Raw genomic sequence first — 138,715 nt, forward strand, 5'->3', positions numbered from 1 at the left:
CTGACTATCTGTATTATATATATATCAGCTCCACTATATCAGGATATAACCTGCACTGACTATCTGTATTATATATATATATCAGCTCCACTATATCAGGATATAACCTGCACTGACTATCTGTATTATATATATATCAGCTCCACTATATCAGGATATAACCTGCACTGACTATCTGTATTATATATATCAGCTCCACTATATCAGGATATAACCTGCACTGACTATCTGTATTATATATATATCAGCTCCACTATATCAGGATATAACCTGCACTGACTATCTGTATTATATATATATCAGCTCCACTATATCAGGATATAACCTGCACTGACTATCTGTATTATATATATATCAGCTCCACTATATCAGGATATAACCTGCACTGACTATCTGTATTATATATATATCAGCTCCACTATATCAGGATATAACCTGCACTGACTATCTGTATTATATATATATCAGCTCCACTATATCAGGATATAACCTGCACTGACTATCTGTATTATATATATATCAGCTCCACTATATCAGGATATAACCTGCACTGACTATCTGTATTATATATATATCAGCTCCACTATATCAGGATATAACCTGCACTGACTATCTGTATTATATATATATATCAGCTCCACTATATCAGGATATAACCTGCACTGACTATCTGTATTATATATATATCAGCTCCACTATATCAGGATATAACCTGCACTGACTATCTGTATTATATATATATCAGCTCCACTATATCAGGATATAACCTGCACTGACTATCTGTATTATATATATATCAGCTCCACTATATCAGGATATAACCTGCACTGACTATCTGTATTATATATATCAGCTCCAGCTATCAGGATATAACCTGCACTGACTATCTGTATTATATATATATCAGCTCCACTATATCAGGATATAACCTGCACTGACTATCTGTATTATATATATATCAGCTCCACTATATCAGGATATAACCTGCACTGACTATCTGTATTATATATATATCAGCTCCACTATATCAGGATATAACCTGCACTGACTATCTGTATTATATATATATCAGCTCCACTATATCAGGATATAACCTGCACTGACTATCTGTATTATATATATATCAGCTCCACTATATCAGGATATAACCTGCACTGACTATCTGTATTATATATATATCAGCTCCACTATATCAGGATATAACCTGCACTGACTATCTGTATTATATATATATCAGCTCCACTATATCAGGATATAACCTGCACTGACTATCTGTATTATATATATATCAGCTCCACTATATCAGGATATAACCTGCACTGACTATCTGTATTATATATATATCAGCTCCACTATATCAGGATATAACCTGCACTGACTATCTGTATTATATATATATCAGCTCCACTATATCAGGATATAACCTGCACTGACTATCTGTATTATATATATATCAGCTCCACTATATCAGGATATAACCTGCACTGACTATCTGTATTATATATATATCAGCTCCACTATATCAGGATATAACCTGCACTGACTATCTGTATTATATATATATCAGCTCCACTATATCAGGATATAACCTGCACTGACTATCTGTATTATATATATATCAGCTCCACTATATCAGGATATAACCTGCACTGACTATCTGTATTATATATATATCAGCTCCACTATATCAGGATATAACCTGCACTGACTATCTGTATTATATATATATCAGCTCCACTATATCAGGATATAACCTGCACTGACTATCTGTATATATATATATATCAGCTCCACTATATCAGGATATAACCTGCACTGACTATCTGTATTATATATATATATCAGCTCCACTATATCAGGATATAACCTGCACTGACTATCTGTATTATATATATATCAGCTCCACTATATCAGGATATAACCTGCACTGACTATCTGTATTATATATATATCAGCTCCACTATATCAGGATATAACCTGCACTGACTATCTGTATTATATATATATATATCAGCTCCACTATATCAGGATATAACCTGCACTGACTATCTGTATTATATATATATATCAGCTCCACTATATCAGGATATAACCTGCACTGACTATCTGTATTATATATATATCAGCTCCACTATATCAGGATATAACCTGCACTGACTATCTGTATTATATATATATATCAGCTCCACTATATCAGGATATAACCTGCACTGACTATCTGTATTATATATATATATCAGCTCCACTATATCAGGATATAACCTGCACTGACTATCTGTATATATATCAGCTCCACTATATCAGGATATAACCTGCACTGACTATCTGTATTATATATATATCAGCTCCACTATATCAGGATATAACCTGCACTGACTATCTGTATTATATATATATCAGCTCCACTATATCAGGATATAACCTGCACTGACTATCTGTATTATATATATATCAGCTCCACTATATCAGGATATAACCTGCACTGACTATCTGTATTATATATATATCAGCTCCACTATATCAGGATATAACCTGCACTGACTATCTGTATTATATATATATCAGCTCCACTATATCAGGATATAACCTGCACTGACTATCTGTATTATATATATATCAGCTCCACTATATCAGGATATAACCTGCACTGACTATCTGTATTATATATATATCAGCTCCACTATATCAGGATATAACCTGCACTGACTATCTGTATATATATATATCAGCTCCACTATATCAGGATATAACCTGCACTGACTATCTGTATTATATATATATCAGCTCCACTATATCAGGATATAACCTGCACTGACTATCTGTATTATATATATATCAGGCTCCACTATATCAGGATATAACCTGCACTGACTATCTGTATTATATATATATCAGCTCCACTATATCAGGATATAACCTGCACTGACTATCTGTATTATATATATATCAGCTCCACTATATCAGGATATAACCTGCACTGACTATCTGTATTATATATATATCAGCTCCACTATATCAGGATATAACCTGCACTGACTATCTGTATTATATATATATCAGCTCCACTATATCAGGATATAACCTGCACTGACTATCTGTATTATATATATATCAGCTCCACTATATCAGGATATAACCTGCACTGACTATCTGTATTATATATATATCAGCTCCACTATATCAGGATATAACCTGCACTGACTATCTGTATTATATATATATCAGCTCCACTATATCAGGATATAACCTGCACTGACTATCTGTATTATATATATATCAGCTCCACTATATCAGGATATAACCTGCACTGACTATCTGTATTATATATATATCAGCTCCACTATATCAGGATATAACCTGCACTGACTATCTGTATTATATATATATCAGCTCCACTATATCAGGATATAACCTGCACTGACTATCTGTATTATATATATATATCAGCTCCACTATATCAGGATATAACCTGCACTGACTATCTGTATTATATATATCAGCTCCACTATATCAGGATATAACCTGCACTGACTATCTGTATTATATATATATCAGCTCCACTATATCAGGATATAACCTGCACTGACTATCTGTATTATATATATATCAGCTCCACTATATCAGGATATAACCTGCACTGACTATCTGTTATTATATATATCAGCTCCACTATATCAGGATATAACCTGCACTGACTATCTGTATTATATATATATCAGCTCCACTATCAGGATATAACCTGCACTGACTATCTGTATTATATATATATCAGCTCCACTATATCAGGATATAACCTGCACTGACTATCTGTATTATATATATATCAGCTCCACTATATCAGGATATAACCTGCACTGACTATCTGTATTATATATATATATCAGCTCCACTATATCAGGATATAACCTGCACTGACTATCTGTATTATATATATATATCAGCTCCACTATATCAGGATATAACCTGCACTGACTATCTGTATTATATATATATCAGCTCCACTATATCAGGATATAACCTGCACTGACTATCTGTATTATATATATATCAGCTCCACTATATCAGGATATAACCTGCACTGACTATCTGTATTATATATATATATCAGCTCCACTATATCAGGATATAACCTGCACTGACTATCTGTATTATATATATATCAGCTCCACTATATCAGGATATAACCTGCACTGACTATCTGTATTATATATATATCAGCTCCACTATATCAGGATATAACCTGCACTGACTATCTGTATTATATATATATATCAGCTCCACTATATCAGGATATAACCTGCACTGACTATCTGTATTATATATATCAGCTCCGCTATATCAGGATATAACCTGCACTGACTATCTGTATTATATATATATCAGCTCCACTATATCAGGATATAACCTGCACTGACTATCTGTATTATATATATATCAGCTCCACTATATCAGGATATAACCTGCACTGACTATCTGTATTATATATATATATCAGAACTGCCACTGATATCTAGGATATATAGCTACTATATCAGATATACTGCTGTATATATATATATATATCAGCTCCACTATATCAGGATATAACCTGCACTGACTATCTGTATTATATATATATCAGCTCCACTATATCAGGATATAACCTGCACTGACTATCTGTATTATATATATATCAGCTCCACTATATCAGGATATAACCTGCACTGACTATACTGTATTATATATATATCAGCTCCTCTATATCAGGATATAACCTGCACTGACTATCTGTATTATATATATATATCAGCTCCGCTATATCAGGATATAACCTGCACTGACTATCTGTATTATATATATATCAGCTCCACTATATCAGGATATAACCTGCCCTGACTATCTGTATTATATATATATCAGCTCCACTATATCAGGATATAACCTGCACTGACTATCTGTATATATATATATATCAGCTCCACTATATCAGGATATAACCTGCACTGACTATCTGTATTATATATATATCAGCTCCACTATATCAGGATATAACCTGCACTGACTATCTGTATTATATATATATCAGCTCCACTATATCAGGATATAACCTGCACTGACTATCTGTATATATATATATCAGCTCCACTATCTCAGGATATAACCTGCACTGACTATCTGTATTATATATATATATCAGCTCCACTATATCAGGATATAACCTGCACTGACTATCTGTATTATATATATCAGCTCCACTATATCAGGATAAACCTGCACTGACTATCTGTATTATATATTATCAGCTCCACTATATCAGGATATAACCTGCATGACTATCTGTATTATATATATATCAGCTCCACTATATCAGGATATAACCTGCACTGCTATCTGTATATATATATATATCAGCTCCACTATATCAGGATATAACCTGCACTGACTATCTGTATTATATATATCAGCTCCACTATACAGGATATAACCTGCACTGACTATCTGTATTATATAATATATATATATATATATCAGCTCCTCTATATCAGGATATAACCTGCCCTGACTATCTGTATTATATATATATCAGCTCCACTATATCAGGATATAACCTGCACTGACTATCTGTATTATATATATCAGCTCCACTATATCAGGATATAACCTGCACTGACTATCTGTATTATATATATATCAGCTCCGCTATATCAGGATATAACCTGCACTGACTATCTGTATTATATATATATCAGCTCCGCTATATCAGGATATAACCTGCACTGACTATCTGTATTATATATATATCAGCTCCGCTATATCAGGATATAACCTGCACTGACTATCTGTATTATATATATATCAGCTCCGCTATATCAGGATATAACCTGCACTGACTATCTGTATTATATATATATCAGCTCCACTATATCAGGATATAACCTGCACTGACTATCTGTATTATATATATATCAGCTCCGCTATATCAGGATATAACCTGCACTGACTATCTGTATTATATATATATCAGCTCCACTATATCAGGATATAACCTGCACTGACTATCTGTATTATATATATATCAGCTCCACTATATCAGGATATAACCTGCACTGACTATCTGTATTATATATATATCAGCTCCACTATATCAGGATATAACCTGCACTGACTATCTGTATTATATATATATCAGCTCCACTATATCAGGATATAACCTGCACTGACTATCTGTATTATATATATATATCAGCTCCTCTATATCAGGATATAACCTGCACTGACTATCTGTATTATATATATATATCAGCTCCGCTATATCAGGATATAACCTGCACTGACTATCTGTATTATATATATCAGCTCCACTATATCAGGATATAACCTGCACTGACTGTATTATATATATATATATGAGGTAACTATCTAATGTAATGACACAGGAAAGCCCAGAGCTCAGCAATGTCACTGCTCTCTCTCTCTCTCTCTCTCTCTCAGATCTGCAGGATACTGCATACAAGATCTTCTGGGCAGGTTCTTATATAGTAAGGGGGAGGGGCAGCTTTCCTATTGGTTGCTAGGGATGTTTCTAAGCTCAGACAGAGACAATGCAGCCTTCTCATTGGCCCACAAGCAAGAAGCAGTAATACTGATGAAAAAATAATCTAGACTATTCAAAATTATGAATATATATGACTATATTCTAAATATTAGCGAATTCTCGAAGTGCCGACATTCGCAATTTGAATATTCGCGCCCAACACTATTAGTGATGGGATTAAGATAGCTGACTCGTAATGTAGCCGGTGTAGAGGAGTAGCTCAGCCTATGATACACTCAGGAGTAGGGCTGAAACGATTCATCGGTTTAATCGATGTAATCGAGGCAAAAAATCCTCGATGCAGATTCGTTTAAATCACATGACCACGGAGCGTGAGTGAAATTAAGCTTCTCACTCCCCGCTCCTGGCTTCCGTCGGCACCGCGCTGCAGGACCTTGCGTTCACACATAGTCAGCACGCTGGCTGACGCTGGGTGTGAGGTCAGGTCCCCAGTGCATGCTGGGATGAAGACGCGTCTCCTGCGGACTCCGTTTGTCGGCGCACTCTGCCCTGAAAGGTAAGTATAAAGTTAGCAGAGGTGGCAGGGCGGTAAATGGGGGCACCTGTGATTGGGCATGGGGAAATGGGGGCACCTGTGATTGGGCATGGGGAAATGGGGGCACCTGTGATTGGGCATGGGGAAATGGGGGCACCTGTGATTTGGCATGTATAAAGTTATTGACGGGGGGGGGGGGCACCTGTGATTTGGCATGTATAACGTCAGTGGCGTTAGAGGGGTTAATGGGAGCACCTATGATTTGCCATGTATAAAAGTATTGGGGGGGGGGGAAGAGGGGTTAATGGGGGCACCTGTGATTAGGCACTCGGAGGGTTGATGTGGGGGACATGGTGGATGGCATGGAGGCACTGGGAAAGGGGGACGTCATGGCAATCTGGATGGAGGGGTTGAAGGCAGTGCCATCATGGGGGCACTAGGGGACATGGCATGGAGGGCTGCTGAACTGATGGCACTGGGAAAGGGGGACATTTTTATAAAGTAATACATTATTTTAAGAAGGTTTTTCTTATTAGATTACTTGATTAATCATAAAAAATAAATCGATAGAATACTCGATTACTGCAGCCCTACTCAGGAGATAATCCCGTCACACGTCTCCTCTCTGCCTAGTCTTTCATTAAGACACTGGGAAGGGGATGTCTGTTTGCTGTTCATTGATTGAGTTATGCTGTTAGACTTCTTAAACTGTACATACTATATACGGAGTTGGCCTTCAATAAAGAGAGTTCTTGATTTGTTTCACCCTCAACATAGAGTCTCATCTCATGTGTGGGGGGAACATCTATATTTACTCTGGAGATTGCACCACGGTCCTACCCACTGGAAGCTGGATCCTTGGGCCCAGGGCGGGTGGAGGACAGCGAGACCCCAGCCAAGCTGTAACCCTGGAAGTGGGGACTACAGTGCTGATGGTGTCCGGTGGAGTGCTCGGAAGTACTCGGTGAGCGCTAGGAAGCATCGAATGGCGGAGACACCCAGTCGGGGTGCCAAGCGGTCCGTCACAGACGTGATCTTCACTTGATCCAAATAAACACTAATAGGCCCCTGTCTACATGTATCACCGCCCTCACACATATAGTTTACAGACATAAAGCAGAAGGCTAATCATGTTAGACTACAAAGACTATGGGGGTCATTTATCAAACTGGTGTAAAGTAGAACCGGCTTAGTCAACCATAGCAACCAATCAGATTCCACCTTTCATTTTCCAAAGGAGCTATGAAAAATGAAAGGTTGAATCTGATTGGCTGCTGTAGACAACTAAGCCAGTTCTCCCTTACACCAGTTTGATAAATCTCCCCTGTATGTGTACAAGTGGACAAAAGAAAACATTTCAGAAAAGATACGGTTAACACTAAGGTCAAAATACTTTCCTCCCCTGAGGAATAGGATTTCAGATATCTAGAAAGGAGTCAATCGGCAAAGGTGGCCGGAGGAGTGGAGGGGGGATGGGAGGAAGGGAAGGAGGGAAGGCTTCTTTTCTATTCCTCCTCATATTGGTTTTGATATACTGGGTCTTGATGTGACTGTGTCTGAGATACAGCCTTTAGTGGCAAGGAGGTATCTCCTATGTCCTTGGCTACTGCAGTGACTCCCTTCAAGAGTTATCAGATACATTCTCAGCGTAGAAAGGGTTAATGTAAATGTAATAGTGCTTAAGAAGTCCTTCCCCCCAGGCCACACTCCGGCCATCTCATCCTCTTGTTCCCAGCCCTTTCCGACTTGCCATTTTCATGGCTCCTAAAACATGACTATAGGTCACCATGATACATCCCGTGACCACACATTCTGGAGGCCATCATACAGGACTCTTTCCTACTATGGATTCTCCTTGTCGGACTTATTAAAGCAATACAATAAAAGATGACAGAAATCTAGGACGGGGTTACCTGTCCGCTCAGCAGGGAGATGATCTCCAAGGTGAGGTCTAATATTCTCCTGCTGATCTCTTTCCAGTTCTTCTCCATCCTTGGTGGGTCATTCAGGAGAAGATGGATGAACTGGATGAGCTGAAGGCCACCTCCATAAGCCACGTTATCAGCTCTGACCTCACTTTACATGGTCACACATTCTGAAGGCCATTACCTAGACAAACAATTAGGAGGCTGTTTTATGTCACATTTTTATTAGTAGTTAATTTTGGTCAACATATTTTATTTCTAAGGAAAATCCAAAATCTACAGAAAAAATAAAAAAATGAAGTAATTTTTAAAATGAGAATGTTTTTTAACCTCAGATCACAGGCATGCCTCGCAAAATAGGTAAAAGTTAACATTTCCCACATGTCTACTTTCAGTTTGCAGCGACTGTACAGAGCTCCAGAGCAGCCGACTCGTGGCAGCGATCACACTTACTTGATCCTGCACTGGCTCTTCCTTTCCCTGCAGCACTGAAAACATCATCAGTTAACGGAGGGACATGTGACCGCTGCAGCCAATCACAGCCCGCAAAAGGTGACGCGCTCCTTTTGCATCACCAGTTATGACACAAGGGGAGCAGGTCACTGCTGCAGCCTGTGATAGGCTTCAGTGGTCATGTGTCCTCCCCATTGATGGATGTTGTTTGCTACGCTGCAGGGCAAAGAACACTCGGCCCAGGAGCGAGAGACACCACACCTAGCAGCGGGGATCAGGTAAGTATGACCACCACTGGGAGCTCAGAATTAGTCTTCATTAACCCCTCTAACTCTATGAGACTGCAAAATTCCTACAGGTTTAGCAGCAAATGTTTTTTTAATTTTTGATTTGCTCAGTACGATCATTATTTGGTCACCATCACTTATCGCTCAGTACGATCATCATGCAATCACTTCAGCAAGTATCACTAAGTATGATCATCATGAAGTCACTTAATCAGGTATCACTCAGTACAATCATCATGCGGTCACCTCACCACGTATTGCTCAGTATAAGCATGTGGTCCCACAGTTGCAGGAGGGGGCGTGGAGGAGGAGTCATGGAGACAACACGACAATCAAAGTGGTCCCATAGATGCTGGAGTGGACGTGCAGAAGGATTCATAGAACAAACACAACCATCAAGGTGGTCCCACAGCTGCTGGAGGGTGCATGGGGGAATCCATAGAGCAAACACGACCATCGAGGTGGTACCAAAGCTGCTGGAGGGGGGAGTGGAGGAGTATCTATAGAGCGAACGCAACCATCAAGGTAGTCCCACAGATTCTGGAGCAGGCATAGGTGAGGATCCATAGTACAAATACGACTATCGAGGGGGTCCCAGAGCTGCTGGAGGTGGCATGGGGGATCCATAGAGAGAACATGACCATCGAGGTGGTCCCACAGCTGCTGGAGGGGGCATGGGGGAATCCATAGAGCAAACACGACCATCAAGGTGGTACCAAAGCTGCTGGAGGGGGGAGTGGAGGAGTATCTATAGAGCGAACGCAACCATCAAGGTAGTCCCACAGATTCTGGAGCAGGCATAGGTGAGGATCCATAGTACAAATACGACTATCGAGGGGGTCCCAGAGCTGCTGGAGGTGGCATGGGGGATCCATAGAGAGAACATGACCATCGAGGTGGTCCCACAGCTGCTGGAGGGGGCATGGGGGAATCCATAGAGCAAACACGACCATCAAGGTGGTACCAAAGCTGCTGGAGGGGGGAGTGGAGGAGTATCTATAGAGCGAACGCAACCATCAAGGTAGTCCCACAGATTCTGGAGCAGGCATAGGTGAGGATCCATAGTACAAATACGACTATCGAGGGGGTCCCAGAGCTGCTGGAGGGGGCATGGGGGATCCATAGAGAGAACATGACCATCGAGGTAGTCCCACAGCTGCTGGAGGAGGCATGGGGGAATCCATAGAGCAAACACGGCCATTGAGGTGGTGCCAAAGCTGCTGGAGAGGGGGGTGGGGGAGTATCTATAGAGCGAACACGATAATCAAGGAGGTCCCACAGCTGCTGGAGGAGGTGTGGGGAAGGATCTATAGAAAGAACATATACATCAAGATGGTCCCACAGCTGCTAGAGGCGTCATGGGGTAGGATCTATAGAGTAAACACGACCATCAAAGTGGTCCCACAGATGTTGGAGGGGGTGGGGGAGGATTCATTGAGAGAACATGACCATCGAGGTTGTCCCACAGCTGCTGGAGGGTTCATGGGGGAATCCATAATATAGGAAATATAACCATCGAGGTGCCAAAGCTGCTGGAGGGGGAAGGGGGAGTATCTATAGAGCGAACACGATCATCAAGGAGGAAGGAGGTCCCACAGCTGGAAGGATCCATAGAAAGAACATGACCATTGAGATGGTCCCACAGCTGCTAGAGGGGTCGTGGGGGAGGAGCTATAGAGCAAACACCACCATCAATGTGGTCCCACAGATGCTTAATGGGTCATGGGGGTGGTCCATAGAGAGAACACGACCATCGAGGTGGTCCCAAAGCTGCTGGAGGGGGAGTGGAGCAGTATCTATAGAGCAAACACAACCATTAAGGTGGTCCCACAGCTGCTGGAGGGGGGATGGGGGGATCCATAGAGAGAACACATCAAGGTGGTTCCACAGCTGCTGAAGGGGGCATGGGGGGATCCATAGAGAGAACACATCAAGGTGGTTCCACAGCTGCTGGAGGGGGCATGGGGAGGATCCTGAGTGTGAGCAGGACAATCGAGGTGGTCCCACAGATGCTGGAGGGGGGAGTGGAGGAGTATCTATAGAGCGAACGCAACCATCAAGGTAGTCCCACAGATTCTGGAGCAGGCATAGGTGAGGATCCATAGTACAAATACGACTATCGAGGGGGTCCCAGAGCTGCTGGAGGTGGCATGGGGGATCCATAGAGAGAACATGACCATCGAGGTGGTCCCACAGCTGCTGGAGGGGGCATGGGGGAATCCATAGAGCAAACACGACCATCAAGGTGGTACCAAAGCTGCTGGAGGGGGGAGTGGAGGAGTATCTATAGAGCGAACGCAACCATCAAGGTAGTCCCACAGATTCTGGAGCAGGCATAGGTGAGGATCCATAGTACAAATACGACTATCGAGGGGGTCCCAGAGCTGCTGGAGGGGGCATGGGGGATCCATAGAGAGAACATGACCATCGAGGTAGTCCCACAGCTGCTGGAGGGGGCATGGGGGAATCCATAGAGCAAACACGGCCATTGAGGTGGTGCCAAAGCTGCTGGAGAGGGGGGTGGGGGAGTATCTATAGAGCGAACACGATAATCAAGGAGGTCCCACAGCTGCTGGAGGAGGTGTGGGGAAGAATCCATAGAAAGAACATATACATCAAGATGGTCCCACAGCTGCTAGAGGGGTCATGGGGTAGGATCTATAGAGTAAACACGACCATCAAAGTGGTCCCACAGATGTTGGAGGGGGTGGGGGAGGATTCATTGAGAGAACATGACCATCGAGGTTGTCCCACAGCTGCTGGAGGGTTCATGGGGGAATCCATAATATAGGAAATATAACCATCGAGGTGCCAAAGCTGCTGGAGGGGGAAGGGGGAGTATCTATAGAGCGAACACGATCATCAAGGAGGAAGGAGGTCCCACAGCTGGAAGGATCCATAGAAAGAACATGACCATTGAGATGGTCCCACAGCTGCTAGAGGGGTCGTGGGGGAGGAGCTATAGAGCAAACACCACCATCAATGTGGTCCCACAGATGCTTAATGGGTCATGGGGGTGGTCCATAGAGAGAACACGACCATCGAGGTGGTCCCAAAGCTGCTGGAGGGGGAGTGGAGCAGTATCTATAGAGCAAACACAACCATTAAGGTGGTCCCACAGCTGCTGGAGGGGGGATGGGGGGATCCATAGAGAGAACACATCAAGGTGGTTCCACAGCTGCTGAAGGGGGCATGGGGGGATCCATAGAGAGAACACATCAAGGTGGTTCCACAGCTGCTGGAGGGGGCATGGGGAGGATCCTGAGTGTGAGCAGGACAATCGAGGTGGTCCCACAGATGCTGGAGGGGGCGTGGGAGAGGAGCCATAGAGCAAACACGATCATCAAGGTGGTCCCAGAGATGCTGGAGGGCACATGAGGGGAGATCTATAGAGAGAACACGACCATCGAGGTGGTCCGACAGATGCTGAACGGGGCCTGGGGGAGGATCCATAGAGAGATCACGGTCATCGAGGTGGTCCCATAGATGCCGGTGGGTCGTAGGGGTGGATCCACTGAGCGAACACAACCATCAAGGTGGTCCTACAGATGCTGGAGGTGAGTAGGGGAGATCCATAGAGTGAGCACGATCATCAAGGTGGTCCCACAGATACAGGAGGGGGCACGGGGGAGGATCCATAGAGAGAACATGACCATCAAGGTGGTTCCACAGCTGCTGGAGGGTGCATGGGGGAATCCATAGAGCAAACACCACCATTGAGGTGGTACCAAAGCTGCTGGAGGGGGGGGGTGGAGGAGTATCCATAGAGAGAACATGATCATCAAGGAGGTCGCACAGCTGCTGGAGGCGATGGGGGAGGATTATTTGAAAGAACACGACCATTGAGGATGTCCCAGAGCTGCAAAAGCGGGCATGTGGGGATGCATAGAGCAAACACGACCATCAATCTGGTCCCATAGATGCTGGGGGGGGGGGGATCCATAGAGAGAACACAAGCATCAAGGGGCTCTGTGTATGGCAGTGCGACGTGGGGGCGCCGTGTATGGCAGTGCGATGTGGGGGCACCGTGTATGGCAGTGCGATGATGGCAGTCTTATGTTTAGTGTATGATGTAGGATAAATGTAAAATTGTCTATTTATTGTATTTTTACTCTTCTGGAAAAATTTAGTGCCAAATCAGGTCCAAAGTCAGGCAGGCACAGTACATACGTAAATAGCGGATCCAGACGGCCTACCACAGTGCAGAATGGAGGGGAGCTGAGCGTGTGCGACCCCCTGCAGTCCGATAGCGGAGAGTGGAGAGGTGGGTAACGGAGAGGTGGACTGCCGGAAATAGCGGAGCCAGACGGCCTACCACAGTGCAGAATGGAGCGTGACTAAGCGTGTGCGACCACCTGCAGTGCGATAGCGGAGAGTGGAGAGGTGGGTAACGGAGAGATGGACTGCCGGAAATAGCGGAGCCAGACGGTCTAGCACAGTGCAGAATGGAGGGCGACTGAGCGTGCGTGACCACCTGCAGTCCGATAGCGGAGAGGTAGTCAAAGTAGAGGTGGACTGCCGGAAATAGCGGAGCCAGACGGCCTACCACAGTGCAGAATGGAGCGTGACTGAGCGTGTGCGACCACCTGCAGTCCGATAGTGGCGAGTGGAGAGGAGGTCAACAGAGAGATGGACTGCCGGAAATAGCGGAGCCAGACGGCCTACCACAGTGCAGAATGGAGCGTGACTGAGCGTGTGCGACCACCTGCAGTCCGATAGTGGTGAGGTGGTCAACGGAGAGGTGGACTGCCGGAAATAGCGGAGCCAGACTGCCTACCACAGTGCAGAATGGAGCGTGACTGAGCGTGTGCGACCACCTGCAGTCCGATAGCGGAGAGTGGAGAGGAGGTCAACGTAGAGGTGGACTGCCGGAAATAGCGGAGCCAGACGGCCTACCACAGTGCAGAATGGAGCGTGAGAGAGCGTGTGCGACCACCTGCAGTCCGATAGCGGAGAGTGGAGAGGAGGTCAACGGAGAGGTGGACTGCCGGAAATAGCGGAGCTAGACGGCCTACCACAGTGCAGAATGGAGCGTGACTGAGCGTGTGCGACCTCCTGCAGTCCGATAGTAGTGAGTGGAGAGAAGGTCAACGGAGAGGTGGACTGCCGGAAATAGCAGAGCCAGACGGTCTACCACAGTGCAGAATGGAGCGTGACTGAGCGTGTGCGACCACCTGCAGTCCGATCGCGGAGAGTGGAGAGGAGGTCAACGGAGAGGTGGACTGCCAGAAATAGCGGAGCTAGACGGCCTACCACAGTGCAGAATGGGGCGTAACTAAGCGTGTGCGACCACCTGCAGTCTGATAGCGGAGAGAAGGTCAACGTAGAGGTGGACTGCCGGAAATAGCGGAGCCAGACGGCCTACCACAGTGCAGAATTGAGCGTGACTGAGCGTGTGCGACCACCTGCAGTCCGATAGTGGTGAGGTGGTCAACGGAGAGGTGGACTGCCAGAAATAGCAGAACCAGACGGTCTACCACAGTGCAGAATGGAGCGTGACTGAGCGTGTGCGACCTCCTGCAGTCCGATAGCGAAGAGGTGGTCAACGTAGAGGTGGACTGCCGGAAATAGCGGAGCCAGACGGCCTACCACAGTGCAGAATGGAGGGGAGCTGAGCGTGTGCGACCTCCTGCAGTCCGATAGCGGAGAGTGGAGAGGTGGTTAACGGAGAGGTGGACTGCCGGAAATAGCGGAGACAGGCGGTCTACCACAGTGCAGAATGGAGCGTGACTGAGCGTGTGCGACCACCTGCAGTCCGATAGTGGAGAGGTGGTTAACGGAGAGGTGGACTGCCGTAAATAGCGGAGCCAGACGGCCTACCACAGTGCAGAATGGAGCGTGACTGAGCGTGTGCGACCTCCTGCAGTCCGATAGCGGAGAGTGGAGAGGTGGTTAACGGAGAGGTGGACTGCCGGAAATAGCGGAGCCAGACGGCCTACCACAGTGCAGAATGGAGCGTGACTGAGCGTGTGTGACCACCTGCAGTCCGATAGCGGAGAGTGGAGAGGTGGGTAACGGAGAGATGGACTGCCGGAAATAGCGGAGCCAGACGGCCTACCACAGTGCAGAATGGAGCGTGACTGAGCGTGTGTGACAACCTGCAGTCCGATAGCGGAGAGTGGAGAGGTGGTTAACGGAGAGGTGGACTGCCGGAAATAGCGGAGCCAGACGGCCTACCACAGTGCAGAATGGAGCGTGACTGAGCGTGTGCGACCACCTGCAGTCCGATAGCAAAGAGGTGGTCAACGTAGAGGTGGACTGCCGGAAATAGCGGAGCCAGACGGCCTACCACAGTGCAGAATGGAGCGTGACTGAGCGTGTGCGACCACATGCAGTCCGGTAGCTGAGAGGTGGTCAACGTAGAGGTGGACTGCTGGAAATAGCGGAGCCAGACGGTCTACCACAGTGCAGAATGGAGGGCGACTGAGCGCGTGCGACCTCCTGCAGTCCGATAGCTGAGAGGTGGTCAACGTAGAGGTGGACTGCCGGAAATAGCGGAGCCAGACGGCCTACCACAGTGCAGAATGGAGCGTCACGGAGCGTGTGCGACCACATGCAGTCCGATAGCTGAGAGGTGGTCAACGTAGAGGTGGACTGCCGGAAATAGCGGAGCCAGACGCTCTACCACAGTGCAGAATGGAGGGCGAATGAGCGCGTGCGACCCCCTGCAGTCCGATAGCGGAGAGTGGTCAACGGAGAGGTGGACTGCCGGAAATAGCGGAGCCAGACGGTCTACCACAGTGCAGAATGGAGCGTCACTGAGCGTGTGCGACCACCTGCAGTCTGATAGCGGAGAGTGGAGAGGAGGTCAACGTAGAGGTGGACTGCCGGAAATAGCGGAGCCAGACGGCCTACCACAGTGCAGAATGGAGCGTGACTGAGCGTGTGCGACCTCCTGCAGTCCGATAGCTGAGAGGTGGTCAACGTAGAGGTGGACTGCCGGAAATAGCGGAGCCAGACGGCCTACCACAGTGCAGAATGGAGCGTGACTGAGCGTGTGCGACCTCCTGCAGTCCGATAGCGGAGAGGTGGTCAACGTAGAGGTGGACTGCCGGAAATAGCGGAGCCAGACGGCCTACCACAGTGCAGAATGGAGCGTGACTGAGCGTGTGCGACCTCCTGCAGTCCGATAGCTGAGAGGTGGTCAACGTAGAGGTGGACTGCCGGAAATAGCGGAGCCAGACGGTCTACCACAGTGCAGAATGGAGGGCGACTGAGCGCGTGCGACCTCCTGCAGTCCGATAGCTGAGAGGTGGTCAACGTAGAGGTGGACTGCCGGAAATAGCAGAACCAGACGGCCTACCACAGTGCAGAATGGAGCGTCACGGAGCGTGTGCGACCACATGCAGTCCGATAGCTGAGAGGTGGTCAACGTAGAGGTGGACTGCCGGAAATAGCGGAGCCAGACGCTCTACCACAGTGCAGAATGGAGCGTGACTGAGCGTGTGCGACCCCCTGCAGTCCGATAGCGGAGAGTGGTCAACGGAGAGGTGGACTGCCGGAAATAGCGGAGCCAGACGGTCTACCACAGTGCAGAATGGAGCGTCACTGAGCGTGTGCGACCACCTGCAGTCTGATAGCGGAGAGAAGGTCAACGTAGAGGTGGACTGCCGGAAATAGCGGAGCCAGACGGCCTACCACAGTGCAGAATGGAGCGTGACTGAGCGTGTGCGACCACCTGCAGTCCGATAGTGGTGAGGTGGTCAACGGAGAGGTGGACTGCCTGAAATAGCAGAACCAGACGGTCTACCACAGTGCAGAATGGAGCGTGACTGAGCGTGTGCGACCTCCTGCAGTCCGATAGCGAAGAGGTGGTCAACGTAGAGGTGGACTGCCGGAAATAGCGGAGCCAGACGGCCTACCACAGTGCAGAATGGAGGGGAGCTGAGCGTGTGCGACCTCCTGCAGTCCGATAGCGGAGAGTGGAGAGGTGGTTAACGGAGAGGTGGACTGCCGGAAATAGCGGAGACAGGCGGTCTACCACAGTGCAGAATGGAGCGTGACTGAGCGTGTGCGACCACCTGCAGTCCGATAGTGGAGAGGTGGTTAACGGAGAGGTGGACTGCCGTAAATAGCGGAGCCAGACGGCCTACCACAGTGCAGAATGGAGCGTGACTGAGCGTGTGCGACCTCCTGCAGTCCGATAGCGGAGAGTGGAGAGGTGGTTAACGGAGAGGTGGACTGCCGGAAATAGCGGAGCCAGACGGCCTACCACAGTGCAGAATGGAGCGTGACTGAGCGTGTGTGACAACCTGCAGTCCGATAGCGGAGAGTGGAGAGGTGGTTAACGGAGAGGTGGACTGCCGGAAATAGCGGAGCCAGACGGCCTACCACAGTGCAGAATGGAGCGTGACTGAGCGTGTGCGACCACCTGCAGTCCGATAGCAGAGAGGTGGTCAACGGAGAGGTGGACTGCCGGAAATAGCGGAGCCAGACGGCCTACCACAGTGCAGAATGGAGCGTGACTGAGCGTGTGCGACCACATGCAGTCCGGTAGCTGAGAGGTGGTCAACGTAGAGGTGGACTGCTGGAAATAGCGGAGCCAGACGGTCTACCACAGTGCAGAATGGAGGGCGACTGAGCGCGTGCGACCTCCTGCAGTCCGATAGCTGAGAGGTGGTCAACGTAGAGGTGGACTGCCGGAAATAGCGGAGCCAGACGGCCTACCACAGTGCAGAATGGAGCGTCACGGAGCGTGTGCGACCACATGCAGTCCGATAGCTGAGAGGTGGTCAACGTAGAGGTGGACTGCCGGAAATAGCGGAGCCAGACGCTCTACCACAGTGCAGAATGGAGGGCGAATGAGCGCGTGCGACCCCCTGCAGTCCGATAGCGGAGAGTGGTCAACGGAGAGGTGGACTGCCGGAAATAGCGGAGCCAGACGGTCTACCACAGTGCAGAATGGAGCGTCACTGAGCGTGTGCGACCACCTGCAGTCTGATAGCGGAGAGTGGAGAGGAGGTCAACGTAGAGGTGGACTGCCGGAAATAGCGGAGCCAGACGGCCTACCACAGTGCAGAATGGAGCGTGACTGAGCGTGTGCGACCTCCTGCAGTCCGATAGCTGAGAGGTGGTCAACGTAGAGGTGGACTGCCGGAAATAGCGGAGCCAGACGGCCTACCACAGTGCAGAATGGAGCGTGACTGAGCGTGTGCGACCTCCTGCAGTCCGATAGCGGAGAGGTGGTCAACGTAGAGGTGGACTGCCGGAAATAGCGGAGCCAGACGGCCTACCACAGTGCAGAATGGAGCGTGACTGAGCGTGTGCGACCTCCTGCAGTCCGATAGCTGAGAGGTGGTCAACGTAGAGGTGGACTGCCGGAAATAGCGGAGCCAGACGGTCTACCACAGTGCAGAATGGAGGGCGACTGAGCGCGTGCGACCTCCTGCAGTCCGATAGCTGAGAGGTGGTCAACGTAGAGGTGGACTGCCGGAAATAGCAGAACCAGACGGCCTACCACAGTGCAGAATGGAGCGTCACGGAGCGTGTGCGACCACATGCAGTCCGATAGCTGAGAGGTGGTCAACGTAGAGGTGGACTGCCGGAAATAGCGGAGCCAGACGCTCTACCACAGTGCAGAATGGAGCGTGACTGAGCGTGTGCGACCCCCTGCAGTCCGATAGCGGAGAGTGGTCAACGGAGAGGTGGACTGCCGGAAATAGCGGAGCCAGACGCTCTACCACAGTGCAGAATGGAGCGTCACTGAGCGTGTGCGACCACCTGCAGTCTGATAGCGGAGAGTGGAGAGGAGGTCAACGGAGAGGTGGACTGCCGGAAATAGCGGAGCCAGACGCTCTACCACAGTGCAGAATGGAGGGCGAATGAGCGTGTGCGACCCCCTGCAGTCCGATAGCGGAGAGGTGGTCAACGTAGAGGTGGACTGCCGGAAATAGCGGAGCCAGACGGCCTACCACAGTGCAGAATGGAGCGTCACGGAGCGTGTGCGACCACATGCAGTCCGATAGCTGAGAGGTGGTCAACGTAGAGGTGGACTGCCGGAAATAGCGGAGCCAGACGCTCTACCACAGTGCAGAATGGAGCGTGACTGAGCGTGTGCGACCTCCTGCAGTCCGATAGCGAAGAGGTGGTCAACGTAGAGGTGGACTGCCGGAAATAGCGGAGCCAGACGGCCTACCACAGTGCAGAATGGAGCGTGACTGAGCGTGTGCGACCCCCTGCAGTCCGATAGCGGAGAGTGGTCAACGGAGAGGTGGACTGCCGGAAATAGCGGAGCCAGACGGTCTACCACAGTGCAGAATGGAGCGTCACTGAGCGTGTGCGACCACCTGCAGTCTGATAGCGGAGAGTGGAGAGGAGGTCAACGGAGAGGTGGACTGCCGGAAATAGCGGAGCTAGACGGCCTACCACAGTGCAGAATGGAGCGTGACTGAGCGTGTGCGACCTCCTGCAGTCCGATAGCGGAGAGGTGGTCAACGTAGAGGTGGACTGCCGGAAATAGCGGAGCCAGACGGCCTACCACAGTGCAGAATGGAGGGCGAATGAGCGTGTGCGACCCCCTGCAGTCCGATAGCGGAGAGGTGGTCAACGTAGAGGTGGACAGCCTCACAGCTTTTACATCGACCACCATTAGAGTTAGATGACACCTGAGATAAGCCCCGCCCAAACCACACCCATCTGTTACCGGTGACAACCCAGAGCATAAATAGCATCAAAACCACCTCCTGTGTACTTACCTGACACTGGAGCCGGAGGAGGAGTCCGGGGGCCACAATCAGATATATGTGTGTATCCCGTGTACTTACCTGACACTGGGGCCGGAGGGAGGAGTCCGGGGGCCACAGTCATATATATGTGTGTGTCCTGTGTACTTACCTGACACTGGAGCCGGAGGGAGGAGTCCAAGGGCCACAGTCATATATATGTGTGTATCCTGTGTACTTACCTGACAATGGGGCCGGGGGGAGGAGTTCGGGGGCCACAGTCATATATATGTGTGTATCCTGTGTACTTACCTGACACTGGAGCCGGAGGGAGGAGTCCGGGGGCCACAGTCATATATATGTGTGTATCCCGTGTACATACCTGACACTGGAGCCGGAGGGAGGAGTCTGGGGGCCACAGTCATATATATGTGTGTGTACTTACCTGACAGTGGAGCCGGATGGAGGAGTCCGGGGGCCACAGTCATATATATGTGTGTATCCTGTGTACTTACCTGACACTGGGGCCGGAGGAGGAGTCCGGGGGCCACAGTCATATATATGTGTGTATCCTGTGTACTTACCTGACACTGGGGCCGGAGGAGGAGTCCGGGGGCCACAGTCATATATATGTGTGTATCCTGTGTACTTACCTGACACTGGAGCCGGAGGGAGGAGTCCGGGGGCCACAGTCATATATATGTGTGTATCCCGTGTACTTACCTGACACTGGAGCCGGAGGGAGGAGTCTGGGGGCCACAGTCATATATATGTGTGTGTACTTACCTGACAGTGGAGCCGGAGGGAGGAGTCCGGGGGCCACAGTCATATATATGTGTGTATCCTGTGTACTTACCTGACACTGGGGCCGGAGGAGGAGTCCGGGGGCCACAGTCATATATATGTGTGTATCCTGTGTACTTACCTGACACTGGAGCCGGAGGGAGGAGTCCGGGGGCCACAGTCATATATATGTGTGTATCCCGTGTACTTACCTGAAACTGGAGCCGGGGGGAGGAGTCCGGGGGCCACAGTCATATATATGTGTGTATCCCGTGTACTTACCTGACACTGGAGCCGGAGGGAGGAGTCCGGGGGCCACAGTCAGATATATGTGTGTATCCTGTGTACTTACCTGACACTGGAGCCGGAGGGAGGAGTCCGGGGGCCACAGTCATATATATGTGTGTGTCCCGTGTACTTACCTGACACTGAGGCCGGAGGGAGGAGTCCGGGGGCCACAGTCATATATATGTGTGTATCCCGTGTACTTACCTGACACTGGGGCCGGAGGAGGAGTCCGGGGGCCACAGTCATATATATGTGTGTGTCCCATGTACTTACCTGACACTGAGGCCCGAGGGAGGAGTCCGGGGGCCACAGTCATATATATGTGTGTATCCTGTGTACTTACCTGACACTGGAGCCGGAGGGAGGAGTCCGGGGGCCACAGTCATATACATGTGTGTATCCTGTGTACTTACCTGACACTGAGGCCGGAGGGAGGAGTCCGGGGGCCACAGTCATATATATGTGTGTATCCTGTGTACTTACCTGACACTGGAGCCGGAGGGAGGAGTCCGGGGGCCACAGTCATATATATGTGTGTATCCTGTGTACTTACCTGACACTGGAGCCGGAGGGAGGAGTCCGGGGGCCACAGTCATATATATGTGTGTATCCTGTGTACTTACCTGACACTGGAGCCGGAGGGAGGAGTCTGGGGGCCACAGTCATATATATGTGTGTATCCTGTGTACTTACCTGAAACTGGGGCCGGAGGGAGGAGTCCGGGGGCCACAGTCATATATATGTGTGTATCCTGTGTACTTACCTGACACTGGAGCCGGAGGAGGAGTCCGGGGGCCACAGTCATATATATGTGTGTATCCTGTGTACTTACCTGACACTGGGGCCGGAGGGAGGAGTCCGGGGGCCACAGTCATATATATGTGTGTATCCCGTGTACTTACCTGACACTGGGGCCGGGGGAGGAGTCCGGGGGCCACAGTCATATATATGTGTGTATCCTGTGTACTTACCTGACACTGGAGCCGGAGGGAGGAGTCTGGGGGCCACAGTCCTATATATGTGTGTGTCCCGTGTACTTACCTGACACTGGGGCCGGAGGGAGGAGTCCGGGGGCCACAGTCATATATATGTGTGTATCCCGTGCACTGATTACAGGGAGAACACCGACCAGGACCTGCAAAGTGTCTGCTACAGGAAAGAGCTGCAGGACCTGTGATGACGTCATTGCCATGTGATCACTGACGGAGGGGGCGGGGCTAAGTATTGGATTTTTGTTGTGGATAAGGACCTTTGACGACGTCACTATCATGTAATCGTGTTCGCAGTCAAGGACATGTTGAGAGTCGTAGTACTCTCCTCCCAGTAATATCTGTAGAACTAGAAAACAAATGAATCCGTTCATTTTCCCACGTGATGTTCATAACATGAGCTTCTCCATTCAGGTGACATGTCCTTTACCATCTATTTTCATCTTGGTGAACTCCGCCCCTGAACTGATCACATGACAGTGACATCATCAAAGGAACTTAGGCCCAACTTCTCCCTACCGCGGAGCTCCGCCCCCTCTCGCACTGATCACATGACCATGACGTCATGACAGGTCCTGGTCGGTGTTCTCCCTGTGAGATCAGGTAACAGGACACACACATATATATGACTGTGGCCCCCGGACTCCTCCCTCCGGCCCCAGTGTCAGGTAAGTACACGGGATACACACATATATATGACTGTGGCCCCCGGACTCCTCCCTCCGGCCCCAGTGTCAGGTAAGTACACGGGATACACACATATATATGACTGTGGCCCCCGGACTCCTCCCTCCGGCTCCAGTGTCAGGTAAGTACACGGGATACACACATATATATGACTGTGGCCCCCGGACTCCTCCCTCCGGCTCCAGTGTCAGGTAAGTACACGGGATACACACATATATATGACTGTGGCCCCCGGACTCCTCCCTCCGGCTCCAGTATCAGGTAAGTACACAGGATACACACATATATATGACTGTGGCCCCCGGACTCCTCCCTCCGGCTCCAGTGTCAGGTAAGTACACAGGATACACACATATATATGACTGTGGCCCCCGGACTCCTCCCCCCGGCTCCAGTTTCAGGTAAGTACACGGGATACACACATATATATGACTGTGGCCCCCGGACTCCTCCCCCCGGCAACAGTGTCAGGTAAGTACACAGGATACACACATATATATGACTGTGGCCCCGGACTCCTCCCTCCGGCTCCAGTGTCAGGTAAGTACACAGGATACACACATATATATGACTGTGGCCCCCGGACTCCTTCCCCCGGCAACAGTGTCAGGTAAGTACACGGGATACACACATATATATGACTGTGGCCCCCGGACTCCTCCCTCCGGCTCCAGTGTCAGGTAAGTACACAGGATACACACATATATATGACTGTGGCCCCCGGACTCCTCCCTCCGGCTCCAGTGTCAGGTAAGTACACAGGATACACACATATATATGACTGTGGCCCCCGGACTCCTCCCTCCGGCTCCAGTGTCAGGTAAGTACACAGGATACACACATATATATGACTGTGGCCCCCGGACTCCTCCCCCCGGCTCCAGTGTCAGGTAAGTACACAGGATACACACATATATATGACTGTGGCCCCCGGACTCCTCCCTCCGGCCCCAGTGTCAGGTAAGTACACGGGATACACACATATATATGACTGTGGCCCCCGGACTCCTCCCTCCGGCCCCAGTGTCAGGTAAGTACACAGGATACACACATATATATGACTGTGGCCCCCGGACTCCTCCCTCCGGCCCCAGTGTCAGGTAAGTACACGGGATACACACATATATATGACTGTGGCCCCCGGACTCCTCCCTCCGGCCCCAGTGTCAGGTAAGTACACAGGATACACACATATATATGACTGTGGCCCCGGACTCCTCCCTCCGGCTCCAGTGTCAGGTAAGTACACAGGATACACACATATATATGACTGTGGCCCCCAGACTCCTCCCCCCGGCCTCAGTGTCAGGTAAGTACACAGGATACACACATATATATGACTGTGGCCCCAGGACTCCTCATCCGACTCCAGTATCAGGTAAGTACACGGGATACACACATATATCTGACTGTGGCCCCCGGACTCCTCCCCGGCTCCAGTGTCAGGTAAGTACACGGGATACACACATATATATGACTGTGGCCCCCGGACTCCTCCCTCCGGCCCCAGTGTCAGGTAAGTACACGGGATACACACATATATATGACTGTGGCCCCGGACTCCTCCCTCCGGCCCCAGTGTCAGGTAAGTACACAGGATACACACATATATATGACTGTGGCCCCCGGACTCCTCCCCCGGCTCCAGTGTCAGGTAAGTACACAGGATACACACATATATATGACTGTGGCCCCCGGACTCCTCCCCCGGCTCCAGTATCAGGTAAGTACACGGGATACACACATATATCTGACTGTGGCCCCCGGACTCCTCCCCCCGGCCCCAGTGTCAGGTAAGTACACAGGATACACACATATATATGACTGTTGCCCCCGGACTCCTCCCCCGGCTCCAGTGTCAGGTAAGTACACAGGATACACACATATATATGACTGTGGCCCCCGGACTCCTCCCCCCGGCTCCAGTGTCAGGTAAGTACACGGGATACACACATATATATGACTGTGGCCCCCGGACTCCTCCCTCCGGCTCCAGTGTCAGGTAAGTACACAGGATACACACATATATATGACTGTGGCCCCCGGACTCCTCCCTCCGGCTCCAGTGTCAGGTAAGTACACGGGATACACACATATATCTGACTGTGGCCCCCGGACTCCTCCCCCGGCTCCAGTATCAGGTAAGTACACGGGACACACACATATATATGACTGTGGCCCCCGGACTCCTCCCTCCGGCTCCAGTGTCAGGTAAGTACACGGGATGCACACATATATATGACTGTGGCCCCCGGACTCCTCCCTCCGGCCCCAGTGTCAGGTAAGTACACGGGATACACACATTTATATGACTGTGGCCCCCGGACTCCTCCCTCCGGCTCCAGTGTCAGGTAAGTACACGGGATGCACACATATATCTGACTGTGGCCCCCGGACTCCTCCCTCCGGCTCCAGTGTCAGGTAAGTACACGTGATACACACATATATATGACTGTTGCCCCCGGACTCCTCCCTCCGGCTCCAGTGTCAGGTAAGTACACAGGATACACACATATATGACTGTGGCCCTCGGACTCCTCCCCCCGGCTCCAGTGTCAGGTAAGTACACAGGACACACACATATATATGACTGTGGCCCCCGGACTCCTCCCTCCGGCCCCAGTGTCAGGTAAGTACACGGGATACACACATATATATGACTGTGGCCCCCCGGACTCCTCCCTCCGGCCCCAGTGTCAGGTAAGTACACGGGACACACACATATATGACTGTGGCCCCCGGACTCCTCCCTCCGGCCCCAGTGTCAGGTAAGTACACGGGATACACACATATATATGACTGTGGCCCCCGGACTCCTCCCTCCGGCCCCAGTGTCAGGTAAGTACACAGGATACACACATATATATGACTGTGGCCCCGGACTCCTCCCTCCGGCTCCAGTGTCAGGTAAGTACACAGGATACACACATATATATGACTGTGGCCCCCAGACTCCTCCCTCCGGCTCCAGTGTCAGGTAAGTACACAGGATACACACATATATATGACTGTGGCCCCCGGACTCCTCCCTCCGGCTCCAGTGTCAGGTAAGTACAACGGGATACACACATATATATGACTGTGGCCCCGGACTCCTCCCTCCGGCCCCAGTGTCAGGTAAGTACACAGGATACACACATATATATGGACTGTGGCCCCGGACTCCTCCCTCCGGCTCCAGTGTCAGGTAAGTACACAGGATACACACATATATATGACTGTGGCCCCCAGGACTCCTCCCTCCGGCTCCAGTGTCAGGTAAGTACACAGGATACACACATATATATGACTGTGGCCCCCGGACTCCTCCCTCCGGCTCCAGTGTCAGGTAAGTACACGTGATACACACATATATATGACTGTGGCCCCCGGACTCCTCCCTCCGGCCCCAGTGTCAGGTAAGTACACAGGATACACACATATATATGACTGTGGCCCCCGGACTCCTCCCTCCGGCTCCAGTGTCAGGTAAGTACACAGGATACACACATATATATGACTGTGGGCCCCCGGACTCCTCCCTCCGGCTCCAGTGTCAGGTAAGTACACAGGATACACACATATATATGACTGTGGCCCCCGGACTCCTCCCTCCGGCTCCAGTGTCAGGTAAGTACACAGGACACACACATATATATGACTGTGGCCCCCGGACTCCTCCCTCCGGCCCCAGTGTCAGGTAAGTACACGGGATACACACATATATATGACTGTGGCCCCCGGACTCCTCCCTCCGGCCCCAGTGTCAGGTAAGTACACAGGACACACACATATATATGACTGTGGCCCCCGGACTCCTCCCTCCGGCTCCAGTGTCAGGTAAGTACACGGGATACACACATATATATGACTGTGGCCCCCGGACTCCTCCCTCCAGCTCCAGTGTCAGGTAAGTGCACATTTGGAGCTGTTAGTTACCATGGAGACCGCTTTACACCCATGCGGGTTCCTGCGGCGGTACTCGATGCAGAGGGGTCTTGTATTTCGGGCGGGGGAGGCGGCGGCCGCTCTTGGATTATTTCTAATACTTGGGACTTACAATTCACTTTGACTTTTAGAACGTGTTTCCTTTCTGGATATCGCCAGAAATGACCGGCACACTGTACCGAAAACCTACTGTGAGAGATAGAATTCTCCACGCTACTGGTTGTCACCAATAACAAACAAGAACATCCAACAGGAGAATGTAGCCTTACTGACGGGCTCTGGAACAGTCTGGAGCCCGTCAGTAAGGTTGCACTCCCTGTGGAGGCAGAAGGGTTCGCACCTGGGCCGCTGATTGAGTATCAAAAGATCCAGGGCCCGACCTCCAAAGCAGATGTGCCAAATTCTCAAAGTAAGCATCCCCCCCCCCTCCCCACGCACACGTTTTACCTGCTGGAAAAACACTACCAAAGAAACAGGACCCCACAGTGCTACTTACCTCAAACGGCCTTCCAGGGTCAGTCTTCGTAGATGTTGGCCGCCTGTCTTCAGATGTTGTAGGTGGTCTTTCTGGTCAATCCTCGTAGATGTTGGCCGCATGTCAGCGTGTGCCATGTTCTCCTCAACAGCACGGGGGAGAAGGAGGCAGCCTCTCCCCCCTGTGCCGCTGCTGCCACCAGTGGGCTGATAGCAGGGAGGAGGAGGCCACTGCGCCACCAATGGGCTGATAGCAGGGAGGAGGAGGCCACTGTGCCACCAATGGGCTGATAGCAGGGAGGAGGAGGCCACTGCGCCACCAGTGGGCTGATAGCAGGGAGGAGGAGGCCACTGCGCCACCAGTGGGCTGATAGCAGGGAGGAGGAGGCCACTGTGCCACCAGTGGGCTGATAGCAGGGAGGAGGAGGCCACTGTGCCACCAGTGGGCTGATAGCAGGGAGGAGGAGGCCACTGCGCCACCAGTGGGCTGATAGCAGGGAGGAGGAGGCCACTGCGCCACCAATAAATATGGTTTATGCCTGAATACAAACGCAGGCTGCGGGTGCCGGCCATATCCCATACCCGGCCTCTATTACTGTGCACTGTGATCCGCCGCAATTAACCCCTCAGGAGCTCCTGAAGCCCTGGCTGCCATGGTAACCTCCCCACTATGTGTACAGTCGTGGCCACAAGTTTTGAGAATTACATAAATATTGGAAAAGTTGCTGCTTAAGTTTTTATAATAGCAATTTGCATCTACTCCAGAATGTTATGAAGAGCGATCAGATGAATTGCATCGTCCTTCTTTGCCATGAAAATTAACTTAATCCCAAAAAAACCTTTCCACTGCATTTCATTGCTGTCATTAAAGGACCTGCTGAGATCATTTCAGTAATCGTCTTGTTACCTCAGGTGAGAATGTTGACGAGCACAAGGCTGGAGATCATTATGTCAGGCTGATTGGGGTAAAATGGCAGACTTGACCTGTTAAAAGGAGGGTGATGCTTGAAATCATTGTTCTTCCATTGTTAACCATGGTGACCTGCAAAGAAACGCGTGCAGCCATCATTGCGTTGCATAAAAATGGCTTCACAGGCAAGGATATTGTGGCTACTAAGATTGCACCTCAATTTATAGGATCATCAAGAACTTCAAGGAAAGAGGTTCAATTCTTGTTAAGAAGGCTTCAGGGCGTCCAAGAAAGTCCAGCAAGCGCCAGGATCGTCTCTTAAAGAGGATTCAGCTGTGGGATCGGAGTGCCACCAGTGCAGCGCTTGCTCAGGAATGGCAGCAGGCAGGTGTGAGCGCATCTGCACACACAGTGAGGCCAAGACTTTTGGAAGATGGCCTGGTGTCAAGAAGGGCAGCAAAGAAGCCACTTCTTTCCAAAAAAAAACAGGGACAGATTGATCTTCTGCAGAAAATATGGTGAATGGACGGCTGAGGACTGGGGCAAAGTCATATTCTCCGATGAAGCCTCTTTCCGATTGTTTGGGGCATCAGGAAAAAGGCTTGTCCAGAGAAGAAAAGGCGAGCGCTACCATCAGTCCTGTGTCATGCCACCAGTAAAGCATCCTGAGACCATTCATGTGTGGGGTTGCTTCTCATCCAAGGGAGTGGGCTCACTCACAATTCTGCCCCAAAAACACAGCCATGAATAAAGAATGGAACCAAAACACCCTCCAACGGCAACTTCTTCCAACAATCCAACAACAGTTTGGGGAAGAACAATGCATTTTCCAGCAGGATGGAGCACCGTGCCATAAGGCAAAAGTGATAACTAAGTGGCTCGGGGACCAAAACGGTGACATTTTGGGTCCATGGCTTGGAAACTCCCCAGATCTTAATCCCATTGAGAACTTGTGGTCAATCCTCAAGAGGCGGTGGACAAACAAAAACCCACTAATTCTGACAAACTCCAAGAAGTGATGATGAAAGAATGGGTTGTATCAGTCAGGAATTGGCCCAGAAGGTGATGGAGAGCATGCGCAGTCGGATTGCAGAGGTCCTGAAAAAGAAGGGCCAACACTGCAAATACTGACTCTGCATAAATGTCATGTAATTGTCGCTAAAAGCCTCTGAAACGTATGAAGTGCGAGTAATTATATTTCACTGCATCACAGAAACAACTGACACAAAGATCTAACAGCAGTTTAGCAGCAAACTCTGTGAGAACTAATATTTGTGTCATTCTCCAAACCTTTGGCCAGGACTGTACAGAGCACAGGGCAGCAGGGAGAGTGTGAAGTCCTAGTCACCCTGATAGAGCTCTCCTGGGGTGAATAGGACAAGGGATGAAAGATCCAGGTTCGGGCCCCTAAGGGGGAAATAGTAAATAAAAAGTAATAAAAACCAAACACCAAAATACTAAAAGTTTAAATCTCCCCCTTTCACAATTTTACATATAAAACAATAAAAAATAAACGTATCACATATCGCCACGCTCAAATTAGGATCGGACTGTTCTATTATGGTCCAGAGGTTCCATGAAATGCGGAATACACGTGGCTTTTTTGGTGTTTTCTTTTTTTCACGTGGTATCTAGTATCACAATACTTTTTTATGGTGTCGAAATCAAAATTTGGGTATTGTGACAGCCCTAGTCGGGGGCGGTGCAGGTAAGGCAGACATTTTCTTATTATACCGTAATTTTATATGTATTTTACATTTGTCTCCTAAATTTTTCAGGTTAGGGGACAATGGCTCCTGGTTATTTTTTTTAGTCTGGAGCGCTGCCCCTCCGGTCCGGTGATGTCACCGGGCAGGGCGCTTTATTATCAGTGAAGGGGGCAGAGTTTAGGGGCGTAACTAAAGGGGAGGATTATGTGCGGCAGGAGGCGGCATATGAATTAGGCTACTTTCACACTCGCGTTTGAAGCGGATCCGTCATGGATCTGCACAGACGGATCCATCTGCATCCGTTCAGAACGGATCCGTTTGTATTATCTTTAGCATAGCCAAGACGGATCCGTCTTGAACACCATTGAAAGTCAATGGAGGAAGGATCCGTTTTCTATTGTCAGTGAAAAACTGATCCGTCCCCATTGACTTACATTGTGTGTCAGAACGGATCGGCTCAGTTTCGTCAGACGGACACCAAAACGCTGCAGGCGGCCTCCAGAGCGGAACGGAGGCAAACTGATGCATTCTGAGCCGATCCTTTTCCATTCAGAATGCGTTGGGGCTGAACTGATCCGTTTTGGACCGCTGAGCCCTGAACGGATCTCGCAAACGGAAAGCCAAAACGCCAGTGTGAGAGTAGCCTTAGGGGGGCGGCTGCACGGAGGAGCAGACAGTTGCCAGAAACCACGCAATGCTGCTCTGCGCTAGGACCCAGAAGGCAGTGCGGCAGGAAGTTACCGCAACAATCAGTGGGGGACTGTCGGAGCCCTGCTGATGTCGAAAAATACATAAAAACATCTAGGGGGGGGGGGGCCTTGAAACCGCTATTAATAGTGAGTAAACTGATCCCGGACAACCTCTTTAACCAATACCCATTACTCTATTAAACCTGGTGCAGGTATTGTGTGGAGCACTGGGGATACTGGTTCTGCTTGTCATTTATATGTGTAAGATTTCTCACCCTGAATGCATGACGTTCTCTAACGTAGTGAGAATTACCCTGAGAGCATACAGCTGGACGGAGCTGACCCTCCTCCAAAAGACCACCAGCACCCGCCAGGATATGATAACCTACAACCCTCAGTGCTGACAGAAATGAAAGGCCGGAGGGCTACAGGTCCCAGGATACACTTCCCAACATCCTGGGACAAGATACTAAGAGTCTGGAAAATGCCCAGAATATTCTCTATCCTCAGCAGCCAGGAAAGCGAAAGGCTTAGACTTCTAAAGGACAAGCAGTCGACAGCTCCAGCCGTTCACTGCCAGGCGCCAGAGTCGGTGAACAGGTGAAGGTAACAGGTACTAATAACAACTACACAAACGAGATCTCCACCAGTTCCATCCACAGAGGATGTCCTGGGTCTTGTAATGCAGCAGCACCAAAGCCAACAGAGATGAGATAAAAACTGCTTCATACGTGTCATTGTACGACACCTAAAAGAAGGTTATTTATAAAACAGGCCAAAAAGTACCCCACAAAGATGAACGCCGTCCACAACACGTTATATAGCCCAACATAGCACCGCTAAAACACGCGTGCCGCCATATGTCGGTGTCCACAGGAAATGTGAAAGTTATGATTCTTAGAATGTAGAGAAATAGATAAAGCAGCACTTCAAGGATTTCATTGTGATTCAAATCTAAGCTGCTGCAGAACCTCTTTTAATGCACTATAGATGAGGGCCCCCAATGCTCAACTGTGTCCAACTGGAGAATTAACAGAGGTTCATGTATGTGCACATGTGAAGAGAGGGGATGAGGCATGTGTTCTCTCTCCTTTGGGAGTTAGAGGAGTAGTTAAGCATTTGCCAGGAGATGGAGCCCTCATATGGGACATGGATGTCCATGTTAGGAATTCCTTTATTCCAGAGATGCTCAACCTACGGCCCTCCAGCTGTTGTAGTTTTTCAACAGCTGGAGGGCTGCAGGTTGAGCATGCCTGCTTTATTCCATGTGGTAGAGGTTCTGAGAAGCAGAGGCTCATAAAGTGTGGTTCTGGATGTCTCTAATGATCTTGTCTTCGGATGATTCCAGGTTCTTCATTCCTCATAAAGGCGCCTGCAGTGATAGAAGCCTTCAGCTCACTTTGCTCACCGTCCACTGAAAGACCCACCAAGAATGGGGAAGAACCAGAAGGAGATCACCAGAAAAATATTAGACCTCACCTTGGAGATCATCTCCCTGTTGAGCGGAGAGGTAAACCCTTCTAGATTTCTATCATCTTTATTGCATTGTTTGTCATTTATCAAGACACTTCATAATAGGAGTCCAGAGTCTTGTATAATGGCCTACAGATCTTCCAAGTGATGGACAACATGAATAGTGAGCAGCCACCAATACAGTCAGTTATGTATAATGGTGACCAATAGTAATATATAGCAGCCATGAGAATTTCCAGTAGGCACATTGTACCATGGAGGAAAGAGCCAGGAACAAGAGGATGAGATGGCCAGAGCACAGAAAGTGACGTGGACACGAGCAAACCATGAGACAATCAGGCAGTCCAGGTAGAAGCAGGAAAGGCTCAGAAAGGGTTAGTTGAGGCTGTAAGTTTGGACTAGAAGGACTGGAGCACAGAGGAGCAAAACATGGTCAAGACCGTAGCAAATCGTCATCACCAGGAGAGCAGTAACAACAGGCTCGTAGTCGCAGATATCCAGTAGTACCATAAATACTAGGAATAACTGAGAACTAGAAACTGACTTCAAAGGCAGCTTGAAGCAAAATCCACAAAAACTGATCAAGAGAACAATCAAAGAAAACCCGCTTGGGCCTGAATGGGGGAAATTCTGGAGGTTTATATCTGATTCACACATAAGAGAACATTACAGCAGGCAGAAGTCTGAGCACTCCGGTGACCAGCCCCGCTGGGAGAAGACAGATGCACACACCACCACCATGCCAAGACTGCAGAAAAGTTGAGTGTTCAATTGGCCATGCTATCTCAGAGAGGAAACGCACTGGCATGACAGAATCCAAACCAAACTACCTCACTTTAATTCATAGGGCAGACCTGAACATGCCACCAAAGGTCAAAAGCCATGTCACCAGCAGAAAAGTGATTAGCAGCACCGTGGCATATATATATGTTCTAGAGAGGAGCCAATCAAAGTTGATGAAGTGGAATTCGATCTGAATTTCAGGAAAAATTTGATTAGTCAAGTTTCCTCACGCTTCGTGGTAATGAATCATATTTTTTCGAAAATGCTGCACATGTTAGAAAGTGAAAGTAAGAAGCCTTGGAACGAGGGAGCACCCACAATGCTGTGCAGATAGCCAGCCCCTGTGATGTCACAGCCCTATGAAAACTCTCCTCCTGCCCGGTCTCTGTCATTTTTGCAGGGAGAGATGTTACAGGCGCTCGGGACCGTGATTAGGAAAGACTTTACTCACAAAATATAGGGAGGCTTTATCCACACTATAGGGACAGTGCAGGGACAGCTTAGTGATAGTGTAGAGATATAATAGGGAGGCTTTATCCACACTATAGGGAGAGAGTAGGGACAGCTTAGAGATAGTGTAGGAATATAATAGGGAGGCTTTATCCACACTATAGGGAGAGAGTAGGGACAGCTTAGAGATAGTGTAGAGATATAATAGGGAGGCTTTATCCACACTATAGGGAGAGAGTAGGGACAGATTAGTGATAGTGTAGGAATATAATAGGGAGGCTTTATCCACACTATAGGGAGAGAGTAGGGACAGATTAGTGATAGTGTAGGGATATAATAGGGAGGCATTATCCACACTATAGGGAGAGATCAGGGACAGCTTGGATATAGTGTATAGATATAAAAGGGAGGCTTTATCCACACTATAGGGACAGTTTAGAGATAGTGTAGAGATATAATAGGGAGGCTTTATCCACACTATATGGAGAGAGCAGGGACAGATTAGTGATAGTGTAGGAATATAATAGGGAGGCTTTATCCACACTATATGGAGAGAGCAGGGACAGATTAGTGATAGTGTAGAGATATAATAGGGAGGCTTTATCCACACTATAGGGAGAGAGTAGGGACAGATTAGTGATAGTGTAGGAATATAATAGGGAGGCTTTATCCACACTATAGGGAGAGAGTAGGGACAGATTAGTGATAGTGTAGGGATATAATAGGGAGGCATTATCCACACTATAGGGAGAGATCAGGGACAGCTTGGATATAGTGTATAGATATAAAAGGGAGGCTTTATCCACACTATAGGGACAGTTTAGAGATAGTGTAGAGATATAATAGGGAGGCTTTATCCACACTATATGGAGAGAGCAGGGACAGATTAGTGATAGTGTAGGAATATAATAGGGAGGCTTTATCCACACTATATGGAGAGAGCAGGGACAGCTTAGAGATAGTTGTGGCGAAACCAACCTCGCCACTGTGTTTTGGAGGGGGCTGTTTGAAGGCCTCTTGCCTCAGGATTATGGCCCATGCTAACTTTTGAACCCCTGAACCTATTCAAGTGAATTTTGGATAGGTTTGTCCCCCAAGTTATACTGTTTAAATTGATGTAAGTTATATGTATGGACAATGTAACCTCACAAAGTTGTAACAATTTATAATAAGTGTAACTTGTCAGCTTGGGAGGAATATGCTGGGTGTGGTTCTATTGTCCCATTGTGTGTTTAAATGGTGATGTCTGTCCTGTTGTCCCCACATGTGTATTGGCGATCTCCCCTTTGTCCTGAGAGATAATTGGATTGCCCTCGGTTGTCTCTGGGACAGAGAGGAGGAAACCATGATACATTGTGGGGATGTGTTGTATCTGTTCTGTGTCGCAGTCTCCCTTCTGGTCCTCTAGGGGGCGGGAACAATTGGTTGCTGTACTTGCATTGTGTGTGTTGTAAGATACTGATTGGTTGGATTTCAAAACCCTGTGGGCAGTACTATGTTTGTTTGTTTTTTATGAATAAAAGAGTCTGTATCTGAAGTACAGTCAGACCACTGCTGACCCTCAACACGGAGCCTTGTCTCGTTATTGGGGGGATTCCCTGTATGCTGTTAGAGACTGATTGCCAGGAGTGTAAGCCGATTGTATGCTTTTCCTGTTCGTCTGCCGACAGCTATTCGCGAGGTTCCAGTTTGGAGTGCTATTTTGTATCCAGTTGGGGAGGTTGGTGTTCTGCAGTAGCTGTGCCTGTCTCTCAGAAAGGGGCATATCGCCTAAACGGATTTTAACCCCTTGTCTGCTGAAACGGTCTGTTACATTGGTGGCAAGCAGCGGGATCGTTCCTACAGCCAGAAGGACAGCTACAGGAGACACCATTTCTGTGGATTCTACAATTTAAGGGCAACGCATGTCCCAGTACAGCAACCCTAAAAGCAACAGGATGGAACCAGCAGTGTTATACGAGGAGGAGGACCTGGATGGCCGGGATGCATTAAGGAAAGGCATCTGGTACCAGGCCCTGGATAATGTACAATACCAGCGAGGTGAGAGTCTCCCCAGTGAAGAGCAGCGGTTGCAGAAGCAAGTGGCCCTGCGGATGCCCTTCCTGGGAGAGCAGCCTCTGGAGGAATGGGTGAAGGAACTAGAGCACCGGGTATGGCAGGAGCTATGGCTGGAGGATGCCTACCAGGCGCTTTGGTGGTATGTGGCACAGTTTATACCCTGGACAGCTGAGCATGACAAGCCAGAGGGAGAGGAGTTTGATGGTCCTGGCTTGTTATGGGAGTCCTTTGCAGAGCCTGACTTCGGGAGCCCTGCACAGTCCAGACTTCAGGACATTTTCTACGAGAGGGAGGCTAGGCAGAATTGGGATGACCCCCATGAGGTAGAGAAAGACCTACTCACCTAGCAACCCTGGAGTGGGAACTGGAGCAGGACTACCGAGATCTCTTCCACTCCATTGAGAAGGCTCAGCAGGACAGCAAGAAGTCAGACCCAGGTCCAGAGCCCTTCAGCTGGGAGGATATTGTGGATGTTTACTGGGAAGAACCCCAGGTGGCCGGTGGAGATGGGACCGAGGTCTCTCCACCGGTCCTGCAGGGAATTGGGATGCTAGTCTCCATTCCCCAGCGGCAGGCTGAGTTACAGGGGGCAGAGGTAGTTGTTCCTGCCCCCCAGCAGCAGCATGATTTTTTGGGAATTGGGAGCCCAGTCTCCATTCCCCAGCGGCCGTGTGATGTACCGGGAATTGGGAGCCCAGTCTCCATTCCCCAGCGGCAGGTGGAGTTACAGGGGGCAGAGACAGTCGGTCCTGTCCCCCAGCGGCAGAGTGTCCTACAGGGAATAGAGAGCCCAGTATCCTTTCCCCAGCAGCAGGACACTGTATTGGGAGCGGAGGCGGTCGGTCGCCCTCCCCAGCGGCTGGAAGTATGTATGGGAGAGGAGCTCGTTACCCCCTCTCCCCAGCGGCAGCTTAACGCACCAGGGGGAGACAGTAAGCCCCACAACAGTGCAGATGGGACCGTGGTCTCTGCACTTACAGCACAGGGGGTAGGGACAGTCGGTCCTGCCCCCCAGTAACAGGGCTGTTTAGCCAAAGGGGAGACAGTCGGTTTCTCCCTCCAACAACCAGACTCCAACCAGGCTTCTTCCGTGGTAGTGCTGGCACCAGGGCAGAGTCCCGCTGATACCTGCCCACAAAGCAACCTCCACTCCAAGCCAGGGAGCAACTCAGAGACCGGGAGTACCAGCTACCAATATAACCTTGGTGGATTCACTGGACAGAGACAGCCTACTAAATTCAACAGTTCCATTATTGGGTTGTGGGTGGGCTGCCAGACTAACTCAGGTACCGACCGGCGTGAGGTCAGGTATCTGGTTAGTCTTCCCTTCGGGGGGGGAGATGTGTGGCAAAACCAACCTCGCCACTGTGTTTTGGAGGGGGCTGTTTAAAAGCCTCTTGCCTCAGGATTATGGCCCATACTAACTTTTGAACCCCTGAACCTATTCAAGTGAATTTTGGATAGGTTTGTCCCCCAAGTTATACTGTTTAAATTGATGTAAGTTATATGTATGGACAATGTAACCTCACAAAGTTGTAACAATTTATAATAAGTGTAACTTGTCAGCTTGGGAGATAGTTGAGTGGATAGACAGAGGGGAGGAATATGCTGGGTGTGGTTCTATTGTCCCATTGTGTGTTTAAATGGTGATGTCTGTCCTGTTGTCTCCACATGTGTATTGGCGATCTCCCTTTGTCCTGAGAGATAATTTGATTGCCCTCGGTTGTCTCTGGGACAGAGAGGAGGAAACCATGATACATTGTGGGGATGTGTTGTATCTGTTCTGTGTTGCAGTCTCCCTTCTGGTCCTCTAGGGGGCGGGAATGATTGGTTGCTGTACTTGCATTGTGTGTGTTGTAAGATACTGATTGGTTGGATTTCAAAACCCTGTGGGCAGTACTATATTTGTTTTTTATGAATAAAAGAGTCTGTATCTGAAGTACAGTCAGACCACTGCTGATCCTCAACACGGAGCCTTGTCTCGTTATTGGGGGGATTCCCTGTATGCTGTTAGAGACTGATTGCCAGGAGTGTAAGCTGATTGTATGCTTTTCCTGTTCGTCTGCCAGCAGCTATTCGCGAGGTTCCAGTTTGGAGTGCTATTTTGTATCCTGTTCGGGAGGTTGGTGTTCTGCAGTAGCTGTGCCTGTCTCTCAGAAAGGGGCATATCGCCTAAACGGATTTTAACCCCTTGTCTGCTGAAACGGTCCGTTAGAATAGTGTAGGAATATAACAGGGAGGCTTTATCCACACTATAGGGAGAGAGCAGGGACAGATTAGTGATAGTGTAGGGGTATAATAGGGAGGCTTTATCCACACTGTAGGGAGAGAGCAGGGACAGCTTAGAGATATTGTAGGGGTATAATAGGGAGGCTGTATCCACACTATATGGAGAGAGCAGGGAGCACTAGGAGAGTGTAAAGCCTGGCTAATAGGAGCTATTCTATTATACCTTGCTGCACTAATTTGGGTTCAAAAGTTGTTTGCATTCTTTGATACATAAGTAATTCCAGTAGGCCTTGATTCTGTTATTGGGGTGAAACTGCGGCCTGATACTACAGATTTTGGGAGTCACATACTTTTATAAACAATTAAATCCGTTAATCCTTGATTGTGTAATTGGGATGAAATTGTGGCCTGAACATCCATTCATTCTTGTTTCAGGGGTGATATTGCAGCCTGATTATACAGATTTTAGGGTGTTTACATTTTTTTATACATAGGTAAATCTGTTAACCCCTTCAGTATCGAGCCACTTTTCACCTTTAATTCCAGGCCTATTTTTGGAAATCTGACGTGTCCCTTTATGTGGTAATAACTTTGGAACGCTTTTACTCATCCAAGCCATTCTGAGATTGTTTTCTCGTGACACTTTGTACTTTATGACAGTAGTAAATTTGAGTTGATATATTTCATCTTTATTTATAAAATTCATTTTCAAAATTTGAATTTCTCTACTTTTAAGACAGATAGTGATACCTCACAAAATAGTTATCAGTCATCATTCCCCATATGCAGGGCCGACGTCATAACCCGGCATCCCTAGGCAAGTGCCGGGGCCCAATGCTCCTGGGGGGGCCCACTGAGCTGCTATGAGCACTTCCATCAATACAGATGGAAGGTCTCACTGCTGTTCATTTCACTTACGCAGTACCCCTCTGGTGGGCCCTCTGAGTCACATGAGGCCGGCTGCTGCAGAGACTCAGAACACACCCCCTCTACCCAGGACATGCTGCCTGATGAGAGAGACCTGGAGCAGAGAAGTGTGAAGTCTGAGTAAGCCTGCACTGTGACTGTCTCTTCTCTGTGGGACAGAAGGGGGGGGGGGGGGATTCTTTGATCTGCTGCTGGATGCTGCTTCATTCTATGTAGTTGTTTTACTGCCTCATTAAGCAGTTTGCCTCCATGACACCTGCCCCCCCCCATATCCTGTCATATCTGATCCTCATGGAGCCCCCGCCGTCTCCTTTCCTCCCTCATGGATCCAGAGCTCCTGTTCCACCCTCCTATCTCCTATTGCTGCCCTGCACAGACCTCCTCCTGCCCCTGCTTCATGTATGAATCCCCCTCAGAGCCCCTTCCACCTACTTGCTGTGTCCACCTCTCCTGTCCATCCAAGGCCCCGGGCCCCTGTCTCACTCCTCTGCCTCTCGCATTTGGCTGAATATGAGCAGATAATATTGCCTGAAACACTTCAGAATTCATCCTGCTGCTTTTGTCAGCAGTCACATCATCAATAAATACAGGAGAAGCAGTTCCATTGGCCGCCATACATGCCCACGCCATGACACTACCACCACCATGCTTCACTGATGAGGTGGTATGCTTAGGATCATGAGCAGTTCCTTTCCTTCTCCATACTCTTCTCTTCCCATCACTCTGGTACACGTTGGTCTTGGTCTCATCTGTCCATAGGATGTTGTTCCAGAACTGTGAAGGCTTTTTTAGATGTCATTTGGCAAACTCTAATCTGGCCTTCCTGTTTTTGAGGCTCACCAATGGTTTCCATCTTGTGGTGAACCCTCTGTATTCACTCTGGTGAAGTCTTCTCCTGATTGTTGACTTTGACACATATACACCTACCTCCTGGAGAGTGTGCTTGATCTGGCCAACTGTTGTGAAGGGTGTTTTCTTCACCAGGGAGATGACTGCATTAGTTACTTGGAATATTCAAGCGAACATTTTAAAAAATGGAAGAAAAACATTCAGTTTAGCCAATTCAAGCGAATTAGGCGTAATTGCTCCAGAGATGATGACTTCATCACACAAAGCGGGATAATTCGATCTAGGTTCCTACAAAAGGGTTATCCAACAGATATTGTAGATGCAGCCCTCAATAAAGCCAAATCTTTTACACAGTCAGAATGTTTGTTAGGAACTAAAAGACAAAATGACAAGAAGCGTAATAACACCAATTTTTTAACTACTTATAATAGTAACCATACGGATATCCGGAGAGTCCTGTCCAGACACTGGTATATTCTGAAAAAGGACCCTTTTCTGAATACAGAACTAACTAAAGAACCTTCCTTAATTTTTAGAAGAGCGAGAACACTGAAAAATATGTTGGCCCCAAGTAAATTGAAGAGCAGACCAGAACAAGTAGCCAGACCAGTCAGCTCCAGGATACCGGGGAGCTATAGGTGTAATCAATTGAGATGCTTGTGCTGCAAATCCCTAAACATCACTACATCTTTCATGGGCCCAAACAACGAATATTTTGTAATTAAGGATGAATTGAACTGCGAATCAATGAACACTATTTACCTCATCACATGCCCATGTAACCTTCGCTATGTGGGGCGTACTATACAAACCTTGCGCTATCGACTTAACAAGCACAGATCCAATGTTAAGAAAAAGTTCCTTCAACACAGCGTCTCTAGACATGCTACTATCCACCACCAAGGCTCTTTTTTCGGGTTCACGATCACTCTAATTGAACAAGTTCGATCAAACGGATATAACGTTATCCAGACTCTGAGAAAACGTGAGATGTTCTGGATATTCAAACTGAACTGCTTTAATCCATATGGCCTCAAAGAAGCCTTTGAAATTAACTTATGAAATCCCCTTTTCCCATTTTACTCCCGCTACAATATTTATTTTTAGCCCTTTTTGAATACCCTTCCTCCCTTTTTTTATGTCACCATCCAATACTACTATCCAGTGCATATGATGTCCCTTATACTTTCCACCTTAACATGCCCATTTCCAGACATTTACATTGATACAGTAAAAAAAAATGTATTTATTTATCAATTAATTAATTATTAATTATTTATTAGTATTCATTCATCCAGCACCAATTGGCCAACGTTTTATTCCACATATCTTTCAATCAATTTAATTTTACCTTTTTAAAGTCTCATTCTGATATTCCACCTATTTTATATCACATAAATTATTGTATTGTATTATACTCCACCCACACTTTATTGCATTAAGGTACTACATTTATCTCTTTTGTACCCAAAATACTCTTTACTGTATATGATGATCACTGTATTGTATTCTATCCTACAGCACCATTACAGTCACTGAATTGTACAATCTGTAATCAGCTCTTGTGTGATGCGAACGGACGAGCCTCCCTCCTCCCAGCAAACCTTACACTCCCCCATCTGACGTAGCCATAGCTTCTGGTTGCTAGGAGACGGGGGTAACGTGTGCAGCCGCTAGATCACGTGGCCGGCCGTCTCCTGATGCGGCCACATTCTCTCCCTGCTGTTTTTAGTTGACGGAGGTCACGTGCTTGTCGGAATATTTATGCTGTCTCCGATTGACAGTCTATATTATTTATGTGAATAAATTAAAATCTGTAATGAAGGAGATTCTAATTTATTATCATAAATATCAAGCTAAAACAAGCTCGTGATCTGCGTTGAATTGAAGACAAAACCCAGTTACAGACAAAATATATATATATAATTTATTAATACAATTTTTAGTACAAAATAATATATAATACAATTGGTGACAATTGAAATTCAATCAATGATTTGCAAAATAGTGAGAAAGTAAAAAATAATTGAGAATATACAGTACAGACCAAAAGTTTGGACGCACCTTCTCATTCAAAGAGTTTTCTTTATTTCCATGACTATGACAATTGTAGATTCACACTGAAGGCATCAAAACTATGAATTATCACACGTGGAATTATATACATAACAAAAAAGTGTGAAACAACTGAAAATATGTCATATTCTAGGTTCTTCAGAGTAGCCACCTTTTGCTTTGATTACTGCTTTGCACACTCTTGGCATTCTCTTGATGAGCTCCAAGAGGTAGTCACCTGAAATGGTCTTCACTTCACAGGTGTGCCCTGTCAGGTTTAATAAGTGGGATTTCTTGCCTTATAAATGGGGTTGGGACCATCAGTTGCCTTGTGGAGAAGTCAGGTGGACACACAGCTGATAGTCCTACTGAATAGACTGTTAGAATTTGTATTATGGCAAGAAAAAAGCAGCTAAGTAAAGAAAGACGAGTGGCCATCATTACTTTAAGACATGAAGGTCAGTCAGTCCGAGAAATTGGGAAAACTTTGAAAGTGTCCCCAAGTGCAGTCACAAAAACCATCAAGCGCTACAAAGAAACTGGCTCACATGCGGACCGCCCCAGGAAAGGAAGACCAAGAGTCACCTCTGCTGTGGAGGAGAAGTTCATCCGAGTCACCAGCCTCAGAAATCGCAGGTTAACAGCAGCTCAGATTAGAGACCAGGTCAATGCCACCCAGAGTTCTAGGAGCAGACACATCTCTAGAACAACTGTTAAGAGGAGACTGTGTGAATCAGGCCTTCATGGTAGAAGATCTGCTAGGAAACCACTGCTAAGGACAGGCAACAAGCAGAAGAGACTTGTTTGGGCTAAAGAACACAAGGAATGGACATTAGACCAGTGAAATCTGTGCTTTGGTCTGATGAGTCCAAATTTGAGATCTTTGGTTCCAACCACCGTGTCTTTGTGCGACGCAGAAAAGGTGAATGGATGGACTCTACATGCCTGGTTCCCACCGTGAAGCATGGAGGAGGAGGTGTGATGGTGTGGGGGTGCTTTGCTGGTGACACTGTTAGGGATTTATTCAAAATTGAAGGCATACTGAACCAGCATGGCTACCACAGCATCTTGCAGCGGCATGCTATTCCATCCGGTTTGCGTTTAGTTGGACCATCATTTATTTTTCAACAGGACAATGACCCTAAACACACCTCCAGGATGTGTAAGGGCTATTTGACCATGAAGGAGAGTTGATGGGGTGGTGCGCCAGACGACCTGGCCTCCACAGTCACCGGACCTGAACCTAATCGAGATGGTTTGGGTTGAGCTGGACCGCAGAGTGAAGGCAAAAAGGGCCAACAAGTGCTAAGCATCTCTGGGAACTCCTTCAAGACTGTTGGAAGACCATTTCAGGTGACTACCTCTTGAAGCTCATCAAGAGAATGCCAAGAGTGTGCAAAGCAGTAATCAAAAGGTGGCTACTTTGAAGAACCTAGAATATGACATATTTTCAGTTGTTTCACACTTTTTTGTGATGTATATAATTCCACATGTGTTAATTCATAGTTTTGATGCCTTCAGTGTGAATCTACAATTTTCATAGTCATGAAAATAAAGAAAACTTTTTGAATGAGAAGGTGCGTCCAAACTTTTGGTTAACCTGCGATTTCTGAGGCTGGTGACTCGGGTGAACTTATCCTCCGCAGCAGAGGTGACTCTTGGTCTTCCTTTCCTGGGGCGGTCCGCATGTGAGCCACTTTCAAAGTTTTTCCAATTTTTAGGACTGACTGACCTTCATTTCTTAAAGTAATGATGGCCACTCGTTTTTCTTTACTTAGCCGCTTTTTTCTTGCCATAATACAAATTCTAACAGTCTATTCAGTAGGACTATCAGCTGTGCATCCACCTGACTTCTCCACAACGCAACTGATGGTCCCAACCCCATTTATAAGGCAAGAAATCCCACTTATTAAACCTGACAGGGCACACCTGTGAAGTGAAGACCATTTCAGGTGACTACCTCGTGAAGCTCATCAAGAGAATGCCAAGAGTGTGCAAAGCAGTAATCAAAGCAAAAGGTGGCTACTTTGAAGAACCTAGAATATGACATATTTTCAGTTGTTTCACACTTTTTTGTTATGTATATAATTCCACATGTGTTAATTCATAGTTTTGATGCCTTCAGTGTGAATCTACAATTTTCATAGTCATGAAAATAAAGAAAACTCTTTGAATGAGAAGGTGTGTCCAGACTTTTGGTCTGAACTGTATATACACTACGTGCAGAATTATTAGGCAAATGAGTATTTTGACCACATCATCTTCTTTATGCATGTTGTCTTACTCCAAGCTGTATAGGCTCGAAAGCCTACTACCAATTAAGCATATTAGGTGATGTGCATCTCTGTAATGAGAAGGGGTGTGGTCTAATGACATCAACACCCTATATCAGGTGTGCATAATTATTAGGCAACTTCCTTTGGCAAAATGGGTCAAAAGAAGGACTTGACAGGCTCAGAAAAGTCAAAAATAGTGAGATATCTTGCAGAGGGATGCAGCACTCTTAAAATTGCAAAGCTTCTGAAGCGTGATCATCGAACAATCAAGCGTTTCATTCAAAATAGTCAACAGGGTCGCAAGAAGCATGTGAAAAAACCAAGGCGCAAAATAACTGCCCATGAACTGAGAAAAGTCAAGCGTGCAGCTGCCAAGATGCCACTTGCCACCAGTTTGGCCATATTTCAGAGCTGCAACATCACTGGAGTGCCCAAAAGCACAAGGTGTGCAATACTCAGAGACATGGCCAAGGTAAGAAAGGCTGAAAGACGACCACCACTGAACAAGACACACAAGCTGAAACGTCAAGACTGGGCCAAGAAATATCTCAAGACTGATTTTTCTAAGGTTTTATGGACTGATGAAATGAGAGTGAGTCTTGATGGGCCAGATGGCTGGATTGGTAAAGGGCAGAGAGCTCCAGTCCGACTCAGACGCCAGCAAGGTGGAGGTGGAGTACTGGTTTGGGCTGGTATCATCAAAGATGAGCTTGTGGGGCCTTTTTGGGTTGAGGATGGAGTCAAGCTCAACTCCCAGTCCTACTGCCAGTTTCTGGAAGACACCTTCTTCAAGCAGTGGTACAGGAAGAAGTCTGCAAGGTAAGAAAAACATGATTTTCATGCAGGACAATGCTCCATCACACGCGTCCAAGTACTCCACAACGTGGCTGGCAAGAAAGGGTATAAAAGAAGAAAATCTAATGACATGGCCTCCTTGTTCACCTGATCTGAACCCCATTGAGAACCTGTGGTCCATCATCAAATGTGAGATTTACAAGGAGTGAAAACAGTACACCTCTCTGAACAGTGTCTGGGAGGCTGTGGTTGCTGCTGCACGCAATGTTGGTGGTGAACAGATCAAAACACTGACAGAATCCATGGATGGCAGGCTTCTGAGTGTCCTTGCAAAGAAAGGTGGCTATATTGGTCACTGATTTGTTTTTGTTTTGTTTTTGAATGTCAGAAATGTATATTTGTGAATGTTGAGATGTTATATTGGTTTCACTGGTAAAAATAAATAATTGAAATGGGTATATATTTGTTTTTTGTTAAGTTGCCTAATAATTATGCACAGTAATAGTCACCTGCACACACAGATATCCCCCTAAAATAGCTAAAACTAAAAACAAACTAAAAACTACTTCCAAAAATATTCAGCTTTGATATTAATGAGTTTTTTGGGTTCATTGAGAACATGGTTGTTGTTCAATAATAAAATTAATCCTCAAAAATACAACTTGCCTAATAATTCTGCACTCCCTGTGTGTGTGTGTGTGTATATATATATATATATATATATATATATATTCTCAATTATTTTTGACTTTCTCACTATTTTGCATATCATTGATTGAATTTCAATTGTCACCAATTGTATTATATATTATTTTGTACAAAAAATTGTATTAATAAATTTATATATATATTTTGTCATGAAAATAAAGAAAACTCTTTGAATGAGAAGGTGTGTCCAAACTTTTGGTCTGTACTGTATATAATCAACCATACCCGTCTAGAACTGAATTCAATTTCTTGGAGATAATACTGTGTTTTCACCAGTATATTATCAATCTCCCTGTATTGGATTAATTTTCAGGATAATGCTGCAGGTACACCCCAATCTTATTCCAAAACAGATACTCCAATGACTGAAAAGGTGGTCAGGGCTGGATCTGGTCTTTTCCCTTGATGATGATAGTTAGAGATCCTTCTGCTGATGGTCTTTCTGAAGATGGTTCGAGAGAGATATCCTTTCTGTCAGCCCATACCATCTTTTTATCCTATCTTAGAAAGGGCTTGGCCAAGTTTTATCATTAACTAGTGACCTCACTTTATAATTAATAGAACCTCCCCCTAGGGAAAATACAACCTAAACCTTTATGTTACCCTAACACTAGATGGCACTAGTACTCCATACAAAAGTCGAGGCACTTATTTATGTTTTCTATATATTCCCTTATTCATTTACTAGCAATACATTTTAACTAAGGTTTCAGCCAAACCTTGAGGAGATCTTGAATTGACAATGTAACGGATCGTTTCAGCAGACAAGGGGTTAAAATCCGTCTAGGCGATATGCCCCTTTCCGAGAGACAGGCACAGCTACTGCAGAACACCAACCTCCCGAACTGGATACAAAATAGCACTCCAAACTGGAACCTCGCAAATAGCTGTCAGCAGACGAACAGGAAAAGCGTATCAGTCAGCTTACACTCCTGGCAATCAGTCTCTAACAGCATACAGGGAATCCCCCCAATAACGAGACAAGGCTCCGTCTTGAGGGTCAGCAGTGGTCTGACTGTACTTCAAGTACAGCCTCTTTTATTCATAAGAAACACACATAGTACTGCCCACAGGGTTTTGAAATCCAACCAATTAATACCTTATAACACACACAATGCAAGTACAGCAACCAATCGTTCCCGCCCCCTAGAGGACCAGAAGGGAGACTGCGACACAGAACAGATACAACACATCCCCACAATGCATCATGGTTTCCTCCTCTCTGTCCCAGAGACAACCGAAGGCAATCCAATTATCTCTCAGGACAAAGGGAGATCGCCAATACACATGTGGAGACAACAGGACAGACATCACCATTTAAACACACAATGGGACAATAGAACCACACCCAGCATATTCCTCCCAAGCTGACAAGTTACACTTATTATAAGTTGTTATAACTTTGTGAGGTTACATTGTCCATACATATAACTTACATCAATTTAAACAGTATAACTTGGGGGACAAACCTATCCAAAATTCACTTGAATAGGTTCAGGGGTTCAAAAGTTAGCATGGGCCATAATCCTGAGGCAAGAGGCCTTCAAACAGCCCCCTCCAAAACCCAGTGGCGAGGTTGGTTTCGCCACAGACAATGACTTTTGTATTTAGTCAAACACCTCGCATATCCCTAAATCTTTTGACCAGACCTAATTAAATCAAGATACACATGACCATACTCAATTCATTGTTCTGGGGGAAAAGACAGGGTTTGTTTATGATCACCTGTGTCCACATTTCTCCATTCAGGAAATCTTCAGCAAAGAGATCATTAACTTGTGTTTTACACTGAGAGAGATTCTAAAAATGAATTTGTACCTCATTTCTAACCTTAAAACTGAATATATCTATAAGGACCATACTCTTATATATACAGCACACGTATTTAAATTGATGATATAAAAATCAATCTACTCATACATTGATTAATATAAAAACCCCAAAGAAAGATTATACTCTTTCTACTCACTGAAAATCATCAAAACTCAGGACATTTCTAATACATTGTCTTAACAGACTTGGGTAAACACCCTGGTACATATTGTTAGATCATTTTAGGTTAGTAATTCAGAGTTAAAATCCTGAACTCACCCTGCACTTTTAAAATAAGACTAAATGGTTGTCCTTTAGGCTCATGTCCATTCATCTTATATAGGCCTTATACTTATGGACTTTATTTATAACCAATAGTTCTGACATGCTGCAAGACAGGTCATGTGATCGGCTCACATGACTCTCCCAGGTCCAGCGCTCTCACAGGATTCTAGGAGCCAGCACTTTTATGAATAAATCATGAATTAGAGATCGCACCACTCTGAGGGTCGATCTTAGTATTGTAGGCCTAAAGGGAACCTAGGAAAAGAAACTATCTGTGAAACTGTTTCCTGTGTATATTTAGCCTTTGCTCTGTGAGCTCTCCCAGCACCGCCCACTGACCCACCCCCTTCCCGCCCCCTCTGTCTTTGGCGGTTTTTTACAATGTATCTAAATGTATGCAATTTGCTTTTATGTATGCAAGTCATTTTGTACCTGAAGAAGGGGTATATCCCTGAAACGCGTTGTACCGCTTGCTCAATAAAAATAACCCTGAATCTAATCCAACCACTGGGTGCTTTTTGCGCCGTGGGACATTTCTATTCTCTACTTAACAAGTGGGAGGCACAGATGCAAACTGTTGTAATTCCTGCACCGTTCACCTGATTTGGATATAAATACCTCAGATTACAGCTGACAGTCTGCAGGTAAAGCCGACAGTCTGCAGGTAAAGCCGACAGTCTGCAGGTAGAGCCGACAGTCTGCAGGTAGAGCCGACAGTCTGCAGGTAGAGCCGACAGTCTGCAGGTAGAGCCGACAGTCTGCAGGTAAAACACATCTTGTCCGTTTCATCTCACATCCATTGTGGTGGTGTATAGAGCCAGAAATGTTAGAATTGTGTCCATGTCCCAATATTTATGGACCTGACTGTATATAAAGGTTTCCGTCGTGTCCTCCCTTTCTCTTCTTCTCTCATGTAACATATATAAAGGTTTCCGTCGTGTCCTCCCTTTCTCTTCTTCTCTCATGTAACATATATAAAGGTCTCCGTCGTGTCCTCCCTTTCTCTTCTCTCATGTAACATATATAAAGGTCTCTGTCGTGTCCTCCCTTTCTCTTTTCACATGTAACATATATAAAGGTCTCTGTCCTTTCCTCCCTTTCCCTTCTTCTCTCATGTAACATATATAAAGGTCTCCGTCATGTCCTCCCTTTCTCTTTTCACATGTAACATATATAAAGGTCTCCGTCGTGTCTGTCCTTTCCCTTCTTCTCTCATGTAACATACATAAAGGTCTCCGTCGTGTCCTCCCTTTCTCCTCTTCTCTCATGTAACATATATAAAGGTCTCCGTCGTGTCCTCCCTTTCTCTTCTTCTCTCATGTAACATATATAAAGGTTTCCGTCGTGTCCTCCCTTTCTCTTCTTCTCTCATGTAACATATATAAAGGTCTCCGTCGTGTCCTCCCTTTCTCTTCTCTCATGTAACATATATAAAGGTCTCCGTCGTGTCCTCCCTTTCTCTTCTTCTCTCATGTAACATATATAAAGGTCTCCGTCGTGTCCTCCCTTTCTCTTCTCTCATGTAACATATATAAAGGTCTCCGTCGTGTCCTCCCTTTCTCTTCTTCTCTCATCTAACATATATAAAGGTCTCCGTGTCCTCCCTTTCTCTTCTCTCATGTAACATATATAAAGGTCTCCGTCGTGTCCTCCCTTTCTCTTCTCTCATGTAACATATATAAAGGTTTCCGTCGTGTCCTCCCTTTCTCTTCTTCTCTCATGTAACATATATAAAGGTCTCCGTCGTCTCCTCCCTTTCTCCTCTTCTCTCATGTAACATATATAAAGGTCTCCGTCGTGTCCTCCCTTTCTCTTCTTCTCTCATGTAACATATATAAAGGTCTCCGTCATGTCCTCCCTTTCTCTTCTTCTCTCGTGTAACATACAGGTCCTTCTAAAAAAATTAGCATATTGTGATAAAGTTCATTATTTTCTGTAATGTACTGATAAACATTAGACTTTCATATATTTTAGATTCATTACACACCAACTGAAGTAGTTCAAGCCTTTTATTGTTGTAGTATTGATGATTTTGGCCACAGCTCATGAAAACCCAAATTTCCTATCCAAAAAAATTAGCATATTTCATCCGACCAATAAAAGAAAAGTGTTTTTAATACAAAAAAAGTCAACCTTCAAATAATTATGTTCAGTTCTGCACTCAATACTTGGCCAGGAATCCTTTTGCAGAAATGACTGCTTCAATGCGGCGTGGCATGGAGGCAATCAGCCTGTGGCCCTGCTGAGGTGTTATGGAGGCCCAGGAGGCTTCACTGCGGCGTGGCATGGAGGCAATCAGCCTGTGGCACTGCTGAGGTGTTATGGAGGCCCAGGATGCTTCAATGCGGCGTGGCATGGAGGCAATCAGCCTGTGGCACTGCTGAGGTGTTATGGAGGCCCAGGATGCTTCGATAGCGGCCTTAAGCTCATCCAGAGTGTTGGGTCTTGCGTCTCTCAACTTTCTCTTCCCAATATCCCACAGATTCTCTATGGGGTTCAGGTCAGGAGAGTTGGCAGGCCAATTGAGCACAGTGATACCATGGTCAGTAAACCAGTTACCAGTGGTGTTGGCGCTGTGAGCAGGTGCCAGGTCGTGCTGAAAAATGAAATCTTCATCTCCATAAAGCTTTTCAGCAGATGGAAGCATGAAGTGCTCCACAATCTCCTGATAGCGGCTGCATTGACCCTGCCCTTGATAAAACACAGTGGACCAACACCAGCAGCTGACATGGCCCCCAGACCATCACTGACTGTGGGTACTTGACACTGGACTTCAGGCATTTTGGCATTTCCCTCTCCCCAGTCTTCCTCCACACTCTGGCACCTTGATTTCCGAATGACATGCAAAATTAGCTTTCATCCGGAAAAAAGTACTTTGGACCACTGAGCAACAGTCCAGTGCTGCTTCTCTGTAACCCAGGTCAGGCGCTTCTGCCGCTGTTTCTGGTTCAAAAGTGGCTTGACCTGGGGAATGCGGCACCTGTAGCCCATTTCCTGCACACGCCTGTACACGGTGGCTCTGGATGTTTCTACTCCAGACTCAGTCCACTGCTTCCGCAGGTCCCCCAAGGTCTGGAATCGGTCCTTCTCCACAATCTTCCTCAGGGTCAGGTCACCTCTTCTCGTTGTGCAGCGTTTTCTGCCACACTTTTTCCTTCCCACAGACTTCCCACTGAGGGGCCTTGATACAGCGCTCTGGGAACAGCCTATCCCTTCAGACATGTCTCTCTGTGTCTTACCCTCTTGCTTGAGGGGTCAATGATGGCCTTCTGGACAGCAGTCAGGTCGGCAGTCTGACCCATGATTGCGGTTTTGAGTAATGAACCAGGCTGGGAGTTTTTAAAAGCCTCAGGAATCTTTTGCAGGTGTTTAGAGTTAATTAGTTGATTCAGATGATTAGGTTAATAGCTCGTTTAGAGAACCTTTTCATGATATGCTAATTTTTTTAGATATGAATTTTGGGTTTTCATGAGCTGTGGCCAAAATCATCAATATTACAGCAATAAAAGGCTTGAACTACTTCAGTTGTGTGTAATGAATCTAAAATATATGAAAGTCTAATGTTTATCAGCACATTACAGAAAATAATGGACTTTATCACAATATGCAATTTTTTTGAGAAGGACCTGTATATAAAGGTCTCTGTTGTGTCCTCCCTTTCTCTTCTTCTCTCATGTAACATATATAAAGGTCTCCGTCGTGTCCTCCCTTTCTCTTCTTCTCTCATGTAACATATAGAAAGGTCTCCGTCGTGTCCTCCCTTTCTCTTCTCTCATGTAACATATATAAAGGTCTCCGTCCTTTCCTCCCTTTCCCTTCTTCTCTCATGTAACATATATAAAGGTCTCCGTCGTGTCCTCCCTTTCTCTTCTTCTCTCATGTAACATATATAAAGGTCTCCGTCCTTTCCTCCCTTTCCCTTCTTCTCTCATGTAACATATATAAAGGTCTCCGTCGTGTCCTCCCTTTCTCTCTTCTCTCATGTAACATATATAAAGGTCTCCGTCCTTTCCTCCCTTTCTCTTCTTCTCTCATGTAACATATATAAAGGTCTCCGTCCTTTCCTCCCTTTCCCTTCTTCTCTCATGTAACATATATAAAGGTCTCCGTCGTCTCCTCCCTTTCTCCTCTTCTCCCATGTAACATGTATAAAGGTCTCCATCGTGTCCTCCCTTTCTCTTCTTCTCTCATGTAACATATATAAAGGTCTCCGTCGTGTCCTCCCTTTCTCTTCTTCTCTCATGTAACATATATAAAGGTCTCCGTCGTATCCTCCCCTTCTCTTCTTCTCTCATGTAACATATATAAAGGTCTCCGTCCTTTCCTCCCTTTCCCTTCTTCTCTCATGTAACATATATAAAGGTCTCCGTCGTCTCCTCCCTTTCTCCTCTTCTCTCATGTAACATATATAAAGGTCTCCGTCCTTTCCTCCCTTTCCCTTCTTCTCTCATGTAACATATATAAAGGTCTCCGTCGTCTCCTCCCTTCCTCCTCTTCTCTCATGTAACATATATAAAGGTCTCCGTCGTATCCTCCCTTTCTCTTCTTCTCTCATGTAACATATATAAAGGTCTCCGTCGTGTCCTCCCTTTCTCTTCTTCTCTCATGTAACATATTTAAAGGTCTCCGTCATGTCCTCCCTTTCTCTTTTCACATGTAACATATATAAAGGTCTCCGTCATGTCCTCCCTTTCTCTTTTCACATGTAACATATATAAAGGTCTCCGTCATGTCCTCCCTTTCTCTTTTCACATGTAACATATATAAAGGTCTCTGTCGTGTCCTCCCTTTCTCTTTTCATATGTAACATTTATAAAGGTCTCTGTCGTGTCCACCCTTTCTCTTCTTCTCTCATGTAACATATATAAAGGTCTCCATCGTGTCCTCCCTTTCTCTTCTTCTCTCATGTAACATATATAAAGGTCTCCATCGTGTCCTCCCTTTCTCTTCTTCTCTCATGTAACATATATAAAGGTCTCTGTCGTGTCCTTCCTTTCTCTTCTTCTCTCATGTAACATATATAAAGGTCTCCGTCGTGTCCTCCCTTTCTCTTCTTCTCTCATGTAACATATATAAAGGTCTCCGTCGTGTCCCCCCTTTCTCCTCTTCTTTCATGCAACATATATAAAGGTCTCCGTCGTGTCCTCCCTTTCTCTTCTTCTCTCATGTAACATATATAAAGGTCTCCGTCGTGTCCTCCCTTTCTCTTCTTCTCTCATGTAACATGTATAAAGGTCTCCGTCGTGTCCTCCCTTTCTCTCATGTAACATATATAAAGGTCTCCGTCGTGTCCTCCCTTTCTCTTCTTCTCTCATGTAACATATATAAAGGTCTCCGTCGTGTCCCCCCTTTCTCCTCTTCTTTCATGCAACATATATAAAGGTCTCCGTCGTGTCCTCCCTTTCTCTTCTTCTCTCATGTAACATATATAAAGGTCTCCGTCGTGTCCCCCCTTTCTCCTCTTCTCTCATGCAACATATATAAAGGTTTCCGCCGTCTCCTCCCTTTCTCTTCTTTTCTGGACTTCGTTCTATGAGTGTTTCTCTCCTTACACAGGATTGCACCGTAGTGAAGAAGACATCGGGGGATTGTGTGACTCCCATCATCCAGGAGTCAGAATTGTTGAGCAGGTTCCCCCTCACAGAGCCTCCAGCCTTGAAATTGGGGCAGAAGATCCTAGAACTCGCCCACAAGATGATGGAGCTGCTGACTAGAGAGGTGACACTGCTGGGAATACTGGGAGATTCTCCAGTAACAGCACTGGAGGGGTCTGGGTGATGATGGTGTCATTGTGTTGTCAGGTTCCTGTAAGGTGTCAGGATGTGGCGGTCTATTTCTCCATGGAGGAGTGGGAGTATATAGAAGGACACAAGGATCTGTACAGCGAGGCCATGATGGAGGACCACCGTCCTCTTCTGTCACTGGGTAAGAGGAGCTCCGACTCATTATAGGGTCCCAGGTTTGAGGGTCACATAGACTCACCCATCTTCTGATCATTACATATATATCATGTAGTCAGTCAGTGTGTGTGTTCCCTATAGATGGATCCAGTCAGAGAAATCCACCAGAGAGATGTCCCCATCCTCTATATTCCCAGGATTGTCTGGAGGAAAAGCAAAGTCTGGATGATCAGGTAGACGATGCAGAGATTTCTGTAAATCCTCTGTTGACTGATATCAGGAAGCTTTCTACCAAATGTCTCCAGCCGTGGAGATTCTGCTTTCTTCCTTGTGTTGTTGGCTGTGGTATTATCTAGAAATAGTTTCTGGTTTCATAAAAGATTGTGTAGAACTTCCACCTGTTTGGATGTCCAGTTGACAATTGAAGTTCAGTGTAGCTGAATGTAAGGCTCTGCAGTATAAACCATAGACCAAATAATAGCACAATGTCAATCACCTGCTTGTAAGGCTGACAGAATATAGTCTTGTGACTCAGAGTTTATCTAGAATCTAGAATATACAGTCCAGTCTTGGGCTCCAGAGTCATCTAAGGAGGACATGAATTCTACAGATCATTAGTGCAGCCTCATCTAGAATATACAGTCAAGTCCTAGGTTCCAGAGTCATCTAAAGAGGGCATGAATTGTACAGATCATTAGTGCAGCCTCATCTAGAATATACAGTCCAGTCCTGAGCTCCAGAGACATCTAAGGAGGACATGAATTCTACAGATCATTTGTGCAGCCTCATCTAGAATATACAGTCCAGTTCTGAGCTCCAGAGTCATCTAAGGAGGACATGAATTGTGCAGATCATTAGTGCAGCCTCATCTAGAATATACAGTCCTGCCCTGAGCTCCAGAGTCATCTAAGGAGGACATGAATTGTACAGGTCATTAGTGCAGCCTCATCTAGAATATACAGTCCAGTCCTGGGCTCCAAGGTCATCTAAGGAGGACATGAATTGTACAGATCATTAGTGCAGCCTCATCTAGAATATACAGTCCAGTCCTGGGCTCCAGAGTCATCTAAGGAGGACATGAATTGTACAGATCATTAGTGCAGCCTCATCTAGAATATACAGTCCAGTCCTAGGCTCCAGAGTCATCTAAGGAGGACATGAATTCTACAGATCATTAGTGCAGCCTCATCTAGAATATACAGTCCAGTTCTGAGCTCCAGAGTCATCTAAGGAGGACATGAATTGTGCAGATCATTAGTGCAGCCTCATCTAGAATATACAGTGCAGTCCTGAGCTCCACAGTCATCTAAGGAGGACATGAATTGTACAGGTCATTAGTGCAGCCTCATCTAGAATATACAGTCCAGTCCTAGGCTCCAGAGTCATCTAAGGAGGACATGAATTGTACAGATCATTAGTGCAGCCTCACCTAGAATATACAGTCCAGTCCTGGGCTCCAGAGTCATCTAAGGAGGACATGAATTGTACAGATCATTTTGTGCAGCCTCATCTAGAATATACAGTGCAGTCCTGGGCTCCATAGTCATCTAAGGAGGACATGAATTGTACAGGTCATTAGTGCAGCCTCATCTAGAATATACAGTCCAGTCCTGAGCTCCAGAGACATCTAAGGAGGACATGAATTGTACAGATCATTAGTGCAGCCTCATCTAGAATATACAGTCCAGTCCTGGGCCCCAGAGTCATCTAAGGAGGACATGAATTGTACAGATCATTAGTGCAGCCTCATCTAGAATATACAGTCCATTCCTGGACACCAGAGTCATCTAAGGAGGACATAATTTGTACAGATCATTAGTGTAACCTCATCTAGAATATACAGTCCAGTCCTGAGCTCCAGAGTCATCTAAGGAGGACATGAATTGTACAGATCATTAGTGCAGCCTCATCTAGAATATACAGTCCAGTCCTGGGCTCCAGAGTCATCTAAGGAGGACATGAATTGTACAGATCATTAGTGCAGCCACATCTAGAATATACAGTCCAGTCCTGGGCTCCAGAGTCATCTAAGGAGGACATGAATTGTACAGATCATTAGTGCAGCCTCATCTAGAATATACAGTCCAGTCCTGAGCTCCAGAGTCATCTAAGGAGGACATGAATTGTACAGGTCATTAGTGCAGCCTCATCTAGAATATACAGTCCAGTCCTAGGCTCCAGAGTCATCTAAGGAGGACATGAATTGTACAGATCATTTTGTGCAGCCTCATCTAGAATATACAGTGCAGTCCTGGGCTCCAGAGTCATCTAAGGAGGACATGAATTGTACAGGTCATTAGTGCAGCCTCATCTAGAATATACAGTCCAGTCCTGAGCTCCAGAGACATCTAAGGAGGACGTGAATTGTACAGATCATTAGTGCAGCCTCATCTAGAATATACAGTCCATTCCTGGACACCAGAGTCATCTAAGGAGGACATTAATTGTACAGATCATTAGTGCAGCCTCATCTAGAATACACAGTCCAGTCCTGAGCTCCAGAGACATCTAAGGAGGACATGAATTGTACACGTCATTAGTGCAGTCTCATCTAGAATATACAGTCCAGTCCTGGGCTCCAGAGACATCTAAGGAGGACATGAATTGCACAGATCATTAGTGCAGCCTCATCTAGAATATACAGTCCAGCCCTGGGCTCCAGAGTCATCTAAGGAGGACATGAATTCTACAGATCATTAGTGCAGCCTCATCTAGAATATACAGTCCAGTCCTGAGCTCCAGAGTCATCTGAGGACATGAATTGTACAGATCATTAGTGCAGCCTCATCTAGAATATACAGTCCAGTCCTGTGCTCCAGAGTCATCTAAGGAGGACATGAATTGTACAGATCATTTTGTGCAGCCTCATCTAGAATATACAGTGCAGTCCTGGGCTCCATAGTCATCTAAGGAGGACATGAATTGTACAGGTCATTAGTGCAGCCTCATCTAGAATATACAGTCCAGTCCTGGGCTCCAGAGTCATCTAAGGAGGACATGAATTGTACAGATCATTAGTGCAGCCTCATCTAGAATATACAGTCCAGTCCTGAGCTCCAGAGACATCTGAGGAGCACGTGAATTGTACAGATCATTAGTGCAGCCTCATCTAGAATATACAGTCCATTCCTGGACACCAGAGTCCTCTAAGGAGGACATGAATTGTACAGATCATTAGTGCAGCCTCATCTAGAATACACAGTCCAGTCCTGAGCTCCAGAGACATCTAAGGAGGACATGAATTGTACAGGTCATTAGTGCAGTCTCATCTAGAATATACAGTCCTGTCCTGGGCTCCAGAGACATCTAAGGAGGACATGAATTGTACAGATCATTAGTGCAGCCTCATCTAGAATATACAGTCCAGTCCTGAGCTCCAGAGTCATCTGAGGACATGAATTGTACAGATCATTAGTGCAGCCTCATCTAGAATATACAGTCCAGTCCTGAGCTCCAGAGACATCTAAGGAGGACATGAATTGTACAGATCATTAGTGCAGCCTTATCTAGAATATACAGTCCAGTCCTGAGCTCCAGAGTCATCTAAGGAGGACATGAATTGTACAGATCATTAGTGCAGCCACATCTAGAATATACAGTCCAGTCCTAGGCTCCAGAGTCATCTAAGGAGGACATGAATTGTACAGATCATTAGTGCAGCCTCATCTAGAATATACAGTCCAGTCCTGGGCTCCAGAGTCATCTAAGGAGGACATGAATTGTACAGGTCATTAGTGCAGCCTCATCTAGAATATACAGTCCAGTCCTGAGCTCCAGAGTCATCTAAGGAGGACATGAATTGTACAGGTCATTAGTGCAGCCTCATCTAGAATATACAGTCCAGTCTTAAGCTCCAGAGTCATCTAAGGAGGACATGAATTGTACAGATCATTAGTGCAGCCTCATCTAGAATATACAGTCCAGTCCTGGGCCCCAGAGTCATCTAAGGAGGACATGAATTGTACAGATCATTAGTGCAGCCTCATCTAGAATATACAGTCCATTCCTGGACACCAGAGTCATCTAAGGAGGACATGAATTGTACAGATCATTAGTGCAGCCTCATCTAGAATATACAGTCCATTCCTGGACACCAGAGTCATCTAAGGAGGACATGAATTCTACAGATCATTAGTGCAGCCTCATCTAGAATCTACAGTCCAGTCCTGGGCTCCAGAGTCATCTAAGGAGGACATGAATTCTACAGATCATTAGTGCAGCCTCATCTAGAATATACAGTCCAGTCCTAGGTTCCAGAGTCATCTAAGGAGGACATGAATTGTACAGATCATTTTGTGCAGCCTCATCTAGAATATACAGTGCAGTCCTGGGCTCCATAGTCATCTAAGGAGGACATGAATTGTACAGGTCATTAGTGCAGCCTCATCTAGAATATACAGTCCAGTCCTGAGCTCCAGAGACATCTAAGGAGGACTTGAATTGTACAGATCATTAGTGCAGCCTCATCTAGAATATACAGTCCATTCCTGGACACCAGAGTCATCTAAGGAGGACATGAATTGTACAGATCATTAGTGCAGCCTCATCTAGAATACACAGTCCAGTCCTGAGCTCCAGAGACATCTAAGGAGGACATGAATTGTACAGGTCATTAGTGCAGTCTCATCTAGAATATACAGTCCAGTCCTGGGCTCCAGAGACATCTAAGGAGGACATGAATTGTACAGATCATTAGTGCAGCCTCATCTAGAATATACAGTCCAGCCCTGGGCTCCAGAGTCATCTAAGGAGGACATGAATTATACAGATCATTAGTGCAGCCTCATCTAGAATATACAGTCCAGTCCTGAGCTCCAGAGTCATCTGAGGACATGAATTGTACAGATCATTAGTGCAGCCTCATCTAGAATATACAGTCCAGTCCTGAGCTCCAGAGACATCTAAGGAGGACATGAATTGTACAGATCATTAGTGCAGCCTCATCTAGAATCTACAGTCCAGTCCTGAGCTCCAGAGACATCTAAGGAGGACATGAATTGTACAGATCATTAGTGCAGCCTCATCTAGAATATACAGTCCAGTCCTGAGCTCCAGAGTAATCTAAGGAGGACATGAATTGTACAGATCATTAGTGCAGCCTCATCTAGAATATACAGTCCAGCCCTGAGATCCAGAGTCATCTAAGGAGGACATGAATTGTACAGATCATTAGTGCAGCCTTATCTAGAATATACAGTCCAGTCCTGAGCTCCAGAGTCATCTAAGGAGGACATGAATTGTACAGATCATTAGTGCAGCCACATCTAGAATATACAGTCCAGTCCTAGGCTCCAGAGTCATCTAAGGAGGACATGAATTGTACAGATCATTAGTGCAGCCTCATCTAGAATATACAGTCCAGTCCTAAGCTCCAGAGTCATCTAAGGAGGACATGAATTGTACAGATCATTAGTGCAGCCTCATCTAGAATATACAGTCCAGTCCTGGGCCCCAGAGTCATCTAAGGAGGACATGAATTGTACAGATCATTAGTGCAGCCTCATCTAGAATATACAGTCCATTCCTGGACACCAGAGTCATCTAAGGAGGACATGAATTGTACAGATCATTAGTGCAGCCTCATCTAGAATAGATAGTCCAGTCCTGGGCTCCAGAGTCATCTAAGGAGGACATGAATTGTACAGGTCATTAGTGCAGCCTCATCTAGAATATACAGTCCATTCCTGGACACCAGAGTCATTTAAAGAGGACATGAATTGTACAGATCATTAGTGCAGCCACATCTAGAATATACAGTCCAGTCCTAGGCTCCAGAGTCATCTAAGGAGGACATGAATTGTACAGGTCATTAGTGCAGCCTCATCTAGAATATACAGTCCAGTCCTAAGCTCCAGAGTCATCTAAGGAGGACATGAATTGTACAGATCATTAGTGCAGCCTCATCTAGAATATACAGTCCAGTCCTGGGCCCCAGAGTCATCTAAGGAGGACATGAATTGTACAGATCATTAGTGCAGCCTCATCTAGAATATACAGTCCATTCCTGGACACCAGAGTCATCTAAGGAGGACATGAATTGTACAGATCATTAGTGCAGCCTCATCTAGAATATACAGTCCAGTCCTGGGCTCCAGAGTCATCTAAGGAGGACATGAATTGTACAGATCATTAGTGCAGCCTCATCTAGAATATACAGTCCAGTCCTAGGCTCCAGAGACATCTAAGGAGGACATGAATTGCACAGATCATTAGTGCAGCCTCATCTAGAATATACAGTCCAGTCCTGGGCCCCAGAGTCATCTAAGGAGGACATGAATTATATAGGTCATTAGTGCAGCCTCATCTAGAATATACAGTCCAGTCCTGGGCTCCAGAGTCATCTAAGGAGGACATGAATTGTACAGGTCATTAGTGCAGCCTCATCTAGAATATACAGTCCATTCCTGGACACCAGAGTCATTTAAAGAGGACATGAATTGTACAGATCATTAGTGCAGCCACATCTAGAATATACAGTCCAGTCCTAGGCTCCAGAGTCATCTAAGGAGGACATGAATTGTACAGGTCATTAGTGCAGCCTCATCTAGAATATACAGTCCAGTCCTAAGCTCCAGAGTCATCTAAGGAGGACATGAATTGTACAGATCATTAGTGCAGCCTCATCTAGAATATACAGTCCAGTCCTGGGCCCCAGAGTCATCTAAGGAGGACATGAATTGTACAGATCATTAGTGCAGCCTCATCTAGAATATACAGTCCATTCCTGGACACCAGAGTCATCTAAGGAGGACATGAATTGTACAGATCATTAGTGCAGCCTCATCTAGAATATACAGTCCAGTCCTGGGCTCCAGAGTCATCTAAGGAGGACATGAATTGTACAGATCATTAGTGCAGCCTCATCTAGAATATACAGTCCAGTCCTAGGCTCCAGAGACATCTAAGGAGGACATGAATTGCACAGATCATTAGTGCAGCCTCATCTAGAATATACAGTCCAGTCCTGGGCCCCAGAGTCATCTAAGGAGGACATGAATTATATAGGTCATTAGTGCAGCCTCATCTAGAATATACAGTCCAGTCCTGGGCCCCAGAGTCATCTAAGGAGGACATGAATTATATAGGTCATTAGTGCAGCCTCATCTAGAATATACAGTCCAGTCCTGTGCTCCAGAGTCATCTAAGGAGGACATGAATTGTACAGGTCATTAGTGCAGCCTCATCTAGAATATACAGTCCATTCCTGGACACCAGAGTCATCTAAGGAGGACATGAATTGTACAGATCATTAGTGCAGCCTCATCTAGAATATACAGTCCAGTCCTGGGCTCCAGAGTCATCTAAGGAGGACATGAATTGTACAGATCATTAGTGCAGCCTCATCTAGAATATACAGTCCAGTCCTAGGCTCCAGAGACATCTAAGGAGGACATGAATTGCACAGATCATTAGTGCAGCCTCATCTAGAATATACAGTCCAGTCCTGAGCTCCAGAGTCATCTAAGGAGGACATGAATTGTACAGGTCATTAGTGCAGCCTCATCTAGAATATACAGTCCAGTCCTGAGCTCCAGAGTCATCTAAGGAGGACATGAATTGTACAGATCATTAGTGCAGCCTCATCTAGAATACACAGTCCAGTCCTAGGCTCCAGAGTCATCTAAGGAGGACATGAATTGTACAGGTCATTAGTGCAGCCTCATCTAGAATGTCCAGTCCAGTCCTGAGCTCCAGGGTCATCTAAGGAGGACATGAATTGTACAAATCATTAGTGCAGCCTCATCTAGAATATATAGTCCAGTCCTGGGCTCCAGAGTCATCTAAGGAGGACATGAATTGTACAGATCATTAGTGCAGCCTCATCTAGAATATACAGTCCAGTCCTGGGCTCCAGAGTCATCTAAGGAGGACATGAATTGTACAGATCATTAGTGCAGCCTCATCTAGAATATACAGTCCAGTCCTGGACACCAGAGTCATCTAAGGAGGACATGAATTGTACAGATCATTAGTGCAGCCTCATCTAGAATATACAGTCCAGTCCTGGGCCCCAGAGTCATTTAAAGAGGACGTGAACCATTTGTAAAAGTATATAATTGCAAGAAATATTGTCAGGAGCTTTCCGTCATAAGGTCACATCAAAAACCATAGTGACACCTCCCGGTGGAGAAAAGAACATTCACTCTCCAGTGGTGATTAAAGGGTTCTTTACTATAAAAGCATGAACGTCATTGAATAATCTAGCACCTGGAGGTAATTATCACAGCGGTCACTCCAGGATCGTCTGAGGTTTTAGTGAAATCCTTGGATGAATGTTGATCCTGATTATCGGCTCTAAGGGCTATCCTTCCCCTTTTAGGTAGGTTGGTTATGCTTTCTCTGGGTCATTCATCTTCATCTGGATAGTGGATGGACTATGGCTTCTTTTTCTGTGTTCTCATGTCCTTAATGTGTGATCCTTGCAGGAAAGTTGTGGAGGAACGACGCGTGGGCTCAAAAAAACAACAACAGTGTCTGCGAATGGTAAGAGGCTCTCCTAAATCGTGTGATTTATTCTGCTATTATAGATTGTAGACTCAGTTTTCCTCAGCTGTCCTTGGAGATATGCATGGCATACATACCTGCTGATTGTTTCCTGAAGCCCTCGTCCAGTGAGTTGGATCAGTAGAATGTTTTACCAGAAGGTTCAGCTGAATATTATTTGGTGTTTTTCTCTTCTCATCCCTTTTGGGCTGGAGATATATCGGGCAGAATTTATGTTACCCCAACAGTCTGGTGGGAAAAATTCACACTTTTTGGGGGGCATGCTGCTGTTGTGATTTTACTACACTCTGTACTTCTGGATGGGAAAGTGGGTGTAGTTAGTTATGTTACTGAGGTGCATGTCAGATTTATCAACTGCGCCTTTTTTTTAAGTTTTCAAAAGAAAAACACCACAATCATTGTCCTTTAGATGGGTGGCTGACACAAGGCCTATCTGGATAGTGGATCCTCTGGGTTGCCACGGATGGGGGGCAGCATCGCTGCTGCAGAATTTGTCGTCATTGACTGATGTGAGTAGAAAACTGTTCTGTGTCAAGAGAAGGAATTGTGTTTGATCAAGAAAAAGGTCAGACCTAGCAGGGTTAATGTTATATAGTAGTCCAAGCAGAGAAGGTCAAAGGCACATGGAAAAAATACTAGTTGGGACAATCCAGATCAATTCTGGCACCACAGAAACAAACAACCCTAATTGTTTAGGGAAATAAATGATGGGGAGTGGTCCTTAAATAGCCATAAAGTTATGGATCACGCACTCGAGTGACTGTCACAAGCATCTGTGTTGTCAACTTTCCCCGCAGTGAATATCTTTGCAGAATAGTTGAGCAGTGGATTTACTTGTGAAGTGTGATAGAAACAGACTGAATACAGTCATGAGGTAAAGAAAGTCCAGCCCCTAAAATTGACTGATTGCAGCAAGGTGAGGTTAAGCACCGGACCAGACTTCACATGCCGTTCCGGGCTTTGCCGAAACCCAACTCTCATTAAAACCAGCTAAACTCTAGTTTCCAACCAGAGTGTGAGAGAGGCTGGATGTGTTAGGTGTTTGTACCTGGGTGCATGTTTGCAACCTGTCTGGGAGGACTGGTCGACTATGTTCCGGACTTGAACACCGCAGCACGGTGTGGACTGAGCACCAGGACTTGATCTCTATACGCAGTACCCGCAGCACGGTGTGGACTGAGCACCGGGACTTGATCTCTATACGCGGTACCCACAGCACGGTGTGGACTGAGCACCGGGACTTGATCTCTATACGCAGTACCCGCAGCACGGTGTGGACTGAGCACCAGGACTTGATCTCTATACGCGGTACCCACAGCACGGTGTGGACTGAGCACCAGGACTTGATCTCTATACGCGGTACCTGCAGCACGGTGTGGACTGAGCACCAGGACTTGATCTCTATACGCGGTACCCGCAGCACGGTGTGGACTGAACACCAGGACTTGATCTCTATACGCGGTACCCGCAGCACGGTGTGGACTGAGCACCAGGACTTGATCTCTATACGCGGTACCTGCAGCACGGTGTGAACTGAACACCAGTACTTGATCTCTATACGCAGTACCCGCAGCACGGTGTGGACTGAACACTAGGACTTGATCTCTATACGCAGTACCCGCAGCACGGTGTGGACTGAGCATCAGGACTTGCTCTTTATACACGGTACCTGCAGCACGGTGTGGACTGAGCACCAGGACTTGATCTCTATACGCAGTACCCGCAGCACGGTGTGGACTGAGCACCAGGACTTGATCTCTATACGCGGTACCTGCAGCACGGTGTGGACTGAATACCAGGACTTGATCTCTATACGCGGTACCTGCAGCACGGTGTGGACTGAGCACCAGGACTTGATCTCTATACGCGGTACCCGCAGCACGGTGTGGACTGAACACCAGGACTTGATCTCTATACGCAGTACCCGCAGCACGGTGTGGACTGAATACCAGGACTTGATCTCTATACGCAGTACCCGCAGCACGGTGTGGACTGAGCACCAGGACTTGATCTCTATACGCGGTACCTGCAGCACGGTGTGGACTGAATACCAGGACTTGATCTCTATACGCGGTACCTGCAGCACGGTGTGGACTGAGCACCAGGACTTGATCTCTATACGCAGTACCCGCAGCACGGTGTGGACTGAATACCAGGACTTGATCTCTATACGCAGTACCCGCAGCACGGTGTGGACTGAACACCAGGACTTGATCTCTATACGCAGTACCTGCAGTACGGTGTGGACTGAGCACCAGGACTTGATCTCTATACGCGGTACCCGCAGCACGGTGTCGACTGAACACCAGGACTTGATCTCTATACGCGGTACCCGCAGCACGGTGTGGACTGAGCACCAGGACTTGATCTCTATACGCGGTATCCGCAGCACGGTGTGGACTGAGCACCAGGACTTGATCTCTATACGCGGTACCCGCAGCACAGTGTGGACTGAACGCCAGGACTTGATCTCTCTGCGCGGTATCCGCAGCACGGTGTGGACTGAGCACCAGGACTTGATCTCTCTGCGCGGTACCCGCAGCATGGTGTGGACTGAACACCAGGACTTGAACTCTATACGCAGTACCTGCAGCACGGTGTGGACTGAGCACCAGGACTTGATCTCTATACGCGGTACCCGCAGCACGGTGTGGACTGAACACCAGGACTTGATCTCTATACGCAGTACCCGCAGCACGGTGTGGACTGAACACCAGGACTTGATCTCTATACGCGGTACCCGCAGCACGGTGTGGACTGAGCATCAGGACTTGATCTCTATACGCAGTACCTGCAATACGATGTGGACTGAGCACCGGGACTTGATCTCTATACGCAGTACCTGCAGTACGGTGTGGACTGAGCACCAGGACTTGATCTCTATACGCGGTACCCGCAGCACGGTGTCGACTGAACACCAGGACTTGATCTCTATACGCGGTACCCGCAGCACGGTGTGGACTGAGCACCAGGACTTGATCTCTATACGCGGTATCCGCAGTACGGTGTGGACTGAGCACCAGGACTTGATCTCTATACGCAGTACCTGCAGCACGGTGTGGACTGAGCACCGGGACTTGATCTCTATACGCAGTACCCGCAGCACGGTGTGGACTGAGCACCGGGACTTGATCTCTATACGCGGTACCCGCAGCACGGTGTGGACTGAGCACCGGGACTTGATCTCTATACGCGGTATCCGCAGTACAGTGTGGACTGAGCACCGGGACTTGATCTCTATACGCAGTACCCGCAGCACGGTGTGGACTGAGCACCAGGACTTGATCTCTATACGCGGTACCCGCAGCACGGTGTGGACTGAGCACCGGGACTTGATCTCTATACGCGGTACCCGCAGCACGGTGTGGACTGAGCACCAGGACTTGATCTCTATACGCGGTACCCACAGCACGGTGTGGACTGAGCACCAGGACTTGATCTCTATACGCAGTACCCACAGCACGGTGTGGACTGAGCACCAGGACTTGATCTCTATACGCGGTACCTGCAGCACGGTGTGGACTGAGCACCAGGACTTGATCTCTATACGCGGTATCCGCAGCACGGTGTGGACTGAACACCAGGACTTGATCTCTATACGCAGTACCTGCAGCACGGTGTGGACTGAACACCAGGACTTGATCTCTATACGCGGTACCCGCAGTACGGTGTGGACTGAGCACCAGGACTTGATCTCTATACGCAGTACCTGCAGCACGGTGTGGACTGAACACTAGGACTTGATCTCTATACGCAGTACCCGCAGCACGGTGTGGACTGAGCACCAGGACTTGATCTCTATACGCGGTATCCGCAGCACGGTGTGGACTGAACACCAGGACTTGATCTCTATACGCAGTACCCGCAGCACGGTGTGGACTGAGCACCAGGACTTGATCTCTATACGCGGTACCCGCAGCACAGTGTGGACTGAACACCAGGACTTGATCTCTATACGCGGTACCTGCAGCACGGTGTGGACTGAGCACCAGGACTTGATCTCTATACGCGGTACCCGCAGCACGGTGTGGACTGAGCACCAGGACTTGATCTCTATACGCGGTACCCGCAGCACGGTGTGGATTGAACACCAGGACTTGATCTCTATACGCAGTACCCGCAGCACGGTGTGGACTGAGCATCAGGACTTGATCTCTATACGCGGAACCCGCAGCACGGTATGGACTGAACACCAGGACTTGATCTCTATACGCGGTACCTGCAGCACGGTGTGGACTGAGCACCAGGACTTGATCTCTATACGCGGTACCTGCAGCACTGTGTGGACTGAACGCCAGGACTTGATCTCTATTCACGTTACCCGCAGCACGGTGTGGACTGAGCACCAGGACTTGATCTCTATACGCGGTATCCGCAGTACGGTGTGGACTGAGCACCAGGACTTGATCTCTATACGCAGTACCTGCAGCACGGTGTGGACTGAGCACCGGGACTTGATCTCTATACGCAGTACCCGCAGCACGGTGTGGACTGAGCACCAGGACTTGATCTCTATACGCGGTACCCGCAGCACGGTGTGGACTGAGCACCGGGACTTGATCTCTATACGCGGTATCCGCAGCACGGTGTGGACTGAGCACCGGGACTTGATCTCTATACGCAGTACCCGCAGCACGGTGTGGACTGAGCACCAGGACTTGATCTCTATACGCGGTACCCGCAGCACGGTGTGGACTGAGCACCGGGACTTGATCTCTATACGCAGTACCCGCAGCACGGTGTGGACTGAGCACCAGGACTTGATCTCTATACGCAGTACCTGCAGCACGGTGTGGACTGAACATCAGGACTTGATCTCTATACGCGGTACCCGCAGCACGGTGTGGACTGAGCACCAGGACTTGATCTCTATACGCGGTACCCACAGCACGGTGTGGACTGAGCACCAGGACTTGATCTCTATACGCAGTACCCGCAGCACGGTGTGGACTGAGCACCAGGACTTGATCTCTATACGCAGTACCTGCAGCACGGTGTGGACTGAACATCAGGACTTGATCTCTATACGCGGTACCCGCAGCACGGTGTGGACTGAACACCAGGACTTGATCTCTATACGCGGTACCCGCAGTACGGTGTGGACTGAGCACCAGGACTTGATCTCTATACGCAGTACCTGCAGCACGGTGTGGACTGAACACTAGGACTTGATCTCTATACGCAGTACCCGCAGCACGGTGTGGACTGAACACCAGGACTTGATCTCTATACGCAGTACCCGCAGCACGGTGTGGACTGAGCACCAGGACTTGATCTCTATACGCGGTACCCGCAGCACAGTGTGGACTGAACACCAGGACTTGATCTCTATACGCGGTACCTGCAGCACGGTGTGGACTGAACACCAGGACTTGATCTCTATACGCGGTACCTGCAGCACGGTGTGGACTGAGCACCAGGACTTGATCTCTATACGCAGTACCCACAGCACGGTGTGGACTGAGCACCAGGACTTGATCTCTATACGCAGTACCCGCAGCACGGTGTGGACTGAGCACCAGGACTTGATCTCTATACGCGGTATCCGCAGCACGGTGTGGACTGAACACCAGGACTTGATCTCTATACGCAGTACCCGCAGTACGGTGTGGACTGAACACCAGGACTTGATCTCTATACGCAGTACCCGCAGCACGGTGTGGACTGAACACCAGGACTTGATCTCTATACGCAGTATCTGCAGCACGGTGTGGACTGAACACCAGGACTTGATCTCTATACGCGGTACCTGCAGCACGGTGTGGACTGAACACCAGGACTTGATCTCTATACGCGGTACCCGCAGCACGGTGTGGACTTAGCACCAGGACTTGATCTCTATACGCGGTACCCGCAGCACGGTGTGGATTGAACACCAGGACTTGATCTCTATACGCAGTACCCGCAGCACGGTGTGGACTGAGCATCAGGACTTGATCTCTATACGCGGTATCCGCAGTACGGTGTGGACTGAGCACCAGGACTTGATCTCTATACGCGGTACCTGCAGCACGGTGTGGACTGAGCACCAGGACTTGATCTCTATACGCGGTACCCGCAGCACGGTGTGGACTAAGCACCAGGACTTGATCTCTATACGCGGTACCCGCAGCACGGTGTGGATTGAACACCAGGACTTGATCTCTATACGCAGTACCCGCAGCACGGTGTGGACTGAGCACCAGGACTTGATCTCTATACGCAGTACCTGCAGTACGGTGTGGACTGAATACCAGGACTTGATCTCTATACGCGGTACCTGCAGCACGGTGTGGACTGAGCACCAGGACTTGATCTCTATACGCGGAACCCGCAGCACGGTATGGACTGAACACCAGGACTTGATCTCTATACGCGGTACCTGCAGCACGGTGTGGACTGAACACCAGGACTTGATCTCTATACGCGGTATTTACAGCACGGTGTGGACTGAACACCAGGACTTGATCTCTATACGCGGTACCTGCAGCACTGTGTGGACTGAACGCCAGGACTTGATCTCTATTCACGTTACCCGTAGCACGGTGTGGACTGAGCACCAGGACTTGATCTCTATACGCGGTACCTGCAGCACGGTGTGGACTGAGCACCAGGACTTGATCTCTATACGCGGTACCCGCAGCACGGTGTGGACTGAGCACCAGGACTTGATCTCTATACGCGGTACCCGCAGCACGGTGTGGACTGAGCACCAGGACTTGATCTCTCTGCGCGGTACCCGCAGCATGGTGTGGACTGAACACCAGGACTTGATCTCTATTCGCGTTACCCGCAGCACGGTGTGGACTGAGCACCAGGACTTGATCTCTATTCGCATTACCCGCAGCACGGTGTGGACTGAACACCAGGACTTGATCTCTATACGCGGTACCCGCAGCACGGTGTGGACTGAACACCAGGACTTGATCTCTATTCGCGTTACCCGCAGCACGGTGTGGACTGAGCACCAGGACTTGATCTCTATACGCAGTACCTGCAGCACGGTGTGGACTGAGCACCAGGACTTGATCTCTATACGCAGTACCTGCAGCACAGTGTGGACTGAATACCAGGACTTGATCTCTATACGCAGTACCCGCAGCACGGTGTGGACTGAACACCAGGACTTGATCTCTATACGCAGTACCTGCAGCACGGTGTGGACTGAGCACCAGGACTTGATCTCTATACACGGTACCCACAGCACGGTGTGGACTGAGCATCAGGACTTGATCTCTATACGCGGAACCCGCAGCACGGTATGGACTGAACACCAGGACTTGATCTCTATACACGGTACCCGCAGCACGGTATGGACTGAACACCAGGACTTGATCTCTATACGCGGTACCTGCAGCGCGGTGTGGACTGAACACCAGAACTTGATCTCTATACGCGGTACCTGTAGCACGGTGTGAACTGAGCACCAGGACTTGATCTCTATACGCGGTACCTGCAGCACTGTGTGGACTGAACGCCAGGACTTGATCTCTATTCGCGTTACCCGCAGCACGGTGTGGACTGAACACCAGGACTTGATCTCTATACGCAGTACCTGCAGTACGGTGTGGACTGAGCACCAGGACTTGATCTCTATACGCGGTACCTGCAGCACTTGATCTCTATACGCGGTACCTGCAGCACGGTGTGAACTGAGCATCGGGACTTGATCTCTATATGCGGTACCCGCAGCACGGTATGGACTGAGCATCAGGACTTGATCTCTATACGCAGTACCCGCAGCACGGTGTGGACTGAGCATCAGGACTTGATCTCTATACGCGGAACCCGCAGCACGGTATGGACTGAACACCAGGACTTGATCTCTATACACGGTACCCACAGCACGGTGTGGACTGAACGCCAGGACTTGATCTCTATTCGCGTTACCCGCAGCACGGTGTGGACTGAGCACCAGGACTTGATCTCTATACGCGGTACCTGCAGCACGGTGTGGACTGAGCACCAGGACTTGATCTCTATACGCGGAACCCGCAGCACGGTGTCGACTGAACAGCAGGACTTGATCTCTATACGCGGTACCTGCAGCACGGTGTGGACTGAGCACCAGGACTTGATCTCTATACGCGGAACCCGCAGCACGGTGTGGACTGAACACCAGGACTTGATCTCTATACGCGGTACCTGCAGTACGGTGTGGACTGAACACCAGGACGTGATCTCTATACGCAGTAACCGCAGCACGGTGTGTACTGAACACCAGGACTTGATCTCTATACGCAGTACCTGCAGCACGGTGTGGACTGAGCACCAGGACTTGATCTCTATACGCAGTACCTGCAGCACGGTGTGGACTGAACACCAGGACTTGATCTCTATACGCAGTACCCGCAGCACGGTGTGGACTGAACACCAGGACTTGATCTCTATACGCGGTACCCTCAGCACGGTGTGGACTGAACAGCAGGACTTGATCTCTATACGCGGTACCTGCAGCACGGTGTGGACTGAACACCAGGACTTGATCTCTATACGCGGTACCCGCAGCACGGTGTGGACTGAACATCAGGACTTGATCTCTATACGCGGTACCTGCAGCACGGTGTGGACTGAACATCAGGAATTGATCTCTATACGCGGTACCTGCAGCACGGTGTGGACTGAACATCAGGACTTGATCTCTATACGCAGTACCTGCAGTACGGTGTGGACTGAATACCAGGACTTGATCTCTATACGCGGTACCTGCAGCACGGTGTGGACTGAACATCAGGACTTGATCTCTATACGCAGTACCTGCAGTACGGTGTGGACTGAATACCAGGACTTGATCTCTATACGCGGTACCTGCAGCACGGTGTGGACTGAACATCAGGACTTGATCTCTATACGCAGTACCTGCAGTACGGTGTGGACTAAATACCAGGACTTGATCTCTATACGCAGTACCTGCAGCACGGTGTGGACTGAATACCAGGACTTGATTTCTATACGCAGTATCTGCAGTACGGTGTGGACTGAACACCAGGACTTGATCTCTATACGCGGTACCCGTAGCACGGTGTGGACTGAGCACCAGGACCTAATCTCTATACGCGGTACCCGCAGCACGGTGTGGACTGAGCATCAGGACTTGATCTCTATACGCGGAACCCGCAGCACGGTATGGACTGAGCACCAGGACTTGATCTCTATACGCGGTACCCGCAGCACGGTGTGGACTGAGCATCAGGACTTGATCTCTATACGCGGAACCCGCAGCACGGTGTGGACTGAGCACCAGGACTTGATCTCTATACGCGGAACCCGCAGCACGGTGTGGACTGAACACCAGGACTTGATCTCTATACACGGTACCTGCAGCACGGTGTGGACTGAACATCAGGACTTGATCTCTATACGCGGTACCTGCAGCACGGTGTGGACTGAATACCAGGACTTGATCTCTATACGCGGTACCCGCAGCACGGTGTGGACTGAACACCAGGACTTGATCTCTATACACCGAACCTGCAGCACGGTGTGGACTGAACACCAGGACTTGATCTCTATAAGCAGTACCTGCAGTACGGTGTGGACTGAACACCAGGACTTGATCTCTATACGCGGTACCTGCAGCACGGTGTGGACTGAACACCAGGACTTGATCCCTGTATGCGGTACCTGCAGCACGGTGTGGACTGAACACCAGGACTTGATCTCTATACGCGGTACCTGCAGCACGGTGTGGACTGAACACCAGGACTTGATCCCTGTAAGCGGTACCTGCAGCACGGTGTCGACTGAACACCAGGACTTGATCTCTATACGCAGTACCTGCAGCACGAGGACTGAACACCAGGACTTGATCTCTATACGCGGTACCTGCAGCATGGTGTGGACTGAGCATCAGGACTTGATCTCTATATGCAGTACCTGCAGCACGGTGTGGACTGAACACTAGGACTTGATCTCTATACGCGGTACCTGCAGTACGGTGTGGACTGAACACTAGGACTTGATCTCTATACGCGGTACCTGCAGCACGGTGTGGACTGAACACTAGGACTTGATCTCTATACGCAGTACCTGCAGCACGGTGTGGACTGAACACTAGGACTTGATCTCTATACGCAGTACCTGCAGCACGGTGTGGACTGAACACCAGGACTTGATCTCTATACGCGGTACCTGCAGCACGGTGTGGACTGAACACCAGGACGTGATCTCTATACGCGGTACCCGCAGCACGGTGTGGACTGAACATCAGGACTTGATCTCTATACGCAGTACCTGCAGTACGGTGTGGACTGAACACCAGGACTTGATCTCTATACACGGTACCCGCAGCACGGTATGGACTGAACACTAGGACTTGATCTCTATACGCGCTACCTGCAGCACGGTGTGGACTGAACATCAGGACTTGATCTCTATACGCGGTACCCTCAGCACGGTGTGGACTGAACACCAGGACTTGATCTCTATATGCAGTACCTGCAGCACGGTGTGGACTGAACACTAGGACTTGATCTCTATACGCAGTACCTGCAGCACGGTGTGGACTGAACACCAGGACTTGATCTCTATACGCGGTACCTGCAGCACGGTGTGGACTGAACACCAGGACTTGATCTCTATACGCGGTACCCGCAGCACGGTGTGGACTGAACATCAGGACTTGATCTCTATACGCAGTACCTGCAGTACGGTGTGGACTGAACACCAGGACTTGATCTCTATACACGGTACCCGCAGCACGGTATGGACTGAACACTAGGACTTGATCTCTATACGCGGTACCTGCAGCACGGTGTGGACTGAGCACCAGGACGTGATCTCTATACGCGGTACCCTCAGCACGGTGTGGACTGAACACCAGGACTTGATCTCTATACGCAGTACCTGCAGTACGGTGTGGACTGAATACCAGGACTTGATCTCTATACGCAGTACCTGCAGCACGGTGTGGACTGAACATCAGGACTTGATCCCTGTACGCGGTACCTGCAGCACGGTGTGGACTGAACATCAGGACTTGATCTCTATACGCAGTACCCTCAGCACGGTGTGGACTGAACATCAGGACTTGATCTCTATACGCAGTACCTGCAGCACGGTGTGGACTGAACATCAGGACTTGATCTCTATACGCAGTACCTGCAGTACGGTGTGGACTGAACACCAGGACTTGATCTCTATACGCGGTACCCGCAGCACATTGTGGACTGAACACTAGGACTTGATCTCTATACACCGATCCTGCAGCACGGTGTGGACTGAACACCAGGACTTGATCTCTATACACGGTACCTGCAGCACGGTGTGGACTGAGCACCAGGACTTGATCTCTATACACGGTACCTGCAGCACGGTGTGGACTGAGCACCAGGACTTGATCTCTATACACGGTACCTGCAGCACGGTATGGACTGAACACCAGGACTTGATCTCTATACGCAGTACCTGCAGCACGGTGTGGACTGAACACCAGGACGTGATCTCTATACGCGGTACCCGCAGCACGGTGTGGACTGAACATCAGGACTTGATCTCTATACGCAGTACCTGCAGCACGGTGTGGACTGAACACCAGGACTTGATCTCTATACGCGGTACCCGCAGCACATTGTGGACTGAACACTAGGACTTGATCTCTATACACCGATCCTGCAGCACGGTGTGGACTGAACACCAGGACTTGATCTCTATACACCGATCCTGCAGCACGGTATGGACTGAACACTAGGACTTGATCTCTATACGCGGTACCTGCAGCACGGTGTGGACTGAACACCAGGACTTGATCTCTATACGCGGTACCTGCAGTACGGTGTGGACTGAACACCAGGACTTGATCTCTATACGCGGTACCTGCAGCACGGTGTGGACTGAACACCAGGACGTGATCTCTATACGCGGTACCCGCAGCACGGTGTGGACTGAACATCAGGACTTGATCTCTATACGCAGTACCTGCAGCACGGTGTGGACTGAACATCAGGACTTGATCTCTATACGCAGTACCTGCAGTACGGTGTGGACTGAACACTAGGACTTAATCTCTATACGCGGTACCTGCAGTACGGTGTGGACTGAACACTAGGACTTAATCTCTATACGCAGTACCTGCAGCACGGTGTGGACTGAACACCAGGACTTGATCTCTATACGCGGTACCCGCAGCACGGTGTGGACTGAGCACCAGGACTTGATCTCTATACGCGGTACCTGCAGCACGGTGTGGACTGAACACCAGGACTTGATCTCTATACACGGTACCCGCAGCACGGTATGGACTGAACACTAGGACTTGATCTCTATACGCGGTACCTGCAGCACGGTGTGGACTGAGCACCAGGACGTGATCTCTATACGCGGTACCCTCAGCACGGTGTGGACTGAACACCAGGACTTGATCTCTATACGCAGTACCTGCAGTACGGTGTGGACTGAATACCAGGACTTGATCTCTCTGCGCGGTACCTGCAGCACGGTGTGGACTGAATACCAGGACTTGATCTCTATACGCGGTACCCGCAGCACGGTGTGGACTGAATACCAGGACTTGATCTCTATACGCGGTACCTGCAGCACGGTGTGGACTGAACATCAGGACTTGATCTCTATACGCGGTACCTGCAGCACGGTGTGGACTGAACACCAGGACTTGATTTCTATACACGATCCTGCAGCACGGTGTGGACTGAACACCAGGACTTGATCTCTATACACGGTACCTGCAGCACGGTGTGGACTGAGCACCAGGACTTGATCTCTATACACGGTACCTGCAGCACGGTGTGGACTGAGCACCAGGACTTGATCTCTATACGCGGTACCCGCAGCACGGTGTGGACTGAGCACCAGGACTTGATCTCTATACGCAGTACCCGCAGCACGGTGTGGACTGAACACCAGGACTTGATCTCTATACGCGGTACCTGCAGCACGGTGTGGACTGAATACCAGGACTTGATCTCTATACGCAGTACCTGCAGCACGGTGTGGACTGAATACCGGGACTTGATCTCTATACGCAGTACCTGCAGCACAGTGTGGACTGAATACCAGGACTTGATCTCTATACGCAGTACCCGCAGCACGGTGTGGACTGAATACCAGGACTTGATCTCTATACGCAGTACCTGCAGCACGGTGTGGACTGAGCACCAGGACTTGATCTCTATACGCGGTACCTGCAGCACGGTGTGGACTGAACACCAGGACTTGATCTCTATACGCAGTACCCGCAGCACGGTGTGGACTGAACACCAGGACTTGATCTCTATACGCGGTACCTGCAGCACGGTGTGGACTGAATACCAGGACTTGATCTCTATACGCAGTACCTGCAGCACGGTGTGGACTGAATACCGGGACTTGATCTCTATACGCAGTACCTGCAGCACAGTGTGGACTGAATACCAGGACTTGATCTCTATACGCAGTACCCGCAGCACGGTGTGGACTGAATACCAGGACTTGATCTCTATACGCAGTACCTGCAGCACGGTGTGGACTGAGCACCAGGACTTGATCTCTATACGCAGTACCCGCAGCACGGTGTGGACTGAATACCAGGACTTGATCTCTATACGCGGTACCCGCAGCACGGTGTGGACTGAGCACCAGGACTTGATCTCTATACGCGGTACCTGCAGCACGGTGTGGACTGAACACCAGGACTTGATCTCTATACACCGAACCTGCAGCACGGTGTGGACTGAACATCAGGACTTGATCTCTATACGCAGTACCTGCAGCACGGTGTGGACTGAACACCAGGACTTGATCTCTATACGCGGTACCTGCAGCACGGTGTGGACTGAACACTAGGACTTGATCTCTATACGCAGTACCTGCAGTACGGTGTGGACTGAACACCAGGACTTGATCTCTATACGCGGTACCTGCAGCACGGTGTGGACTGAACATCAGGACTTGATCTCTATACGCGGTACCTGCAGCACGGTGTGGACTGAACATCAGGACTTGATCTCTATACGCGGTACCTGCAGCACGGTGTGGACTGAACACTAGGACTTGATCTCTATACGCGGTACCTGCAGCACATTGTGGACTGAACACTAGGACTTGATCTCTATACACCGATCCTGCAGCACGGTGTGGACTGAACACCAGGACTTGATCTCTATACACGGTACCTGCAGCACGGTGTGGACTTAACACTAGGACTTGATCTCTATACGCAGTACCCGCAGCACGGTGTGGACTGAACACCAGGACTTGATCTCTATACGCGGTACCCGCAGCACGGTGTGGACTGAATACCAGGACTTGATCTCTATACGCAGTATCTGCAGTACGGTGTGGACTGAACACCAGGACTTGATCTCTATACACGGTACCTGCAGCACGGTGTGGACTTAACACCAGGACTTGATCTCTATACGCAGTACCCGCAGCACGGTGTGGACTGAGCACCAGGACTTGATCTCTATACGCGGTACCCGCAGCACGGTGTGGACTGAATACCAGGACTTGATCTCTATACGCAGTATCTGCAGTACGGTGTGGACTGAACACCAGGACTTGATCTCTATACGCGGTACCTGCAGTACGGTGTGGACTGAATACCAGGACTTGATCTCTATACACGGTACCCGCAGCACGGTGTGGACTGAACACCAGGACTTGATCTCTATACGCAGTATCTGCAGCACGGTGTGGACTGAATACCAGGACTTGATCTCTATACACGGTACCTGCAGCACGGTGTGGACTGAACATCAGGACTTGATCTCTATACACGGTACCCGCAGCACGGTGTGGACTGAACACCAGGACTTGATCTCTATACGCAGTATCTGCAGTACGGTGTGGACTGAACACCGGGACTTGATCTCTATACGCAGTACCTGCAGCACGGTGTGGACTGAGCACCAGGACTTGATCTCTATACGCGGTACCCGCAGCACGGTGTGGACTGAGCACCAGGACTTGATCTCTATACGCAGTATCTGCAGCACGGTGTGGACTGAACACCAGGACTTGATCTCTATACGCAGTACCCGCAGCACGGTGTGGACTGAACATCAGGACTTGATCTCTATACGCAGTACCTGCAGCACGGTGTGGACTGAATACCAGGACTTGATCTCTATACGCAGTACCTGCAGCACGGTGTGGACTGAATACCAGGACTTGATCTCTATACGCAGTACCTGCAGCACGGTGTGGACTGAGCACCAGGACTTGATCTCTATACGCGTTACCTGCAGTACGGTGTGGACTGAACATCAGGACTTGATCTCTCTACGCGGTACCCGCAGCACGGTGTGGACTGAGCACCAGGACTTGATCTCTATACGCGTTACCTGCAGTACGGTGTGGACTGAACACCAGGACTTGATCTCTATACGCAGTACCTGCAGTATGGTGTGGACTGAACACCAGGACTTGATCTCTATACGCGGTACCTGCAGCACGGTGTGGACTGAGCACCAGGACGTGATCTCTATACGCGGTACCCGCAGCACGGTGTGGACTGAACACCGGGACTTGATCTCTATACGCAGTACCTGCAGCACGGTGTGGACTGAACACCAGGACTTGATCTCTATACGCGGTACCCGCAGCACGGTGTGGACTGAGCACCAGGACTTGATCTCTATACGCGGTACCTGCAGCACGGTGTGGACTGAACACCAGGACTTGATCTCTATACACGGTACCTGCAGCACGTTGTGGACTGAGCATCAGGACTTGATCTCTATACGCAGTATCTGCAGTACGGTGTGGACTGAACACCAGGACTTGATCTCTATACGCGGTATCCACAGCACGGTGTGGACTGAACACTAGGACTTGATCTCTATACGCAGTACCTGCAGCACGGTGTGGACTGAGCACCAGGACTTGATCTCTATACGCAGTACCTGCAGCATGGTGTGGACTGAGCACCAGGACTTGATCTCTATACGCAGTACCTGCAGCACGGTGTGGACTGAGCACCAGGACTTGATCTCTATACGCGGTACCTGCAGCACGGTGTGGACTGAATACCAGGACTTGATCTCTATACGCGGTACCCGCAGCACGGTGTGGACTGAACACCAGGACTTGATCTCTATACGCGGTACCCGCAGCACGGTGTGGACTGAACACCAGGACTTGATCTCTATACGCAGTACCTGCAGCACGGTGTGGACTGAACACCAGGACTTGATCTCTATACGCGGTACCTGCAGCACGGTGTGGACTGAGCACCAGGACTTGATCTCTATACGCGGTACCTGCAGCACGGTGTGGACTGAGCATCAGGACTTGATCTCTATACGCGGTACCTGCAGCACGGTGTGGACTGAACACCAGGACTTGATCTCTATACGCAGTACCTGCAGCACGGTGTGGACTGAACACCAGGACTTGATCTCTATACGCAGTACCTGCAGTATGGTGTGGACTGAACACCAGGACTTGATCTCTATACGCAGTACCTGCAGTACGGTGTGGACTGAACACCAGGACTTGATCTCTATACGCAGTACCTGCAGCACGGTGTGGACTGAACACCAGGACTTGATCTCTATACGCAGTACCTGCAGTATGGTGTGGACTGAATACCAGGACTTGATCTCTATACACGGTACCTGCAGCACGGTGTGGACTGAATACCAGGACTTGATCTCTATACGCAGTACCTGCAGCACGGTGTGGACTGAACACCAGGACTTGATCTCTATACGCAGTACCTGCAGCACGGTGTGGACTGAACATAAGGACTTGATCTCTATACACCGATCCTGCAGCACGGTGTGGACTGAATACCAGGACTTGATCTCTATACGCGGTACCCGCAGCACGGTGTGGACTGAATACCAGGACTTGATCTCTATACGCGGTACCCGCAGCACATTGTGGACTGAACACTAGGACTTGATCTCTATACACCGATCCTGCAGCACGGTGTGGACTGAATACCAGGACTTGATCTCTATACGCGGTACCTGCAGTATGGTGTGGACTGAGCACCAGGACTTGATCTCTATACGCAGTACCTGCAGTACGGTGTGGACTGAACACCAGGACTTGATCTCTATACGCAGTACCTGCAGCACGGTGTGGACTGAACACCAGGACTTGATCTCTATACGCAGTACCTGCAGTATGGTGTGGACTGAACACCGGGACTTGATCTCTATACGCGGTACCTGCAGCACGGTGTGGACTGAGCACCAGGACTTGATCTCTATACGCAGTACCTGCAGCACGGTGTGGACTGAACACCAGGACTTGATCTCTATACGCAGTACCTGCAGCACGGTGTGGACTGAACACCAGGACTTGATCTCTATACGCAGTACCTGCAGTACGGTGTGGACTGAACACCAGGACTTGATCTCTATACGCAGTACCTGCAGCACGGTGTGGACTGAACACCAGGACTTGATCTCTATACGCAGTACCTGCAGCACGGTGTGGACTGAACATCAGGACTTGATCTCTATACGCAGTACCCGCAGCACATTGTGGACTGAACACTAGGACTTGATCTCTATACACCGATCCTGCAGCACGGTGTGGACTGAATACCAGGACTTGATCTCTATACGCGGTACCCACAGCACGGTGTGGACTGAATACCAGGACTTGATCTCTATACACGGTACCTGCAGCACGGTGTGGACTGAATACCAGGACTTGATCTCTATACGCAGTACCTGCAGCACGGTGTGGACTGAACACCAGGACTTGATCTCTATACGCAGTACCCGCAGCACAGTGTGGACTGAACACTAGGACTTGATCTCTATACACCGATCCTGCAGCACGGTGTGGACTGAATACCAGGACTTGATCTCTATACGCAGTACCTGCAGCACGGTGTGGACTGAACACCAGGACTGAAAACTAAGATGAAGTTGTTTTCTGTTTTGTGAAGCCTGCCAAGTGTGAATAAACACTAATTTCTGGTAAAGACTGTTTTTGTGCTTCTGTACTGCGTCCGCTCACCCTGTCTACCAGAGCGAATCCCTACACCAGACATGATGAAAAAAAATCTAGATCTTAGAAGGTGTTAATATTAGGTAAATCCAACCTCAGATGAAGCACAGCACACAACACATTCCACAGTGTTTTATTTACTCCACAAAAATGAAGCTAAAATGGAAAAGCCATGTGTGATAAACTAAGTGCCCCATGAGTCCATGATCAAGTGCCCCCAATGAATCATTAGCTTGTAGGACCATCGTTAGCAGCAGTAACTTGTAAGTCCAGTTTTTTTAGGATGACTTTATCAATCAATGTTTTGGAGCACTTTTGACCGCTCTTCTTTACAATGTTCTTCAGGTCATTGAGGTTTCTGGGCTTTCTTTCATGCACAGCACTTTTGGGGTCCCATCACAACATTTTAATGGGGTCGAAGTCTGGACTTTGGGTCAAAGCAGAATCTCAGTTCTCTAATTTTTCAGCCATTCTGCTGTAGATTTTCTGTTAATGCTTAGGCCCTGTTCCATGGCCCAGTTTCGGCCAAGCTTTAGCTTTTGGATAGACTGCCTCACATTTGAGTCTAGAATTCTTCAGTATTTAGAGGAGTTCATGGTCAACTCAATGACTAGAAGGTGCCAGGGTCCTGTGGTTGCAAAACAAGCCCAGATCATCCCCACCACTGTGCTGGTATGAGGTGTTTGTACTTATAGAACCGTATGGTGGGTTTGTTCGTCAAATGTGGTGTTGTGCGTTATGGCCAAACATCTCCACTTGATAAATCAGGGCCAATTTTCATTGATGAGACCAAGACCGGTGTGTCCTATGCCAGTCTAGATATCTCCTGCGCTGCCAGAGGATGCATTTAATTTATGAAGAGGCACATGTTTCATTATAGATTAAGGTCATGGGCTGGCAGTTGCAGCTGGTATAGATAAGTCATCATTTATGTGAGAAAACTGGCGCAAACGTCATAAACTGTGTCATGTCTGGCTGATGCCCTTGGTCGCACCCTTCCCTTGCCACGCCTCCTTTTAAAAAACTAGCAACAGCAGATTAAAGGGGTTGTGCCATCATAATGATCACTGTTAAATCTGTTAATGATTTGACAGTGATCATTTTTGTAAATATATTTGATTAACAAATTCCCACCGTTTAGGATAAAATTCATCCCCACTTTCCTCATTGTTGTCATTTGGTATCCCCTGGTTACGGCTCCGCTCTTCTCCGGAATCCCGGTGGCCGCGCTTTCGCAGAAGACTCCTTCTTTTCTCCCAGCCGGGCCGCTCGCTGTTCTGCATGCGCGATGGTGACTTCTTCCTGGCCAGAATAGTACAGAGCCGCGAATGCGCACGCCGGCTCTGTACTATACTGGCCAGGAATAAGTCACCATGGCGCATGCGCGGTGGCGTGCGCATTCAGTCCAGCGCGCGGCCCGGACGGGAGAAGACTTCAATCAAGATGAAGCCCGCCCCCAGCCAGAATCCATGAAGTGAATGGCGCGCTGGCAGCAGGTAAGTATGAAAAGGCGAAGTGGGATAACCCCTTTAAGGCCTCTTGCACACAACTCTCCCAGTGTTACTCCTGCTAGAACATATGATGTATGTAGATTATTAGTACCTGATCCTTCTCTACAAGTGACTCTCCAGTGTTACTCCTCCTAGGACATATGATGCATGTAGATTATTAGTACCTGATCCTTCTCTACTAGTGTCTCTCCAGTGTTTCTACTCCTAGGACATATGATGTATGTAGATTATTAGTACCTGATCCTTCTCTACAAGTGACTCTCCAGTGTTTCTACTCCTAGGACATATGATGTATGTAGATTATTAGTACCTGATCCTTCTCTACAAGTGTCTCTCCAGTGTTACTCCTCCTAGGACATATATGATGTATGTAGATTATTAGTACCTGATCCTTCTCTACAAGTGACTCTCCAGTGTTACTCCTCCTAGGACATATGATGTATGTAGATTATTAGTACCTGATCCTTCTCTACAAGTGACTCTCCAGTGTTACTCCTCCTAGGACATATGATGCATGTAGATTATTAGTACCTGCTCCTTCTCTACAAGTGTCTCTCCAGTGTTACTCCTCCTAGGACATATGATGTATGTAGATTATTAGTACCCGATCCTTCTCTACAAGTGACTCTCCAGTGTTACTCCTCCTAGGACATATGATGCATGTAGATTATTAGTACCTGATCCTTCTCTACTAGTGTCTCTCCAGTGTTTCTACTCCTAGGACATATGATGTATGTAGATTATTAGTACCTGATTCTTCTCTACAAGTGACTCTCCAGTGTTACTCCTCCTAGGACATATGATGCATGTAGATTATTAGTACCTGATCCTTCTCTACAAGTGACTCTCCAGTGTTTCTCCCCCTAGGACATATCATGTATGTAGATTATTAGTACCTGATCCTTCTCTACAAGTGACTCTCCCGTGTTACTCATCCTAGGACATATGATGTATGTAGATTATTAGTACCTGATCCTTCTCTACAAGTGTCTCTCCAGTGTAACTCCTCCTAGGACATATGATGCATGTAGATTATTAGTACCTGATCCTTCTCTACAAGTGTCTCTCCAGTGTTACTCCCCCTAGGACATATGATGTATGTAGATTATTAGTACCTGATCCTTCTCTACTAGTGTCTCTCCAGTGTTTCTACTCCTAGGACATATGATGTATGTAGATTATTAGTACCTGATTCTTCTCTACAAGTGACTCTCCAGTGTTACTCCTCCTAGGACATATGATGCATGTAGATTATTAGTACCTGATCCTTCTCTACAAGTGACTCTCCAGTGTTTCTCCCCCTAGGACATATGATGTATGTAGATTATTAGTACCTGATCCTTCTCTACAAGTGTCTCTCCAGTGTTACTCCTCCTAGAACATATGATGTATGTAGATTATTAGTACCTGATCCTTCTCTACAAGTGTCTCTCCAGTGTTACTACTCCTAGGACATATGATGCATGTAGATTATTAGTACCTGATCCTTCTCTACAAGTGTCTCTCCAGTGTAACTCCTCCTAGAACATATGATGTATGTAGATTATTAGTACCTGATCCTTCTTTACAAGTCACTCTCCAGTGTTTCTACTCCTAGGACATATGATGCATGTAGATTATTAGTACCTGATCCTTCTCTACAAGTGTCTCTCCAGTGTAACTCCTCCTAGGACATATGATGCATGTAGATTATTAGTACCTGATCCTTCTCTACAAGTGTCTCTCCAGTGTTACTCCTCCTAGAACATATGATGTATGTAGATTATTAGTACCTGATCCTTCTCTACAAGTGACTCTCCAGTGTTACTCCTCCTAGGACATATGATGTATGTAGATTATTAGTACCCGATCCTTCTCTACAAGTGACTCTCCCGTGTTACTCATCCTAGGACATATGATGCATGTAGATTATTAGTACCTGATCCTTCTCTACAAGTGTCTCTCCAGTGTTACTCCTCCTAGGACATATGATGTATGTAGATTATTTGTACCAAGATTCTTCTCTACAAGTGACTCTCCAGTGTTACTCCTCCTAGAACATATGATGTATGTAGATTATTAGTACCTGATCCTTCTTTACAAGTGACTCTCCAGTGTTTCTCCCCCTAGGACATATGATGCATGTAGATTATTAGTACCTGATCCTTCTCTACAAGTGTCTCTCCAGTGTAACTCCTCCTAGGACATATGATGTATGTAGATTATTCGTACCAAGATTCTTCTCTACAAGTGACTCTCCAGTGTTACTCCCCCTAGAACATATGATGTATGTAGATTATTAGTACCTGATCCTTCTCTACAAGTGTCTCTCCAGTGTTTCTACTCCTAGGACATATGATGTATGTAGATTATTAGTACCTGATCCTTCTCTACAAGTGTCTCTCCAGTGTTACTCCTCCTAGGACATATGATGTATGTAGATTATTAGTACCTGATCCTTCTCTACAAGTGACTCTCCAGTGTTACTCCTCCTAGGACATATGATGTATGTAGATTATTAGTACCTGATCCTTCTCTACAAGTGTCTCTCCAGTGTAACTCCTCCTAGGACATATGATGCATGTAGATTATTAGTACCTGATCCTTCTCTACAAGTGTCTCTCCAGTGTAACTCCTCCTAGGACATATGATGCATGTAGATTATTAGTACCTGATCCTTCTCTACATGTGTCTCTCCAGTGTAACTCCTCCTAGGACATATGATGCATGTAGATTATTAGTACCTGATCCTTCTCTACAAGTGACTCTCCAGTGTTACTCCTCCTAGGACATATGATGTATGTAGATTATTAGTACCTGATCCTTCTCTACAAGTGACTCTCCAGTGTTACTCCTCCTAGGACATATGATGTATGTAGATTATTAGTACCTGATCCTTCTCTACAAGTGTCTCTCCAGTGTAACTCCTCCTAGGACATATGATGCATGTAGATTATTCGTACCAAGATTCTTCTCTACAAGTGTCTCTCCAGTGTAACTCCTCCTAGGACATATGATGTATGTAGATTATTAGTACCTGATCCTTCTCTACTAGTGTCTCTCCAGTGTTTCTACTCCTAGGACATGTGATGTATGTAGATTATTAGTACCTGATCCTTCTCTACAAGTGTCTCTCCAGTGTTACTCCTCCTAGGACATATATGATGTATGTAGATTATTAGTACCTGATCCTTCTCTACAAGTGACTCTCCAGTGTTACTCCTCCTAGGACATATGATGCATGTAGATTATTAGTACCTGATCCTTCTCTACAAGTGTCTCTCCAGTGTAACTCCTCCTAGAACATATGATGTATGTAGATTATTAGTACCTGATCCTTCTTTACAAGTCACTCTCCAGTGTTTCTACTCCTAGGACATATGATGCATGTAGATTATTAGTACCTGATCCTTCTCTACAAGTGTCTCTCCAGTGTAACTCCTCCTAGGACATATGATGTATGTAGATTATTAGTACCTGATCCTTCTCTACAAGTGACTCTCCCGTGTTACTCATCCTAGGACATATGATGCATGTAGATTATTAGTACCTGATCCTTCTCTACAAGTGTCTCTCCAGTGTTACTCCTCCTAGGACATATGATGTATGTAGATTATTTGTACCAAGATTCTTCTCTACAAGTGACTCTCCAGTGTTACTCCTCCTAGAACATATGATGTATGTAGATTATTAGTACCTGATCCTTCTCTACAAGTGTCTCTCCAGTGTTACTCCTCCTAGGACATATGATGTATGTAGATTATTTGTACCAAGATTCTTCTCTACAAGTGTCTCTCCAGTGTTACTCCTCCTAGAACATATGATGTATGTAGATTATTAGTACCTGATCCTTCTTTACAAGTGACTCTCCAGTGTTTCTCCCCCTAGGACATATGATGCATGTAGATTATTAGTACCTGATCCTTCTCTACAAGTGTCTCTCCAGTGTAACTCCTCCTAGGACATATGATGTATGTAGATTATTCGTACCAAGATTCTTCTCTACAAGTGTCTCTCCAGTGTTTCTACTCCTAGGACATATGATGTATGTAGATTATTAGTACCTGATTCTTCTCTACAAGTGACTCTCCAGTGTTACTCCTCCTAGGACATATGATGCATGTAGATTATTAGTACCTGATCCTTCTCTACAAGTGTCTCTCCAGTGTAACTCCTCCTAGGACATATGATGCATGTAGATTATTAGTACCTGATCCTTCTCTACAAGTGTCTCTCCAGTGTAACTCCTCCTAGGACATATGATGCATGTAGATTATTAGTACCTGATCCTTCTCTACAAGTGTCTCTCCAGTGTAACTCCTCCTAGGACATATGATGCATGTAGATTATTAGTACCTGATCCTTCTCTACAAGTGTCTCTCCAGTGTAACTCCTCCTAGGACATATGATGTATGTAGATTATTAGTACCTGATCCTTCTCTACAAGTGACTCTCCAGTGTTACTCCTCCTAGGACATATGATGTATGTAGATTATTAGTACCTGATCCTTCTCTACAAGTCACTCTCCAGTGTAACTCCTCCTAGGACATATGATGCATGTAGATTATTAGTACCTGATCCTTCTCTACAAGTGACTCTCCAGTGTTACTCCCCCTAGGACATATAATGTATGTAGATTATTAGTACCTGATCCTTCTCTACAAGTGACTCTCCAGTGTTACTTCTCCTAGGACATATGATGTATGTAGATTATTAGTACCTGATCCTTCTCTACAAGTGACTCTCCAGTGTTACTCCTCCTAGGACATATGATGTATGTAGATTATTCGTACCAAGATTCTTCTCTACAAGTGACTCTCCAGTGTTACTCCTCCTAGGACATATGATGTATGTAGATTATTCGTACCAAGATTCTTCTCTACAAGTGTCTCTCCAGTGTAACTCCTCCTAGGACATATGATGCATGTAGATTATTAGTACCTGATCCTTCTCTACAAGTGACTCTCCAGTGTTACTCCTCCTAGGACATATGATGTATGTAGATTATTAGTACCTGATCCTTCTCTACAAGTGTCTCTCCAGTGTAACTCCTCCTAGGACATATGATGTATGTAAATTATTAGTACCTGATCCTTCTCTACAAGTGACTCTCCAGTGTTACTTCTCCTAGGACATATGATGTATGTAGATTATTAGTACCTGATCCTTCTCTACAAGTGACTCTCCAGTGTTACTCCTCCTAGGACATATGATGTATGTAGATTATTCGTACCAAGATTCTTCTCTACAAGTGACTCTCCAGTGTTACTCCTCCTCTGTAGCGAAGGAAAACACTCATGTATGAGTATCAGGCAGGATGGAAGGAAATGTGGCCACTTTTCTGTGTTTTTCCATTAAAAATATTTTTTTTAAGAAGTTCCTGCAGCATGGCGCCTGAAACAGAAGATTCATACTTGCCTGCTCCATTCCACTCCAGTCCTCCACACTAACCCTGCGGTCTCCATCTTCTGGTCCCTGCGTTTACACCTGGCAATTCATGGGCATGGCCACTTCACCTCTGAAGCCAGTTATTGGCTGGAGCGGTGCATGTGACTATGCCCATGCACTGCCAGATGTAAACAGCGCAGGGACTAGAAGATGGAGGCCGCGTGAATCCCATTAAGCCCCTATTACACTGCACAACATTACTGGGTACAAGTGTTCATAGGCTGCTCATTCCTGATATCTGGCCTGTAAAATCAGCTGCTGATCACGAGCAATCACTCTTTGTCAGATGATTTTCATATTTTATGAATTGCCGTCAACACATCTCCTGGTGTAATCAGTGCTACCAATAATCTATTGAAGTGAATGAGGGAGGAATGATAGAGGTAGTGATCATTCCTCCCCATTCACTTGGCTTCTGTAAGGCTGCGTTCACACGGGCGAGATTTCCGCGCGGGTGCAATGCATGAGGTGAACGTATTGCACCTGCACTGAATCCTGACCCATTCATTTCAATGGGGCTGTGCACATGAGCGTTTTTTTTCATGCATCACTTCTGCAATGCTTTAAAATCGCAGCATGTTCTATATTCTGCGTTTTTCACGCAGTCCTGGCCCCATAGAAGTGAATGGGGCTGCGTTAATAACGCATTGCATCTGCAAGCAAGTGCGGATGCAATGCGTTTTTCACTGATGGTTGCTAGGAGATGTTGTTTGTAAACCTTCAGTTTTTTATCACGCGCGTGAAAAACGCATCAAAACGCATTGCACCCGCGTGGAAAAAACTGAACAACTGAACGCAATTGCAGACAAAACTGACTGAACTTGCTTGCAAAATGGTGCGAGTTTAACTGAACGCACCCTGAACGCATCCGGACCTAATCTGTCACGCTCGTGTGAACTCAGCCTAATAGGCCAATGCCAACAAGCGCCGATCAACATTTTTTTAATATTTTTTATTTGCACCCCTTGAAATACAGCGATGTGACAAAAGGTTGTGCCCCCCTGCTTTAAATTATATCTGTGATATGACCCAGCCTCTTTTATGTAAGACCCTTGTATGCCTCCATGTATTTTCCATGTCTTGGTCATTGTGTGGACTTTGTGCATAGAAATTATAGAATATCAATTATTTTCTCTTTTTTTCAGATTAATGTTGCATTAAAGGCTTTCCTGAAGATCTCCCTCTATCTCCCTCCCTTGAAGTAGAAGATAATCAGTCACCGATTGGCAAAACAAGAAATTTCAAAAAGAAATCTAATCTTTCCATGCATGAGAAAATTCACACAGCTAAAAGACGATATTCATGTTCAGACTGTGGGAAAACATTTACTAGGAAACGGACTCTTGTTGGACATCAAAGAATTCACACAGGAGAGAAGCCATTCTCCTGCCTGGAATGTGGGCAGAAGTTTATGCTTAAAAATTATCTTGAAAGGCATCAGAGAATTCACTCAAATGAGAAGCCGTATTCATGTTCAGAATGTGGAAGATGTTTCACAGAAAAATCAAAGCTTATTATACATGAGAGATTTCATACCGGAGAAAAGCTCTTTACATGTTCAGAATGTGGGAAATGTTTTACAAGTAAATCAAATTTTATTAGTCATCAGAGAATTCACACAGGAGAGAAGCCATATTCATGTTCTGAATGTGGAGGATGTTTTAGGCAGAAGGCAAGCCTATTAAAACATCAGAGACGGCACACAGGAGAGAAGCCATATTCATGTCCAGAATGTGGGAAATGTTTTAGTCGGAGGTCAGTCCTTGTTAAACATCAGATGATTCACACAGGAGAGAAGCCATACTCATGCTCAGAATGTGGGAAATGTTTTAGTCAGAGAGCAGTCCTTACTATACATCAGAGATGTCACACCGGGGAGAAACCATATTTATGCTCAGAATGTGGGAAATGTTTTGCCCAGAAATCACATCTTGTTGACCATCTAACAACTCATACTGGGAAGTCATTTTCATGTCCTGAATGTGGGAAATGTTTTCGCCAAAAATTAAGTCTTATTGGACATCTAAATATTCACACAGGGGAGAAACCATATTTATGTTCAGAATGTGGGGAATGTTTTAATCACAAACTAGCTCTTGTTAAACATCAGAACAGTCATAAAGGGGAGAAGTCTTATTCATGTTCACAATGTGGAAAATGTTTTACCAGGAAATCGAGTCTTGTTATACATGAGAGAATTCACACAGGAGAAAAGCCGTATTCATGTTCAGAATGTGGGAAATGTTTTAGCCAGAAAGCAGTCCTTCTTAAACATCAGAAAATTCACACCGGGGAGAAGCCGTATTCATGCTCCAAATGTGGGAAATGTTTTAGACAGAAATCAAGTCTTATTGACCATCTGAAAAGTCACTCTGAGGAGAAGCCATTTTCATGTTCTGAATGTGGGAAATGTTTCCGACAGAAATTAGGTCTTCTGGGGCATTTAAATAGTCACACAGGGAAGAAACCATATTCATGTTCTCAATGTGGGAAATGTTTTACACAGAAGTCTGGTCTTGTAATACATGGGAGAATTCACACTGGGGAGAAGCCATATTCATGTTCAGAATGTGGGAAATGTTTTGGCTATAAATCAAGTCTTGTTGACCATCTGAAAACTCATTTGGAGGAGAAGCCATTTTCATGTCCTGAATGTGGGAAATATTTTACGCATAAATCAGGTCTTGTTTTACATGAGCGAATTCACACAGGGGAGAAGCCATATTCCTGTGTAGAATGTGGGAAATGTTTCAGATATAAATCAAGTCTTGCTGACCATTTGAAAATGCACTCTGCGGATAATTCATTTTCATGTCGTGAATGTGGGAAATGTTTTGGCAGGAAAATGAATCTTGTTATACACGAGAGAATTCACACAGGAGAGAAGCCATATTCATGTTCAGAATGTGGGAAATGTTTTACCCAGAGAGCAATCCTTGATAAACATCAAAAGACTCACAGCAGAGAGAGACCGTATTCATGTTCAGAATGTGGGAAATGTTTTAAACATAAATCAGATCTTGTTATACATCAGAGAACTCACACAGGAGAGAAGCCATATTCATGTTCGGAATGTGGGAAATGTTTTAGTTAGAGATCAATCCTTGTTAAACATCAGAAGATTCACACACGAGAGAAACCTCATTTATGATCAGAATGTGGGAAATGTCTTGTAGACCATCTGAAATGTCACACTGAGAAGAAGCCATTTTAATGTCATGAATGTGGGAAATGTTTTCATCAGCAATCAAGTCTTGTGGAACATCTTAGTATTCACTCAGGAGAGAAGTAATAATTATGTTCAGCATGTGGAAAATGTTTTATACATAAGTCATATCTTATTTAACATTTGAAAAGTTACTAAAGCCTTTGTGTCTTGAATGTGGGAAATGTTTTCATCAGGAGTCAAGTCCTGTGGAACATCTAAATGAAATGTTACCAGATGCCATATTGATTTTTTAGAATGTGGGGAATGCTTTATATATGAATCAAGTCTCGTTATACATCAGAGAATTCACACAGGGGAGAAGACATTGTAACTCTGTAGGAAATAGGGCCTATGTGAGCTCCATTGTTGGACATGCTGCCTCCGGATTACCATTACTGCTTAACACAGCAAGATCCTAGTGATCGATGTTCTGTGTAAATGGCCTGAACCAACATCAGTAATCTCTCAGAAAACTCTGGGATGGGGAATATCACAGGCTTATCAATGAGAACAATTTCCCCATACAGAAGGTAGCATTCACTATGTGCCTCCTGTGAGCCAGTATGGATAGCAGCCATTACTGCCGGCAGACTCGCTGTCAAGGAATTCTTGGCAGAACTGCTGTAGTTCGAACACAGGCGTAGGTTTTCTTACATAAGCTGTCCAATGTAGATTGGAAAGAGATGAAACCTTGGAATCTTGTACCATGAGGCTGGCACAATATCAAACCAAAGTGAGAATCTTGTGGACGTGCCGAGAAAGGGGAAAGGGACTAACATCTATCCTAAAAGCTGATAAAAGAACTACCAGAACGCATGAAATCAGTATTGTATTTAACAAATTAGAAAACATAACAATAAAAACAAGTGCAGGGCAAAGGCGACCTCACCGGAGGGGGGCACAACGGTACTAATTCACACTGCTCCAACATTAAGTACAATGTTCTAATTTATTCTAATTTGTTAAATAAAATACAATACTAATTTCATGCGATCTGGTAGTTCTTTTATAGGCCTTTTGTGATTGATTATATATTGTAATTATTTCTTGCGGTATTGTGCTTTTGTTTATTGGTGTAACATATATCATAGCATTATAACCAATGAGATTTGTATTGATCTAAGCTCTTAGTCACATGTTGAAAAAAGACCCAAGTCCATCAAGTTCATCCTTTGTCAATGAACTATACCTATACCCTATGATACAGGCTGACATAGTGTCTGCCATTTCTACCTCATGGGGTAGAGAATTTCATGTGAACACTCCTAATGGTATAGAATCCTTTCCTGTACTGATGTCCTCCACACCTAAAGAATGTCCCCTGGTCTTTTGTTAAAGGGGTTCTGCACTTTGTTTAAACTGATGAGCTATCTTCTGGATAGATCATCAGCATCTGATCGGTGGGGATCCGACACCCGGGACCCCCGCCGATCAGCTGTTTGAGAAGGCAGCGGCGCTCCAGCAGCGCCGCGGCCTTCTCACTGGTTACCGCCGGCCCAGTGACGTCACGACTAGTATCACTGGCCTGGGCGCAGCCAGTAGAGATGTGGTAGTAGGACGGAGCTGCATGTACACCAAACTTTTCCAGTGTGTGCGTTTAAGGAGTTTCTACATTTATAGAGCTTAGTGACAAAAACAGGAGTCAGCAATGTAAATGACAAGTGTGGTTTTAATGCTTCATGACCTTTGACCTTGTCCTCTAAATGAAAGTTTTTTTCAGGACTACAGTACTGAGATCCTATCCGTAGTACAGCACATTCACTTATCTGGGACTGTGTACAGTTCTTTCCAAAGTATGGTGCTATGCCTGCTCTCCCATGAATCGGCTGATAGATGGGGGTGATCTGGTATTGATGGCCTATCCTAAGGAATACCCCCATTAACTGGTAATAGCAGAAAGCATCTCTGCTTCCATCAGGGTAACATTTTCAGTCACATAAATTGGGGTCACGACGTGTACTGGAAGTGATTCATCACGGGTTATCTATAATATGAATTGGGCTTAAGAAAGACAATGGCTCCACATTTTCTGTTTTGGGTAGTTGCCGATGAACCGCAGCGTTGGGTGGACGCTTCGTATTTTCTTTGAGTTGTGGAGATGAACTAAATGCCACTATCTGTCTATTCATCTCTTAGGCCCCTTTCACAAGGGCGTTGCAGATTGGGGCCAGATGCGTTCAGGGAAAATGGTGTGATTGCGTTCCATATTTGCGTTTTTTCCGCGGGGGTGCAAAACGCATTACAATGTGAGAAAAATTGGCATGTTTGGTACCCAGACCCGAACCTGGACTTCTTCACAGAAGTTCAGGTTTGGGTTAGGTGTTGTGTAGATTTTATTATTTTCCCTTATAACATGGTTATAAGGGGAAATAATAGCATTCTTAAAAAAAGAATGCTTAGTAAAATAGGGCTGGAGGGGTTAAAAAAAAATAAAAAATAATATAACTCACCTTAATCCACTTGATCGCGCAGCCCAGCTTATCTTCTGTCTTCTTCTTTGCTGTGCACAGGAATAGGACCTTTGATTATGTCACTGTGCTCATCACATCTTTTACCATGGTGATGGATCATGTGACGGACCATGTGATGAGCGCAGTTACGTCATCAAAGGTACTTTTCCTGTGCACAGCAAAGAAGAAGACGCATCAATTTTGACGTAAATTTGTTTTCCCTTAGTCCTAACAGCAGCACAAGTGGGGATTTGCCCCTGTGAAGCTAGTCAGGCGGAATTTTTATTGAACAAAAAATTTCTGCCTAAGTATCCTAATTAGTAATGAACTAATTAAGCCCCTACCCCATATAACCCGTCCCCTAACTGGACGGGGTTGCTTTATAACAAGTAACTGATAATAAATCACACAAGGGGAGGGAAATTTGAGTGCTGCTGTTAGGACTAAGGGAAAACAAATTTACGTCAAAATTGATGCTTCCCTTTAGTCCTAACAGCAGCACAAGTGGGGTATTTGCCCCTGTGAAGCTGGTCAGGACAGGCGGAATTTTTATTGAACAAAAAATCTCTGCCAAGTATCATTAATTAATTAATTGATGCCACCCCTATATAACCCGCCCCCTGCCTGGACGGGGTTGCTTTCTTAACAAGTAATTCACACAACCAAAAGGGTGGGAAATTTGTGTGCTGCTGTTAGGACTAAGGGAAAACAAATTTACGTCAAAATTGACGCTTCCCTTTCGTCCTAACCAGCAGCACAAGTGGGGAAGCAGCAAGGACTTTACACAAATCTGGGAGGGCAAAATATTATGTGTGAACATATATACCAACAAATAATTTCTCTCAGTCTAAGGGAGCGCATCACTTAGAACGGAGTATCCAAAGGCAGCTCCTTCAGCTCACCTTGAATCTATACGGTAGAGAGAGATAAAGGTGTTCTGGGAACTCCAAGAGGCAGCAGCGCAAATCTGGTCTGAAGGAATTAATTTCCTTTCAGCATACGACGTAGATACTGCCCTGGTCGAATGGGCAGATATAAATGACGGCGGTGACAGATTTTGTGATAGAAAGGTCAAACGGATGGTGTCCTTGATCCACCTACTCAAAGTAGGCTTGAAGGCTTTAAGCCCTCTGTTTTTCCCTGAGTAGGCTAGAAGGAGATTCTCAGATCTTCTGAAGTCCAGTATTCTGTGCAAATATATCTTTAGAACCCTTAGAATGTCCAGGGTGAGTAACTTTTCCTCCTCTGGAGACGTTGAAGCAGGGGAAAACTTCGGTAATGTTATTGTCTGATTAAAATTTGCGAATGAAGGCACCTTCGGCAAAAAGGTTGGCAGGAACCTCAACAGGACCCTGTCCTGGGGGAAAGTTAGGTATGGCTCTGCCGCTCCTAGAGCTTGAAGTTCCCCAATTCTTTTAGCCGAGGTAATGGCTAATAGAATGGTGACTTTGAGATATAGGAATCTCAAGTCTACCTCGTCTAATGGCTCAAAGGGGGAACACACAACCCCTTTAGCACTATTGCTAGATCCCACTCAGGGATCGGTCTCAGGATGCTAGGTTTAAGTCTCCTTTAAGGAATCTCCTGATTAGGGGGTCTTGAGAAATCGGCCTACCAATACATGCCGACAAAGCAGAGATATGAGCTCTGAGTGTAGATGGGCTTAGACCCTTGTCTAGACCATCTTGAAGAAACTGTAGGATCGCAGAGAGAGGAGGATCTGAGGGAACTACCTCTCTCAGTACACCATAGAATGAAAATTTTGTATATCCTGGAGTATTTCTTGTTTGTGGACTCCGCCCGGGAGTGCGAGATTGTTCTCAAGACCTCCGTAGATAACCCTCTAGCATCTAGAAGGGACCTGTCAATCTCCAGGCTGTCAGACTGAGCCTCCTTAGATCTAGACAGGGACCTGTGTCCTGATACACTAGGTCCTGTATTAGGGAAAGTCTCCAATATGTGCCCTGACACATCTGCATGAGCTGGGTGAACCAAGACCTCTTTGGCCAGAATGGTATGATGGCTATCACTGAGGTCTGGTCTTGCTTGATCTTCATCAATACTCTTCGTATCATGGAAATTGGAGGGAACACATAAGCCAGCCTGAACCTCCAAGTTATGGACAGAGAGTCTATCGCTACAGGGTTATCCTCTTTGTAAAGGGAGCAGAACCTGTTCACTTTGGCGTTCAAACGAGTTGCCATCAGATCGATCTCTGGAGTACCCCAACACTGGACAATCCTGGAAAAGATGTTCTCATTCAATGACCATTCCCCTGGAACGGGAAGGCCCCGACTTAGGCGATCTGCCACTACATTGAGGTCTCCTCTGATATGAACCGCCATTAGGTGGGATAGGTTTGTCTCTGCCCAAGCGAGAATTAGTCCCACCTCCCTCAGGAGAGTCTGGGATCTCGTACCTCCCTGTCTGTTTAGATAAGCCACTACTGTTGTGTTGTCTGTCCGGACTCTCACCGCCTGACTGCAAATGAGAGGAGCAAAATGATTGAGGGCTAGTCTGACCGCTCTCAACTCCCTCAAATTGGAAGAGAGAAGTCTCTCCTGAGGACTCCAGGTACCTTGTACTGGATAGTCCTCCAGATGGGCTCCCTAACCTAGAAGGGAGGCGTCTGTGGTCAACGTAATCCAACGCGGTTGGATCAAGGACCTCCCATCTGTTAGGTTCCTCCACCACCTGAGTGAAGAACGGGCTTTTACAGACAGGGAGTGCATCCGATCCAAGTCCTTTGGCTTGCGACTCCATACGGTTAACACTTCTTCCTGAAGTGGGCGTAGATGCCATAGGGCCCATGGAACTGCCTCTGCAGATGCTGACATGTGGCCTAACATCCTCATGAGAACCCTGATAGACACCCGTCTGGGTGAAAGTAGAAACTCTGCTGCTTTTATTACTACACCACTTATGTCTTTCCTCTGTGGTGAGAGTCGATCACAAACCCTAGGAATGTTCTCGTGGTGGATGTGATCAAATGTGACTTGTCCCAGTTTATAAGCCAACCTAGAGTCTGCAGAGTGTGGAGAGCTTGCTAGAGGTGAGTCTGCAAGACGACTGCGGAGGCGGCTTTTAGCAGCCAGTCGTCTAAATAGGGGACGACTTCTAACCCTAGAAGCCTTAAATGCACTACAACAGGAGCCGCCACCTTTGTAAAGGTGTGTGGGGCAGAGGAGATGCCGAAGGGCAACACAGCAAATTGGTAGTGCTTCACTACACCGCCTATGGTCACCGCAACTCTGAGGTATTTTTTGTGCGCTGGATGGATGGGAACATGAAGGTAAGCATCCTTCAGATCTATCGTCACCATCATATCTCCTGGGTTCAGGATGTTTAGAACTGAACGAATGGTTTCCATCCCGAAACGCTTCTTTCTGATAAAATTGTTTAAATAGCATAGGTCGATGATCATACGCCAATCCCCTGATGGCTTTGGGACCAGAAATATGGGAGAATAAACTCCCCGATCTTGCTCGCGCTGAGGAAGTTCCTCCAGTGCCCCCTTTTGTACGTACTGTCGTACTGATTCTTCCAGGATTAACTGCCTGGTGGGAGTCAAAACCCTCATCAGGATAAACCTCTCCTGAGGTAGGGAAATAAAGTTGATCTTGTACCCTGATGTTATGACTTCTAACACCCATGGGTCTGGAATTTTTTGATTCCAAAAGACTCGAAATAAACTTAAACGACCTCCAACTGGAGGAATTAACTGAGGGTTTGGGGCTGGAACAGCAGGTGGGGACGGAGGGCCGTCAGGCTGCTGAGAGTCATGGTTCTACCTCTTTTGTTTCCTTCAGGACGCCTCTGGGTCTTGTCTCCCCTCTGGAACCTTGCTGGTCTACCTCTTCCTCGACCCCGAAAGGACTGTTTTTATCAGCAAGGTCCTCCATTAAGCGATCCAGCTCAGAACCAAATAGTCTACCCGGCTCATAGGGAAGGGAGCAGAGGTTGAATTTCGACGTGTTGTCTGCTGCCCATGGCTTCAGCCACAAGGGGCGTCTACTGGCCGAGGAAAGTGCCATAGATTTGGCAGCTAACTTTAGCTGCTGCTGGGATGCATCAGCCAAAAAATCTATCCCTAACAAAAGGGTCTTGAACTGGTCCAGTATATCATCTCTGGCAACCCCAGAATCCAGCTCAGACTGAATTCTAAGAGTGCAGGTGCGGATGAAATTCGAGACTTCACTGCTGGCGACAGCCACAGAGGCAGAGACAGCAGCCGCAGTGTAGTTGCGTAAGTGAACATTCAGCTCATCTGTCTAGGGGGTCTTTTAAATTACTTCCATCATCAGAGGGAACCAGAGTTCTCCTAGAAAGCTTAGATATTGCCATATCTACTTTAGGAGGTGGAAACCAACTCTGGGAGTCTTCCTCCTGTAGGGGAAACATTAACTTAAATCTTTTGGTCAGGACCGGACCTTTTTCCGGGTGTTTCCATTCCAAAGCCATTATTATTTTTATTTTTTTATTTTAAAGAATCGTCCACTTTGAAGGCCCTTGGCCCCCTAGAGGTGGATTGTGGAGCTTCCCCATGCTCAACATCCTGGTCCCTTGACCTGATGGAGCAAAGTAACCTCTGAGTTTTTTCGGCCGGGAAGAAAAATGGCGCGTCCATCATCAGAGGAAGAATTCTCTTCTAAGGAGACGACTTCTTCTAACATGGGGACTGGCCCCGCAGAGGCCTCTCTAGGTCTCTTATTCAAAACCGCGCCTTTTATCTGCGCGACGGAGGTGTCCATGAATTCTTTCATCCAGGAGAACATCTCCACCATAGTAGGTTCTGGATTCGCAGGTCTGGGTCGGCAACCTGGACAGCGGTGGAACTCATATCCATCAGTCAAGGGGGTGCTACAATTAGAACAAGCCAGATGTCTCTGCTTGTGCGTAGACTTCCCTAGAAATAGTAATAATAATACAGTTAATATAGGTGTATTTTACTGTACCTTAGGAAAAAATTGACCTCCACCTTACCAAGAGAGGGCATAGAGGGATCTGGATTGGTCGACATGCTGGAGACACAGAAGACACCACTCAAAGCACAGGTCAGTTGCATACAAAACTGAATGCAACTCTGAGCTCTAGCACCTAGAGGTTTAAATAGGGCGGTAGGCCACGCCCCCCGCCTGTTCAGCCCCCCCCCCCCCCCGCTCCTGCCCCCTCCGCCCCAGCCCTTGGAGGTACTAATAACCTGTTTGATTTTAATCAAACTAAGGGAACCTGCATGCACTACTGAGGAAAAGAGCCCCAGTGGAGTCAGCCTTGTTTTATTATTTTTCGGAGCGCACGATCGGCGTCCGAAACCGGAAGTGATCCGAGACGCACTTATGGTTTTACGAGTATGGCAGAGAGATGCAGTGTACGCACGCAGCACTAGCCTGCGCCGCTGACGACAGTGCAGGGTAAGGCTATGAGCATCGGAGGGGGAAGGAAAAAAAGGGGGGGGGGAAGGTGAGAGAAAAGATCTCTAAAGCGGACGCTCCTCATATCCTGGCTGGATCCATCGTCTGCAGCAGCAGGCAGCGGACCTGTAAAAACAAACAAAAATGTAAAACACTAACATACTCGACCCTACCAGGGGAGAAACTCCTAAAGGAGTCTAGCCTGTCCATTTCCAGTCCACAGGACAGAAAAAAAGCAACCCCGTCCAGGCAGGGGGCCGGTTATATAGGGGTGGCATCAATTAATTAATGATACTTGGCAGAGATTTTTTGTTCAATAAAAATTCTGCCTGTCCTGACCAGCTTCACAGGGGCAAATACCCACTTGTGCTGCTGGTTAGGACGAAAAGGGAAAGAAGAGATGCCGGCTGCGCAATCAAGTTGATTAAGGTGAGTTATATATATTTTTTTTAACCCCTCCAGCCCTATTGTACTATGCCTTCTGTATTAAGAATGCCATTATTTTCCCTTATAACCATGTTATAAGGGAAAATAATAATGATCAGGTCCCCATCCCGATCATCTCCTAGCTAGTGATGGCCCGAACTATTCGCCGGCAAACATAGCTTGTTCGCGTTCGCCGCGGCGGGCGAACATATGCGATGTTCGGTCCGCCCCCTATACATCATCATTGAGTAAACTTTGACCCTGTACCTCACAGTCAGCAGACACATTCCAGCCAATCAGCAGCAGCCCCTCCCTCCCAGCCCCTCCCACCTCCCGGACAGCAGCCATTTTAGATTCATTCGGAAGCTGCAGTCACAGTGAGAGGAGGGACAGTGCGGCTGCTGCTGCTGATCTAATAGGGAAAGCGTTAGCTAGGGCAGTGTTCTGTGTCCACAGACTCATCTGCTGTAAGGACAGCGTCCAGACTGCACCCCAAAAAGCCCTTCAGGGCTGGTACATCAGTCTGCTTTTTATTTTATTTTATATATATTGCAGTTGCCTGGCTGCCCGTGTGTGAGAGGCTGAGGCTCAGTCACAGACAGCACTGTGTGCACCATTCATACAGGGGGTGACAGACAATACCTCACACATAAAAAAAATTCTATTTAATATTTTTCTGTGATATAATCACATTTGCAAGCCCGTGTGTGTCAGGCCCCCACACATACTGTATTGTGGCCACTGGCTAGTGGCTGGTTCGGCCTGCACTCATACCGTTACAGGGTGTCACTCACTCAAATACCTTGCAGATAAAAAAAAATTTAAAAAAATTTTCTGTGATATAATCACATTTGCAAGCCCGTGTGTGTCAGGCCCACACAGACTGTACTGTGCCCACTGCCCACCACTTATATAGGGTGTCACAGTACCTTGCACGCATAGTACTACTTATCTAAAAAAAAAATGACAGGCAGAGGCAGGCCACGCCGCAGGGGCCGTCGTGTTCGTGGTGCTGTGATTTCCACTGGCCCTGGAATAATGCCCAGTGTTCAGAGGCCACGTACCCTGAACCAAAAAAATTCGGAGAAAATAGTTGACTGGCTTACACAGGACACCCAATCTTCAACAGCTTCCGCTAAGAACCTTGACACACCATCCTCCTCCAGCTCAGCTTTGGTCACCACTCTCCTGCCGCCACCACCACCACCACAGCCGCTTCACTTGATCCCTCAGAGGAGTTATTTGCACATCAGTTGGATGAAATTAGTGATGCGCAACCATTATTGCCAGAGGATGTAGATAACAGGGTTATGTCTCAGTCAGGCAGCATTACACACATGGACGTACAGTGTGATGATGATGATGATGATGTTGTACCCGCTGCTGCTTCCTTTGCTGAGGTGTCAGATACAAGTGAAGTGGTTGATGATGACGATGTGTCCATGGATGCCACATGGGTGCCTGCTCGAAGAGAAGAACAGGGGGAAAGTTCAGAAGGAGGAGACGAGTTGGAAGCAGAGGGAGGTCGTCGCAAGGAGCTAGTGGCACAGTCAGACAGCATGTATCGGCACCCGGGGTCAGCCAGACAGCACGCCAATCAACGCATGCCACCACCAGAATGCCGTCATTGCAGAGCTCCGCAGTGTGGCATTTTTTTTGTGTTTCTGCCTCTGACAACAGCGATGCCATTTGCAACCTGTGCTAAAAGAAACAGAGTCGTGGGAAATCCAACACCCACCTAGGTACAACTGCTTTGCGAAGGCACATGATCTCACATCACAAACACCTATGGGATCAACACATGATGACGATTAGAAGCAGCACACAAGCTCAAAGCCACCATCCTCCTCCTGGTCCAGCATCTTCAGCCACGTCAACCACTGCTGTCCTCCTTGCCCCCTCTTAACCACCCGCCACTCCGCCTCTCACCTTCAGCAGTTCCATCTCATCTGCCCACAGTCAGGTGTCTGTAAAGGAAATGTTTGAGCGTAAGAAGCCAATGTCACAGAGTCACCCCCTTGCCCGGCGTCTGACAGCTGGCTTGATGGAACTCTTAGCCCGCCAGCTTTTACCATACCAGCTGGTGGAGTCTGAGGCCTTCAAAAAATTTGTCGCTATTGGGATACCACAGTGGAAGGTACCCAGACGAATTTTTTTTTTTTTTAAAAGGCAATCCCAAACCTCTACTCAGTGATTGAAGTCATGGCATCTCTGGCACACAGTGTTGGGGCAAGGGTCCATCTGACCACTGATACCTGGTCTGCAAAGCACGGTCAGGGCAGGTATATCACCTACACTGCGCATTGGGTAAACCTGCTGATGGCTGCCAAGCATGGAATGCGTGGCTCTGCAGAGGAGTTGGTGACACCGCCACGACTTGCAGGCAGGCCTACTGCCACCTACTGCCACCTCCTCTACTCCTCCTACTCCATCCTCTTCCATAACCTCCTCGGCTGAGTCCTCTTCTGCTGCGGCGTCTGGCTGCACATCAACTGAATCCCCCCAGCTCCCCAGGGGCTATTCCACATCCCGGATACAACAGTGTCACACTGTCTTGGGGTTGACTTGCCTGAAAGCAGAGAGCCACACCGGACCAGCACTCCTGTCCGCCCTGAACGCACAGGTGTATCAGTGGCTGACCCCGCACCAACTGGAGATCGGCAAAGTGGTGTGTGACAATGGAAGCCATTTGTTGGCGGCATTGAATTTGGGCAAGTTGTCACATGGCACATGTGTTGAATCTCATCGTGCAACGCTTTGTGTCTAAGTACCCAGCCTTACAGGACGTCCTCAAGCAGGCCAGGAAGGTGTGTGGCCATTTCAGGCGTTCCTACACGGCCATGGCGCACTTTTCAGACATTCAGCGCCGAAACAACATGCCAGTAAGGTGCTTGATTTGCGACAGCCCGACACGTTGGAATTTAACACTCCTAATGTTCGACCGCCTGCTCCAACAAGAAAAACCATTAACGAGTATTTGTATGACCGGGGTGCTAGGACAGCCTCTGCGGAGCTGGGAATTTTTTTGCCACGTTACTGGACGCTCATGCGCAATGCCTGTAGGCTCATGCGTCATTTTGAGGAGGTGACAAACCTAGTCAGTTGCACTGAAGGCACCATCAGCGACCTCATCCCATTTGTTTTCTTCCTGGAGCGTGCCCTGCGAAGAGTGCTGGATCAGGCTGTAGATGAGCGTGAAGAGGAAGAGTTGTGGTCACCATCACCACCAGAAACAGCCTTGTCATCATCGCTTGCCGGACCTGCGGCAATGCTGCAAGAGGAGTATGAGGAAGAGGAGTCAGAGGAGGAATGTGGCTTTGAGGAGGACGAAGACCAACCACAGCAGGCATCCCAGGGTGCTCGTTGTTGTCACCTATCTGGGACCCGTGGTGTTGTACGTGGCTGGGGGGGAGAACAGACCGTCAATGACATCAGTGAGGACGGGGAACGGGAAATGAGTAGCTCGGCATCCAGCCTTGTGCAAATGGGGTCTTTCATGCTGTCATGTCTGTTGAGGGACCCTCGTATAAAAAGGATGAAAGAGAACGACCTGTACTGGGTGGCCACGCTACTAGACCCCCGGTATAAGTAGAAAGTGGCGGAAATGTTACCAAATTACCGGAAGTCAGAAAGGATGCAGCAGTTCCAAACCAAACAAAAAAATATGCTTTACACAGCTTATAAGGGGGATGCCACAGCACAACGGGAATCTAACTCGGGAAGAGGTGAAAGTAATCCTCCTCCTACCACGACCACGGAGGCAAGGACAGGACGCTTTACAGATGTGTTGTTGATGGAGGACATGCAGAGCTTTTTCAGTCCTACACATCGCCACAGCCCTTCGGGATCCAGCCTTAGAGAACGACTCGACCGACAGGTAGCAGACTACCTCGCCTTAACTGCAGATATCGACACTCTGAGGAGCGATGAACCCCTTGACTACTGGGTGTGCAGGCTTGACCTGTGGCCTGAGCTATCCCAGTTTGTGATAGAACTTCTGGCCTGCCCCGCTTCAAGTGTCCTGTCAGAAAGGACCTTCAGTGCAGCAGGAGGTATTGTCACTGACAAGAGAAGTCGCCTTGGTCAAAAAAGTGTTGATTACCTCACCTTCATTAAGATGAATGAGGCATGGATCCCGAAGGGACTGGCAGTGGGGGATATGTTTAACTAACAAAAGGCCTGATGACATGCCTTGGCCTCAAAATGGTCCCCACGCTGCTGTATTTAATGTCTGCATACCGGATGACTTTGTGAATTCTCCGCCACCAACTAGGGTTCAAGTCGCAATGTTTTAGTCACCTTTCTGCCTGGAAAACATCAATTTTTCCGGCCACTGCTACAGCAGCGGCTGCAACAATTTTCAGGCCTGTGTATATGCCTAATTTTTCTGGCCTCTGGTGCTGCACTGTGGCTGCAAAAACAAAACAAAAGAAAGGCACATACAAGTGTCAATTCCCCTTCGTGATCGTTACCTTGTTGTGGTGAAGGGGCTTGCGTATCACAATGAAGCGATCATCACCTCTATGAGTGTGTTGGCAATGTTGCCACACCCCAGATGATAAGGCCGTTGCTTCATTATGATCAGACCAAAAGCGATCGGCTGGATAATTTTTCATAGAAAAAACATTATTATTTATTTTATTTTTTTTTTAAGTTGTATGGGTGGGTTTTTAATACATAAAATAAAAAAAATCATAATAAAGTCTCTTAATAGTTTACTAGAAATAATGCAGACAATTTAGAAAATCCCCATCAATTCCAATACAAATCAAGTACAGAGCTCAGAACTAAATTATTCCAGGATGTCGTAATGGTTCGGTAATTCGACAATGGTTAATCAATTCGACACACGTCCCGGATAGGGGATGTAACAGGGATTAAACTGATAGGAATAGGACTAGTTAAGACACCACTCATATAGGGTGTCGCAGCACATTGCTCCGTGCACGCGCAGTGCCCCAACTTGGGAGTAAGAGGACCGACCAAGCTGCTTTTTCCATCTCCCGGTTCCTAAAATCAATTCAGTTTGGTGTATCAGAGTTTGGTCTGTCACTGTGAAGGCAGTCGGAGGTACCCGGCCTAAATTATTTTTCACAAAAGGCAATCACTGATATGGGACGTAACAGGGATTAAACTAATGAGAATAGTACTACAGGAAATACCACTCATATCGGGTGTGAGAGTAAATTGCACGGCGCAGACGCAGTGACCGTGGATTCAAACAAAGGGGAGGGAGCCAGCGTTTTTTTAACCATCTCCCCGTTCAAAAAATCAATTCAATTCACCTTTCGGGGACCCTTGGTGTTGTACGTGGCTGGTGGAGGAAGAAACCTTCAATGACATCAACGGGACATGGCTAGCTCGGTATCCAACCTTGTGCAAATGGGAAGTTTGCGGTTGGGCAAATGGACTGTTTGCGGTGGTTTGCGGTGCATTAAAAGGGGAGTTTGGTCTGTCAATGTCTGTGAAGCGGGCGTAACCCTTACACTACCTGATCGATACAACATCATACCTGATCGTATACACACACTGGATGTTTTATACCACGTTGTTCAAAAAAAATTGGATTGTTAGATGATTAAAATCCAACTCTGCGTCAACTATGTAATTTTCCATGGGAGTTTTGCCATGGACCCCCCTCCGGCCACAGTCCAGGTGTTAGTCCCTTGAAACAACTTTTCCATCACTACTGTGGCTAGAAAGAGTCCCTGTGGGTTTTAAAATTCACCTGCCTATTGAAGTCTATGGCGGTTCGCCCATTCGCGAACATTTGCAGAAGTTCGCCGTTCGCGAACGGAAAATGTTATGTTCGCGACATCTCTACTCCTAGCAACCGTGTGTGAAAATCGCACCACATCCGCACTTTCTTGCGGATGCTTGCCATTTTCACACAGCCCCATTCACTTCTGTGGGGCCTGCATTGCGTGAAAAACGCAGAATATAGAACATGCTGCGATTTTCACACAACGCACAAGTGATGTGCACAGCCCCATAGAAATGAATGGGTCCGGATTCAGTGCGGGTGCTATGTGTTCACGTCACGCATTGCACCCGCGCGGAAAAATTAGCACTTAAATGCCCGGTCATGCAGGTTGTGCTCAGGTTGAGAACGTTTATGCCTCGCTTCAGGCTCTGATGGCACAGCGTGCAAACCACTCGGGTCTTGTCGTCAGCACATTGTCTGCAGAACTGCCACGCCAGGGAACTCCTTGGAGCTGGCTTTGGGGTGCTCGGTCCCTTGCTGTGGTGGGCAGTAGCAGGCGTACTGTCTAGAGGACGGCCGCTCTGCTTTTGCACCCTGCTCCCTCTTCTGCTGTGCTGGTGCCTCTGTGCGACCACCGCCTCTTCCTCCGAACTACATAGGTCACTCGCATGACCTTGATTCCATGTGGGGTCGAGGACCTCATCGTCCTCCACATCATCTTCCACCCAGTCTTCACCCCTGCCCTTGTTGTCGGTCTGCACACTTTCGAAAGCCCCAGCAGTTGGCACCTGTGTTTCGTCATCATCCGAGATGTGCTGCGATGGTCCTCCCATGTACGAAAGGGGCCTTAAAGGGGTAGTCTGAGTTATGAAATAAATAAATAGCACTATAAATCTGATGGGCAGCAATATATAAATAAGCTAAGCAAGTTTTAGGCAATAAAAATTCTATTTCCTCATTTCCCTCGTTCTCTTCTCGCCTTTGTTTACCTGCAGTAACAACAATCCCTAAGGTTTTTCTCATGAATATTTGTGCCCCTCGTCCTGCTCTGCAAAGGAAGTGAATACAAGTGCTGCCCTGCCCTGTTGTATGTGTAGGACTACAAGTCCCAGCTGTACAATGGCACTGCTGATACACTGCTTCCCCTACCTGTTCTTGTGCCATGCTCTGCAGAACTCCTCCAGTCTGTCAGCTCTGTGTCTGCAGGATGAGGAGGGAAGATCCTGCATCTCTTCACTGCTTGCAGCTTTTCAGCAAAGCCTCCAGTCCTGAGTGTGTGCTGAAGAAGGGGTTAAAGTTTTCTGAAGAATCCAGGGAGAGGGAGACAGGACAGACTGCAGCAGCTAGCCAGTGCAGGGGCGTGGCCAGCACAGTGACATCTTGTGTACAGACATATATCTGCTCTCAGGCTTGTGCACGAAACATCAGAGCAGGGAGAGAAGCTGACATCACAGGTCATGTGACCCTCAGTGAAATCTGAGAAAGGAGCCACTGCAGATGCAGTGTCCGTATTATCTGTCCTCCGTCATTCTGCTTCCTCACCGACTGCAGTGTCCGTATTATCTGTCCTCCGTCATTCTGCTTCCTCGCCGACCGCAGTGTCCGTATTATCTGTCCGCTGTCATTCTGCTTCCTCGCCGACCGCAGTGTCCGTATTATCTGTCCTCCGTCATTCTGCTTCCTCACCCACCGCAGTGTCCGTATTATCTGTCCTCCGTCATTCTGCTTCCTCACCGACTGCAGTGTCCGTATTATCTGTCCTCCGTCATTCTGCTCCCTTACCGACCGCAGTGTCCGTATTATCTGTCCTCCGTCATTCTGCTTCCTCACCGACCGCAGTGTCCGTATTATCTGTCCTCCGTCATTCTGCTTCCTCACCGACCGCAGTGTCCGTATTATCTGTCCTGCGTCATTCTGCTTCCTCACCGACTGCAGTGTCCGTATAATCTGTCCGCTGTCATTCTGCTTCCTCACTGACCGCAGTGTCCGTATTATCTGTCCTCCGTCATTCTGCTCCCTTACCGACCGCAGTGTCCGTATTATCTGTCTTCCGTCATTCTGCTTCCTCACCGACTGCAGTGTCCGTATTATCTGTCCTCCGTCATTCTGCTTCCTCACCGACTGCAGTGTCCGTATTATCTGTCCTCCGTCATTCTGCTCCCTTACCTTCCGCAGTGTCCGTATTATCTGTCCTCCGTCATTCTGCTTCCTCACCCACCGCAGTGTCCGTATTATCTGTCCTCCGTCATTCTGCTCCCTTACCGACCGCAGTGTCCGTATTATCTGTCCTCCGTCATTCTGCTTCCTCACCGACCGCAGTGTCCGTATTATCTGTCCTCCGTCATTCTAATTCCTCACCGACCGCAGTGTCCGTATTATCTGTCCTCCTTCATTCTGCTTCCTCACCGACCGCAGTGTCCGTATTATCTGTCCTCCGTCATTCTGCTTCCTCACCGACCGCAGTGTCCGTATTATCTGTCCTCCGTCATTCTGCTTCCTCACCGACTGCAGTGTCCGTATTATCTGTCCTCCGTCATTCTGCTTCCTCACCGACTGCAGTGTCCGTATTATCTGTCCTCCGTCATTCTGCTTCCTCACCGACTGCAGTGTCCGTATTATCTGTCCTCCGTCATTCTGCTTCCTCACCGACTGCAGTGTCCGTATTATCTGTCCTCCGTCATTCTAATTCCTCACCGACCGCAGTGTCCGTATTATCTGTCCTCCTTCATTCTGCTTCCTCGCCGACCGCAGTGTCCGTATTATCTGTCCTCCGTCATTCTGCTTCCTCACCGACCGCAGTGTCCGTATTATCTGTCCTCCGTCATTCTGCTTCCTCACCCACCGCAGTGTCCGTATTATCTGTCCTCCGTCATTCTGCTTCCTCACCGACTGCAGTGTCCGTATTATCTGTCCTCCGTCATTCTGCTTCCTCACCGACTGCAGTGTCCGTATTATCTGTCCTCCGTCATTCTGCTTCCTCACCCACCGCAGTGTCCGTATTATCTGTCCTCCGTCATTCTGCTTCCTCACCGACCGCAGTGTCCGTATTATCTGTCCTCCGTCATTCTGCTTCCTCACCCACCGCAGTGTCCGTATTATCTGTCCTCCGCCGTCATTCTGCTTCCTCACCCACCGCAGTGTCTGTATTATCTGTCCTCCGTCATTCTGCTTCCTCACCGACTGCAGTGTCCGTATTATCTGTCCTCCGTCATTCTGCTTCCTCACCCACCACAGTGTCCGTATTATCTGTCCTCCGTCATTCTGCTTCCTCACCGACCGCAGTGTCCGTATTATCTGTCCTCCGTCATTCTGCTTCCTCACCGACCGCAGTGTCCGTATTATCTGTCCTCCGTCATTCTGCTTCCTCACCCACCGCAGTGTCCGTATTATCTGTCCTCCGTCATTCTGCTTCCTCACTGATCGCAGTGTCCGTATTATCTGTCCTCCGTCATTCTGCTTCCTCACCGACGGCAGTGTCCGTATTATCTGTCCTCCATCATTCTGCTTCCTCACCGACCGCAGTGTCCGTATTATCTGTCCTCCGTCATTCTAATTCCTCACCGACCGCAGTGTCCGTATTATCTGTCCTCCTTCATTCTGCTTCCTCACCGACCGCAGTGTCCATATTATCTGTCCTCCGTCATTCTGCTCCCTCACCGACCGCAGTGTCCGTATTATCTGTCCTCCGTCATTCTGCTTCCTCACCGACTGCAGTGTCCGTATTATCTGTCCGCCGTCATTCTGCTCCCTCAACGACCGCAGTGTCTGTATTATCTGTCCTCCGTCATTCTGCTCCCTTACCGATCGCAGTGTCCGTATTATCTGTCCTCCGTCATTCTGCTTCCTCACCCACCGCAGTGTCCGTATTATCTGTCCTCCGTCATTCTGCTTCCTCACCGACCGCAGTGTCCGTATTATCTGTCCTCCGTCATTCTGCTTCCTCACCGATCACAGTGTCCGTATTACTTGTCCTCCGTCATTCTGCTTCCTCGCCGACCGCAGTGTCCGTATTATCTGTCCTCCGTCATTCTGCTCCCTTACCGACGGCAGTGTCCGTATTATCTGTCTTCTGTCATTCTGCTCCCTTACCGACCGCAGTGTCCGTATTATCTGTCCTCCGTCATTCTGATTCCTCACCCACCACAGTGTCCGTATTATCTGTCCTCCGTCATTCTGCTTCCTCACCGACCGCAGTGTCCGTATTATCTGTCCTCCGTCATTCTGCTCCCTTACCGACCGCAGTGTCCGTATTATCTGTCCTCCGTCATTCTGCTTCCTCACCCACCGCAGTGTCCGTATTATCTGTCCTCCGTCATTCTGCTCCCTTACCGACCGCAGTGTTCGTATTATCTGTCCTCCGTCATTCTGCTTCCTCACCGACTGCAGTGTCCGTATTATCTGTCCTCCGTCATTCTGCTTCCTCACCGACTGCAGTGTCCGTATTATCTGTCCTCCGTCATTCTGCTTCCTCACCCACCGCAGTGTCCGTATTATCTGTCCTCCGTCATTCTGCTTCCTCACCGACTGCAGTGTCCGTATTATCTGTCCTCCGTCATTCTGCTTCCTCACCGACCGCAGTGTCCGTATTATCTGTCCTCCGTCATTCTGCTTCCACACCCACCGCAGTGTCCGTATTATCTGTCCGCTGTCATTCTGCTTCCTCACCGACAGCAGTGTCCGTATTATCTGTCTGCTGTCATTCTGCTTCCTCACCGACTGCAGTGTCCGTATTATCTGTCCTCCATCATTCTGCTTCCTCGCCGACCGCAGTGTCCGTATTATCTGTCCGCTGTCATTCTGCTTCCTCACCGACAGCAGTGTCCGTATTATCTGTCCTCCGTCATTCTGCTCCCTCACCGACTGCAGTGTCCGTATTATCTGTCCTCCGTCATTCTGCTTCCTCGCCGACCGCAGTGTCCGTATTATCTGTCCTCCGTCATTCTGCTTCCACACCGACCGCAGTGTCCGTATTATCTGTCCTCCGTCATTCTGCTTCCTCACCGACTGCAGTGTCCGTATTATCTGTCCTCCGTCATTCTGCTCCCTTACCGACCGCAGTGTCCATATTATCTGTCCTCCGTCATTCTGCTCCCTTACCGACCACAGTGTCCGTATTATCTGTCCTCCGTCATTCTGCTCCCTCACCGACGGCAGTGTCCGTATTATCTGTCCTCCGTCATTCTGCTTCCTCACCGACCACAGTGTCCGTATTATCTGTCCTCCGTCATTCTGCTTCCTCACCGACCGCAGTGTCCGTATTATCTGTCCTCCGTCATTCTGCTTCCTCACCGACTGCAGTGTCCGTATTATCTGTCCTCCGTCATTCTGCTCCCTTACCGACCGCAGTGTCCATATTATCTGTCCTCCGTCATTCTGCTCCCTCACCGACCGCAATGTCCGTATTATCTGTCCTCCGTCATTCTGCTCCCTTACCGACCACAGTGTCCGTATTATCTGTCCTCCGTCATTCTGCTCCCTCACCGATGGCAGTGTCCGTATTATCTGTCCTCCGTCATTCTGCTTCCTCACCGACCACAGTGTCCGTATTATCTGTCCTCCGTCATTCTGCTTCCTCACCGACCGCAGTGTCCGTATTATCTGTCCGCTGTCATTCTGCTTCCTCACCGACCGCAGTGTTCGTATTATCTGTCCGCTGTCATTCTGCTTCCTCACCGACAGCAGTGTCCGTATTATCTGTCCGCTGTCATTCTGCTTCCTCACCGACCGCAGTGTCCGTATTATCTGTCCTCCGTCATTCTGCTTCCTCACCGACCGCAGTGTCCGTATTATCTGTCCTCCGTCATTCTGCTTCCTCACCGACCGCAATGTCCGTATTATCTGTCCTCCCTCATTCTGCTCCCTTACCGACCACAGTGTCCGTATTATCTGTCCTCCGTCATTCTGCTACCTCACCGACCGCAGTGTCCGTATTATCTGTCCTCAGTCATTCTGCTTCCTCACCGACCACAGTGTCCGTATTATCTGTCCTCCGTCATTCTGCTTCCTCACCGACCGCAGTGTCCGTATTATCTGTCCGCTGTCATTCTGCTTCCTCACCGACCGCAGTGTTCGTATTATCTGTCCGCTGTCATTCTGCTTCCTCACCGACAGCAGTGTCCGTATTATCTGTCCGCTGTCATTCTGCTTCCTCACCGACCGCAGTGTCCGTATTATCTGTCCTCCGTCATTCTGCTTCCTCACCCACCGCAGTGTCCGTATTATCTGTCCTCCGTCATTCTGCTTCCTCACCGACCGCAGTGTTCGTATTATCTGTCCGCTGTGATTCTGCTTCCTCACCGACTGCAGTGTCCGTATTATCTGTCCGCTGTCATTCTGCTTCCTCACCGACCGCAGTGTCCGTATTATCTGTCCTCCGTCATTCTGCTTCCTCACCCACCGCAGTGTCCGTATTATCTGTCCTCCGTCATTCTGCTTCCTCACCCACCGCAGTGTCCGTATTATCTGTCCTCCGTCATTCTGCTTCCACACCGACCGCAGTGTCTGTATTATCTGTCTTCTGTCATTCTGCTTCCTCACCGACCGCAGTGTCCATATTATCTGTCCTCCGTCATTCTGCTTCCTCACCGACCGCAGTGTCCGTATTATCTGTCCTCCGTCATTCTGCTTCCTCACCCACCGCAGTGTCCGTATTATCTGTCCTCCGTCATTCTGCTTCCTCACCGACCGCAGTGTTCGTATTATCTGTCCGCTGTGATTCTGCTTCCTCACCGACTGCAGTGTCCGTATTATCTGTCCGCTGTCATTCTGCTTCCACACCGACCGCAGTGTCTGTATTATCTGTCCTCCGTCATTCTGCTTCCTCACCCACCGCAGTGTCCGTATTATCTGTCCTCCGTCATTCTGCTTCCTCACCGACCGCGGTGTCCATATTATCTGTCCTCCGTCATTCTGCTTCCTCACTGACCGCAGTGTCCGTATTATCTGTCCTCCGTCATTCTGCTTCCACACCGACCGCAGTGTCCGTATTATCTGTCCTCCGTCATTCTGCTTCCTCACCGACCGCAGTGTCCGTATTATCTGTCCTCCGTCATTCTGCTTCCTCACCGACTGCAGTGTCCGTATTATCTGTCCTCCGTCATTCTGCTCCCTCACCCACCGCAGTGTCCGTATTATCTGTCCTCAGTCATTCTGCTTCCTCACCGACCGCAGTGTCCGTATTATCTGTCCTCAGTCATTCTGCTTCCTCACCGACCGCAGTGTCCGTATTATCTGTCCTCCGTCATTCTGCTTCCTCACCGACCGCAGTGTCCGTATTATCTGTCCTCCGTCATTCTGCTTCCTCACCGACCGCAGTGTCCGTATTATCTGTCCTCCTTCATTCTGCTTCCTCACCGACCGCAGTGTCCGTATTATCTGTCCTCAGTCATTCTGCTTCCTCACCGACCGCAGTGTCCGTATTATCTGTCCTCAGTCATTCTGCTTCCTCACCGACCGCAGTGTCCGTATTATCTGTCCTCCGTCATTCTGCTTCCACACCGACCGCAGTGTCCGTATTATCTGTCCTCCGTCATTCTGCTTCCTCACCCACCGCAGTGTCCGTATTATCTGTCCTCTGTCATTCTGCTTCCACACCGACCGCAGTGTCTGTATTATCTGTCCTCCGTCATTCTGCTTCCTCACCGACCGCAGTGTCCGTATTATCTGTCCTCCGTCATTCTGCTTCCTCACTGACCGCAGTGTCCGTATTATCTGTCCTCCGTCATTCTGCTTCCTCACCCACCGCAGTGTCCGTATTATCTGTCCTCTGTCATTCTGCTTCCACACCGACCGCAGTGTCTGTATTATCTGTCCTCCGTCATTCTGCTCCCTCACCCACCGCAGTGTCCGTATTATCTGTCCTCAGTCATTCTGCTTCCTCACCGACCGCAGTGTCCGTATTATCTGTCCTCAGTCATTCTGCTTCCTCACCGACCGCAGTGTCCGTATTATCTGTCCTCCGTCATTCTGCTTCCTCACCGACCGCAGTGTCCGTATTATCTGTCCTCCGTCATTCTGCTTCCTCACCGACCGCAGTGTCCGTATTATCTGTCCTCCGTCATTCTGCTTCCTCACCGACCGCAGTGTCCGTATTATCTGTCCTCAGTCATTCTGCTTCCTCACCGACCGCAGTGTCCGTATTATCTGTCCTCAGTCATTCTGCTTCCTCACCGACCGCAGTGTCCGTATTATCTGTCCTCCGTCATTCTGCTTCCACACCGACCGCAGTGTCCGTATTATCTGTCCTCCGTCATTCTGCTTCCTCACCCACCGCAGTGTCCGTATTATCTGTCCTCCGTCATTCTGCTTCCTCACCCACCGCAGTGTCCGTATTATCTGTCCTCTGTCATTCTGCTTCCACACCGACCGCAGTGTCTGTATTATCTGTCCTCCGTCATTCTGCTTCCACACCGACCGCAGTGTCCGTATTATCTGTCCTCCGTCATTCTGCTTCCTCACCCACCGCAGTGTCCGTATTATCTGTCCTCTGTCATTCTGCTTCCACACCGACCGCAGTGTCCGTATTATCTGTCCTCCGTCATTCTGCTTCCTCACCCACCGCAGTGTCCGTATTATCTGTCCTCCGTCATTCTGCTTCCTCACCGACTGCAGTGTCCGTATTATCTGTCCTCCGTCATTCTGCTCCCTTACCGACCGCAGTGTCCGTATTATCTGTCCTCCGTCATTCTGCTTCCTCACCGACCGCAGTGTCCGTATTGCAGGACTGCTTCCATTATCTTCTGACCTGGCTAACACATACTTATTAAACGCTTTCGCCATATGTGCGCTATTTCTCAGTATTACCTTTGCATTACTGACTGAACACAGTTTACAGCACAATCTATTTTCTCATTTTCCTTTACACATTGCACTTTCTGTATCTGACTCCACACGGGGCACAAACTTACATTTTAAGAAATCTTTACTAACAATACTATTCGTAATGCTCTTCTTATTTATTACCTCCAGCTTATATCTTCACAATGCAGGTTCCTGTCTTCAGCATGTCTGGCACCTGTAGTTCTCCAAATTCTAGATTCTCCAACTTCCTGAAGCTTGCACCTCCTTTTTGGGTTCTTTGTCCCCCTCTTCAAGCTGAAGGAATTTGCGGAATAGTTGGCTCGCCATTGTAAAATATCAGTGAATCTTCATCATTTTTCTTCATATCAAATATAGCGGGAGACCTTCTTATAAAAATATAAAAAATAAAAAAACTACCGCAGAAACAACCTGCTACAAAAATATAGTAGCTTTATTATTAATACATCTAATATCCAAATAGAGCCTGGGAAAAAGGGGCAAGATGGAGAGAAAAAGACACAGAGAGCGAGGAGCTGCCCTCCGTCTACAGATAGTCTAGGAACATGCAGTAGCAGACAAATGGCACGTAAGGATGTGCATGTGTTATATATGGTCCTAAAGGATATATATATTCAGGCCACCGCTTAAATAGTCAAATTATGTCCTAAAGGTAGTAAACGAAACCAACCAAATATGGTCGGACTACACAATATATCCCACAGATACAATAAATCTGCAATTACAGATCATATATAAACCACACCGGCGCCTAACCCAGTAAAATACTGTTCAAGGACACAGATGGAGGAATATACTGGAGGAATAGCCTTGATGTGACCTAAAAGGTAAATGTACTTGCAGATATCATAGCATACAAAGACACATCAATCAGCTTGTAATACCGGAGGAATGAAGCGCCACACCCTTACGTGCCATCCGTCTGATATCGCTATTGCGTGTTCCTAGACTTACTGTTGACATCGGCTTTGACGGAGGGCAGCTCCTCGCTCTCTGTATCTTATTATTTTATTTTTTTCAGACTCTATTTGAATATTAGATGTATTAATAATAAAGCTACTATATTTTTGTAGAAGTTTGTTCCTGCGGTAGTTTTTGGTTTTCGATATACGTATGCTGATTTCCGCGGGTTTGTGTATTTTTCAAAAAATAGGGAGGTTTGTAGGTTCATATTCTTATAAAAATATAGCCTATTTATTGAAGAAGATCCATCGTATGGAAGTTTGCTGCAGAATTTACAGGAAAATATCCATAGAGTTCTGAATTATACGTAAAGCTTAAGATGTTGATGTCTTGTCGCCCCATCCTTCAATGCCCCGGCTCAGGTGTAGCTTCACCCTTAAGTTCTCCTGTTTCCATCGTCCCATGTCAGATCCAATATCCCTTCATCTTAAACTAATTCCATATATGTACATTCCAATGACTCTTCCCATATGCTGAGACCCCCTATAGCAGAGGGATATAAGACTGATGAGCTTTGTCCAAGGACTGATTATAACCACCATATGCATCTCATGGTCCTTCTTTCTGTGTGTCTATACCTGTAGATACTATACAGATATATCCGCATGATCTGTAGCCCCCACAATCTATACCATATAAATGAATACATTGTCACAGTACAGAACGTCATCACTGCTGCGGGACCCTGAATGCGGCATTATGTATATTACAGTTTGTCAGTTTTACTACATTGTAGAACATTGTTAGTTTTAGGACAGAAAACTTGTAAATAACTCATGAAAGAAAAGAGTTATGTTAAAACCAAGCACACCATTGTTTTTCTTGTGAAATTCCCAATAAGTTTGATGTGTCACATGACCCTCTTCCTATTGGAAAAACAAAAGTTGGATTCAAAATGGCCGACTTCAAAATGGCCGCCATGGTCACCACCCATCTTGAAAAGTTTCCCCCCTCACATATACTAATGTGCCACAAAGAGGAAGTTAATATCACCAACCATTCCCATTTAATTAAGGTGTATCCATATAAATGGCGCACCCTGTAGTATAAAACAGGCGGCCCACCCTACAGCTTATGGGAAGCAATGTGTGACATTATGCCAAGGGGCAGTACCAGGCTGAAGGGCACAGATAAAAAAAAAAAGAACCAAGAATAAAAAATTAAGATCTGACACGCAATTCTCAATGACCAGTAAGGGTTCTTTCACACAAGCGCATGGGGTAATCAACTGCGCGAAAGAGAGCCGAGCCCCGCTCCGGACAGCAGAGGCACGGAGCAGTAACATGATTGATAATACTCCGTGCCTCTCTGTGACCTCTTTACTACAAAGTCACAGTGAGATAAAGCGATCACCATGATTCTGTAGTAAAAAGATCACTGAGCGGCACGGAGCATTATCAGTCATGTTACTGCTCCGTGTCTCTGCTGTCCAGAGCGGGGCTCGGCTCTCTTTCACGCAGTGGATTACCCGCACAGGATCTGACTGTGTGAAAGAGCACTACAGCAGAGATATACAGACAGGTCCATAAATATTGGGACATGGACACAATTCTAACATTTCTGGCTCTATTCACCACCACAATGGATTTGAAATGAAACGCACAATATGTGCTTTACCTGCAGACTGTCGGCTTTACCTGCAGACTGTCGGCTTTCCCCGCAGACTGTCGGCTTTACCTGCAGACTGTCAGCTTTAGGCTAGTTTCACACTAGCGTTCAGCTGTCCGCTCGTGAGCTCCGTTTGAAGGGGCTCACGAGCGGACCCGAACGCTTCCGTCCAGCCCTGATGCAGTCTGAATGGATGCGGATCCGCTCAGACTGCATCAGTCTGGCGGCGTTCAGCCTCCGCTCCGCTCCGCTCAGCAGGCGGACACCCGACCACAGCTTGCAGCGTTCGGGTGTCCGCCTGGCCGTGCGGAGGCGTGCGGATCCGTCCAGACTTACAATGTAAGTCAATGGGGACGGATCCGTTTGAAGATGCCACCATATGGCTCAATCTTCAAACGGATCCGTCCCCCATTGACTTTCAATGTAAAAGTCTGGACGGATCCGCTCAGGCTACTTTCACACTTAGCTTTTTTTTGCCAATATAATGCAGACGGATCCGATCGAACGCTAGTGTGACAGTAGCTTTACCTGCAGACTGTCAGCCTTACCTGCAGACTGTCAGCTTTACCCGCAGACTGTCAGCTCTACCCGCAGACTTTCGGCTTTCCCCGCAGACTGTCGGCTTTCCCCGCAGACTGTCGGCTTTCCCCGCAGACTGTCGGCTTTACCCGCAGACTGTCGGCTTTCCCCGCAGACTGTCGGCTTTCCCCGCAGACTGTCGGCTTTCCCCGCAGACTGTCGGCTTTCCCCGCAGACTGTCGGCTTTACCTGCAGACTGTCGGCTCTCCCCGCAGGCTGTCGGCTCTCCCCGCAGGCTGTCGGCTCTCCCCGCAGGCTGTCGGCTCTCCCCGCAGGCTCTCGGCTCTCCCCGCAGGCTCTCGGCTCTCCCCGCAGACTGTCGGCTTTCCCCGCAGACTGTCAGCTTTCCCCGCAGACCGCCGGCTGTAATCTGAGGTATTTACATCCAGATCAGGAGAACGGTGCAGGAATTACAGCAGTTACATCTGTGCCCCCCACTTGTGAAGGGACCAGAAGTAATGGGACAGAATAATAATCATAAATCAAACTGTCACTTCTCAATACTTGGTTACAAATCCTTTGCCGTCAATTACAGCCTGAAGTCTGGAACGCATAGACATCACCAGACGCTGGTCTCATCCCTGGTGATGCTCTGCCCGGCCTCTACTGCCACTGTCTTCAGCTCCTGCTTGTTCTTGGGGCATTTTCCCTTCAGTTTTGTCTTCAGCAGGTGAAATGCTCAATCGGATTCAGGTCCGGGGATTGACTCGGCCATTGCAGAACATTCCACTTCTTTCCCTTAAACTCTTTGGTTGCTTTTGCAGGATGCTTTGGGTCATTGTCCATCTGCCCTGTGAAGCGCCGTCCAATGAGTTCTGAAGCATTTGGCTGAATATGAGCAGATAATATTGCCCAAAACCCTTCAGAATTCATCCTGCGGCTTCTGTCAGCAGTCACATCATCAATAAATACCAGAGAAGCAGTTCCATTGGCCGCCATACATGCCCACGCCATGACACTACCACCACCAGGCTTCACTGAGGAGGTGGTATGCTTAGGACCATGAGCAGCTCCTTTCCTTCTCCATCCTCTTCTCTTCCCATCACTCTGGTACACGTTGGTCTTGGTCTCATCTGTCCATAGGATGTTGTTCCAGAACTGTGAAGGCTTTTTTAGATGTCATTTGGCAAACTCTAATCCGGCCTTCCTGTTTTTGAGGCTCACCAATGGTTTCCATCTTGTGGTGAACCCTCTGTATTCACTCTGGTGAAGTCTTCTCCTGATTGTTGACTTTGACACACATACACCTACCTCCTGGAGAGTGTTCTTAATCTGGCCAACTGTTGTGAAGGGTATCTGTAAATAATAAATCAAGGCAACTGGACGTCCTGTAGATTTCTTGAAAACATTTCACTCGTTCCTCCAACAAGCTTTCTCAATTCTGAGTGACTATACACAAATTCTGGGAATAAATATGTAACTGAATCAACATCTGGTAATTATACCCAGCATGGGGTCAAACGGGTTGATTTCATTATCATAATTGGAGTCAGTAGGTGTTAACCCCCTCAGCCCCGCTAGCTGAAACCCCCTTCATGACCAGAGCACTTTTTACACTTCGGCACTACACTACTCTCACCGTTTATTGCTCGGTCATGCAACTTACCACCCAAATGAATTTTACCTCCTTTTCTTCTCACTAATAGAGCTTTCATTTGGTGGTATTTTATTGCTGCTGACATTTTTACTTTTTTTGTTATTAATCGAAATGTAACGATTTTTTTGCAAAAAAATGACACTTTTCACTTTCAGCTGTAAAATTTTGCAAAAAAAACGACATCCATATATAAATTTTTCGCTAAATTTATTGTTCTACATGTCTTTGATAAAAAAAAAATGTTTGGGCAAATAAAAAATGGTTTGGGTAATAGTTATAGCGTTTACAAACTATGGTACAAAAATGTGAATTTCCGCTTTTTGAAGCAGCTCTGACTTTCTGAGCACCTGTCATGATTCCTGAGGTTCTACAATGCCCAGACAGTAGAAACACCCCACAAATGACCCCATTTCGGAAAGTAGACACCCTAAGGTATTCGCTGATGGGCATAGTGAGTTCATAGAACTTTTTATTTTTTGTCACAAGTTAGCGGAAAATGATGATGATTTTTTATTTTTATTTTTTTCTTACAAAGTCTCATATTCCACTAACTTGCGACAAAAAATAAGAAATTCTAGGAACTCGCCATGCCCCTCACGGAATACCTTGGGGTGTCTTCTTTCCAAAATGGGGTCACTTGTGGCGTAGTTATACTGCCCTGGCAATTTAGGGGCCCAAATGTGTGAGAAGAACTTTGCAATTAAAATGTGTGAAAAATGGCCTGCGAAATCCGAAAGGTGCACTTTGGAATATGTGCCCCTTTGCCCACCTTGGCTGCAAAAAAGTGTCACACATCTGGTATCGCCGTACTCAGGAGAAGTTGGGTAATGTGTTTTGGGGTGTCATTTTACATATACCCATGCTGGGTGAGATAAATATCTTGGTCAAATGCCAACTTTTCCAATTTTTTTATACAAAGTTGGCATTTGACCAAGATATTTTTCTCACCCAGCATGGGTATATGTAAAATGACACCCCAAAACACATTGCCCAACTTCTCCTGAGTACGGCGATACCAGATGTGTCACACTTTTTTGCAGCCTAGATGCGCAAAGCGGCCCAAATTCCTTTTAGGAGGGCATTTTTAGACATTTGGATCCCAGACTTCTTCACACACTTTCGGGCCCCTAAAAAGCCAGGGCAGTATAAATACCCCACATGTGACCCCACTTTGGAAAGAAGACACCCCAAGGTATTCAATGAGGGGCCTGGCGAGTTCCTAGAATTTTTATTTTTTTTGCATAAGTTAGCGGAAATTTTTTTTTTTGTTTTTTTCTCACAAAGTCTCACTTTCCGCTAACTTAGGACAAAAATGTCAATCTTTCATGGACTCAATATGCCCCTCAGCGAATACCTTGGGGTGTCTTCTTTCCGAAATGGGGTCACATGTGGGGTATTTATACTGCCCTGGCTTTTTAGGGGCCCTAAAGCGTGAGAAGAAGTCTGGAATATAAATGTCTAAAAATGTTTACGCATTTGGATTCCGTGAGGGGTATGGTGCGTCCATGTGAGATTTTATTTTTTGACACAAGTTAGTGGAATATGAGACTTAGTAAGAAAAAACAAAAACAAACAAAAAATTTCCGCTAACTTGTGCCAAAAAAATGTCTGAATGGAGCCTTACAGGGGGGGGGGGGGTGATCAATGACAGGGGGGTGATCAATGACAGGGGGGGTGATCAATGACAGGGGGGTGATCAATGACAGGGGGGTGATCAATGACAGGGGGGTGATCACCCATATAGACTCCCTGATCACCCCCTGTCATTGATCACCCCCCTGGTAAGGCTCCATTCAGACGTCCGTATGATTTTTACGGATCCATGGATCGGATCCGCAAAACACATGCGGACGTCTGAATGGAGCCTTACAGGGGGGTGATCAATGACAGGGGGGTGATCAATGACAGGCGGGTGATCACCCATATAGACTCCCTGATCACCCCCTGTCATTGATCACCCCCCTGTAAGGCTCCATTCAGACGTCCGCATGTGTTTTGCGGATCCGATCCATGTATCCATGGATCCGTAAAAATCATACGGACGTCTGAAAGGAGCCTTACAGGGAGGTGATCAATGACAGGGGGTGATCAGGGAGTGTATATGGGTGATCACCCCTCTGTCATTGATCACCCCCCTGTAAGGCTCCATTCAGACGTCCGCATTATTTTTACGGATCCATGGATACAAAAACACATGCGGACATCTGAATGGAGCCCTACAGGGGGGTGATCAATGACAGGGGGTGATCAGGGAGTGTATATGGGTGATCACCCGCCTGTCTTTGATCACCCGCCTGTAAGGCTCCATTCAGACGTCCGCATGTGTTTTGCGGATCCGATCCATGTATCCATAAAAATCATACGGACGTCTGAATGGAGCCTTACAGGGGGGTGATCAATGACAGGCGGGTGATCACCCATATACACTCCCTGATCACCCCATGTCATTGATCACCCCCCTGTAAGGCTCCATTCAGACGTCCGCATGTGTTTTGCGGATCCGATCCATGTATCCATGGATCCGTAAAAATCATACGGACGTCTGAACGGAGCCTGACAGGGGGGTGATCAATGACAGGGGGGTGATCAATGACAGGGGGGTGATCAATGACAGGGGGGTGATCAGGGAGTTTATATGGGGTGATCATGGGTGATCAGGGGTTCATAAGGGGTTAATAAGTGACGGAGGGGGGTGTAGTGTAGTGTGGTGTTTGGTGCAACTTTACAGATCTGCCTGTGTCCTCTGGTGGTCGATCCAAACAAAAGGGACCACCAGAGGACGAGGTAGCAGGTATATTAGACGCTGTTATCAAAACAGCGTCTAATATACCTGTTAGGGGTTAAAAAAATCACATCTCCAGCCTGCCAGCGAGCGATCGCCGCTGGCAGGCTGGAGATCCACTCGCTTACCTTCCGTTCCTGTGAGCGCGCGCGCCTGTGTGCGCGCGTTCACAGGAAATCTCGCGTCTCGCGAGATGACGCGCCGATGCGTCCAGGAGGAATAAATCAACCACCTCCCGGACGCATCGGTGCGTTAGGCGGTCGGGAGGTGGTTAAAGACTTCCCAGAAAAAGGTGTCAAGACAGCATTGTATGTGGCAGACAATGTTGTGAAGGGAGTTTTCTTCACCAGGGAAAGAATTCTTCGCTCATCCACCACAGTTGTTTTCCGCGGTCTTCCGGGTCTTTTGGTGTTGCTGAGCTCACCGGCGTGTTCCTTCTTTTTAAGAATGTTCCAAACAGTTGTTTTGGCCGCGCCTAATGTTTTTGCTATCTCTCTGATGGGGTTGTTGTGTTTGTTTCAGCCTAATTATGGCTTCACTGATAGTGACAGATTCCAAATGCAAATATCACACTTGGAATGAACTCTTGGCCTTTTATCTGCTAATTGGGATAATGAGGGAATAACACACACCGGCCATGGAACAGCGGAGAAGACAATTGTCCCATTACTTTTGGTCCCTTAACAAGTGGGAGGCACAGATGCAAACTGCTGTAATTCCTGCACCGTTCACATGATTTGGATGTAAATCCCCTCAGATTACAGCTGACAGTCTGCAGGTAAAGCTGACAGTCTGCAGGTAACGCTGACAGTCTGCAGGTAACGCTGACAGTCTGCAGGTAACGCTGACAGTCTGCAGGTAACGCTGACAGTCTGCAGGTAACGCTGACAGTCTGCAGGTAAAGCTGACAGTCTGCAGGTAACGCTGACAGTCTGCAGGTAAAGCTGACAGTCTGCAGGTAAAGCACATCTTGTCTGTTTCATCTCACATCCATTGTGGTGGTGTATAGAGCCAAACATGTTAGAATTGTGTCCATGTCCCAATATTTATGGACCTGACTGTATAGTACAGTATTTAAATTTAATATTGGTGGTATTTATTCCTAAGAATTTAGATGAATTCAGATAAAACAATGGGGTCCAGTCCAGGTAGATAGCGCTGTGGCCCTGCAGATATTGTTTGGAGAGGTCCTGACTGAGTATAAGGCTAAAGGCAAACACTCTGGCCAAGGCCGCCGAGTTTCCTGCATGGCTTTCTGCATTTTCAATTTGAACTTGCCATTCAGGCGCTCGACACGGCCGCTGCTTTGGGGATGGTATGTTGTATGGAAAGCTTGGGGTGACCCCTAAAACCTGCATCACTTCCCTCATTACTTCTCCTGTGAAGTGGGAACCCCTGTCTGATTCAGTAACTTCAGAGACACCATACCTGCACTCCAGCTCACTGACCAGCTTCTTTGCCGTGTTCTTTGCCTTTGCTACTGGGAAGGCTTCCAGCCACCCTGAAAAGAGATCAACACACACCCAAGGACAGATCCCTATCCTCCTACCTCAGGCAGTTGTATATAGTCTATCTGCAGTCTCTGGAACGGGTAAAGTGGCCTGGAGGTGGAGGGGGGGGGGGTGCTTGGAGTCTTCACCACTTGACCGGGATTGTTCAATGCGCAGACCAGACATCCTTGTATAAACCGAGCGGCTGCTGTGGGAAATCCTGGAGCAATCCACCCTGCATTGACCACACTTACCATGGCACCTTTTGATAGGTGAGTGTGGCCCGTGGGCCTCCTGAGCCATAGCTGGGTACAGAGGGTGTGGTAGACAAATTGTGTCCTTGTTTCTCCAAATTCCATGTTCATCAGGTTTGGCCCCTTGTTTTGCCCAAAGTTATTTTTCCTCAGGAGGGGCTTGTTCGAGCATTCTTTGAAATGTACTTACAGAAATGTCCTCAGGTCTCGAGGCTCTGACCGGGGTGGCGTCAGCATTTAGTGGCTGGAGTGCAGCTTGTTTGGCTGTCTCCTCTGCTCGATCATTGCCTTCTGCTTCCACCGTGGTACATCTTGTGTGAGCCTTTACCTTAATAGCGACCTCCTCTGGTAATAACAGAGAGTCCATAAGTCCAAGTACAGAGTCTCTATCTGTAATTGACCGGCCTGCTGATGTTAGAAAGTCTCTAGCCGCCATATGGCTCCATAGTCACGTGCAATACCAAAAGCATACCTTTCAGAGGTTTTTCTATTATTGTCTGCACTGCCGCTTTTGAACAAAACAGCTGGAATTCCTTGTCATATTTTGGAATACCCAGGGCCGGGGCCGAGGTTATGGACAGCTTCAATGTATGGAAATTATTCACTGCCTCTTCTGTCAGGTGAAATGGGTGAGATGACACAATCATACGGAGGCTGCATTAACATGGAGGCATGTCTAATCCGGGGGGCGACAGTAGGACACCTGCCCCAAAAACACCCGGAGGCTTTGTGCTCCTTTGGGCACTTGTATCCTTTCTTTCTGGGGTTAGATGGCGAGCTCCGTGGGAGAGGCCGTGTCCTAGAAACACAATACCAGCTTCTGCTTTGAGGCTTCACACCCGTTCTGATGGAGGAAAAGTAAGAGAGATATAGTCGCCTCACAGCAAGTCTCATTGTCTTCAGCACACAGGAGCAAATCATCCACATATTGTAACAGGAGCACTGGGCCGGCGGTGCCCCGTCTGTAAGGACAGATGGCAGAGCCCGTGTATACATGGTCGGGGAGTTCTGAGCTCCCGGAGGCCGGACCGTCCAAGCATACTGGTTACTAGAGATGAGCAAATCGAATCCCATGAAGTGGAATTTGATATGAATTTCAGGATAAATTTGATTCGCCTAGAAGCTGAATTTCCTCATGCTCAATTTATACTGAAATAGTATAAGAAACAAAAAAAATCTAACTTAACTTCTCCATTTGCTCAGAACGGGCCGCCAGCCTCCATCTTGCTTGAAGATCTCGGCTGAAATCCTGTGAGGTGCGAGATTACATCATCACGCCGCACAGGATTTTGGCCGAGATCTTCAAGCAACATGGCGGCAGCCGACCCGTCGCAAGCAAATGGAGGCAGTAAGTTTGATGTAATTGTTTTTTGTATTGTTCACTTTACACTGTTTTTAAACTCAGATGCCGCGATCATGTACGAACGCGGCATCTGAGGGGTACAATGACGGGGGCAGCGCTATCACCTCTCCCACTACTTACTAAAAAATGCGCTTCGTGAGGAAGTAGTTTGTCATGAAGCTAATTTTTTTGTAAAATTCAGCGAAGCAGCTGAATTGAATTTAAATGTAAATGTAAAGGCAAACAGATACCGACAGTCAGGATGCAGCGGGACACTGAAGAAGGCATTTGCCAGGTCTGTCACTGTGAAACACGTGGCAGTGGATAGAACTTGTGACAGTAAGGTGTGTGGGTTCGGCACTATTGGAGTTTGTAAGACTGTCACCTTGTTAACCTCTCTAAGATCATGAGCCATCCTGTAACTGACAGGCTGTCCCTTAACTGGTTTCTTCTTTATTGGGAACAGCGGGGTATTAGCGGGAGATACTGATTTTATCAATACACCGGCCTGGAGAAAAGCATCAATCTGACTGGCCCCTGCTATCTCCTGGGCATGACTGAGGGGGGCTGCTGCACTTGAGGGGCCGACATCCTGGCCTGAGATGCACCATAGCCACAGACACGGGGAGTTTTCCACGGTCTGTTTTAGATGTTACCCATAACTCCTTTGGTACCAACCTAAGGAACAGCCTGGTCTACAAGGGTTAATTCTGACGGCTCAGTCTCAGGCAGGGCCAGTGTCGCTATTAAGGGACATAATACTTCCTCTGGGGCCCCAGAATCTACACGGGTACTGCCATCGGCGTAACAGTGTATGTGGGCTCCCAGAGCTTGCAAAACATCAGTCCCTAGAAGAGGTTCTGGCAGGTCTTCTTTAACTAACAATTGGGTAACGACCGCACTGTCTTTTATCTTTAGTTTAACTGCCTCAGATTCACGGACAAAAACAGTTTCTACTGTAAATCCCACAGCCGGTACATAACAAGGGGTTAACTGGTGAGGCTGCAAGAAGCTCTGGTCTACTACTGTTTTGGCTGCCCCTGTGTCCACCAGGAATGGTACTGCCTTACTGTTGTCTATGGCAGGGGCAGACATACCGCCTGTGCGGCTGGTTAAGCTGCACAGGGGCCCAGCAAGGGTGGGGGCCCATCCCAGTGCCAGCAGAGGCGTTTATTTTTTTACCTTATCATATTTTTCATTCCCTACCTTTGCCAACAGGTGTGGAGGCCGGGAGGGGGCGGAGCTTTTTGGGGGTCTGATTAGACTCTATAGCTGAAGGAACTTCGATTACATCATAGTCATGTGATCTTGTCAGCAGTGGAAGTGGAGTTAGGACCTGTGATGAGGTCACCGTCATGTGACCAGTGCAGAAAGAGGCAGCGCTCAGCAGTGGAGACCTGTGATGCCATGGAATGAATGTGAGTGCCAGAGAAATGCTGGGAGATGTGGTTCTCCCATTATACCTCATCCCTGCTTAGTGGGAGGGAAATATGTTATTTAACTGGGACTGAGGGGTGGGGGTGTTATTTACATGGGACTGTATGTTATAGAAGACTATAAGAAAGGTATGTTTTTTTTATATAGGACTGTATGTTATAGAAGATTGGAGGGAGATGACTGGTGGTATTTACATGGGACTGGATATTTTAGAAGACTGGAGGGTAAGGAGTGATGTTATTTATATGGGACTATGTGAAGGAGGGGATTTAAGTTGTTTACGTGGGACTGTATGTTATAGAGAACTGTAAGGAAGATAAATAATTTACATGGGACAGTAGAGAGAGGACTGGTGTTATTTACATGGGACTACATGGTATACAAGACTGAAGGGAGAGGAGTGACGTTATTTACATGGGACTGCATGATATAGAAGACTGAAGGGAGAGGACGGGTGTGGCGAAACCAACCTCGCCACGGTGTTTTGGAGGGGGCCGTTTACCAGCCTCCGGCCCTGGGATTATGGTCCCTTAAGTTATTGGGTCTTAAGGCACTTGGGACGGAGCCCTCTGTCCCTGGATTGCATCCTTTGCCTTACTTGCTTGGATGAAGCACATGGTGAGAACAATAGATAGCGGCCATTGTAACTCACAGACACTGTTCTGACTTTCCACACGGTGCTATCTTGCCTGTATTTGGTGCACAGAGACATCATTCAGTAGTGTGAAACTACCAAACACGGGACACATTTATTAGTGACTATTTTTGGTATAACTTGTATATTTTCAGTGTAACTGTATCTTCCAAACTACTGAACGGATGTGGGTGAATTTTGGACATGTGGTTCACCAAGATCCCCCGGTTCCGAGGATATATTGGTTATGGGGTTATTGCATGTTTTGGGGTTCCTGTGATATGTTTTATAAAATTGTATGTTATGTGAGGGCACCCAGATAGCTAATATTATTGTATTCGTGTATTCTGAGTGCCATTCACCTAATGATATGCACTCAGACTTGAGCTATCTGGGGATATGTTAAATGTCTGTGTTTGCTGTGGGGGGTGCCATTGTGTGTTTAAATGGTGATGTCTGTGCTGTTGTCTCCACATGTGTATTGGTGATCTCCCCTTTGTCCTGAGAGATAATTGGATTGTCTTCGGTCGTCTCCGGGACAGAGGGGAGGAAACCATGATGCATTGTGGGGATATGTTGTATCTGTTCTGTATTTGCAAAACTGTAATAAAAACCAGGCTGGGTGTGCCAGCACTTCAGAGCACTGCTTGACCCTCAACACGGAGCCTTGTCTCGTTATTGGGGGGATTCCCTGTATGCTGTTGGAGACTGATTGCCAGGAGTGTAAGCTGACGGATACGCTTTTCCTGTTCGTCTGACTGACAGCTATTTGTGAGGTTCCAGTTTGGATTGCTATTTTGTATCCAGTTCAGGAGGTTGGTGTTCTGCAGTAGCTGTGCCTGTCTCTCGGAAAGGGGCATATCGCCTAAACGGATTTTAACCCCTTGTCTGCGGAAACGGTGCCGTTACATTGGTGGCAAGCAGCGGGATCGTTCCTACAGCCAGAAGGACAGCTACAGGAGACACCATTTCTTTGGATTCTACAATTTAAGGGCAACGCATGTCCCAGTACAGCGACCCTAAAAGCACCAGGATGGAACCAGCAGTGTTATACGAGGAGGAGGACCTGGATGGCCGGGATGCATTAAGGAAAGGCATCTGGTACCAGGCCCTGGATAATGTACAATACCAGCGAGGTGAGAGTCTCCCCAGTGAAGAGCAGCGGTTGCAGAAGCAAGTGGCCCTGCGGATGTCCTTCCTGGGAGAGCAGCCCCTGGAGGAATTGGTGAAGGAACTAGAGCACCGGGTATGGCAGGAGCTATGGCTGGAGGATGCCTACCAGGCGCTTTGGTGGTATGTGGCACAGTTTATACCCTGGACAGCTGAGCATGACAAGCCAGAGGGAGAGGAGTTTGATGGTCCTGGCTTGTTATGGGAGTCCTTTGCAGAGCCTGACTTCGGGAGCCCTGCACAGTCCAGACTTCAGGACATTTTCTATGAGAGGGAGGCTAGGCATGAGTGGGATGACCCCCATGAGGTAGAGCAAGACCTGGCTCACCTAGCAACCCTGGAGTGGGAACTGGAGCAGGACTACCGAGATCTCTTCCACTCCATTGAGAAGGCTCAGCAGGACGGTAAGGCAGACCCAGATCCAGACCCATTCAGCTGGGCAGATATTGTAGAGTGTTACTGGGAAGGACCCCAGGTGGCCGGTAGAGATGGGACCGAGGTCTCTCCGCCGGTCCTGCAGGGAATTGGGAGCCCAGTCTTCATTCCCCAGCGGCAGTGTGAAGTGCAGGGAGGGGAGAGCAGCGGCCTCCCTCCCCAGCGGCAGGCTGAGTTACAGGGGGCAGAGGTAGTTGTTCCTGCCCCCCAGCAGCAGCATGATTTTTTGGGAATTGGGAGCCGAGTCTCCATTCCCCAGCGGCAGGCGGAGTTACAGGGGGCAGAGACAGTCGGTCCTGTCCCCCAGCGGCAGAGTGTCCTACAGGGAATAGAGAGCCCAGTCTCCTTTCCCCAGCAGCAGGACACTGTATTGGGAGCGGAGGCGGTCGGTCGCCCTCCCCAGCGGCTGGAAGTATGTATGGGAGAGGAGCACGTTACCCCCTCTCCCCAGTGGCAGATTAACGCACCAGAGGGAGACAGTAAGCCCCACAACTGTGCAGATGGGACCGTGGTCTCTGCACTTACAGCACAGGGGGTAGGGACAGTTGGTCCTGTCCCCCAGCAACAGGGCTGTTTAGCCAAAGGGGAGACAGTCAGTTTCCCCCTCCAACAACCAGACTCCAACCAGGCTTCTTCCGTGGTAACGCTGGCACCAGGCAGAGTACCGCTGATCCCTGCCCACAAAGCAAGCTCCACTCCAAGCCAGGGAGCAACTCAGAGACCGGGAGTACCAGCTACCAATATAATCTTGGTGGATTCACTGGACAGAGACAGCCTACTAAATTCTACAGGTCCAGTATTGGGTTGTGGGTGGGCTGCCAGACTAACTCAGGTACCGACCGGCGTGAGGTCAGGTATCTGGTTAGTCTTCCCTGGGGGGGGGAGATGTGTGGCGAAACCAACCTCGCCACTGGGTTTTGGAGAGGACTGTTTAAAAGCCTCTTGCCTCAGGATTATGGCCCATAGTAACTGTAAAGGAGAAGACAGACCGGCCGTACAGCTTAACTCTGTCTGTAGAATTGTATTTTATGTTATTATGCGTTCGGGTAAATTGTATGTTATGTGAGGGCACCCAGATAGCTAATATTATTGTATTCGTGTATTCTGAGTGCCATTCACCTAATGATATGCACTCAGACTTGAGCTATCTGGGGATATGTTAAATGTCTGTGTTTGCTGTGGGGGTGTGCCATTGTGTGTTTGGGTGGTGATTCCTGTCCTGTTGTCTCCACATGTGTATTGGTGATCTCCCCTTTGTCCTGAGAGATAATTGGATTGTCTTTGGTCGTCTCCCAGGCAGAGAGGAGGAAACCATGATGCATTGTGGGGATATGTTGTATCTGTTCTGTGTCGCAGTCTCCCTTCTGGTCCTCTAGGGGGCGGGAACGATTGGTTGCTGTATTTACATTGTGTGTGTTGTGAATTACTGATTGGTTGGATTTCAAAACCCTGTGGGCAGTACTATGTTTGGTTTTTATCAATAAAAGAGGCTGTACTTGAAGTACAGTCAGATGACTGCTTGACCCTGATCACGGAGCCTTGTCTCGTTATTGGGGGGATTCCCTGTATGCTGTTGGAGACTGATTGCCAGGAGTGTAAGCCGACTGAATGCTTTTCCTGTTCGTCTGCTGACGGCTATTTGCGAGGTTCCAGTTGGAGTGCTATTTTGTATCCAGTTCGGGAGGTTGGTGTTCTGCAGTAGCTGTGCCTGTCTCTCGGAAAGGGGCATATCGCCTAAACGGATTTTAGCCCCTTCTCTGCTGAAACGGTGCCGTTACAACGGGCATTATAATTTATGAGGGCACTACAGAGATGATTATAACTCCGAGGGGTACGGCAGGAGGTATAATTACAGGGGGCATTATGAATACTGTGGGCAGTGGTGGAGGGCATTACTACTACTGAGGGCTCCATAGGAGTGCCTTATAGAGGTGCCCTATAGGGAGGCCTTATTAGTACTGAGGGTATTGTAGGGAGCTTTATTACCACTGGGGATACTATTTGTGGGAGGCTTCCGCCTGGCAGTGACCCTGGTGATGTCACTGTAAAATGGCTAGGGCAGCGCTAAAGCCACCCATCAGTGCCGGTCTGTGTTGGGCCCATGTTCATATATGCCTATATGAATATTTGAATATATGCAAATGATCCTCTAGGAGCAACGGGGGCGTTACCATTACACCTAGAGGCTCTGCTGTCTCTACTGTGACAGGGCCTGGCAGTGAAAATGTCATCCCACCGGGCCATGTTAAAGTGCAGAGGGCGTGGCAGTTACAGAGAGGGCGGAGCCTCTAGGTGTAATGGTAACGCCCCCATTTGTATATAATAAAACATCACTTTTCTCAGCCATGCGGGCAGATAAGAACATGGGACCAACACCGAGGCCTTCAGCTGCCGAGCGCACACAGAACAGGTCAGTGCTTTAATTGTCCAAGTCTATGAGGGAGTCCTGAGGGATAGCTGAAGGCCTTGGGAGCATTTTACCATCAGCTATGGACTTCATTGGGGGGAGAAAGCCGGTACTAAAGTGCCTCGGGCAGCATAACATCTAAATCTGGCCCTGGCTGCACAGCAGTAGCAGGATGTAGTGTCACCCATCACATTGCTGGTCTGTGTATGAGGAGGAGCGGCCGGGAATCTGCTGTGCGCCTCCTCCTATGTGTGACCCGACATCCTGCTACTGCTGCGGAGCGCCAGCGGCTTAACTGTCATCATGAGGAACTAGGAGAGTATAGTTTTTAACTTCCTGTGAAGGGGCACATATCTGACCATTACTAGTGTGAGGGGGCACATATCTGACCATTACTAGTGTGAGGGGGCACATATCTTAGCATTACTACTGTGAGGGGGCACATATCTGACCATTACTACTGTGAGGGGCACATATCTGACCATTACTACTGTGAGGGGCACATATCAGAATAGTTACTGTGAGGGGGCACATATCTGACCATTACTACTGTGAGGGGCACATATCTGACCATTACTACTGTGAGGGGCACATATCTGACCATTACTACTGTGAGGGGCACATATCTGACCATTACTACTGTGAGGGGGCACATATCTGACCATTACTACAGTGAGGGGGCACATATCTGACCATTACTACTGTGAGGGGGCACATATCTGACCATTACTACTGTGAGGGGGCACATATCTGATATAACTACTGTGTGGGGCACATATCTGGTATAACTACTGTGAGGGGGCACATATCTGACCATTACTACTGTGAGGGGGCACATATCTGACCATTACTACTGTGAGGGGCACATATCTGACCATTACTACTGTGAGGGGGCACATATCTGGACATAACTACTGTGAGGGGCACATATCTGGACATAACTACTGTGAAGGGGGCACATATCTGGACATAACTATTGTGAAGGGGGCACATATCTGGACATAACTACTGTGAAGGGGGCACATATCTGGACATAACTACTGTGAAGGGGGCACATATCTAACCATTACTACTGTGAGGGGGCACATATCTGACCATTACTACTGTGAGGGGGCACATATCTGGACATAACTACTGTGAGGGGGCACATATCTGACCATTACTACTGTGAGGGGGCACATATCTGACTATTACTACTGTGAGGGGGCACATATCTGACCATTACTACTGTGAGGGGGCACATATCTGGACATAACTACTGTGAGGGGGCACATATCTGACCATTACTACTGTGAAGGGGGCACATATCTGACCATTACTACTGTGAGGGGGCACATATCTGACCATTACTACTGTGAGGGGGCACATATCTGACCATTACTACTGTGAGGGGGCACATATCTGGACATAACTACTGTGAGGGGGCACATATCTGACCATTACTTCTGTGAGGGGGCACATATCTGTCCATTACTTCTGTGAGGGGGCACATACCTGACCATTACTTCTGTGAGGGGGCACATATCCGACCATAACTTCTGTGAGGGGGCACATATCTGATGATAACTACTGTGAGGGGGCACATATCTGGATATAACTACTGTGAGGGGCACATATCTGGTATAACTACTGTGAGGGGGCACATATCTGGTATAACTACTGTGAGGGGCACATATCTAGTATAACTACTGTGAGGGGGCACATATCTTAGCATTACTACTGTGAGGGGGCACATATCTTAGCATTACTACTGTGAGGGGGCACATATCTTAGCATTACTACTGTGAGGGGGCACATATCAGAATAGTTACTGTGAGGGGGCACATATCTGACCATTATTACTGTGAGGGGCACATATCTGACCATTACTACTGTGAGGGGGCACATATCTGACCATTACTACTGTGAGGGGGCACATATCTGACCATTACTACTGTGAGGGGGCACATATCTGATATAACTACTGTGTGGGGCACATATCTGGTATAACTACTGTGAGGGGGCACATATCTGACCATTACTACTGTGAGGGGGCACATATCTGACCATTACTACTGTGAGGGGCACATATCTGACCATTACTACTGTGAGGGGACACATATCAGAATAGTTACTGTGAGGGGGCACATATCTGACCATTACTACTGTGAAGGGCACATATCTGACCATTACTACTGTGAGGGGCACATATCTTACCATTACTACTGTGAGGGGGCACATATCTGACCATTACTACTGTGAGGGGCACATATCTGACCATTACTACTGTAAGGGGCACATATCTGACCATTACTACTGTGAGGGTGCATATATCTGACCATTACTACTGTGAGGGGGCACATATCTGACCATTACTACTGTGAGGGGGCACATATCTGACAAAGCAGTTCTCCAGAGACAGATTGTCAAAAGCCCTCCTCCTATGCTCAGTCAGGAAAGGGTCCACAACCTGATACTGTGATTCCGCTAGTTTCAGCAACATCAAGTCCTTCAGGTCAGCCGAGGTGGCTCTGTATGTCACCTGAATCTATTGCAACATCCTGGCAGCGGGCATTGGTATCATCAGCGGGTCTGGGAGTCTAGTCAACAGTCCTAACTGGTCTTTAAGGCTCCAAGGGTGATATTCTGTACAGTAACGTAACCATACTGTCCTGACGGTCCGGGGACTTTGGGAGCCAAAGGGGCGGATGGGTCCGTGGCACCTGTTTTGGGTGTCTGAGCAGGTAGGATTTTAGTCTTAGTCAATACAGGATGCTGGTTTCTGGGGTCGATGTGCCCCACAAACCCTACAAGTATCAATCCAGTCTGGGTTCCGATTTCCACAGAAGTTACACGTCCATCCCTCTGGTCCACTCCTGGACTCCCTAGTAGGGGCATTGGCCAGGAGGTATGGAGGTGGCGTATCTCCAGACTTCTCACATTTCTGAGTATACAACAATCTACCTCTTACAACTTCTCCTCTCCATCCCTCAGTTTCAACCTCACAAGCTACTTTCATCCATATATCAACCACCTCTTCACATCCATGACCCTTTATCCAACCACAATGCGTCCTACTGAATCTTTCACAGACTTCTAGGTTAAGATTCCCATATCCCTGCCTTCTCCAACACTCTGTCCACATTCTTCAGACCCTCTTTACCTCCTCTTTCCTTCACCAATGTTTTGGCTGCCTTATAACCTTCAGGTATATTGAAATTATTTCCCATTGCTCTTCAACTGTACCAGAACAACTATAGAAAGTAACAAAATTCAGATGTCTATTTCCTCACTATATCACCTAGTGATATTGTGAATGTCGGCACTTCGAGAATTCTTAAAAATCTAGAATATAATTCTATATATTCGTAATCGCGAATATTCAAGTTTTTTTTTCATCAGTATTACTGCTTCTTGCTTGTGGGCCAATGAGAAGGCTGCAATGTCTTTGTCTGAGCTTAGCAACATCCCTAGCAACCAATAGAAAAGCTGCCCCTCCCCCTTACTATATAAGAGCCTCCCCAGCAGCCCTTGTCTGCAGTATTTAGCAGATCTGAGAGGGAGCAGTGACGTTGCTGGGCTCTGTGCTTTGCAGACTCATCTGGATCCTTATTTAATTACATTAGATAGTTAGTTAGCTCCTATATATAATACAGATAGTTAGTGGGAGATAGTCAGTAAAGGTTAGATAGTGATCTAGTGTAGCTGATAGATTCCAGTGCAGGGTGTTAGGTAGTTTGATAGGAATTACTGTGCTGTGATAGGGATTATCATAGACCTGATAAAATGTGAAGTGGCATGTATTGCGCAAAATAATGCGCATCATTAGTGCCGATTTGCGCAATTGCAAAAATAATTAATGGAGATCGCGAAAATTCTAGAATTCGCAAATTTATTGCAAATATTATCAAAATATTGCAAAAATAAATATTGCCTATGCCGCTCATCACTACTCATGATCAGAAACTTAACCCAACAATTATAGGTATTTTCAACTTTCGAGGTTCTTTATCAATATGGACTCGACTGTAAAAGGACTATACGTACGTTCCTTCAACAATCCCTCGAACAAGACAACCGGTCAGGGAGGCACAGATATGATGTAACATAAAGTCTCTTACCTTTCAGCGCTGTCTTTTATATCTATCCATCCCGATCCGGACTATCCAAGTTGTCGGGAGATCAATGAAGTGTCCTTTAGTCGAGCCCCACGTTGGGCGCCAAGTTTTGTTTGAGAAAAAAACACTACCTCTATGATTGTCGGGGTCCCAATTCAAGGCCGGCGTCAGCCCCCGGCATACCCAAGCAAGTGCCAGAGCCCACAGCACAGCTGCCAGAAGCAATGAGCGCTTCCATCAATACAAATGGAAGCGCTCATTTCTGGGGCTCAGGGAGCTGGGTCCTGTCCCTCACCGCTCAGCTCCCCACACTTCTCCCCTCCTTCAGGGTGGTGGTGCTCTGAATGGTGAAGAAGGAAGACTTTTCCCTGCTCCACCATTCAGCCTGCATGCAGGGAAGAGAGGTATGTGAGCTTCAGGAACTGGACAGGGCGAGTAGTTACTGTGTTTTTTTGTTTTTCATACAGAGGGGTCACTCTTATTACTATGGAGGGGGCACAGAGGTCTTCATTACTACAGGGGGGGGGCACAGAGGGCATTTATACTATGGAGGGGGCACAGAGGGCATTTATACTCTGGAGGGGGTATAGAGGGCATTACTAATGTGAAGGGGGCACAATGGGCATTTCTACCTATGGAGGGGGCACAAGGGTCTTTATTACTATGGAGGGGGCACAGAGGTCTTTATTACTATGGAGGGGCACAGAAGGCATTTCTACTCTGGAGGGGCACAGAGGGCATTATTACTGTGAAGGGGACACAGTGGGCATTATTACTGTGAAGGGGACACAGTAAGCATTATTACTGTGAAGGGGACACAGTAAGCATTAGTACTGTGAAGGGGCAAAATGTGGGCATAACTACTGTGAGGGGGCACACAGCTGTACAAAACTACTGTGAAGGTTGTACAATGAGGGCAATACTACTGTGACGGGCTACAATTTTTTTTTCAAGTATGGGGGGGGGTTTGTCAGAGAAAGAACCCGCCCCGGGTGCCAAACACTCTAGGCATGCCACTGAAGCAGGGAACTATTTGCTCCCCACTCCACAATTGAGCCGCCAGTGCTCCAGAGCAGCAGCAGCACGATGTCCTCACACATGGTCCTGCTGATCTGTGTAGGAGGTGGAGCGGGGCAGGCTGGGAATCAGCCTCTGCTCCTCCTACACAGCAGTGTGATGTGTCACAGTATCCTGCTGCTGATGATGATGGGGAGAGCCGATCATGGGAGGAGCCAGGTGATTGAGGCGAGGAGTATTTATTGTTTGTTTTTTTCACTTCCTGTGAAGGGGGCACATCTGGGCCTAACCACTGTGAAGGGGGCACTGGGCACATACCTTGGCATATCTACTGTGAAAGGGGCACATATCTTGGCATATCTACTGTGAGGGGGCACATATCTTGGCATATGTACTGTGAAGGGGGCACATATCTTGGCATATGTACTGTGAGGGGGTACATATCTTGGTATCTCTACTGTGAGGGGGCACATATCTTGGCATATGTACTGTGAGGGGGCACATATTTTGGCATATCTACTGTGAGGGGCACATATCTTGGCATCTCTACTGTGAGGAGGCACATATCTTGGCATATGTACTGTGAGGGGGCACATATCTTGGCATATCTACTGTGAGGGGCACATATCTTGGCATATGTACTATGAGGGGGCACATATCTTGGCATATGTACTGTGAGGGGGCACATATCTTGGCATATCTACTGTGAGGGGGCACATATCTTGGCATATGTACTGTGAGGGGCACATATCTTGGCATATGTACTGTGAGGGGCACATATCTTGGCATATGTACTATGAGGGGGCACATATCTTGGCATATCTACTGTGATGGGGCACATATCTTGGCAGATCTACTGTGATGGGGCACATATCTTGGCATATCTACTGTGAGGGGGCACATATCTTGGCATAATGTATGTGTAGTGTGTATATAATGTATATAGTATGTGTATATAATGTATATATACACTGTGTATATAGTGTGTGTATATATAATGTATGTGTAGTGTGTATATAATGTATATAGTATGTGTATATAATGTATATATACACTGTGTATATAGTGTGTATATATAATGTATGTGTAGTGTGTATATAATGTAAATAGTATGTATATAATGTATATATACACTGTGTATATAGTGTGTATATAATATGTGTATATATAATGTATATATACGGTAGTATGTATATAATTTATATATAGTGTGTATTTAAACCCTAACCAAAATCCTAACTGACTACCAGTATGAACAGGCCCCAGAGGTAGGTGAGTTCATACGCAGGAATACCTAGAGTCCTTCAAGCCCTATAGGACCCTGGTACTAATGTCAGGGGCGAGACTACCTGTTCCTCCAAAACAAAGGACGAACAGGAGTCTCCCTCAGGCCTAATACAAACAATAAGGAACTGCAACACACACATATATAAACAAAATACAAAAGGGAAAGGAAAGACTTAACTTCAAAGGAGCAATGGAAGCACCAGGAACTCCGCCGAGATCCACACACATCCACAACTGAAGCTATAAACCGCACAGCATTGTGGGCGAAGCAACAATAAATAAGGAAGGTTAAATGACCACTTTAACAACACCTGAGGCAAGAGGTGTGGCCATTACCAGAAACAACACAGAGGCCTATTGATCCACAAGGAAAACCTGTCAGATCAAACCACGTGTTGCCAGTCTCACCGATCTCCTTCCACCTGTCACAGAAACGTCCGTGACAGTGTGTATATAATGTATATATAGTGTGTGTATATAATGTATATATAGTGTGTGTATATATATATTGTGGGGTTTCACTCTGGTAAATAGGGTAAGCGGGCGCAGTACAGAGGCAAAATACAAGTTCTTAACTCAAAATGTCAGTGTTTATTCACACTTGAGGCAGTTGCACAAAACAGCAGTAACTTTGCAGTCTTGGTGTTAATTCACACACAGTTCATATAACACAAGTCACCTTGCTAGCAGTTCTGCCTCTAGTAGTCCACAGCAGGCTTTTCCCCAGCGTGCGTCTCTCAGCCCTCCAGCACAGCACAAAGCCTCAGATCCCAAAAACAGAGACATCTCTGCTGAGCCCAGCTGCCTATTTAAGGACAGCCAGGTGCTGCCAAAACACGAACTGACAGTTAAACTCCGGTCCGGTATTTGACCTCACCTGGCTGGAAACCAGCCCAGCCGCACATGCTGGGAGGAAAATATAATATTGAATTCCATGGCACATCCCAAAAAAAGTGAGTTTATTCACCAAAGATACACCAACGTTTCAATCCACTCAATGGGATCTTTATAAAACCCCAAACAACGTTGCTATCATAAATATCTCACGTGGAGTTATTCGTATATCACCTATAAACGCTTCAAGAAGCTACCACACAAGCAGTTATGATAAACAATCATTTCCTTATTAGATATCCATCAGCAGTATATCATAAAAACATGTATCCGAAAGCAGTAATCATAGGAAGACGATAGTATTGACAAACATTTATATAAAAACAGAGAAAAGACTCCAGACCAAATAAGGGACTAGTACCCCCCCCAGAAGAAAACCCGCAGTTATGACAGAATCTATGGGATGGGGTAGTAAACACAATACACACAGGGCAATAATTAGCAAGACACAATAGCCAAGGAGGCCATGTGAACCTGAGTGTCACCCCACACCATCTAAACTGCAGGGGGAGAGAAAAAACTATTGAACATGCATAAAACCAGCAAAATGTATCTTACTGACCCTGGTCTAGAGTAGCCGCCCAACTATTGCTTGAGAAAGATCCCATTGAGTGGATTGAAACATTGCAGTATCTTTGGTGAATAAACTAAATTTTTTGGGGGGATCTGCTGTGGAATTCAATATTTTATGTAAGTAAGGTGGGTGGATCGCCCCCATAGCCGCTGGCACCCAGCCAGTAGTCTATAACTACATTGCGCATGCCCAAGGTTGCGTACATGTTTGTCAATACGTCATGACACTCAGGTATTGAGCCGAAACGTTGCCTTACCACATGGGTGAATAAAGTTTGAGTTCACAATTTTACTAATTCGAGTGCTGCCTGCTTTTTGTCTTCTGTATACTGGGTAAGGTTATTCACATTGGGCTTTGCACCCTCTTTTTAAATTTTTTCAGTCGGTGATGCCATTTGTTCTTGTTATTTATATTTATATATATATATATATATATATATATATATACACATACACTCACCTAAAGAATTATTAGGACCACCATACTAATACGGTGTTGGACCCCCTTTTGCCTTCAGAACTGCCTTAATTCTACGTGGCATTGATTCCACAAGGTGCTGATAGCATTCTTTAGAAATGTTGGCCCATATTGATAGGATAGCATCTTGCAGTTGATGGAGATTTGAGGGATGCACATCCAGGGCACGAAGCTCCCGTTCCACCACATCCCAAAGATGCTCTATTGGGTCGAGATCTGGTGACTGTGGGGCCATTTTAGTACAGTGACCTCATTGTCATGTTCAAGACACCAATGTGAAATGATTCGAGCTTTGTGACCTGGTGCATTATCCTGCTGGAAGTAGCCATCAGAGGACGGGTACATGGTGGTCATGAAGGGATGGACATGGTCAGAAACAATGCTCAGGTAGCCCGTGGCATTTAAACGATGGCCAATTGCCACTAAGGGGCCTAAAGTGTGCCCAGAAAACATCCCCCACACCATTACACCACCCCCACCAGCCTGCACAGTGGTAACAAGGCATGATGGATACAGGTTCTCATTCTGTTTACCCCAAATTCGGACTCTACCATTTGAATGTCTCAACAGAAATTGAGACTCATCAGACCAGGCAACATTTTTCCAGTCTTCAACAGTCCAATTTTGGTGAGCTTGCGCAAATTGTAGCCTCTTTTTCCTATTTGTAGTGGAGATGAGTGGTACCTGGTGGGGTCTTCTGCTGTTGTAGCCCATCCGCCTCAAGGTTGTGCGTGTTGTGGCTTCACAGATGCTTTGCTGCAGACCTCGGGTGTAACGAGGGGTTATTTCAGTCAACGTTGCTCTTCTATCAGCTTGAATCAGTCGGCCCATTCTCCTCTGACCTCCAGCATCAACAAGGCATTTTCGCCC

General features: G+C 47.5%; 1 protein-coding gene across 8 annotated transcripts; it reads left to right on the plus strand.

Moving 5' to 3' along the window:
- The first annotated feature begins 23,027 nt into the window (after window positions 1-23,027).
- Window positions 23,028-90,795, plus strand: LOC122937848 (oocyte zinc finger protein XlCOF7.1-like). Of its 8 annotated transcripts, none has more exons than XM_044292971.1 (7): window positions 23,028-23,124; window positions 32,201-32,362; window positions 53,109-53,270; window positions 53,354-53,477; window positions 53,594-53,685; window positions 61,879-61,936; window positions 87,931-88,052. In XM_044292971.1, the coding sequence occupies exons 2-7, from the start codon at window positions 32,285-32,287 to the stop codon at window positions 87,933-87,935; spliced, it is 519 nt and encodes a 172-aa protein (XP_044148906.1). In that variant the 5' UTR covers window positions 23,028-23,124; window positions 32,201-32,284; the 3' UTR covers window positions 87,936-88,052. The 8 variants fall into 8 exon arrangements, with proteins under 8 accessions (XP_044148906.1, XP_044148901.1, XP_044148907.1 ...); XM_044292966.1 differs by lacking the exon at window positions 87,931-88,052 and adding an exon at window positions 62,367-62,413; XM_044292970.1 differs by lacking the exon at window positions 87,931-88,052 and adding an exon at window positions 62,367-62,413 and having other exon boundaries at window positions 23,035-23,059.
- Window positions 90,796-138,715: the final 47,920 nt, after the last annotated feature.

Source organism: Bufo gargarizans, chromosome 5, assembly GCF_014858855.1.
Source record: "Bufo gargarizans isolate SCDJY-AF-19 chromosome 5, ASM1485885v1, whole genome shotgun sequence".
Taxonomy (NCBI): Eukaryota; Metazoa; Chordata; class Amphibia; order Anura; family Bufonidae; genus Bufo; species Bufo gargarizans.

Excerpts from the sequence above, each read along its gene's own strand:
- LOC122937848 (XM_044292964.1), top strand. The coding sequence starts at position 88,050 with ATGCATGAGAAAATTCACACAGCTAAAAGACGATATTCATGTTCAGAC.